Source organism: Dryobates pubescens, chromosome 1 (assembly GCF_014839835.1).
Source record: "Dryobates pubescens isolate bDryPub1 chromosome 1, bDryPub1.pri, whole genome shotgun sequence".
Lineage (NCBI taxonomy): Eukaryota > Metazoa > Chordata > Aves > Piciformes > Picidae > Dryobates > Dryobates pubescens.
This window is the reverse complement of record NC_071612.1, coordinates 18,499,362-18,608,442: the sequence shown is the minus strand read 5'-3', so window position 1 is coordinate 18,608,442 and position 109,081 is coordinate 18,499,362. Positions and strand designations below refer to the sequence as shown.

Genomic DNA, 109,081 nt, shown 5'->3' with positions numbered 1-109,081 from the left:
ACCCACTGTGCTCAAAGAACTTTTCCTGGGGAACAGTTTCTCAACTTGCTCAGTGTGTTTGCAATTTTAATGACATCTTTACAGTCAAACCAATCAGCCAGTGAGCAGCATCAGGCTGCTGGAAGTCGAGCCCATGGATGCTGTAAATGACAAAGCAAAGTGGAAGGCTGTGAGAGCGACAGACCCTGATGATGGCAACAGTTTGGGAGGTCTGGGGCTGGGTCTCCATTCCTTTGTTTAAAGCCATCTGGCTTGTTTCATATACTCTCTAACAATCTTTCATCTGCTCTTGGTGCTACAGATGACCCTTGTACCCTTGTTGATGAAGATATCCTTCACTCAAGGGGTTTGCTCCTAAAAAAGCCTCAGTGAAGAAAACAGCACACTTCATGCTCTGTGCAGGTGAAAGGTTTTTCATTTCTATAGGCAGAAAGAGAGAGCTTCTTGGTAGTACTGCAGCTGGCTAAAACTACTTGGCAGCTCCTCAGCAGATCAGAGGCTGCCTGTGAGCTGTGCTGAACCAAAGGAGGAGGACACAGACATCACATCACAGCAGTGCCCACAACACAAGCAGAGTATTTCCCAGCAGAGGAGATCCTTCCCAGTGCCATGTGGGGCATCAGAGAGGTGCAGCTGGTGGTAAAGGTACTGATTTGTTCTCAAGTTCTCAGCTCTGCATGTGGCTGGTGCAAAACCTAACCTCTGGAATTCCTAATAGCACAGAAACCAACCCAGCATCGTCCATGCAGTACGAAGGAAGCTAATTAGAACCCCTCAGGTGTGAAGGCTGTGCAAAGCTGCTGCACTGGAGCTATATGATAGAGATGATTTAGAGTGCAGTGTCTGTGCCAGCAGCTGGAGGCAACACCGCTGCTAGGGGCAGCACTGCAAATCAAGAGCATCTGCATTCGTGACTGGATTTGGATGAAAGAGGAAGCAAAAGGCAGCCTGCAAAACTGAGAGATGCAAATGTGTTACCAACATTGGAACAGAAAGCACAGAGTCACAGAACAGCTTGAGCTGGAAGCTCAGGGCAGGGACATGACCCACTAGCCTCATCCAGCCTGCTCTTGAACACTTCCAGGGATGAGGTATCCACAAGTTCTTTGGATAACCTGTTCCAGTGTCTCACCACCCTCATAATAAATCCTCATAGTAATCCTAAAGTCCAACCTAACTCTACCCTGCTCTGGTTTCAAACCCTTCCTTGTAATATCACAGTAAGGCCTTGTAAAAGATGTCCTTCCCCAGCTCTCCTGGAGCCACTTCAGGTACTGGGAGGCTGCTCTGAGGTCTCCCTCGAGTCTTCTCCAGGCTGAACAGCCCCAACTCTCTCAGCCTGTCCCCACAGGGGAGGTTTTCCAGCCCTCTGAATCTCTTTGTGGCCTCCCCTGGATCTTCTCCCACAGTTCTATGTCCTTGTGCTGGGAGCCCAGAACTGGACTCAGTGCTCCAGGTGAGGTCTCCCCAGACAGAGCAGAGGCAGAATCCCCTCTCTCCATCTCTGGCCACACTGCTTTGGATGCAGCCCGGGACAGGGCTGGCTTTTTGGGCTGCCAGTGCACATTGTCAGATCAGGTCAAGCTCCTCATCACCCAGCACTCCCAAGTCCTTCTCTGCAGATAGAGAGAGGGAGAGAGAGAGAGGAAATACCTTTGCTTGCTCTCCAAGCCTGCCCTCGGAGCGAAGTGCCACCTGAACCCTGGAGTAAAGCAGGTTATGCAGCTCTGGCTTTGAGCTACCACTCAATTTTGTATCAACAAGGAAGGTGTTGATACTAGTGGAAATTCCTTGCTGTATTCACTGGTGTATTCCAGACTAGGCCCCAGGGATTAATCCTCCAAGAGATCAGGGTTATCAACATGCTGCCACCAACACCCTAAGCAGGTGCACAGAGGAGAGCACTGAAGTCCCATGGAGGAGAACTGGCAGGGAAAAGAAAAATCTCATTTTCTGGTTTGTATTTACAGCCTGAGCCAGGCAGGCTGCTGGGAGCAGGAGTCCTCTGGTAAAACAAAGCTTCTGAAGGCTCTGCTCTCATTTACTTTCCAGCAGGGCTGCAGCACACTGGCTGTACTCACAGGGTATTTTTAGTCACAAATTGTGCCAGGCAGAAAGGCAGCGGAGTTAATCACACCTAGGAAATCAAACAAAAGCAGACCTGCTGGCAGGCTCAGGGGGGCTTGCAGCAGCTGAACCCTTCATCACCCTTTCTAGGCAAACTTTCCAGCACTGCCTATGAGGAGGGCAAAGGCCAGATGAGGGTTTTGACCTGGATCAACCAACCTACCTAGGTATCTGCAGTTAGCAGAGGGAAGCAGCTGAGAAATCTGTCTACATACAGGTCATGGTCAAAATTAAAGCTCTTTTATAGTCAAATTATCACAGGTGGTCTACCAACATATTAGCTGTGCACTGAGAAGTACTTTGCAGGTGATGAGCTACTGTCTGCCCCCAGCTCCTGCCCCAGGCACAGGCAGGTGATGCAAGGAGGGCTCCTAAAGTGGTGGCAGAATGTTCACCAGTGGGGGACTGGTGGTTACCACCCAAAGAGATTTCAAACAGTCTTGGATCCAAGGTGAAAATTCAGCATCATGGTATAAAGGACACAGAGTATTTGCAGAAAGGTATAAAGGGCAGGAATTAGAGGTGGGTTTAGCACAGCTCAGCTGGATTCAGACATCCTCGCCCCATGTCCTACTAGGCTGATGAAACAGCTCCTGAACATCCTCTTCTGCAGCACAGCACATGCTGGAAAGGTTGCTTAGAAGATTCTTGCAGGAATGAACCTTTTCCCCATCATTCCCTTCAGTGGACAGGGACATGCATCAGTCATGGTATCCTTCTCTCTAAAAACACAGTAAGAGCAAACTTCCCTTGCAGTCAGTAGTTAAGTCCTAACAGACTAACTCAGCTCAGTGGAAACCAGCCAAGAGCACACAACAGAATTACAGCACTCAGTGTTTATGGCAATGAGCACATCACTGGTTTAAACAAAAAACATTCTTCCATTAGCTCAAAGCAGCTTGTAAAATCTCTCACCAGGACTAAAGTGTGGAGTACTGCTGGCTGTGACTCACCCAAAGCTTGTGCTGTAATGCTTATTTCCAGCACCAGCATTGCCAGTCCTCTGTGAAGCAAAGCGGCAGCATGAAGTGGACTCCCTCACAGCTGCTGCACCTCTGAAAGGCAGCATGGGTCTGCCCAGGAAACTCAATTAGGAAAGAAATACTGAACACCTGGAAGGAGTCACAGAGATCTGAATGCTGACCTTCCACCCACAGGCATAAACAGAGCACCTTCCAGTCTCCGCTGCCCTGAGCAGAAGGTAACCACTGGCAGCCCAGTGCGGAGACCCAGAGCGTCTTGCCCAGGAGGTAGCTGGCTTCATCCCATGGCATGGGGAAGAGCACACAGAAGTGTGCTTTGGATTCTGTCAGGAGGAAAGAAAATCACTGCTCACCTGACTAGTGTGGTGTGGAAGATGGGCTGGTGGAGATGCACTTTACACAAGACTGCACAACTCAAAATGCTGCAGAGAGACACCAAGTGTAAGGGCAATGATGTGTCTGCTCGGGAAGGGCAAATCCTTTACTCTCCAAGGGAAAGGTGTAAAGGGGATTCAGATGGCAATATCCTTCCTCAGGCAGGTTTGAGGTGGGTGTTTTCTGGCAAGAGAGATCTTTCCTAATAAATAACTGCTCTCTCTTATGAGCTAGCTTTTATCAGTGACCACAGGACTACACAGACACGGAACAGATTCTATCTGTCCAAAGCAGCTCACGGACACCGACTCTCATTTCGTTTTCTTTACTGGGTAAAAGGAGGAAAATGGCTTTAAAATTAGATGTTGAACCCCTTCCAGAACTGCAATGTAAGACACTGAATCAATCATTCTTCATACAGTTACCTCCTACTCCACAAGCTCCAGCTACCATAAAAATCAGTTGTTGCCTGCTGAGCCGAGTGAATAATTTGCAGTTTCAGATCTGTTAGAGGAATTTTTCCTCTTCCTCTTTTCCTGATTTGTCCAGGAGCAGCCTGACTTCCCTGATTTCTCCTTTTCAAAACCATCTTCTGTAATCACTCTGCAAATGGTCCTTGCTGTAAACCATTTGTGAGCTATTTGTTCCAGGAAGTCTCCAGTGCTCACCCTAATTCCATTCGTTCTGTCTGAACTCGGTGTCTGTTTCTGTGAACACAACAGCAAAAGAGACAGCTTTAGAGCATTCTCCTGGAGAACAGCCCCACTGCTGAATGTGGAAAACCCAAGGAGAAAGCACAGTTGTCTGCAAATTTAGACTGAAGGACACAGAAGCACAGAATCACAGAATGTTAGGGGCTGGAAGGGACCTCGAAGGATCACCCAGTCCAACCCCCCTGCCAGAGCAGGATCTCCTAGAGCAGGTCACACAGGAACACAGCCAGGCAGGTCTTGAATATCTCCAGAGAAGGAGACTCCACAACCCCTCTGGGCAGCCTGGCAGGGCTCTGTCACCCTCACAGGGAAAAAATTCTTTCCTCCTGTTTCCATGGAACCTCCTCTGCCTCAGCTTCCCCCACTCCCCCTTGTTGTTGTTGATGCATTGGGCATCATCCAGCAGAGCCTGGCTCCAGCCTCTGGGCACTCACCCTGCACATCTTCATCAACAGGAATGAGGTCACACTCAGGCTCCTCCTCTCCAAGCTACAGAGCCCTCAGCTCCCTCCTAAGGAAGATGTTCCACTCCATCATCTTTGTGGCTCTGTGCTGGACTCTCTCAAGCAAGAAGCACCTCTCTCCTGAGGTCCTTCTTGAACTGAGAGGCCCAGAAATGGGAACAATATTACAGATGCAGCCTCACCAGGGCAGAGTACAGGGGAAGGAGAACTTCTCTTGCCCTACTCAGCCCTTCCAATCCACCCCAGGCTGCCCTTGGCCTTCTTGACCACAAGAGCACATTGCTGGCTCATGATCAACCTCCCATCCACGAGGACCTCCAGGTCCTTCTCCCCTTCACTAATCTCTAGCAGCTCAATCCCCAACCTATCCTGGTCCATGGGGTTGTTCTTTCCCAGGTGCAAGACTCTACACTTCCCCTTGTTGGATTTAATTCAGTTTCTCCCCAACCAGCTCTTCAGCCTGTCCAGGTCACCACTGTCACCACTGCTCCCAGTTTGGTGTCATCCATCCAGGTCATCAATGAGTATATGAACATCACTGGTCCCAGTACTGACCCCTGAGGGCCCCCACTTAGAAACAGGTCTCCAATGAGACTCTGCCCATTGAGCACAACTCTCTGAGCTCTTCCCTTCAGCCAGTCCCCATCCACCTCAGTCCCTCTGGTGCAGCCCCTGCTGGCTCAGCCCAGCTGCACACCGCTCCCCTAGAGCTGGCAGGCTGTGCACATCTGTCATTTTCACGCTGCCTAGAAGACAGCTTCTCTAACCCTGAAGAGAACATTATTTTAGCCACTTCACCGCTCCATCCTGCTCCTCCCAGAGCTTTTGTCTCATCCCAATTCATTACAATGTCAGCCTCACACAACACCCCTGTGAGGGACGAAGCTTTCTTCCGCAGCATGTAGGTGGTTGGCTTCCCCATTAGGACTGAAGCGATGTGCAGGGTCACCACTTAAACCTAACCACAGCATTCTCCTGCTTATTGCTGCACCTGCATCAACAGTAGGACTGTATCACCAGCTGGTGAGCCTGATCCCAGCCCTGCTGGAGTCACTGGAAAGCCTCTTTCTCTCTCTCTCTCCCTCCAACATGTAGATGGGGGAAGCTGCCCTGCTCGGATGACAAAATACCATCATTCAGGTAGCAGTTTAGGAAGAATGAGTGAGCTGTGCAGGGCTGGATACCCTACCATGTGTCCTCTTAAAGTGCTACAATCAGTTTGCAATATTGACAAGGAGGGCCACAAAGATGATCAGGGGGTTGCAGAAGCTCTGCTATGAGGACAGGCTGAGGGAGCTGAGGGTGTTCAGCCTGGAGAAGGGAAGGCTCCAGGGAGATCTAATGGCAGCCTGCCAGTACCTGAAGGGGGCTACAGGAAGGCAGCAGAGAGACTGTTTGCAAAGGCCTGCAGGGACAGGAGCAGGGGCAATGGCTTCAAACTAGAGCAGAGCAGATTGAGATTGGATGTGAGGAACAAGTTCTGCACCAGGAGGGTGGTGGAACACTGGCACAGGTTGCCCAGGGAGGTGGCTGAGGCTCCATGCCTGGAGATATTCCAGGTGATGCTGGACAGGGCTCTGGGCAACCTGATCCCGTGGAGGATGTCCCTGCTGAGTGCAGGGGGTTGGGCTGCGTTAACTTTGGAGGCCTCTTCCAGACCATTCTGTGATTCTGTGGGATTCTGTGACCCAAAGAGTACCCTCAAACACCAGAGGCAGAATTTCAAGTCCAGGTTTTGCAGTTGGCCTTAAGCATTTGTCTTGAAGCCATTTGTCAAATGCAGGCCCCTTGGCTCTCCTGGGCACACAGGGGAAATACTTTGCTGGTATCTCATAAAATGTGAAGAGTTGCTGCAGCTGTCCTCCAGGCACTTGGTTATGTGAAGTAGGACAACCTGAAATGAACAAGTCACTCCATTCATGGCTGATGACATCTGTAGCTGCAACTGGCACACGTGATGGGTGTCTCTTCCATTGTCCTTACAAAAGGTCCATTCTAGGTGAGCAGGAACACCCTGAAAGAGATTAACAAAATAATTCTACACAGGGATACTAAAGAATGAAAGACAGAATCCAATGAATGTGCTTTCAAACAGGAATTCTGCAACAGGATGCTCTACTTTGCTCTCAGACAAGCTTCCTCTGAAATCAGTTTTCAGTTAGTCAGGGCAGAAAAGACCTAGAACACCACACTGAGGAAGAAGTTGTTGCCCATGAGGGTGGTGAGAGACTGGCACAGGTTGCCCAGGGAGGTGGTGGAAGCCTCCTGCCTGGAGGTGTTTGCAGCCAGGCTGGATGTGGCTGTGAGCAACCTGCTGTAGTGTGAGGTGTCCCTGCCCATGGTAGGGGGGCTGGAGCTGGCTGATCCTTGAGGTCCCTTCCAGCCCTGACAGTTCTGTGACTCTAGAGCTCCATCACCTCAGACAGAATGCAGTTTTAACTCCTGGTGCTTGTAAGTAGCTCTTGGCATGATTTAGTCTGCCTCCTTTAGCGTGCTACAGAAATAAGTTGTTGATGCTAAGCATAAATTTCCCTGAACCCTAGTTTCAAACCAGCAGTTCAGGCTTGCCCCCAACCCAGGTGCTGACTCCAGTCCGGCCCACTGATGGCATCTCCTCAGGAAGCCACCTTCCTCACATCAGCAGAGCCATGGCCACCTTCCTCCTTCCAGAGCTGAGGTGGCTGGTACTATTGAGTGTGCTGGCTGTAACACAGAGAGCAAAGCCACCAGGAGCCATTCAGAAGAGATAATTATATCATGTTAATTGCCATCTCATTTCTGTGAGGTAGCTGTGTGCAGCAGGCATAGTAATGGGGAATTAATACAGCAGGATTTGTGCCCTGTCACACTGCTGGCCTGTCTGAGCAAGGAGTTTTTTCAACACTGTGCTCATAAATCAAGTCCCTCAAGACAGGAAAATTATTGTGAAGCTGAACAATAATAACTTAGAACAGCTCCCTGCCTCTTCTTCCTCCCGGAGAGCTCCCAGAATGTTTATGCCGAAGTGAAACCTGACATCTTCAGCAACAGCAAATAAATCCAGGGCTCTGGTAGGTTGCTCATCCAGTGCAGACTCTCTAGAAAGGTCCTTGGAGTGGCTCATTCTGAAGGCATCACTCAGAAGCTGACACCAGTGTTTTGGAGAGGTGGCACAGCAGGTCCTGCATCGACAGCATTCCTCCTGCTGCCCGCCGCGGATCCCAGGCAGCACAGAGTCTCTCACTCTGCTTTCACCTCTGGTTCATGCTGAAGCACAGCACATGAGACTAACTCAGACATATTTCTTGGCACTTCTCCCTGCTAGCTGCTGTGGTTTTCCCAGGGCCTACCTTATGGGACTTCACATTTGGCATTCAGATACTAATAGCAGAGTTTTAGGACAAAGAATCATAGAACTAGGACCTCTGGAGAACATCCAGTCCAACCCCCCTGCCAGAGCAGGGGCACCCAGGGCAGGGCACACAGGAACACATCCAGGCAGGTTTGGAAAATCTCCACAGAAGGAGACTCCACAAACACCCTGGGCAGCCTGCTCCAGGGCTCCAGCACTCTCACACCAAAGAAATCTCTTCTCCTGTTGAGGTGGAACCTCCTGGATTCCAGCTTGTACCTGTTGTTCCTTGTCCTATCACTAGGCACCACCCAACAGAGACTGGCATCTTCATCCTGGCACCCACCCTTCAGATATTTACAGACTGATCAGATCCCTCTCAGCCTTCTCTTCTTCAGACTAAACAGCCCCAGGGCTCTCAGTCTCTCTTCACAGGGGAGATGCTCAAGTCCCCTAAGCATCCTCCTGGCTCTCCCTTGGACTCTCCCCAGCAGGTCTCTGTCTCTCTGGAACTGGGGAGCCCAGAAGTGGACACAACCCTCCAGGTGTGATCTCATCAGGGCAGAGCAGAGGGGCAGCAGAACCTCCCCAGCCCTGCTGGCTACACTTTCCTTGCTGCACCCCAGGATCCCATTGTCTCTCTTGGCCACAAGGGCACATTGCTGTCCCATGGATAACATGGGACATGGTGATCTGCTGGCACACAGCTCCTTAAAACTCTCTAGGGAGACAGACTCTTTCCAGGCATTTGTTACCTGTGGTTATTACAGGGGCCTACAAAATTACACTTGAGAGGAAAGCACTGAGATTCCTACACCCCCCCTTGGCCCGTCTGACTTTGAACCTGCATATCCAAGGCCATTTCCATCACTGAGAGGGTGGCAGGCCAAGATATGAATAACTGGAGCTGCACTAGCAAGGTTGCCACCCTGAACAGCCAGGAACCAGGGTGATGACAGCATAACAGCTCTCTGCAGCCTCATCCCTGTGGCTTGCTTCCACCTACAGCAGAATGCAACACTTTGTTAACCTGCCTGCTGCTGCACTCTGCTCCCCAGGACCAAGGCAGGTGAAAGAGCACCAAATGAGGTACCCTGGGCACCCTCACTGCACAGGGCGGCTCTAACTGCTGTCATAATGCCATGTAAGTGCAGAGCAATTGCATGTTCCCACAGCTTGCCTGCTAATTGTGCCTCCTTCCTAACGAGTTCCCAGATAAATTATGGCAGCCTTTGCAGCAGAGGTGTTTGCAAAGCCCCCAGGCTCTGCAATAATGCAATTGGCACTGTTAAATGCCTGCTTAATAGCTTGCCCAGGGAGGTGGTTAAGGCCCCATGCCTAGAGATACTGGACAGGGCTCTGGGCAACCTGATCTAGTGGATAAGTCCCTGGGTTGGACTGGATAAGCTTTGGAGGTGCCTTCCAGCCCAGGGCATTCTGTGACTCTATGATTAGTCCATTGGCTTGGGAAAGGGAAACCTCCCACCTCTCACATCCCCAACACTTCAGTGCACATTTCTTCCTGGAACAGCAGAGGGAGGCTACCATGCAGAATGCCATGCCCCTTCTCCCAGGGGGCAATCTGGATGAATTAACAGCAATCCCTATTTCCATTGACAGATCACTTCTCAAATGCCATGAAGTAATCCTCCTAAGCAAAAGCTGTGTTTAGGACCACTGGTGCTTGCATGCAACAGAACTCCTACTGTTCTCCTGAGCCAGTATTTCAACTTGCAGAGGCTGAAAATGAAAGGAAAGCATCCTTGGAGTGATGTCACCTGCACAGCTCCTATTGATTTCAGCCAGGGCAAGGCTCTATCCAGACAGCTTCCTTGTGAATGGGTTCTTGAAATAGCTTCTCTTATGTCAGAGACAGCTCACCATGTAAGGCCATTTCACAGCCCATGCTGGCTCCTCCATCAGCTGCACTGCAGAATTTTACACTACAACTTAGAACTCTTAAGAGGTATGGCAACAGTATTCAACAAAATCAACTTAGCCTCTCTGTTAACATTGCTCTTCTCCAAAGTGAAGCTGCACTTGAAGTTGTGACTCCACACTGGCTGTCTGGCCAGCCATTCACACCACCTTTCACAATCCATACTGGGCCACCTTGGGTTTATTTTGCCTTTTGTTCCCCAGTTCATTATTTTCACATTGATTTTCGAGCTGAAAGGTGATGCTGAATTTTCTGAGCCCTTTTCTGTGGTGGTGGTTGTTGAGCATTTATTGCAAGGAAGTACCAATGTTAGTCTTTAGGTGCTGCAGTAAAAAAAAAAGGTACCTATTATTATCTGTTATTCACAAAAACCTTAAGTACAGACTAAAAAAACCCTGAAATTGGCTCTGCATAAATGCAGGGGATGGAGCAGACAAACACAGACAAGCAAGGAGATGGTGGCACAGGTCATGCTGATAGATTCTAGAGTCATTCAACCACAGGATGGCTCAGGTTGGAAGGGACCTCAGAGATCATCTGCTCCAACCCCCCTGCCATGGGCAGGGGTACCACTCAACCTCAGCTGCTCAAGGCCTCATCCAACCTGGCCTTGAACACCCCCAGGCAGGAGGCAGCCACAGCCTCCCTGGGCAGCCTGTGCCAGAGTCTCACCAGCCTCACACTGGAGAACTTCTTCCTCAGCTCCACTCTAACCCTGCTCTGCCTCAGCTCCAAACCATTCCCCCTTGGCCTGGCTCCAGACACCCTCAGGAACAGTTCCTCTGCAGCCTTCCTGCAGGATCCCTTCAGGTCCTGGCAGGCAGCTCTGAGGTCCCCCTGGAGCCTTCTCCTCCCCAGGCTGCACAGCCCCAGCTCCCTCAGCCTGTGCTCACAGCAGAGCTGCTCCAGCCCTTGGATCATCTTTGTGGCCTCCTCTGGACTCTCTCCAGCAGCTCTGTGTCCTTCTCCTGCTGGGGACACCAGAACTGGAGGCAGGATTGGAGGTGAGGTCTGAGCAGAGCCCAGGGGCAGAATCTCCTCTCCTGCCCTGCTGCCCCTACTGCTCTGGCTGCAGCCCAGCACACAGCTGCCTGCTGGGCTGCTGAGGCACTGCTGACTCCTGGGGAGCTGCTCAGCACCCAACACCCCCAAGGCTCTTTCTTCAGAGCTGCTCTCAACCCACTCTGCACCCAGCCTGGATTTGTGCCTGGGGCTGGCCCGACCCAGCTGCAGGACCTTACACTGTGACTTATTGAACCTCCTGCAGCTGGCACTGGCCACTTCTCAAGCCTGGCAAGAGCCTTCTGGATGGATCCTTGCCCTCCTTTGGCCCCTGTCTCCACATCTGTACATGAGACAAGGAAAACAAGGATCTTGTGGTGGTCTGACAGAGTTTTGAGGAAGATTAGGAGTTAGCTTTGTGGGGGAAATGACTTCTGAGCCACAGAGGAAAGTTTGGAATCCTTACCCATGGCAGGGACGAGTCAGCTGTTCCCCAGAGAAAGATGGCTGGGGGAGGTGGCTCGGGGAGGCTGCTGGTAAGTAAAGAGCAATAACTTGTTTGAAATGACAGAGAAGCAGAAAACAGAATGGCACTGAAGAGGCTACTAGGGATGCAGAGCCATAGATGAGATAAAATTACTGTACTTTCTAATTCTAAAGGCGCAGGTCAAGCCCCCCAAGCAGGAATGTTGTGGCTGTGAGCCACAAGATTGACACAGCCTGCTCCCCAGCCTTAGTTCCCAGCTGGGCTGGAAAAGGATGTGTTGTAAACACTTCTGTCATGGAGTTTAGATAGTCTCTACCTGCTGACTGACACTGTAACCTCTGCTGAAGACGAAACAGGCAATGGGAACAACAAAAAACCCAATGGGATCAGACTGGTCACAGAAACTGGGCAAGCTTGGGAGGTACTCTAGACCCTTTCGGTTTAAGCCACTGACCTTGAACAGATAACTGCACCTTCATGAAGAACTGCCAGAGACATGGGCTGAGGTTCTGGTTTGCTTAGAATCTGCCCAGGAATGACAGGAGAGCTCATGTCTGTGGTAGAAGCTCCTTGAGGTCCAGGCATGGAGGAAGCAGGAAGACAGAGCAGGAGAGCTTATAGTGAGGTAGGGAAAGGGTGAGGACGATGCTCCAGTCTGGTTTTAAAGATGAGAGACTACGGTGTAGAAGACTACATTCCAACAGGAGAATAGCTGGAAATGCTCAAGGCAGACTTTAAAGCTGAAGACAAGAGTAAGGGAAAGGACAAGAACTGGCTTAGAGAAGCCAAGCAGGACCCAGGCTGGGATTAGGTCACGGCAGCAGTGCACGACATGCTGGGAGAACTTTATCAGGCAGCATGCTCTTGAATTGTGAGTGCAACACTGTCAATCACTTCCAAAACAAAGTACATTCCTGTTGAACATCCTTGGCTCCTGAGTGGGGAAACAGCTTCAGATGCAGGAGTGATTTATTGGGTTTCATGGATTTGTTTTCATGTAACTTACACTGGCTTTAAAGAGCTGCACTGCAAACCTGTCAGCACAACCGAGGCTCACGAGCCCAGCTGCCAAAGCTGATGGTGTCTTTGAAGATGGGGTCCTTGTTCAGATGAAATGATCTTGTTTTCCTGCACTCCTCTCAATCCTTCCTCAATCCTGCCCCAGAGCTTGAAGAAACATATGGAGGTTCTGCTAGAAACTGCTACAGGACAGTGAGATTGGGGCACCCTCAGAAAATATGCAGATGACAGCAAGCTGAGTGGTGCAGATGATAAGGCTGAAGGACAGGTTGGTGCCGTCTTGACAGATCTGGACAGGCTGGAGAGGTGGATGAGGAGAATCCCATAAGGTTCAATAAGGCAAAGTGCAAGGTCCTGCACGTGGGTCAGGGCAATCCTCAACGTCAGTCCTGGCTGGGGGATGATGAGATGGAGAGCAGCCCTGCAGAGAAGGCCTTGGGGGTGCTGGTGGGAGAGAAGCTGGCCAGGAGCCAGCAATGGGCACTGGCAGTACAGAAGGCCAATGGCAGCCTGGGCTGCATCCAAAGCAGTGTGGCCAGAGATGGACAGAGAGGATCCTGCTCCTCTGCTCTGCTCTAGGGAGACCTCACCTGCAGTGCTGTGTCCGGCTCTGGGGCTCCCAACATGAGGGACATGGTCCTGCTGGAGAGGGTCCAGAGGAGGCCACAAAGGTGACCAGAGGGCTGGAGAACTTCTGCTATGGGTCAGGATGGGACAGTTGGGTCTGTTCAGCCTGGAGAAGAGAAGGTTTCAGGGAGACCTTAGAGCTGCATGTCAATATCTGCAGGGGACCTACAGGCAGGCTGGGGAGGGACTGTTCAGAAGGGCTGTGGGGACAGGACAAGGAGCAGTGGTTTGGAACTGGAGCAGGGCAGAGTCAGGTTGGACATCAGGAGGAAGTTCTGCACAATGAGGGTGGGGGGACACTGGCACAGGTTGCCTGGAGATAGGGTTGAGGCCCCATCCCTGGAGACATTCAAGATCAGCCTTGATGCGTCCCTGTGCAGCCTGCTCTAGCTGGAGGTGTCCCTGCTGAGTGCAGGGGGGCTGGACAAGCTGAGCTTTGAGGGTCCCCTCCAGCCCCATGCAGTCTGTGAATTTACACATCTCCCTAAGACAATCAGCTGATCCCTCTTCACTCCTAGGGTGTGATGTTGCTCCTCCTGAAATCTGCAGTGGGATTCCTGCTGCCTTCAGCAGTACCAGACACTGTCTGACCAGGCCAGATGGGAGCTTCAAATTCTCCTAATGAAAAAGGCCTAAGTGTAGTGGTTGGGGAGGTTCTCATTACTAACCAGTGAGGGGATCACAGTTCCCTTGCAAAGGTTAATCATTTTCAGAGCTGCCCATTCAAAAGAAAAAAGGAAAAAAGGTCTAATCAATGAGAGAACAAATTACCAATGAAGACTCCCTGATAAAACCAGAGAGCAGAATACTACAGTGAAGGGGACAGCCACCCCTTAAAAGAAATGTCAACAGCTCAAGAGGCAGCAGCTTCAAAAGGGAAATCTTCTCCTCATGTTCAGATGTATTCTTCACAAGCAACATCAAGAAGTGTAAGATGCTAACAGCTAATAATGCTCAGAGTCAGATCCACTCATTTGCTAACTGCATAATTTAATGCATATCAAAGGAATGATTTTCTCATTTCATTCTCTTCTCAGAGCAAGCTCTAAGCTGGGGCATTATCAAGCAGATGAAGCTGCAGAGATTGCAGGCGTCCCTCAAACAGCCACTTTGGAACTGTGTTTGATTTCTTCTGCTGGGTGTCTTGGTTGGGTTTAAGGATTCAAAAGCCTTTCCCTCTCCTTGTAATTCAGACCTCAAACAGAAATCAGGAAGACATCTTTGCAGATGTGATGCTTAGCAAAAACCAGTCTGGGGGAGGCTGAGGGAGACCTCCTTGCTCTCTCCAGCTCCCTGCAGGGAGGTTGCAGTGAGGAGGGGACAGCCTCTGCTCCTTGGAGGCAAGGGACAGGAGCAGAGGCAATGGTTTCATGCTACCCCAGGGGAGGTTCAGGCTGGATGCTAGGGAATATTTCTGCCCTGGAAGGGCTCTCAGACATTGGCATGGTCTGCCCAGGGCAGTGCTGGAGTCCCCATCCCTGAGGGTGTTCAAGCAGTGTGGAGCTGGTGCTTAGGGACATGGTTTAGTGCTGACCCTGCAGTGCTGGGTCAGGGGTTGGACTGGATGAGCTTGGAGGTCTCTTCCAGCCAGATGTTTCTGTGATTCTGTTCTGCAGAACATCATAGTATAACATCTGTGGTGATGTTATACTTTGAAAATGCTGAAAACTGCAGTAGTGCCATCCTGTCCCTGCCTCCTGCTGTGTTGAGGCTGGAGCTGAAGGAGGGACAGGACCAGTGTGCTGCGGAGGTCCCAGCTGTGCTGGCATGGAGGACTCTCCCTCCTGCCCCTAGGAATGGTGAGAGGTTGGTTTGATTCCAGTGCAGAACCAAAAGCAAGCATTTGGTGTTTTTTTCAGTTGCAGAAGAACCTCAGCATTCTGCAGGGTGCCAGCCTAGGCACTGGCAAGGGCAGAGGTGACAGGGCACAGACCACTTCTTGCCATTTTCAGAAGCCTGGTCACAGAACTCTGCTACATTTCAGCAATGCTTTGCCTTTGCCTCTCTTACACTGTGCAGCCCACCACCACCTGCCAAAACACTTTAAGAATGGGTTACCAGTTACAGCACCAAGCAGAGAAGCAGCTTCAGCTCCTGTGTCACGGTCAGAAGTCACACTCAGAGAGACTCCAGACAGCCACCAGCCTCTGTCTGGAGGCCAGAGGGAAGCAGAGCACCCCAGGGTCAACACCAGGCCTGACACTGTTTAGCATCTTGCCTGACAACCTGGATGATGATACAGAAACAGTGGATCTGAAGATGACACTAAATGAGGGTTGAGTCATTGACATGCCAGTATTAGCTTTTGGGGAGGGGGCCCCAGGAGCTTGCAGGCTGGCCAGCAGGGATCCCAGCAAGTTTAACAGGGGCTACAAAGTCCAGCACCTAGGGCACAGCAAACCCACGTGCCATGGCAGGCCAGGAACTGTGGCTAAGTAACAGCCCTGCTGGAGGGAACCTGGAGGCTACACATGTGAGTCTGTGGTGCTTACAGGCTATGCCTTTAAAATTCTGTTACACATTTTGGGCAGCAAAGTAGAAAAATACAAATAAATCACTATTGGGTATCAAAAGGAAAGCTAAAGATAATTCTAAACAATTTCATTGGAGAAATATCTGCTATGAGACTAGCTGTACCAAAACAATCTTCCTTCTCCTGGGGGCTCCTCCCCTGTGCTTTCTGTGCTTGGGAGAGATTAATCTGCTTCTGCTGACCTTGGCTGCGTCACAGAATGCAGAATCAACCAGGCTGGAAAAGACCTTGGAGATCATGGAGTCCAACCTCTCACCCAGCACCATCTGATCAACTAACCCATGGCACCAAGTGCCTCAGCCAGGCTCTTCCTAAACACCTCCAGAGATGGTGACTCCACCACCTCCCTGGGCAGCACATCCCAATGGCTAACAACTCTCTCTAGGAAGAACTTTCTCCTCACCTCCAGCCTAAACCTCCCCTGGCACAGCTTGAGACTATGTCCTCTTGTTCTGGTGCTGGGTGCTGTGCTCCAGACCCCTCCCCAGCTTTGTTGCCCTTCTCTGGACACCTTCCAGCATCTCAACATCTTTCCTAAGCTGAGGAGCCCAGAACTGGACACAGGACTCGAGGTGCGGCCTAACCAGTGCTGAGCACAGGGCACAAGGACTTCCCTGCTCCTGCTGGCCACACTCTTCCTGATGCAGGCCAGGATGCCCTTGGCCTTCTTGGCCACCTGGGCACACTGCTGGCTCATCTTCAGCCTTCTATCAACCAGTACCCCCAGGTCCCTCTCTGCCTGGCTGCTCTCAGCCACTCTGACCCCAGCCTCTAGCACTGCCTGAGGTTGCTGTGGCCAATGTGTGGAACCTGCCACCTGGATGTGTTCAATCTCAAGCCCTTGGACTCTGTCCATCTGTCCAGCCTGTCCAGGTCCCTCTGCAGAGCTCAGGGAGTTGTAGAGAGCAATGAGGTCTCCCCTCAGCTGCTCCTCCCCAGCCCTGTTCTCCAGACCCTTCCCCAGCTTTGTTGCCCTTCTTTGGACCTGCTCCAGCTCCTCAACGTCCTTCTTGGAGTGAGGGACGCAGAATGGAACCCAGCACTCAAGGTGAGGCCTCAGCAGTCCCCAGTCCAGGGGCACAATCTCTGCCCTGCTCCTGCTGGCCACACCATTGCTGATCCAGGCCAGGATGCCTGGGCCAGCTGGGCGCTGCTGCCTCATCTTCCGCCGCTGTCAAGCAGCACCCCCAGGTCCTGCTCTGCCGGGCAGTTTCCAGCCACTCTGCGCCAGGCCTGCAGCATTCATGGGGCTGTTGTGACCCAGGTGCAGGACCCAGCACTTGCCTTTGTTAAACCTCATCCCACGAGGATCCAGTCTGGCAAGGCACTTCTGCAGAGCCTTCCTACTGTCTAGCAGATCAACACTGCCAGACAATTTAGTGCCATCTGCAAGCTTACTGAGGGGGCACTCAATGCCCTCCTCTGGATCATTGATAAAGATGCTACAGAGAATCCATCTGTTTCTGTGATGCCCCTGTACCAGGGCAGGCCTGACTGCTGGACAGGGGCTTTGTGGCAGATGGAGCAGCATTGGGAACTGGGAAAAGGCACTCTCCTGCTGCCAGAGTATTCACAAGGGGCTTCCTCACAAATATTCTGCTGCAGTCACCCATACAAATAAACTCCCCGTGGAGATATTACTTCTTCCAAAGGAAAAGCTATTGTTCAGCAGGCTGAGGACAAGGACCACTCTACACAGGGACTTCCTCTCCTGCAAACCCCTTTGCTTCCAGTCACACATTTGCAGCGATGCAGCACCTCACAGATGCAGCTTGTGGTAACTCCAGTGAGAGACAGCAGCGAGCAGGGCTGCCTGGGGCAGGCTGTCCAACAGTCCCCTCTTGGCTGGGCAGGCTGGGGGAAAGCCTTGGCAGCAAGGACATGGTGTGAAATCAAACCTTTGTGCTTGTGCTTTCCTTTGTGCACTTTTGGTTTCTATCCTGTGTCCCCCTCTGTGCATGGCCCTGCCCCTCACATAGCAAGGATGTCTTCCTAATGTCTAACCCAAATCCAGCTTCTTCCAGTTTGAAGCCATTAGCTCTCATTCTGTCACTCCATGTCTGTAAAAAGTCCCTCCCCAGCCCTCCTGTAGCCCCCTTCAGGTACGGGAAGGCTGCTCTAAGGTGTCCCTGAAACCTTCTCTTCTCCAGACTTAACAGCTCTCCCAGCCTGTCTTCATAGGGAAGGATCTGCAGCCCTTGGATCATCTTCATGACCTTCTTTGGACCCACTCCAAGAGTTCCATGTCCTTTTGCTGGGGGGGGGTCCAGAGCTGGACACAGTACTCCAGGTGGGGTCTCAGCAGAGCAGAGGGGCAGAATTCCCTCCCATGATCTGCTGGCCAGGCTGTTTTGGATGCAGGAAAGCACTGCATTGAGGTTTTGAGTCCATCTATATGGCAGCAATCTGGAGTCAGACACCTTAAGGTAGCATTGCAAGCAGCCCAGCTGCTCTGAACCTGCTGCAGTTCTCACTGCTCTAAGTACTGATCTCTGGAGAAATTCAACAGCAAAAAGCCTTTCTGTGAGCACCTCTGATCTACAGAGGGCAATGTGACCAGGGTGCTTTTTCCTTACCAAGAAAAGACAGCCAGTGCCCCTCCCTTGAGAAGCTTCTGAGATTGATTATTAACTTCAAACTTTTCTGGGCATCCTGGAACAAGCTGAGGAGTTCTGGTTTCATTTAGGAGTAGATTAGAAGAGAATGAAACAGTCTGATATATTTTACACTAGAGGCTCTTCCCCAAGAACAGAGGCTGTAACAGTCTGGTGTCCCACCCCAAGAAAATTGTTTCCTCAGTATTGTCAGCTGGGCCCAGCTCTCCACCATAGAGGGAGAGATAGATATAAAATCACATATATGCACACACATGCATACATATATATACACACACAGACAAATATATATAACTATAAATACATGTCATAGAATCACAGAACATTAGAGGTTGGAAGGGACCTCCAGAGATCAGTGTCTCCAACTCCCCTGCCAGAGCAGCATCATTCAGGGCAGCTCACACAGGAACACATCCAGGCATGTGTTGGAAGTTGCCAGAGCAGGAGACTCCACAACCTCTCTGGGCAGCCTGCTCCAGGGCTCACAGTGAAGAAGTTTCTCCTTATGTTGAGCTGAAACCTTCTCTGTTCCAGTTTGCCTCCATTGGTCCTTGGCTTATTGCTGTGCACCACCAAGAAGAGCTTGACCCCCAGCCCTCAGCTATTGATAAAAATTGATCAAATCTCCTCTCAGCCTTCTCCAGACTAAACAGCCCCAGGGCTCTCAGTCTCTCTTCACAGGGGAGATGCTCAAGTCCCCTAAGCATCCTCCTGGCTCTCCCTTGGACTCTCTCCAGCAGGTATCTGTCTCTCTTGAACTGGGGAGCCCAGAACTGGACACAGGATTGCAGCTGTGGTCTCAGCAGGGCAGAGCAGAGCAGAGGGGCAGGAGAACCTCCCCAACCCTGCTGGCCACACTTTCCTTGCTGCACCCCAGGAAACCATTGTCTCTCTTGGCCACAGGGGCACATTGCTGTCCCTGTGCCCACCAGCACTCCAGGGTCTTTCTCCATGGAGCTGCTCTCCAGCAGGTCAGCATAAACAGATGTAGTATTTTTGTGCTAAACTAAGAGCTACCCAACGACGCTTCAGGGAATTTGGCTACCTCTCCCTCTGCCAGTGCTGGGATAAAGAAGCCATGCAGGTAGTTTGCATCCCAGTGATATTCTAATGATTTCTGAGAAATGGAAAGGTATCACACTTCTGTGTTTTTGTTCTCCAGCTTGAGATGTACCTCTAGGAAGGCAGTTTCTGATGGCATGGTTGGGCAAACGATCCTTGTCGACATGCTTTTTTCCTGCATCATCCTGATCCGGTCACCTGAATGCCATAAGCAGAAAGCAGTGTTCATTGTATGTGTTTTTAAGCCAGCCTGCTCCAAACCCTGCAGCCTCCCAAAGCCTGCTGCCTGGTTGAGACTGCAATAAAATGGCATATTTTAATCTATTTTATAATTAGTCTTTCCTGGCAGTGGTATCTTCAAACACCACCGGAGCTCACTCACAAGATGTATTCCCAGGTTCAGTTATTCGGCTGTGGGTTTGACACTGCACATATAAAGACAGCTAAACGATTCAAGCACAGATCTGACCTTTCCAATGCAGCAATTCAAACTGGACACACAGGTGCTGTGATCTGTGGTTTCCCACAAATGGGATTCTGTGCAGATTGGCCAGGGGCTCATGACTTGCTCCTCTGTCTGGTGTCTTCCCAGACGCTGTGGCTATGATTTGAGCAGCCCCTGGCTCAGAGAGGACTAAGGGCCTCTCTCTTGTCATGCCCAGTCACTGGGCTGTAGCCTCTTCTGGGATTAAATTCCCTTGGAGCTTTTCCCCTTTCTGCCTTGGTCCAGGTGCGAGGCCTGGGTGCCAGAGCAGGTTCTTCAGCTGCCACTCGGGCAGCATTTGGCTCCTGTCTCTTTGTGGTAAGCAGGCCCTCAGCTGCTACTCAGGCAGCATTTGGCTCTTGTTGCTGTCTGGGTGAGAACAAGGCAAGTTGCCTGACTTCTTGGCTGCTTTAAATACTGTCCCCAGACAATGCCCTTTGGTAACACAGAACCCTGATAACTGGACCTCTAGGATAGGGCATGTCCAAACGTGTCCAGGGACACACACAGTTCACAGCTGTGTCACAAAGTCAGTCACACATGGTTCATCTGGACCCCAGGAAGTGCCCATGCTTGCACATTCAGGGGTGCTTACAAGGTTAATCACACATGCTGCACATTTACCTTGGCCATCTGGACCCCAGGAAGTGTCCAGGTAAGCACACTGGCAGCTGCTTAGCCATTGTCGGGGCTAGGGCATGTTTGAGGGTTTGACCCTTCAGGACAGAGACACCAGAGATTCTCCATCTCTGCTAGAGGAACCAGGCACACTCTTTGTAATGACAACCACCTCCAATCAAGGTAATCTCAGCCTCATGCATATTACAAACTTCTGTTTCCTAAAATTAAAGCCATTCAGTGTATGAGCTGGGACTGGGAACACAAGTGCCAGGGAAAGAGTTGTGCTGCTGGACTCCTCCTCCCAGCCGATTCGGGCAGTCAGCAGAAATACTTACTCAGTACTAAGCTGCAGTAAAGGATTGTTGATCCTGGTGTAACTGAGAGCAGAGAGAAAGACAACTCAATGGGGGTTGCTTCAGCCTCTGACATGGCAAATAAAGCCTCTAAATTTGGTTGGATCAGAAAAATCAAAACACCTAAGAAAGTATTTGTCAAAATCCACAAACTTCAGAATCTATGAAAGCCTCTGGGTGAAGTAACTGCCCCCAGGCTGCTCCCAGCGGAGTTAGAATGATCTGCTGTGAACCTGGGCTGCCTCCTGAACACTGTACATTAGCAAACTTACACTGCTTAATGCCAAGTGCTTTACACATTGCTCTTTAATTAAATTGCTCTTTAAATTCTCTTTGCCTCAGTTTTCACTGGCAAGGGCTCTAGCCCCATTGCCCGAGTTCCAGAAGGCAAAGGTAGGGAGTGGGAAAAGGGAGATCCACCCAGTACAAAACATCAGTTTTGACACCATCTGAAGAACCTGAAGGTGCACAAGTTCATGGGGCCCAATAAGACCCAACCACAGGTCCTGAGGGAGCTGGCAGATCAAGCTGCCAAACCACGGTCCATCGTATGTGAAAAGTCATGGCAGTCTGGTGAAGTCCCTGCTGGCTGGGAAAGGGGAGACATCACCCCCATCTTCAACAAGGGAACAAAGGGAGACCCCAGAAAGTACAGGCCAGTCAGTCTGACCTCTGTGCCTGCCAAGGTCATGGAGCAGACCCTCCTGAAGGCCTTGCTAAGGGACATGGAAAATGAAGGAGAGGTGACTGGTGGTAACCACCATGGCTTCTCTCAACCTCATGGGCATCCTTCCATCCAGCAGCACCCCCAGGTCTCTTTCCCCTATGCTGGTCTCCAACAGCTCAGTCCCCAACCTGTCCTGGTCCATGGAGTTGTTCTTTCCCAGATGCCAGACTCTCCCCTTGCCCTTGTTGGATTTCATTCCATTTCTCCCTGCCCAACTCTCAGCCTGTGCAGGTCTGGCTGAATAGCAGCACAGCCTGAGGGCTGTCATCACTGCTCCCAGTTTGGTGTCATCAGCAAACTTGCTGACAGTGCCCCTGTGCCCTCTTCCAGGTCCTTGATGAATATATTGAATGGTGCTGGTCCTAGTACTGACCCCTGAGGAACTCCACCAGTCACAGGGCTCCAATAGACTCTGTCCCATTGAGCACAACTCTCTGACTTCTTCCCTTCAACCACTTCCCATCCACCTCACTCCCTGATGGTCCAGACCACACTTGCTCAGCTCAGCTGCAAGGATGCTGTGGGAGATGGTGTCAAAGGCTTTCCTAAGCTAGCTCTGTCACTCATCCCCTTGTTTAGCTCTTTGCAGCAGTTTTCTCTTCCATGACTCAGCTGCACAGGGCTGTGGGTTTGATGGGTGAGTTCTTCTGCAAAAGGTAAATTAGGGCTGCTCTGGAGCCCAGGCTGGCCAGAAAGGGACAGAGCAGGAGTGGTTTGGGACGATACCTACCGCTGCTGCCCCTGCTCTGCACAACATTATCACCTTGCAGCTGCACTAGGGGTAGAGGTTGCCTGGGTGCCAATGCCAAGTTACTTTCCTAACTGCTATTTTTTTTTTCAGTCACTAAGTTGTTACCTAGTTACCAGCTAATCCTAGCCTGGTAACCATTTAGGGAAATCTGGGGTTTTATTTACAACAAGGTAAGTGAGCCTAAATAAATCAGCCTGGTGACACTTTGAGCTGCCCAACTGCACAGGAGGGTAAAACTGCACACATGTGGAGTGTTCAGACAGAAAGTGCAGGATGAAGTTAATTGTGATGAGTCTTGACAAGATTAATTCAATTTAAAATGTGCTTAAGTGGTTAAAAATAAAACTTCAGGTTCCCTTTGCAAGCCAGTCCTAAAGATCTTTAAGCCTGCCTTGCCTATCTCCTGCCTGAGTTTCCAACTTGGTTGTAAGATTACTACCGAGCAGAAGTGAGGTTAGAAAACAACCCAGGAAGAAGCCAGATCACCTAATTCTGAAAACACTTGTGTTTGTTTATTTGCTTTCTCTGTGTTAGAGAAGCATGGCCCAAGATTAGTTTTCTGAGGGGGATTAATCTTTCCCTTTTGTGACTCTGGACCATCCATCCCTCTCCACCTTCCCCCCCCCCCCCCCCCCCCCCCCAGTTCTGGCACAAGGTTGCTAAGCGACATATTACTCTCTTCTGTACTTTAGCAGGGAGGAACAGATCAAAGACACCCACAGTCCTGAAGTATTTTATAAATGAATTTAAAGAGACACTCTCCCATGCCATATTATGTAGGGGAGATCAAAAGTTGTTCTATATACTGAAAGAGAATTAAACTGGCATCTCTGGGAAAACAAAAATGCTGTCCTTACTGGGAACTGTGCAGTATCTACCCTGGTGGGGTTTGGGCTATGAATTACAGGATCCCAGGATGTTAGGGGTTGGAAAGGACCTCTGGAGAGCTTCCAGTCCAACCCCAACAGAGCAGGAGCGTAGAATCCAGCACAGGTCACACAGGAACACATTCAGACAGGGCTGCAAAGGCTCCACAGAAGGAGACTCCACAACCTCTCTGCTCCAGTGTTCTGGGACCCTCACAGTCAAGAAGTTTTTCCTCATGTTGAGGTGGAACCTCCTGTGCTGCAGTTTCCATCCCTTGCCCCTTGTCCTATCCCAGGGCACAGTGAGCAGAGGCTGTCCCTGTCCCTTCCTTCCTGACCCCCAGCCCTCAGCTATTGATAAACATTGATCAGATCCCTCTCAGTCTTCTCTCCAGACTAAACAGCCCCAGGGCTCCCAGCCTCACCTCACTGATGCTAATTCATGTCTCTAGTTTTATGGCAGTCAAGACACCGAACGCAGGGCAGGTTGCATGCTTGCACAACTTTCAAAAGGAAGGTTTTGTGTCCTTGAGAGACAAGCTTGCTGGCTTTTTAACTCTTCTCATCTCTTGGAAAAGAGCTGCCACAATTCAGAAACACTGCATTCCTGAACTTTAAATGCTTTCCTGGCTTGCATAAAAGGCAAGAAAGTCATGGAGTAAATTTTAAATGATCTATCTTTGAAAGGAGAAATGAAGATGAGAAAGAAATGAATAAAGTAATTTATGTATCAGAGTATCACAGCACTTTACAGGTTGGAAGAGACCTCCAGAGATCGTCCAGTCCAACCCCCCCTGCCACAGGAGGATCACTTAGGGTATTCTGTACAGGAACACATTCAAGTGGGTTTTGAAAGGCTCCAGAAAAGGAGGCTCCACAACCTCTCTGGGCAGCCTGCTCCAGGCCTCTAGGGAGGAAAAAAAAGACACCAATACCTCAGAACTCTCTGAAAATAATGAAACCCAAATGAATAATCTCCCATTTAAAAATGTGACAATGCACAAGTTTAAACACTACCTCCAGCGAGGCGGGAGCTGCTCTGGCATCAGCTCAGGTCTGCTGTTGGGTGCAGGCTGTGTGAGAGCAGGCTGGCAGTTCAGGCAAGCACTTCCTGAAACAGAAAAAGGAAGAATGGTTTGCCCTCGGATCTGCTCCCTTTCAAACACCATCAACATTGCAAAAGGAAAGAGTCAGCATTCGGGACCAAAGTGCAAGAGGCAACCCGCAGCGCTGCACAGCCTGGAGGAGAAGCAGAGGAACACAGCAAGGTGCATGAGGCATTGCCTAGGCAAGAGGGACAGGTCACTGGAAAACAAAACCGCAGGCTCAAAGGGCTGCAGGAAAAGGCATCCTGAGCGCCGCACCTAGCACCCTCGCCACGTGCAAACAGCAGTGCTTTGTAGCCACCTCATCTGCATACACAAATGACTCTTCCACAGCAGCTCACACAGGCAGCTGCTCCAGAACTGCATGTGTAAAGTGCCGTCGCCACGGGTCCGGTGACGGAGCACTGCTAGCTCCTCGCTCTCATCCTGTGCCTGCAACCTCACAGAAAACTGAGGCCAGGTCAGTGAAATCTCATACACTCCAGAACTGCAAAGGCATTAACCTCACATAAACCTTCACTCCCCAAATCAGTGTCACTCTTTGTTTACACCATTGTACTTTCCCAGGAGAACACAGTCCTCCCCTTTGGAAAAGTCTCTTCAGAGTTCTCATCGCTCAGCTCTGGCCTTTGCAGTGCAGTGCAGGTAACCTGCACTCCTGTCAAAGCCTGCCCTTTAGCAAAGGCCTTAGCCAGCTTTTCCAGCTCATTGCTGGGGATGTCTCAGAGGGTCGGGATGTGTGCTCTCCCCTCGCCCATGCAGTGTTTTGCATATAAACATCTCCCCCAGCGCTGCGCTGCCGCTGGTGAGCACATCCCGTGTGTTTTGGCGCAGATTCTAAAGGGGAAAGCTGAGACTTGCACTCCAAATATTTTCTCTGGAGAACGGATTCCTCAACAGACTATGGGCATCTTGTCCAAAACACAAGCAAACGTTAGGAAGGGAACGCAGCCCTGCCGGCAGGGACTGATTTGCCAGCCTTGGAAACAGGAATGCTTGGGACCGGCGGCGCAGGCAGAGCCCTGGAGCTGCGCTCCACAGCCCGGCCAGGACCCAGCGCTGCTCCTGAGCGGTTGCAGCCGTGAGGAAGGAAATATCGCCTGCTCCCAACAGCCTGGGAGTGCTTGCACTGCTGGGGACAGCCGAGAGGAAGGAAATACGGCCCGCTCCCAACAGCCTCGGGGCGCTTGCGCTGCTGGGGAGCTCCGCTCAGCACGCTGCCGGCAGCCGCCCCGGTCAGCATCCCAGGTAAAATCTTCTGCTGTCCTTCCTGCTACTGCTCCGTTCATATTGGCAGGCTTTTGGTTAATAAGTGTAAGCAACTGGGAATCACTGCTCCTTTTTACTTACTGCCAGGCTGCTGCCAAAACACAGAATCACAGAATGCTCTTGGCTGGAAGGCACCTCCAAAGCTCATCCAGTCCAACCCCCTGCACTCAGCAGGGACATCCTCAGCTAGATCAGGGTGCCCAGAGCCCTGTCCAGTCTCACCTTGAAAATCTCCAGGCATGGGGCCTCAACCTGTTCCAATGTTCCAACGCCCTCCTGGTGCAGAACTTGTTCCTCACATCCAATCTCAATCTGCTCTGCTCTAGTTAGAGGCCATTGCCCCTGGTCCTATCACTGCAGGTCTTTGCAGTCTCTCTCCATCCTTTTTGCAGCCTCCTTCAGGTACTGGAAGGCTGCTCTAAGGTCTCCCTGGAGCCTCCTCCTCTCCAGGCTGAACACCCCCAGCTCCTCAGCCTGTCCTCATAGCAGTGTTCCATCCCCCCAGTCATTTTCATGGCCTCCTCTGGATCTGCTCCTTCTGCTGCAGCTGGGCAGGCTCCTCACATCTGGACAGACCTTTGGGCCTACAAACAAGAAACGATGCACTGGATACATGGGACAACATTGAAGGCCATGGAGAACACGAATAGTGTTACTTCATGTCTCTCCAGTGCTCTGCCTGCTTAAAGCACCACATAGGCTGCTAGTAATTAGCAATGTGGATGTTTCTGAAATGATCAGCTGGATCATTTAAATCATCATTAGGATACAATTAGCAGCCCTTTGAGCTGAGTGCTGTAGTTCAAAAGAGTCTAATTGGTGGCTCATGGGCCAGATCTGGGCAACAGCAGGATTGTGTCTGCTTTTCCTCTTCCCTAACTGCAGCAGCTGGAGGAGCACCTCGTCCCAGGAGTGGCAGCGCTGCCCACAGCAGGGACATGGAGAGATATGATGTGGCTGGGAGAGGCAGTGGCACAAAGCATCTCTTGTGTCCAGCCCACTGCACCCAACAGCCAGGATTCAGCCCGTGTGCAGTCTAGCAGGCACAGCCCCACAACTTCACACCCTGCAATTCAAAGAAATGTTTATTTGTTTACCTAACTCCCAGAGCACAGCCTTGTGCAGCAAGAGCTGTAGGGATGGCAAGACCAATAACTGAGCTATCTACATCGACGGCTGACACACTGGTAGACCACACTGGCATGTGTTTGGGCAAGATGAAGAATTGAGTTAACTGTAGCAGACTGAAAGCCAGGCTCGGGCTTGGATGGTGTTCCCCAACCTGGCATCCATATCCCACATTTAGGCAGCTAAATCTGTCACTTTACATGCTTCAGACACTTGTGTTAATTGCATAAATGCCAATAAAAATGACATGTTTGTGAAGTGTTGGAAGTGTAAGTAGCTGCTCTCCTGCAAGGGGCAGAGGATGTATTTTTAGCTCCCTGTGTGCTCTCCCAATGACACCACTGGCAAATGCATCACGCTCGTAGTAATGGATCTGTTTGCAGCCCCCTGGATGCTCCTGCAAAAGGCACTGCAGCCTATACTTAAATACTGGCTTTTTGTACCTCTCATACGACTATTCATTGCCACCAAGGGAACAGCAGGCTACTGTTCCAGGTTTTCCAAGAATCGGTGCTATTTCTCTCCCCTGGCTCCCATCGCCTGCTTCAGAACGCCTGCGTTATTTATGCTCTCGCTTTGAAAACTCAAAATTAGTGCTGAAAATTTGCATGCTTTTGTTTTTTCAGGGGGAAAAAGCCCCAGTCCTTGCAGGCAGCAGCGAGCGGCCCTGATGTCAGCTGCATGCTGCGTGCCCCGGCGGTGAAAGCACTGCTTGTTCTCTGAAAGGAGGAATTCTTCCAGGCGGCGTCACTCGCCCCCTCCTCCACGAGGCCGCTCTGCCCGGCCCCTCCGAGCTCTGGCTGCCACTCATCTTCCTGCCCTACGAGCTTGCTGGAGTAAGGCTGACATTTAGCTGGTGCAGCTTGTGCAGGCCTAGCTCTGAATGGCTTGGCATGATGGGGAATTTGCTTGAGCGTAGCAGAGGCTCTGATAAAGTACAATGGCTTGTTAATCACCTTTTCTTTGAACTGATCCTTGGACTGCACATTGCTTCATCTTAACGTGGCCTTCACAACAGGCTTTGGGAGAACTTCTTCACTGTAAGGGTCCCAGAGCACTGGAACAGGCTGTGGAGTCTCCTTCTCTGGAGCCTTTCCAGCCCTTTCTGTATGTGTCCCCGTGTGACCTGTGTTGGATTCTACGGTCCTGCTCTGGGAGGGAGGTTGGACTAGAAGATCCCCAGAGGTCCCTTCCAACCCCTAACATCCTGTGATCCTGTCATCCTCTTGAGGAGATGTTGGTTCTGATCTCTTCCCACAGGTAATTAGTGATAGAACAAAAGAGAATGGCCTCAAGCTGCAGCAGGGCAGGGTTAGGCTGGACCTTAGGAAAAAACTTTTCCCTGCAAGAGTGGTCAGGCACTGGCACAGAGTGTCCAGGGAGGTGGTGGAGTCACCACCCCTGGATGTGTTTAAAGGTCACTTGCATGCGGTGCTTGGGGATATGGTTTAGGGGTGAGCTTGGTAGAGTGGGTTCTGTTGGACTTGATGATCCAGAGGGCCTTTTCCAACCTGAATGTTTTCGTGTGGGCCAGTGTTGGCCTGGCTTGTAAGTATTTGAATGGCCCCAAGACATTATATGGAAAGTAGCAGAAGCTTTTGGAAAAGAGAGAAAGAGGGGAAAATAGACTTGAAAAGGATATTAGCAGGTCAGCTGGCCCAAGAAAAAGTACAACTCAAAAGTGGCTTACAACAATCAGTCTTGTAATGCCCACAGCTCCTGTGATCCTGCTTCTGTGGCTTGATGCCTTCACTCCCTCTCTGTGTCCAACACTCAATACAAGACACATGAATTGCTGCCCAGCTCACTCAGATGTAAGAAACTGCCCACACCTGATGTTTTCAGACACACAAAATACATGTTGACCCCAGAGGAACAAGAGGTCAGGTATTCCAAAACATGATGCAAGCTTTGTTCCAGCCACAACTCTCAGAACAGGTGCTCCAGGGAAGCCATTTGCTGGTGTTTTGCATAGGTAATTGTTAATGATACCAAAATAGTTACCTGGTGGAGCACGGACAACACAGCACAACACAGGCCAGCAACTGTAACGGCAGACAGCAGGGGCTCACAGCAAAATCAAGATGCCAAGAGAAATTCCCAAATAAGAAGAAGACACTGAAATAAAGAAAGAAAGAAAGAAAGAAAGAGTCATTGTTCCACCACTGGTGTCTTCACTGAGCCCCTCTGCCAGCCAGTTGGATCAGCCTCCTTCCTGGGAACCTATCAGGGACAACAAAGAAAGCACTCACTATGAAGGAGCTCAGGAGGAGTTTTTGAACAACTTACTGCATGTAATGAAGAAGAATTAATCAAGAATCAATAGCAGTTTGCCTTGATAGGAAAGGCAGATGCATGAAATCAAGTTCTTTTAAGGTCAATAAAAAAGCAAACACCAGGATGAGTGGGGAAAAAGGAGAAAAGACTTCTTCTGGTATGGCCAGCACTGGGCATGCATTTGCATGAGGCAAGCAGAAGGAGAGCAGACTTCCTGAGTGCCAGAATAGCACCCTATCTTAGATGGGCAAAGAAGAGGGATCTCTTCTCAGACCTCTCAAATATTAAAGGTCTATCTGGCCAGCTGGTGAGGATGAGTGAAAATAAAAAACCAACAGTGGACTGCAATTTCTTGTGTATCTTTTTGCTACCAGTCCTCAGAAATAGAATCAAAGAATTATAGAATTGTCAGGGTTGGAAGGGACCTCCAGGATCATCCAGTTCCAACCCCCCTGCCATGGGCAGGGACACCTCATACTGCAGCAGGTTGCTCACAGCCACATCCAGACTGGCCTTCAAAACCTCCAGGGATGAGGCTTCCACCACCTCCCTGGGCAACCTCTTCCAGGGTCTCACCACCCTCATGGGGAAGAACTTCTTCCTAACATCTAATCTCAATCTCCCCTCCTCTAGCTTGGATACATTCCCCGCAGTCCTATCCCTACCTGACACCCTAAAAAGTCCCTCCCCAGCTTTCTTGGAGCCCCCTTCAGATACTGGAAAGCCACAATTAGGTCTCCTGGGAGCCTTCTCCTCTCCAGACTTAACAGCCCAAACTCCCTCAGTCTGTCTCCCTAGAAGAGCTTCAGCCCTCTGCTCATCCCCATGGCCCTTCTCTGGACAGGTTCCAGCATGTCCACATCTTTCCTGTTAAATGAGCAGCTTAAGCTAAAAGAGACACAGAGTTTGAGAAAGGCACAAATGCTACAGGGCTGATGGAAGAACAGCACTGAAAAGTAAATCAAGATGCTGCAAAGCAATCCATCACCAAAGCTCACAGCAGCCACTCGGAAAGCAGAGAGTCTTCTACTCCCCAGCACCAGTCCCCCTGCAGAAGTTCCATGCTGCAGCCAAACAAAGTGGCTACATATGCAGCCACCAGAAAAGCCTTGACCCCACTGCAAAGATGCAAGTCACGGTCACCAGACAACAGGGCAACTAGTTTCTCACAGCTGTGGTGGAATTTGAATTGTAAATGAAGTTGAAATGTTAAGAGTGGAGGAATGCTTGATGGGTGAGTGCAGATCGACCCCAACTAAACATTCCAGCAAAGTCTTCTTTGTGCAAAGAAAGTTTCACACAAGAAACCCTGAGAGTTGTTTGCTGAGTCATATTCCTTTGGGTAGACCAAGGGAAAATGCAACTGTTAGCAGTAAGCCTGTTGAAGCCAACCAACCACCTCTGGGCTTCCGCAGCTCTTGCATCTTGCAGAAAGCTGAAAAAGGAAGAAGTTCCGGAAAGAGACTGAAACTCCTCCAAGAGCTGATGAAGAGACTGATAAGAACCAAAATGATTCAGTTAGGTGGCTCCCATATGCACACATTTTTGCCCTAGGAGGAAAATGTTCCATCACAGGTATCATAAATATTTGAAAACAGTTATTGTATGCTGAAGTGAGATGGTGTTTGGAGATAATTTGGGGAGGCTATAGATTCCCAAAGATGGGAATTCTTTAGCTGTCTGTGTTTTGTGTATGGTCTGATCCAAACCAAGATAAATGAAAGGGACGTCTCACTGAGTAGCAAGTCCCACCATACAAAATCAATGATGTCCCCCAAATCCTTTTTGAAACCTAAGCAATTTCTCTTCAATCTTTAGTTTTGCAACTGGCTTAAGACTAGGTAGCAGGCATGCCAGTAACTTAACTGAAAAATAATAGCAAGTAACACCAAAACCCAAATGGAGATCACCTGGGATAACACACACAGGATGGAGGGCAGTCCATGTACAGAAGTGCTGGAGTCCAATTTTGACATGTTTAGCTAAATCACATGAAGAGCCTGCAAGTTTCTGTAAGCAGAATTTGTGATAATGATTTGTAACACTACAGTAAGAATTTGCAATAGTAAATAGGTATGCAGGATATACCAGGGGCAGATTCACTGCTGCATGCTACCAAATGAGTCTCGAGGGGACAGGGAAGGGGAACGGGGCAGCTCACAGCCACAGCTACCAGCAAAGCATTAACCGCTATTGGATGTTCACTTGCAAATGTCTGTGCTTAAATTTAGTACCAAAGTAATAACACAAGAGACATATTTCCTTTTGAGCACTGAAGTAACAATGCAGAAAAATCTCTTGCCCACAGGATGAGCCCATGGCTCCTCACAGACTCGGCAATTAGGAGCAGGGCTGGGAGTTTCTCTCCTGCAGCAGCAAGGACTGGGAGCAGCAGCTCCACCAGGATGAGAAAGGAGAAAGATTTAGGGAAATCATGCAAACAAGTGTTTCCCATGGATAAGAGATGTATCAGTCACTCCCAGGCAAATGCACCTAACCTATCAAGGCTCCTGCAGATGGCCTGCTCCACAGCCTGTGTCCATATTCACCTCACAGTGGGACCAAGTTTCCTTAACAAAGGAATCGAGGCTGATAACTTTCATCTCTATTTTCTTGCCCCAACATGGTTATTCTTTGGGAGTTCTTCCTAATGACTGTTCAGTTCCTTCCTTCTAGGGTGCCACTCCTAATTCTCTTCTGTTCAGGTTGGATAATGAGTCACTGACTTTAATATTATTCTTTATTAACCCTTCCCTTGCACAGCCAGCATCTGGTACCAATGAAACGTGCTGTCTCAGTGGGGTGAAAGCAAGCTCTCCAAAGCCTTTCCTCCACTGCTCACTTCCTTAGATGCAGATAACCTGGTGATTCCTGCAGACTTGCTGCTGCTGCTACTGGATGGAAAAAAGATTTTGTTTGTCTTCATGCCTTTGGTTAACTGCTCTATAAGTCCATCTTAGTTTTCCATTGCAGTTCTGCCGTCTGTAAATTACACTTCTTTTCCATCACCTTCTTGTCTGCCCCAAGTATTAGTTGCAGTAGAACAGCTGGTTTAGGCAAATAACTTGCAGCACCTTGTTCACCTTTCGGTTTTCTCTCCCTCTTCTCTTCTTTTGGGGAGGGAGGGTCATGCCTGTGAGCCTGGCTGCTGCGCTTTGCCCCTGACTCCACAGGAAGCACCAGCACATTACCAACCAGCCTTTTGCAGGTTGCTTTGGATTATTTTTCCTTCTTAAACACAAAACCCCCAAAATAAACTTAGGTGACATTTTCTTTACGCATGATTTGCTGTTCTGAAGACTATCTGTGAGACAATGACTCAAGTATTGAATTCTTTTGGAAGCAGCTAAAGGCCTGCCCTGCTTTTGATCTAACTCCTGTCCTGCTTGGTTAGAGCACTGAATGTGTACATCTGACCACCTGCTTTTCATGCACTTCATGTATGTCAGTACTTGCTTTTGACCAGATTTTGGTGTGTTTTGGCATATTTGGCATTCCAGTCTTTTCCCTTTGATCCTCTTTCTATGGAGTCACCATGCCTGGAGACATTAAAAGAGCACGTAGACATGGCACTTCAGGATACGCTCTAGTGGGCATGGTGGCGCTGGATTGACAGTTGGACTTGATGATCTTAAAAGTCTCTATGATTCTACTAGCACTGCTGGTCTACTGCCACATTTTACGTGTGCTCCAAAGTGCTCTACAGTAGTTTGTTATTTTGCTGTCATTGTAACATGTGACTACTCTTAGAAGGAAAATCTAGGAAGTCTAAGGGAAAAGTTAGTTTGGAAAGAGTTCAGTCTCTTTGGTTAGGAAACCACACTCTCAGATCATTACAGAAACAGCCTTCTAGGAAGAACTGTGTTGCTCATTGGCTATTTAAATAGTTTTCCAGTATTCTTTATTTCACTGTCCCTATGTTCTGCTTGATGGTCTCAGATACACCCAGAGTAGCCTTGCTTTAGCTGCCGGTAAGCAACCCCACTCCCCAAGACACAGCTATTATCCCCTGGTAGGAATGTCGTCAGCCCAGCCTGACTGAAGCATCACAACCAACCTACTTTTTCCTGATTACTGAAATACTAATGTGTGCCTATACAGTTGACATCTTGACACCGGCACAGCATTGAACAGCAGATACTGTGTTACTATTTCAGTGGCAAACTGCAACTCTCAGGCTCGGGTACGGCCCTAATGTTGGTCTTTGAAAAGGCAATGTTGCCCAACTGAAGCAGAAGCTCTCTCGCTCCTCGTTGCTTGTGCAGCACAGAACGGGTTTTCCCCCAGAGCTTCTGTTTAAGCTCATTTACCAGCCTCAGCAAGAGATTCGGCTGGCCCGAGGACGGCAGGCCTCAGGCTGCAAGCAACCACTCGACACCTCCGTACGGCGTCAAGGCAATCAAACCCAGCCCAAGTTCCACCGGCAGCAGCGAAGGCCGGGTTCGGGCGCGACGAGGCCAGCCTGCCATGACCGTGTGTGGCCATTTCTGCAGCCACGAAGCAGCCACGAGCCGCCCTGCTACCCACACCGCCCGAGGCCGCCTGCTCCGCAGCCTCCTGCGCCAGGCGGAACCGTTCCGGGGGCGTTCTGGCTGCAAACGCCGGCGCGATCACTGCTCGCCGAGGCCCCATCAGGGCCGGAGACCCCCGGCCCGCAGGCAACAGGTGTCCCGAAGCGCCGCTTCCCCGGCTCGGGCTCGCTATGGCGGCGGCCGCGCTGCCCCGCCCCGGCCGCTGGCGGCAGCGGAGCTGAGGAGAACGCCGCCGCCCGGGAACTTGTGGCGTGGCTCAGCCCGACAGGGCGGAGCGGTGGAGGAGGCACCGAGAAGGCGGACGGCGACGAACAGCAGGCGCACAGGGCCACGGCCTCACCGAGCCCGGCCCTCGCGGGCTCCCGCCGCCCCCCGCCACTCCCCCGCCTCCCCCCAAGCCCCCTCCCCTTCCCCGCCACCCGCTTCCGCCGACCCTCCCGCGCATGCCTGGGTTATGCAACGGCCGCGGTGCGCGGGCTGCGCAGGTCCCGCCGCCCCAGTGCCGCAGGGCAGGGCAGGGCAGGGCAGCGCGGGGGCCGCGAGGGCGGCGGGCACCGGGCCGGCGGCGCTCAAGGCGCGCTCCCCGCGCCCTCCCCCGGCGCCCGTGTGCGTGCCCCGCGCTGCCTGTGAGTGGCAGCGGCGGCCGCCGCCAAGTCCCGCCTGTTCCGCTCTCCCTGCCGCAGGCGGCGGCGGCGGCGGGTTGGCTTCCTGCGCGCTGTGCCGCTCCCCCTCCCCCCGGCAGTCGGAGCCGCAGCGGCAGCAGCCCGGATCCCCGAGCCATGGCTCAGTGAGAGCAGCACATGGCGGCCGCAGCAGCCATGAGCCCCCCACTAATCCATACAACTCCCCCCTGAACGGCCACCGACGGCAGCCAGCGCTCCCACCCGGCTCCACCGCTCCCACCGCCCACCCGCAACTACAGCCGCCGCCGCGCCGCCCGGCCCGAGCCCAGACCCCTCCGCCGCCGCTGCCGCCGCCGCCGGACCCCCGCTCGCCTGCCCGCCGCCGTCGCCCGGTCCTCACCATGGGAGTGCAGGGTTTCCAGGACTACATCGAGAAGCACTGCCCCAGCGCCGTGGTGCCCGTCGAGCTGCAGAAGCTGGCGCGGGGCAGCCTCGTGGGTGGGGGCCGCCAGCGGCCCCCCCAGACCCCGCTGCGCCTCCTCATCGACGCCGACAACTGCCTGCACCGGCTCTACGGCGGCTTCTACACGGACTGGGTGAGCGGCGGGCAGTGGAACCACATGCTGGGCTACTTGGCGGCCCTGGCCAAGGCCTGCTTCAACGGCAACATCGAGCTCTTCGTGTTCTTCAACGGTGCCCTGGAGAAGGCCCGGCTCCACGAATGGGTGAAGCGCCAGGGCAACGAGCGCCAGACGGCGCAGCAGATCGTCAGCCACGTCCAGAACAAGGGCACCCCGCCGCCCAAGGTCTGGTTCCTACCGCCCGTCTGCATGGCGCACTGCATCCGCCTGGCCCTCATCCGCTTCCACATCAAGGTGAGCAGACGGGGCCGGCCTCCCTCCCGGACCGCGACCCCCCCTGCCCCCCGCCCGGGAGCCACCAGCGCCCCCTCCCCGCTGCTCTCTTGCGCCCCCGTCGCTTCCCTACGCCGGCGCCGCTGCTCTAAGATGGCAGCGGGGGTGCCCTGGGCCTTGCTAGTTCCCGGCCCGCCAGAGGAAGGGAGGAGCGGGGGGCAGCCTGCGCCTCAGCGCCCCAAAATGTCGTCGAGGCCCGCGGGGGCGGCCCAAGTTTCTACGGCCTGAATCCCCGGGGGATTTTGCTATTGACACGGCACTGTGGCTCCCCTCGCCGCCCCGGGCAGGCCTCTGGCCTGTTGGGGGCGGCGGGCCGGCCGGCAGCGCCCGGGGCCTCCCGGATTGCCCCGGCTGTGAAGCCAGGCCCAGCAGCAGGGAGGTTTTTGCCTCCATGTTCTTTCGGGGCCGCCGCTCCGTTGACTCAAAATGTCCCTTCTTGCCCAGGCCCGCCCCCCCTTCCCTCTGCTCGGGAGACTGCTGGGGCCGGGACTTTGGTACGGCAGGTGAGAGCGGCTGGCCAAAAGCATCGCGATCTAATTAATTATTAAGACGAAGCGGGAAAAAAAAAAAATCAGTTTAGTTATCGCGCATGGTGGCTCTGCAACAAGTTCCCCACTGAGGCGAGGTGTCTAAACTTGCGCCGAAGGTGAAATCGCTTGCTCTAGAACGCAGGGGTTTCCGTTTCGTGCCTGGGAACGTGAGGACTTTGCTCTGGGTTGCCCAAATCTATGAACGGGCTTTTAATCAAGTGTGGAATAATTCATTCTTCATAACGGCAGAGACTTTCAGTTTGTGTGCTCTGGAACACCGATCTGACAGTTCTTCATGTCGAGTTCGTATTTGCAGGGGGACCTTCTGCTTTCTTATCACAGAAGCCACACTTGAGGCAGGAGCTGGGGTCCGCGGTGATCCTGTGCCGATACCAAGGCCACACTTTGGAAGGCTGCAGGACGTTAAGGTGTCCCAGCTCTCTGTGGAGCGTTCAGGATAGGCGATGGTTTCTGTGCAGCCCGGCGACTGTGTGTATTGAAACACAAGACGCTGGAAAAACAAGCCCTGGGATGAAGCTGCGGATTTAAGAGTTGCTGCTCGCACTCCCGCTAGGGAGGGAAGAGCCAGTCGGAGTGGAGTGCATGCTCCTAGGCTTTGTTATTGTAAATTACTTTTATATGTAGAAAAATATTGTGCAACTTTTTAGATTGGCACACTTGATCGCTAGCAGCAGCAGCCTAATCTCACCTGGCTTTTGTGTGCCCCTTTCGGAAGATCAGTAAAGTTCTGAGCAGGCCTGCAGTACAGGGGTGAAGATGTATCTCGACGGAGCTCACCCAAAAGGTAACTTTGGGTGAAGTTCCTCCCAGTCCTGCCAACAGGGTGAGAGTAGCTGTTGCTCCTTCTTGGCACCCTCCTCACTCAGCCAGACCCACCATGGAGGAGTGTGTTCCCTTCACTCCCTGCTCTCTGGGTTGGTGTGAAGTCGCCCTGGGCAGGCAGCAGTGTTCAGCCCGGTTGCCGGTGGAAGTCCCACCCTAGGGTGGCTCTGGCTACGCTCGGCTCAGGCCGGCCAATCCCAACCGTATGGCCGAGGTCAGCACACTGGTGAAAGCTTGTGCAGAACAAACGGGAAGAGTTCTTGCAGCACGCCTCAACCTCTGCCAAACCGATGTCTTGGGGCTTGCTTAAAGTGAAGAGGTTGTGGCTGTCTGCTGTACTAATCTTTTCCTGGTCAGTGCAGAAGCAAAATCGCGTCTGTGTTTTGGGTATGAGTGATGGTGGGAATTTGAATGGTAGCAAACCCATCTTCTCATTGCAACTTTTTCCCCCCTGTGGCCAGGAAACATTTCTGTTCTTTAAGCAAAAAGTTGTAGGGACCATGCAGTGAAGTTGCTTTCTTTGATCTGGTTTTGGGCATGTTAGAAATCATCCTTGATTTGATTTTGAGACTTAGATATTCATAAATTCATGGATTGATAGAATGGTCTGGGTTGGAAGGGGCCTTGAAGATCATTTAGTGCTGACCCCCTGGCATTGGCAGGGACACCCTCCACTAGCCCAGGTTGCTCATTAATAGAAGCAATGAATGTAAAATAAGAACAGTTTTCTTTTAGTGTGCAGTAGTGAAATGCATAGTACAGCCAGGAGGCTAGCAGGTTTGATAAGGGTATTTCTTGTGGCATGTTGAACTAGTCGTTAGTCTTTTGACTGCCTTCTGTCTCAGCCCTGCTTCTTTTCTGTCGAGGTACTTTACATCCCAATAAAGTTGCCACATTTGACAACGGTGTCACCTGTAGCACCTTGTTTACTTTAAAGCTTAGCTGCAGCATTAGCTGCTTTAGGGTTTCTCAGTAATAGGCCTTGCTCTTAATCTCTGGAAGCAGTTTTAGGAGCAAGAGAACACGACATACTGAGGCCCTTTCCTGTCAGTTGAAAAAAAACCCAACCTGAAACAAGCACCAAACCCCCACAAGCTTGGTGGGGAAGCTTTCAGCGGTGGATATTTGTCAGTTGGGAGAGGGGAGAGCAAGAGTTGCTATTGGGAAGGTTGGTATGCCTGAGCCGGCACTGTGGATGTCCAGACTGCACCAGTTCTCTGAAGCAGTCAGCTCTCATGGGGTGGGAACAAAGCAGCAATTCCCGTTTGATGCTTCATCCCTACAGCTGCTGACAAACTGGAGAGCTCTGGTTTTGACTGATTCACTTTCTGGTTACAAAGTACATTTCGTGGCTGTCGTGGTAACATGCATAATACTCCTCAGAGGTACTGCCGAAGTCCCCTTCCTTTCCTGCCTTTCTTCTCTTACACGATTTAAAATCTTTCTAAATTTCTGTTATACAGATCTCTCTCTCTCTCTAAACCTTACTCCAGCTTTATTCACATTCTTCTTCATGCTCACTTTCTCGCAGCCCTTCTGGTGTGCAAGGAGCACATGCATCTGGAAGGTGTAATTTGTATTTGCATGTATGGGTGACTTCAAAGGAAATTTCCATGTGCAAAAGGCAGTTGTCAAATTCTAGTGTTTTCTCGCTTTGTTTGGTGAAGCTGGGCTTGAGAATACTGATTAAATATGAAACTGATTTTAATATTTTCAGGAAACATTGGAGACTTGAGTAAAAGGCTTCTTTGCATTTCTAGGAACTGGCTGTGAGTTTAATCTATTTTGTTAATTAGAAGGGAGAAAAAGACTAATGTCTTCTATCCAGGGCAGTTATAAATCACTTGCAGATGGTTTTAGCAGGATGTAAAACCAACAGGTTCCTGTTACAACAGATATCCTATGGGTTCTTAGCCCAGTAGTGACCTGGTATTTTTCTGTTTGTGGGAGGGAGGGAAAGCTATTTCTTAAAATAAACTTCTATGCAAAGCAGGTTTGCTAAAATGTAAATATTTGAGCAGAGGAGATCTTCACATCTTTAATGCTGTGATGAGACTTGGTTCTGTCTAAATGTGCACATGCCTGTTCACTTGGACAGGACTCTCTCTGATCCAGCGTTGTTGTTTACAGAAGATTTAGACTTGAGAATTATTTCCAGCTCCTGGCTGCGATTTCCCCCACGTCTCCCAGCCCTGGGTTGGTTTGGCAGGTAGCCTGGGTACCGAGGCATCTTCAGACCCTGCCTTTGTGAGAGCCGTTTCTCTGCCTCTCCTCTCATCAGTTTTACGTTAGGGGTTAACTGTACCTGGGTAAATAGAGCTCTTTTCCCTGTGATAGTTCAGTTATTTGAGGGTGGGTTCTAGTATTACCTAAACATCCTGCAGTTTCATGCTGGTGCCTTGCTCTGTCAGGTAGCTCTAATATAATGAGGAGGGAGGGAACTGGAGGCTCTGGATGTAAAGGAGATAGTTCACAAGAGATCAGAGCGGGCTGCACACCCATGTCACACAGTGCTGTAAAAATCCTTACTTTTTTCCTTTTAATGATGCTGTGTGGCTGCCATGCACACAGAAATGTTGATTTTGGATAAATGTGCATAATTTATCCACATTTAAAACATGTAAGACTGAGCTGGGTTGCAAAGCCTAAATTCCCCTTCTTGAGTTAGCAACTCAGGAAATTGGGTATGTTTCAACTTCTCCAAAGGTGTTTGCAGCTTCTTCCAGCTCTGTGTACAGCAGGCACACCTGATGCTGGACGCCAGTATAATTATTAGGGAAATGATTTACTTTTGCTCCTTTGTGTTGGGAGCAAAAGTAAATCTCAGAAACACTGATACCATCCATCAAACGTGGGGAAAGCTAAACTTCACATACCTCATCAGGAGACTGTAATTTAATGTCAGGCTGGAAAGTGTAAGGCATGAGGAGGATGGGAAGGGTGGCTGCAAATTTGCTGTTGATCAGAAACTTCACTGAGAAGCAGATGGCTGCAGGACAGTTGGGATAGGCTGCAGAGGTGTGGGACCCTCCCCTGTGGGCATCAGCTGCAGAGGAAGTAGATGGCATCACCAGCATTAATGCTGTGTTCTTCCTGCCTACTGTGGAGACTGAAGCTTATAGTTCAGTACTAGTCTGGTTTGGCATAGCTTGCTATGAAATACTTGGTGAGGGTAGGTTATACCAACACCCAGCTTCTGTGAGGTTTTGTGACCCACTGGCTGTTTATTTTGTATGTAGAGAGTAAAAGAATTAAGCGTCAAAAGCACTACACTCACTTGATTGCTGTGTGCTTGTGTGCAGACTAGTTGTAGTGGCTTCTGACTGTGGAAATGCAGGACTGTAGCTACTAACCTGTCGTCTTGGGGGGTTGGTTTAGTGTCATCTTGATGAGAAAGGCTTGCTTTTATGTTTCCAGAGTTAGGAATTGGCCTGTCTCCCCCGCACCACACGTCTGTTAAGTCATCTGATTGCCATAGCCTTAAAGTATGTGCTTTGCTAGGCAGCGTGAGTTGAGAGGTGAAGTTTGGGCTATAAACTTGAAGCAGTTTGCTGCAGCATCAGAGACAGCTGTGCACAAGTGAACAGACTGAAAGTGAAAAGAGGGGAAAAACCTGGCTTAACACAGTGAGGTGGACATTGAGAGGTTAAGAAAGTTACTTCTGCTCATCTTGGGTTATGTTTAACACAGGGCTGCAAACCTTTACAAGTGCTCATGGGATTGCTTTTTAAGGGGGCATCTTGGCTTGCTGAGTTGCTCAAGTATCCACAGCCTTAAGATTTTTCCCTTGAGTTAATCCAGCCACTGGTACAGCAACACCTTAAGAGTTTGAGCCTTTCTGTTAGCAGAGAGTCACTTCAGATGAGCTCGGTAATCCATAATGCCACCGCAGCTCGCAGGCTTCCAGAACTTTGTGTTGTGCTGCTGGGTACTCCTTAAGGTCCTGTCTCGGTCTGCTGTGTCATCAGACTGCTTTCCTAAGGGCTTTAGCTACACTGCCGGTGTTTCAAGCGCGCATATGTGGTGTCAGAAAGACCCAGTGCTTCGTAATCCCTGTGATAAATCAGGACTGCCATTTACCACTGTGCCTAATTACTCTTGTCTTCTACTGTAGGTTGCACAGAGCATTGAAGATCATCATCAAGAAGTAATTGCTTTCTGCAGAGAGAAAGGTTTCCATGGTTTGGTTGCATATGACTCCGATTATGCGTTGTGCAACATCCCTTACTATTTCAGTGCCCATGCCCTAAAACTGAGCCGTAATGGGAAAAGCCTCACAACAAGCCAATACCTAATGCATGAAGTTGCCAAGCAACTGGACCTGAATCCAAATCGCTTTCCTATTTTTGCTGCTCTTCTAGGTAAGTGAAGTACTAAAAGCAGTGGATGCTGCTAGTCAGCCTCTGGTGGGGGTTGCAGTTAACTCTTGTAGTGTACGTGTGTAACGTTTGACACAGCAGCTAGGCAAAGGCATTCCTTTGTGTTCAGACATTCCTGCTATACCTGAGGTGGGCTGGACGTGTTTTTATGAGGCCAGACATGCTGAATTTGTAGAGACCTGTGAGTGATGCAAATTGTGGCTGTCTAGGGACGAGTAGAAAGTAAGAATTCTGCAAAGCTCTGCCTAGCCAAAATGTTCTAGGTGGGTGGGGAATCAGAATGGTGGTTGTTTGGCTCAGCTTGGTCTTAGTATGTGAGGTCTGCTTTTGATATACCACATTCCAGACTAGGGAAAGCATACTGATGCTTTGTATTCTGCCTAAAAATAACATGTATGGAGATGTTTGGATTGCAGGGGCTTTTTATTCCCTCAGAAATGAGTATTGGGCAACTGTGAGGGCACGTAAGGTGCGCCAGAAATACGTTACATTGCAGAACTGAGTGGAGCTCCACACGTCTCATAGCACAGGCAGTTTGTTGGGATCGTTTCTTAGCACTCCTGCTTCTAATGCAAAGTGGTATCCTATCTTGAAGGAGGAGAGATAGGAGGGACTTCACATCTCTGCTTCAGTGGTACAATTTTAACACTTTCTTTCCCCAGCAGTGGTAGAAAACAGCTGTTGTGCTCAGGTGGAAGAGCGGAGTAGTTACTAATAATGTTTGCTCCAGTGAATAAGATCTTTTTAGAAGAGCATTATGACATATTTTTTGGGTAAATAAGTGTGGGGCAGCCACGTTCTTGATCTCCTCATAGTAAGCAAACAAGAAAATGTGGATTTTTCTTTTTATTTGCTCACTGACGTTGTGTTTTAGTGTGGGTGCAGGGTAGAAGAGGAAAGCTTCTCCTTTGAAAGCTGTAAATGAGAGAGGCTGCATGTTTCTGCTTTAGCATACTAACAGTTACTACTCTTTAATATTAAATTGTTTCTAGTCCAGGCAAGTACCTTCCACGTGAAGTAGGAAAGAACCAAAGCATCTCACAGTGGAAAGCCACAAGTATTTGGCTCGTTGAAGTTGCTCTCTGTTGGTGCCTTTTTTTCATACCCAGGATGGGTACCTGTCTGCAGGGCTGTGTGCAGGAATGGCAGATGGTTGGCTAAGCTGCAATTTAGAACAAAACCCCGGTGTCAGTTGCATGACAGACTACTATTGCTGGCCTTTGTTTTGGAGTCTATAAATAAGTTGTTGCATGCCAGTTCAGTGAGTAAGGATTACTGCTCAGAAGGCAGTTTCACAGTTGCAGATATGCTTTATGGCATCGGTGTGGAACACATGTGAATGACATTGTTTCAACTTGTCACACAGTTAGAGCTGCATGACCAGCTGGGCCCTTGCTTGGTTTTGTTAAATGACAGGTGAAAACTATTCTGTGAGTTTTCTGGAGGTTCTGCAATTTTAGGCAAGAAGCTGTTGACTGCTTTTCTCTCTTGCTGTCTTACACAACAAAATACTTTTCAGCTTGCTCTTAGGAGAAAGAAACTTAAGGTTATTTCACATGATTACAAGAGAGGGGTTTTGTAGGGTTTTCTTCCAAATTGATACAAAGGTTAAAAGAAGTTCAGCTACAAGTTTAGTTTTGTGTATTCTTCTGCATTTCATTTGTGTGTGTGCACATGTGTGTTCAGTATGAGCAAGCAGGATAGAGTAAAGTATGTGGAAGTCAGGGTCAGGAAAAAAGGTGCTTGGGAGACCTTCCTCTGAGGAAGGTGTTTTATATCTTAGCAAATATTTAAAAGGTGTAGGTATTTGGTGATCCAAACAAAGATTACATCAGCTTACAACAAATAGGCTTCAAGTGCTGGCAACATTGCTTCACTTCTGCACCTCAGGAATATAGTAGCTTCAGGGGCTTTACATAAAGTACTAAATACATATAGGAGCATAATTGTGTGTAGTGTGGCAAGTGTTTAAAGCCAGGTAGCTCATTCAGATCTCAATTTTTATATTTGATTTAATATCTGAGGGTGTGTCTGGCTTCACAGGTTATTTGTTCTAGCTCCTGTGGCCTCTTACGGTCTCCTTTGAACCTGATAAGTAGAATGAAGAAAATCAGACAGAAAAAGAGTGCTTGATTAGTTGGGAAGGTATGTGAAGCTGTTAGATGGTTCTTCTGGGTACATCAGTGGGACTCCTTATGCTGGCTTAATGGTCACAATTACAGAAGGCCAAGACCATCAAGAACTGTATCAGTGTTCAGCTTCAGGTCTGTGAATCCCCTGTACAGAGAAAATGCTCTTGTATTCAGATGCTTTCTTGTCACTAGCTTTGAGGGTCAGTGTGGGGATGCTGAAGAGAAAAAGTAGTCTTGAATGATTCAGCAGGTGCAGGAGCCTGACCTAACTGGTCAATTAAACAAATGTTCTCAATGGTAAATTATCTGGAATTGAGCTGTGCTCATGTGTAAAGTTTCTATTGAAGTACTTCAGCAAAATATTTTTCTGCCTACCAACTAGGCAAAGATTTCTGTCTGAGAAGGTTATTTATACCCTGTGGCTACTTGCTTTGGTTTATAACTTTTTCTTTCTTGCAGCTTTTAGTGTAGTAGAGTTTGGTAGTCCTAGGTTGTTAACCCAAGGAGTAGCCTTCCCAGGAGTAGTTAAAATGTGGGCAAAATACTATGTCCTCCAAGAGCGTGCCCTGGAAATGTTCTATCCTAATTGCTGATGTGAACAAGGAGTTGATTTGTGTTCTCCTGTAGATTTTGAGTCAAATACTGTGGAATAAACAACAAAACAAAAACCTCCACAAACCCATGCTTCAGCAGCGGAAAAACAGACACAGTGTGAGGTATAGGACTGTAATTCTGTGAACTCTTTAGAAAGGGCAATGGCTTCAATTAGTATCTAATTGCTTATAAAAAAACCCAAGGCATACACTATAATAAGCCATTAAAATGGGAAAAATCAATATATGTGGAGGTTGTTCAGCCAGGTCAAGAAATAGAGGTTGCTTATGTAATGTTGATCCCTTTCCCGCTGTGACAGTGCTTCCCAATGTGTGTTCAGTGATACAGTGTGTTGTGGTTCTCAGTAGCATTGCAGGACTAGGTGAGGTCAGTACAGGCATGGCTGATTGGGACTGTAGAAGACAGTGCTGCACTTCAGCATACTGAACTCTGTAGCTCAGTGTGTGGGCAGAATCGGTCAACTGGTCAAACTGCCCTGTGTGTGTTTAAGGGGATGGAATTAACTGGAAAGACAGATGGAGAGCAAACAAGGTTGAAGTTTTGGTGGTAGGGAGAGCTGTTTAAAAAGCTGTTTAAAAAGGTAATGTTAGCACTTAGAGGAGCTATTAGTAGTTCTCTCAAAAACTGTCCAGTGACTTGGCTGGACTTGATGTTTTCAGACCTGTAGTATAAAGGCAGTCCAAACCTACCTCGATTAGATCAGTATGAATGTGGCTTTTACACAGAATCATAAAGTAGTTGGGGTTGGGAAACACCTTTGAGATCGTCCAGTCTGACCATTCTTTAACTCTACCAAGGCTGGTGCTGAACCATGCTCCTCAGCACTACATCTCTGTCTTTGAAGTGCCTCCAGTGATGGGGTTCAGATACCTCCTTGGGCAGCCTGCTCCAGTGTTTGAGAACCCTTTCAGTGAAGAAGTTTCTTCTAATGTACAGCCTAAACTTCCCCTGGGGCAACTTGAGGCCATTTCCTCTTGTCCTGTCACTTGTTACTAGGGAGAAGAGACCAACCCCCACCTGGCTCTGACCTCCTTTCAGGAGTTCAGAGAGCAAGGTCTCCCCTCAGCCTCTTGAGGGAAGGCTGTTATACATCTCACATCTCTCTGACATGAGTTTAAAGTTTAGCTCCTGAAAGATGATAATGTCACCTTGCTGGATGGAGATCTCAGCAGTAGTAGGGGAAGCATTGATTGGACACAAAGACTTTCTCTAAGAGGACATCTACTAGTCACCAGACAATCAACAGCTCTGGGTTTTCACAAGTTAGGAGCAGACTATTTTACAAGCATGGTATGAAGAAAGTAAACAGCTGCCATATTCAGAGTATCTGGCAGTATTCATTGTGCGTTGGTGAGAGCTGAAGGTGTTGTCCAAACTATGGAAGTTAAAAAAGATAAAGCTGTGAGGACCTGAGCAGCCCCAGGAGCTGTGTGTTCACTGCCATGCTACTGCTCTGCAAAACCAGATGCTGAGAGTATCCTGAAGTTCCTATCCAGAGGGTAGCATAACATTCTGCTTAATTCTCTGCATTGTTTGCATCCACAGACACTGAACTCTGTCAGTGCTTGATTAGTTACTCTTTGGTTACCTCAAATGTTTGAAATCTTTCATAGTGAGAACTTTGGGGGTTTCCTGAATATGATGTGCTTTGGGGGGTGCAAAAAGAGCAAAAAAGCATTTTAAGTGATGTTCCATTTGGTGTGAGCAGCTTGGAAAACAGCCACTGCCTCTGTTCATTGGAACAATTGCAGAATTGCCCAATTCCTTTGGTGCTGCCAGCCCAGGTTCCTGTCTGACCTGGTCAGGTTAGCAAAAGAAACTTCAGCAATTGGGAACCTTCTAAAGTGCCACTGGAGCTGCCTGCGCTCGCAGGGTAAGAGGTATCTTGGTGCACGATGGAGCCAGAATGCAGATTGCAGAGCCAGCTCCGAGGTGGATCAGTGGTGGCACATGCTGGGATGGAGGCAAAGCTGGTGTCAGAGAGCAACAGGCTGTGTTCTTCCACTGTGGCACCTGTAGTACTAAATTCTCTTGAGGACTCCCTAACAGCGGCCATGCCAGGTTGAGGTTGACACCGTGTGTTGTGACTGGCTCTACTGCTTCTGTAAGTGATCTGGGGCTTGTGGAAGAGTGCTCCAGGAGCAGAGGGAAGTGTATCTTGCTGCAGCAGCAGCATGCTAATTGGGTTTTTCTGGAGGAACAACAAAGATCTCTGCAAGTTTAATCTCTCTTTGTTAATCCTATTGATTGGGAATCAAGGACTGATTGCAAATTGTTTTGCTGCCTGTAGAAACAATATGTAACATTTATGGTGTACTTCAATAAAGCTCTGCATTATGTTCTAGGTAATCATATTCTACCTGATGAAGATTTGGCTTCCTTTCATTGGAGTTTACTTGGTCCAGAACATCCACTAGCTTCACTTAAGGTACAAACTTAACAATGAGCAATTAAGCTAAAATCAATCACAGTGGTTACTTGGTGCAGTGTAGTAGGTTAATGTATGGCAGCTACACGAGGCTCTTGTTCTGGGTCACCCTCTGGTTTCCCAGTCCCTCTCTGTTGACTGCAGAGGATATCAGGGGTGATTAACCTCATGAGGCTAAACTTAGCTTCTGTGATCCCCCTCCGTGCCCTTCAGCTACATGAGCCGGGCTGCTGCCGCGTGGGCTGGCTTTCGGAATGTCACTTCTCACTCGTTCATATTTTTAAGAGGAGCATTTTTTGTTTAGTCATGTTCCTCAACTGTCAGAGATAATTAGCTGGATCTCTTCCTACCATATTGCTTTATTTTCTGCTGATCTGAGTATGTGTGTGATAGTGTTCTGTACTTAAAATGTAAACCTGCTGGAGAATGGGCTGCTCAAGGAAGTTAATGTAGCCTTCGGTGGATTGATTGGTTTAGTTTTGAGAGAAGTGTCTGATGCTCTTAGTTCTGCTGCTTCATCACACCTGCTTTGTTCATCTGCCAAGTAGACAGCTATAAAAGGGAAGCTGGACACATCAGAGAAAGGGATAGTAGTGGCCTTTCTTTCTGCCACAGCAGACGTCTCTTTTCCCTGGCTCCTGGAGTGCATCATGCAGCAAATCAATTTGGTTTTGTGAATTCTGTAAGACTGTGTTGTTATGGCTACAGCAAAAATAGGTGAGAGTCCCCCCCTCCTGTTCCAAAAGTTTATTAAGCATTGAAAAAACAGAACTTGTTTTGCTGAAGGTAGGATTTAAGATCAGGTTGAAGCTTTACAGCAGAGTGTTTAAGGCTTGATTAGTGAACAGCTGTGACAGCTTGATGTTACACTCCTCCCCTTTAGCTGCTGCTCCCGTGCTTAGAACGGTAAGTGGCACACCAAAACCTGCTCCTGTGTTTTGCTGCCTCCTTGTCAAACTGGAGGTGAGAACAGGAAAGCTTGAGTGGACCTGCATGTTCCTTTTTTTTTACTGTAAAAGTTCAAATGTAGGACTCCTCTCAAAGTGCTTCATAAAGTTCCTGATGTTCAGAATACTTCTTTGTGGTTTAGACTGAGTAGACTTGTTTTACAGCCAGTTCAGAGTATGACTTCAGGCACCTAGGCCTTCTGGAAAGCCTTCTAAATATATATTGAATTACTTGACTGGAATTAAAATTGGATATTGGCCATCTTTGCATCTAGATTTATATTTTCAGTGGGAACAACAGCTGGGCTTTGTTGTTGGCATCCTAAGGAAATGCAGCTTGTTTCCTTGGAGCGTCACTGGGCTGTCTGAGGCAGCCCTCCCTGTAGTTATTTAGTCTCTTTGCCAATGTTAATCAGATTTGAAAGTGGTACCCCATTTGGCTGTTACAGGCTCCATGAAAACTGATACACTATTGTCAATGAAAAAGACCCAAATGAGTGCCCTTAGTGAGGGAAAAGGCTGGCATAACACATGGTTCCTTTCATTTCGCTGCAGCCTGCTGCCTGGTTGTGAAGTAGCCCCGAACTAACCCCAGCACTTCGGTCTCCTAGCTGATAATGATGTCAAGGGGAGGTAAAGAAAGACACAAGTCTACAGGAAACCAATCTTCATTAGTTACTGGTCATAGAACAGCTGAGCTTGGGTTTCAGCAGTGCTCGTGGTCTGAAATGATAACTTGTTTGAGTAGCTCATTAATTCAGTGTGGCAGTGATGTCATTGCAGCTCTCTTTATGGAGACCTGTGAGTGGGGTACATGCAGATTCCTTGTCAAGGCTAGGAATGCTTACAGACCCCTAAAAGACAGGTGTTTGTTAGCCACAAGGGGAGAGCAAGAAGGAGCTTCAGAGCAGTGCAGAAAGTGCAAGATGTCATGAAAACTGGAAATGGGGGGGGGGGGGGAGGTGTTGGGCTGCCCAGGATGTCATCCCTGGGCTCTGCCTCAACCTTTGCTTTGTTGTGTCTGTTTAGAGTTACTATTGAGTATTCTCCCTCCTGACAACCAAGACCTCTAATTCCACACCTCATCCAACTCAGGAGTTAGGAAACTTTCTCACTGTGCAAAGATTTTTGATCTTTTGTATCTAAGACAGTGTGGTGCTGAGCCTCAGAGCTAATAGATTGAGTTTCCAGTGTCCTGATCTGTGCTTTTCAGGGAGAGCTCTCAGCGTCAATAACCTGCAATTGATTTTCTGCGTTCCTTCTCAGTCTGAGGAATGGTTACTCTTCTTAGAGGAAGCTTTGCTAGTTTGCCAATTAAAAAGTGGAACTTGACAAAGAAGCTACCAGTCTTTGCTGAGCATTGGTGTGTCTGCTCAGGTGTCAACAGTGAGGTGACAAAAAAGCAAAGTGAGGATTAGAGAGGGACGTGAGGGTGGGACTTCAGTTCACATCTAGAAGGACACAAACCTAACCATCAGGAGTCCCATCTGTACATGCTGGAGAAAAAGCCATGCCTTTCACAAGACATCAGCAGTGCAGCTCACAGACAAATTTAAATGAAGACATTTGAATTGCTCTTGCTGCAAAAGGGACAAAGAATCCCAAACTTAACCCTGCAAGCTGTTCTGAATTTCCCTGTGCAAACAGATAATGCACCTAATAAACATGCAGACCTATGTGTGAGATCTGTTACCTGGCTGAGAGCAGAGCTCACTGAAATTCAGACCACCTGAGTGAGAAGCTGGAACAAGGGAGTTGATAGACTTCCTGAGAAATAACTTGGCTGCTAGACCTTGCTTGGAAGCTGGCATGGTACTCTGCTTTGTGTGCTTTGGGGTCTGCCTTGGAGACAAAGATATTTGGTTCATGTTCTGGAGAGCTTGGTACAGTGTGGAGCTTCAAGAGCAATGTGTAACACCATCAGAATGATGTTAGGAGGGCGGTTCCTTATCTCTGGAATGAATTAGTGCCTCTTTGGGAGCACATACCTCCAAGGAAGTGCAGACTCTATTTGCCAGGTAACCTTAGAAAGAGGTCCTAATGCAGCCTCCCTTTTTGAGAAGGAGTGTGCAGGGAAACCTAATCTCCTTGCTTGGTTCATCTCAGCAGAGTGGCAGAGAGAGAGGCTTCCAGAAAGCAATCCAAAGTATGCAGGTTAGGCTTCTTCTCCGAATTGCTCTAGGAAATTCCTGTCTTTCTCTGTTGACTTCAGAGGGTGTCTGCCAGAGGGAGACTCATATGCTAAGTAGATGCCTGGGTAGTTTGCTGCTGCTCAGGTAACAGACATGGTGCTCTTAAGATTTCCTTAAGTAAGTGTCTGTCAGTTGTGGGTTTGGGGGTTTATGCTAAGGGTCCTCATAGCATGGTGCAGGCCAGCAAGCACCTCAGGAAGCCCAGCCTCCTGTGAAAAGCACAGGCATCTGGAGGTCAGAATAGCTTGCTCAGGGCTTTGCCTAGGCTAGTCTTGAAAGTTTCCAGGGATGGAAACTGCACAGCCTTTCTGGGCAGCCTGCTCCATGGCTTGGCAGACCCAAGGGTAAAAATGTTTTGCCTTGCATACCATCTGAACCATCCCTGTTCAGACTGTGTCTGTTGTCTGTCTTTCTCCATAGTGCAGCACTGTGAAGAGTCCGTTTCCATCTCCTTGAAAACCTTTCTGTAGGTATGGGAAGGTTGCTGTTTGGTATCTCCAAAGCCTTGTTGTTACCTTGAGCCAGCAGTGTGCCCAGGTGGCCAAGAGGGCCAATGGCATCCTGGCCTGCATTAGGAATAGTGTGGCCAGCAGGAGCAGGGAAGTCATTGTGCCCCTGTACTCTGCATTGGTTAGGCCACACCGTGAGTCCTGTGTCCAGTTCTGGGCCCCTCAGTTTAAGAAGGACATCGAGACACTTGAAGGTGTCCAGAGAAGGGCAACAAGGCTGGGGAGGGCCCTGTGAGGAGAGGCTGAGGGAGCTGGGGTTGCTTAGCCTGGAGAAGAGGAGGCTAAGGGGGGACCTCATTGCCCTCTACAACTACCTGAAAGGTGGTGTAGCCAGGTGGGGCTTGGTCTCTTCTCCCAGGCACCCAGCACCAGAACAAGAGGACACAAGGTGTCCTCAAGGTGTGCCAGGGGAGGTTTAGGCTCGAGGTGAAGAGAAAGTTCTTCACCAAGTGAGTCGTTCGTCATTGGGATGTGCTGCCCAGGGAGGTGGTGGAGTCACTGTCCCAGGAGGTGTTCAAGAGGGGATTGGATGTGGCACTTGGTGCCATGGTCTAGTCAGGAGGTCAGTGGAGACAGGTTGGACTCGATGATCCTCGAGGTCTCTTCCAACCTTGGTGATACTGTGATACCTGGCTGAATAGAATCATAGAATGGTTTGGTTTGGAAGGGACCTTAAAGACCATCTAGTTCCAACCACCCTGTTGAGCATGGACACCTCCCACTAGACCAAGATGCTCAAGGCTCCATCCAGCCTAACTGAACACTTCCAGGGTTGGAGCCTTCACAACTTCTCTGGACAGCCTGCTCCACTGCCTCACCCCTCTCACAGGGGAGACTGACTTTCTCTCTAATCTCAATCCAGCATCTTCCAGTTTGAAGTCATAATCCCCATTCAGCCTTTTCTCATGAAACAAGTGCTGCAGTTTCTTGACCACCTTAATGGGCTTCTGTGGAACTAGCTTAACTTTTTTGACATCTAGCCTGAGACTTAAACTGGATGCAGTGATCTAACCAGCACTGAGGAGCAAGATCCTCCAGTCTGCTGGCTGTGCTCCTGCTAAGCAGCCCAGGCAGGGTGCAGCTGGCCTTCTCTGCTGCCAGGGCACCAACCTGTTTGGCTTGTGTTCAGTTTGCTGTCTTCCAAGAGCCCCAGGCTCCTTTTGGCATGACTCCAGCCTACAGAGTAGCCAGGGGTTATTCCTGCCCAGGTGCAAGACTTTGCTTTTGGAGTTGCTGGATTTCTTAAGGCTCCCATTGCCTTACTCCTCTGCTTTGTCTAGATCTTTCTGGATGGCAGCCCAGCCCTCCTGGTGGTGTGCAGGGTTGTCATGCAGGTTGTCTCATGAAGTCTGTATGTGTCATGCTTTTGACTTTCTGCTCTCCTATTTTCTGTCTGATAGCATTTTTGTTCCTCTTGAGCTTGGATTTTCTCAGAGTCCTCCTTGTATAAACTGCTAGCAAGTGATCTCCACATTGTGTTACCATCAAGACACACAAAAACAGAGGTCAGTTTCCCAACCAGGAATTTCCAATTGAATAACCTGATCCCCAGGGAAGAGCTGAACTTCACTGGTTTGCAAGGATTTAAAATCATCCGGGAAACTTCTTGCCTCTTCAGAAAGTTTGTCATTGAACCAGGTGCTCTGAGAGCTTGTAAGATGAGATGCTTTTAACATTCAAAGGCTGGTACAAAATCCAGCTTGTATGCAATCTCTTAAGAGGAATTACTAGACCAAAAAAGCCAAGCAACCAAAAGCCATGCAGTTTGCTGTAGTGTTCTTCATATCTTCAGCCTTTTCTCTTGCCAGTGGGGGGGGGAAAGTGTTCCCTGTGTGTCACCTTACAGGCACTGAATGTTCAAGGTCTGTTTTTTCATGGTTTGAAAATAAAGCTAAACTGATTATCTGTTTCCAGCAGGCATAACAGTAAATGCTGCTACTTGGGTTGATTAGTTTTTAAAGGCTTCACATCCTGGAGACAGTAGGCAACTGGAATGATCCCAGGATTGGGGAGCTTTTCCCAGGTGCACCTTAGGTACCTTCTGCAGTAGCCCAGCAGTCGCTCAGACACTTCTGCAAGTTTATTTTGTGAGGCCATCACATTTTAATCTAACAGCTTCTGGGCTCTGTAATGCTTCTCTCTGCCTCTCGTTTTGACAAAGAGTGATACAGAATCCATTTCCCTGCCCCAGGTAATCTTCTCCGAGTGCATTAATAGGTGTCCTAGAATTTTTGTCAGTGGTCTGTCATGAAGCTGAAGTGTTGCTTCTACATCTAGCAAAAAAAGATCATTTTGGGGCATTGTGCTTTATAATCTGACCACTTCCAAGTGTGTGATCCACCTCACAGGATGTTAGGGGCTGGAAGGGACCTCTGGAGATCTTCCAGTCCAACCCCACCAGAGCAGGAGCATAGAATCCAGCACAGGTCACACAGGAACACATCCAGACAGGGCTGCAAAGGCTCCACAGAAGGAGACTCCACAACCTTTCTGGGCAGCCTTTTCCAGGCCTCTGGGACCCTCACAGTCAAGAAGTTCCTCCTCATGTTGAGGTGGAACCTCCTGTGCTGCAGTTTCCATCCCTTGTCCCTTGTCCTATCCCAGGGCACAAGTGAGCAGAGGCTGTCCCTGACCCACCCTTCCTGTTCCCCAGCCCTCAGCTATTGATAGACATTGGTCAGATCCCTCTCAGCCTTCTCCTCTCCAGACTGAACAGCCCCAGGGCTCTTAACCTCTCCTCACCAGGCAGTGCTGCAGTCCCTTCAACATCCATATAGCCCTCTGTTGGACTCTCTCCAGCAGATCCCTGTCCCTCCTGAACTGGGGAGCCCAGAACTGGATGCAATATTTCATGTGGGGCCTCAACTAGGGCAGAGTAGAGGGGGAGGGGAACCTCCCTGTTTGCCTTTTTAAAATTCATTTTCTGTGGTGTTGCTTGTTTGAAACTCTTCTGTAGAAGGTAAGGAAAAAAGAACTTCTAGGAAGAGATGTCCTGTAAGGAGAAATCAGTGCAAGGTGACAGTGGTGGTGCTGTGAAGTGCTTTGTGTGCAGCTCCCAGCGAGTCTGACCCATCCATGTGTTTTCTGTAACTTCAGATGGCAGGGCTTCCTTTTTCCCATTCCTTGCCCTCACTAAGACTTGTCCAGTGTTTTAATGCACACAGTTTGAGAGTGATTCTTTATGGTTCAGTGCAAGATCTACCCTTTTGGATTACTGGTAAGCTCTGAAATGAGTAAAAGCCTTTTCCTTTCTGTTGCCAGGGAAGTACATCTTGTTTTACCACTCCTCCTTTCTGCCTCCCGTGCAGGCTGCGACAGTTAGTTTGGAGGCTGTTCTCACATCTGTACTGGTTGTCTTTGAGACAGTATAAAAGAAACCAAAAAGCCCAAATCTGGAACCATTCTTTCAGAAGGTCTTGCTTCAGGAATGAATAACATGCCCCAGGGAGGTCTCTAGGCTGCTTGTTTGAGAGCAGCTAAGTGGGGGCGATGTGCGCGGTCAGCCTGCTTGGGGGTGAGCAGGTTAGAAAGCATGGCACTAGAAAAGAGTAGCTCTTTGCTCGTTGCAAAAGGAACACTACAATTCCTGAGAGACCTGAGAAAAATCACAGGAGGCCTACTAATGCTCTTAGTGTGTCTTGCTTGAGCTTCATGCTTCTAGGGTCTGAGCTGAACGTTGCTTCCAGAGCGCTGTGGTGTCTTGATGCTAACCGCTGATGGTTCATTGCACGTTGCTGTCAGGGAGGTCATGCACGACCCAGGAGGGATTTCTTTCTCCTTTCATCCAGCCACTGTTGAAGTGGAGGTTGCAGAAGCACTTAGGTGGTAGTTCAGGGCTTCTCCAGGGAGCCCTGCAGAGGGCTCATTGAATGTGGCACAGCCATGTTGCGATTCTTTCACTTCAGAGGGGTGTTATTGTTCCCTGTACAAATGGGATGGGAGGTGGTGATGAAACCACTGGCTTTACACCAGTGAGAAAGAAATCTCCTGCTTCTGCTTGCAGATTGGGTACAGAATCTTGTCATCAACATTTGTGACTGCAAGCTTACACACAAATGCCATCTGTGGTTAGCATTGACTGTATTCAGAGTGCACACCAGCAACATGGGACAGTCTGAAGTAGAAATCTTTGCTGTGCCACTATCTGCACTAAACAACTCTTCCTCACTTCAGGGTCATAGAATGTGGAGCTCAGCTTTGGAGGAGAAGGGCCACATGGAGAATATTCTGACACTTGTAAAAATCAGGAGAAGGAAATGTATAAAACCAGGAATCTGGGCCCAAAAGTGCCATGGTCTAAATATATGGAATACAGTCTAAGAAGATGCATAAGTGGATGAAATAAGGAGGGGAAAGAGAATAATTACATATGGTGGACTCTATAAAAAAGAGCTCTGGTACAGGTTTTAAAGTTGCAGGTACACAACTAATGAAGTGCTAATCAGATTCTGCATAAACATTTTTCACAAGGCTAAGTTTTAGTTGAAGTGTGATACCTCTGTGTAGAATGCAGGCATGGTTCTCACATCTTCTCATTCCTTAAAACCCAGCACTGGTAAATAACAATAATAATGATCTCTCAAGTCTCAAATCCCTGAATTTTGCAAGTAGGAAGATCAAAATCTGCTGAAAGCAAAAAACTGAGCACCCCTGGAGGGGCACAGAGGGAGTGCTCCACAATTGCACAGAGGTTCCAGACAGAACTTTTAGAAATTCCTCAAGCATGCTTTAAAATTTAGGACACAAGGTTGGAGAGCTCTTTCCTGCCCCTCTGAGTGTGTGTCGTGCAGCACAGAGGGGAAGTTCCAGCAGCAGCTTGTGGGTGAGTTCTTCAGACCCAGCTGGCAGCGCCGCACATTGATTTTCATTTCTCAGTGGTTGCTTGCCCTGAAATTTCTATACCCCATTGAGGATCATGTTGTACATCTAGGAGCAGTAATTCCTGTAACTACATGCTAAATGCTCCTCAGTTTGTTTTCAGGGGGAGCCTGTTTAGAGATGGAAGTCCAGGGTTCCCAGGATAATTCCAGTTCTACTCCTTTCTCCACATGGACACAAGAAAGGGATCAGGCCAAAGAGCTGAGTCTAGAACTTCCTGGTAGAGCACATCCATCTCCAGCTGCCAGTAGGAGTCCAGGGTTTCCAGGACTATCCAGTTCCATTCTGTTCTCAGTGTAGACATAAGAAGGGTTCAAGCCCAAAAAATGAGCATAGAACTCCCTGGTACAGCATCCATCTGCAGCTGCCCCTCTCTGAGCTGTGGGAGCTTCCTCTGTAAGGGCTTTCAGCATCATCCCACGCAGGTTTTCCAGCTCTCTTTTCTTACTACAAAGAGAGGTCTTTTGCTACAAAATCACAAGTGTTTCCTTTCAGACCCATGGCCTGTGTCAGTGAGCAGTGAATTGATGGGAATTCATCCTTTCCTACCATCTTGAGTGGGGTGTGCCCCTGGCTCTGGTTTGTAGACAGATCTGTGGTCTGTATTTGCTCAGGTGGTCACTCCAGGGACTTTTTTAGCATGCATTTAAGGGCACTTGTCTCATCCATCTAAAAGAACTGGTGAATATGGGAAGTCAGAGACATCTGTCACTGGATGGTGAAGCATCACTTATTTTAATGCCAGAATACTGAGACTCTTTTATCAGTGGAGTTATCTTAGCAATTTCCTCTGTGTCTGCAAAGAGAGTAACCAGCCCTATAACCCTGCTGCTGCTGAAGTGCTTGAAAGAGCAAGTCACTGCTCACATCACAGCAGCAAGAGCGATCCGTCCGTCAGTCCTTGTCCACGTGTCATACAGAAGAGACAAAACGGACTCCTCGCCTCAGGTGTCATCTGAGTGTGAAGCTGTATGAGTGTGTTCTGCTGCAGCTGATGAGCATTTGAAAACACTGCTTGTTAAACTCTGATCTTCAAATAGTGAATAAAACAGTGATTTAGACCAGTTCCTGTAGACTCTTAAAAAGAAGTTTCCTTGAGCTACTCCTTTTCTCCACTGGTGTTTGCAGTGACCCCTTTGCTCTGGGTTCTGCTGCAGAAGCTGTGTGAAGATGCAGTGTTTGCTGGCATGCCTGCTCCTCTCTGAGTACGTGAAATGGATGTATCCCCATGAGATGAAGCATTTTGCACTGGAGGAAAGGTCCAGCTAGAAAGCAGTGAAGTTATTAGCATTGTTGACCTTGTTTGTTGTTGGAGCTGATGTTTAACCAGCCAGTATTTACACAGAGGTGAGGCTCCACCTATCCATGGCACTGACGACAAACAGAGAAGTCATTGCTGAAGGCAAAGGCTTCCAAACAAGGTGCAAGACCCCCAAAATATTTAGCCCTTCAGGCAAGGTGGAATTTGTGGGCTGTATTTTCAATAAGCAAAGTGTTAAATGTCTGCTGTGTGAGGGAGGGGTGTGGGGCTGGCCTGCCTGACTCTGGCTGTCTCTGTTTGCACAGGTACGTGCTCACCAGTTAGTTTTACCACCCTGTGACGTAGTGATCAAAGCCGTAGCTGACTACGTCCGAAATATTCAGGACACCACTGATTTGGATGCCATAGCTAAAGATGTTTTTCAACATTCACAGGTAAAGTAGAAAGCAAAGAAGTGGTTCAAAGGTGGTGTTTTGTGTTGGGTTCTTTAAGCCAATTTTGCTGTATGTTTGGGCTCTCTAAAACCGGAGAGGTTTGTCAGTTGGTAGTAGGGGATGTCTTGGTGTACACAGGGGCTTAGATACACTATTTTCACTTCCACAGATTCCAAAGGTAAAAATGCTGCCTTTAGCTTCAGTGCTTTAAAAGTAAAGATTCCCCAAGGGGTGTTGCCATCTGGCTTTGTGCACTGTCATTGAGAGGCAGTGATACATGGAGATAGTGTTTTCGAGCTTTATCCTTAGGTGGGCTGAGATAATACTGCTCGTACCGGAGTAGTGCTGTAGTCTGCAAGGGTTGTTCATGCTGGGTGTGATGTGTATGTTAACTGCTCTAGAGTGCAGTGCTGAGCTAGAGATGACATACCTGGATTTGCTCCTGACAGATCTTTTTCTTATTTTAGTCTAGAACAGATGACAAAGTTACTCGGTTTAAGAGAGCAGTTGCATATTACTCAGCAACTAATAAACCTATGCCATTTCATCCATCACATTACCTAGGTAAGTAATGAAAGAAATGAGGCTTTTCATGCTGCCTGAAACCTGGGTTTGCCCTCAGTCACTAGTAGCAGTATTAGCAAGATCTTACCTAAATGTCTCTGTTCTTTGGTAGCTTTCCTTTGAATGTGAGGTTTCCAAAGAAGGTTTTCATAGGACACCTGCAGAGGTGGTGCTCTCTCCCCCAAAAGAGGGGACCAGCCTGGACTGATTTCTCTCATAGCTGCTGGTGCATCAGTTCTAGCATTAGGACATTAGGAGTATGGTGCTGTGAACAGCTGAGATCTGGTGACCACTTCCAGTCTTGGGACAGGTTCCAAACAGAAAAGTTTCTAAATGGTTTTAGCCCATAAGCCACATTGCCTGCTTCTCGCTGGGCTTACCTCACATGTTTGAGAAATCCAGGTACAGTCTTGGATTACTTGTTTGATGCCATAACACACCAAGTGAACTTGCAGCCCTAGACCATTTTGGCATTGCAGATGATGGAACAGGTTCCCCAGGGAGCAACCTGATCTAGTTGAGGATGTCCCTGCTGACTGCAGAGGCGGTTGGACTGGATGACCTTTGGAGGTCCCTTCTCAACCCAGACCATGCTGTGATTCTCAAGGGTTACAAAAGAACTGTGTTGTCACAGGATTTACTGCAAGTGCCTCATTCTTAACAGGGAAACATGATTTGAGCTGACATTTCTGAAGAGTTTTCAGTTCCCAGCTTGCTATACTCTTACAGATTTAGTTTAAATCTTTGGGGGGGAGGGGGGGGGAGTGTCTCTATTTACAAAGACCTGCATTAGATGGCATTAAGGCTACTCTAGGTCAGATACTCAAACAGTTCAAAATGCCAGCACCGTGTGTCTGTATGGCACAGTTGGTGCTAGCTCCTTCATTGTGACATCTCTTGGACTTTTTTTCTTTCAAGCTTCCTTTGATTTCCAGGTAGAACAAAAATGTGCAGTAATGAGAGGTACAAAGCACTGAGACAAGGCAAGACAAGTAAAATAGACTTCACAAGCTACAAATACTTTCATTAAAAAGCAAGAATGAATAACACTGACTTGAAGGCATTCTAGGAAACAGTAATGCTAACAGAAGAAGAATAAATAAACCCTAGAAGCAAGAGGATAAAAAGGGTAACGTTTGTGTCAAATACTGAACGTTTTCATGAGTGTTTGGGTTTTTTCTTCTCTTTTTTTTTTGTTTTGTTGCCCCTCCACCCTGTTCACACTACAGCAGCCAGACCAAATCAGTTTGGTATGCCTGGGATAGTGCCACCATATGTTCCTTCTCAGATGCTTAACATTCCACAGACCTCACTACAAGCAAAACCTGTGGTAAGTATAGCCCCTCTGCCCTTCTCCTTGGGAGAAACCTGTGATACTCATCACATTAAAATCTGGGTGGGTTCACTGATGGAATTTGAAGTCTGGAGCTACAGTGATGCTGCAGACTTCTGTGGATGTCCAGGATGGCCGAGATTTAATGTTGCACCCTTGGGAAATGCCGCTTGCTCAAATGCTGCGTTTTGTTGTGAAAGCAAAGCCTTTGTCTCCCCTTCACTTAAGAACCATCACTTTATTTTAGGCCCAGCAGATGTCCAATCAGGGTGGGGCCCAAGGTCAGGGTCCATACCCATATAGTCTCTCTGAGCCAGCCATCACCTTGGAAACAGGTGGAAAAAGTCTTTCTGAGCAGAACAACTACAGTAACATTCCTCCCGAAGGAAAGCATACCCCACTGTATGAACGGTCCTCTCCCATCAACCCGGCCCAGAGCGGCAGCCCTAACCATGTGGATTCAGCCTACTTCCCTGCCTCTTCTACATCCTCCTCCTCCGACAACGATGAAGGCAACGGCGGTGCAGTGAAGTAAGTTCTTCGTGAGGACGTTTCCTAGCTCAGCTTCTCCTACATCAATCTGCTGTCAGGATGCTCTGCCAGTACCCTGCAAGTAGGCAACCTGAACGTGGGTGATGCAATAGACTGAGATAAAAGAGAGGTGTAGGTCCCTGTGATTGCAGACATGCCTCCATGGGTCACTGGTCTCCTCTGCTAGTTCCTTAACTAGCAGAAATCCAAACCCCAGTCCTGTTGGGTATTTCTCCACTCCTGCCCTTCTGTTTTATTGGAAGGAGTGAGAGAGATGTTGGTAAATGTCATAAAGCCCTGGAGTTCTTTACTTTGTGTAAGAGAAGTATTCCTAATTAACAGTGTCATTCATTAACATTTCAGTGGCAAAGAGCAATGAACCTTCACTGGGTGTGTGGTGTTTACCCTGGTTAGATGTGGGAAGAGTGGGGCTTTGCAAAGGCTGCTGCTGTGAATGTCACAGCTTCACCATTTAGAGCAGTCCCCAGGAGCCCTCATGGACAAGCTGTGTTTGGAGCAAAGCAGTGAGGTTGGGTCTGCTCTGTTCTGTTCATGTGCCTGCCTACTGCAGAAGTATTTCTGACTTCCACCAGATCCCGTGTCTGCCCTGGCAATAAAGTTGTGCAGACTTTCATTTAATTACTGCTCCCTGACCTAGAAACAGGAAATTTGAGCAGAGACAGTTTGGATTTACCTTTGTCTTGTCAGGGGTAGTGGCTTGCTGTGTGAGAATCAAAGCCTGGGGCTTCAGGAAGCCTGTGATTGCCCCTGGAAGTTTGTGGTTGTCTGTGACACTGTAAGTGTGTTCCTGCAGCTCTGCAGGGTGGCTTGGACTTGGCTTTTGGGATACAGTCTTTAAATAATACCCCATGTCTTGCTTGGTGAAGCAGGTGAGTGTGCATGGCTTCCATGCAGTGTGGAGCTGGAAGTGTGCCTGCTCCACAAAAAACAACAGCAGCTTTATTATTTTGGGGGGGGGCTGTTTTAGAATTGCCAGAAGAGAATAAATTCCAAAGCAGTCCTGAGCAGTGTCCTGTATGCTGCAGTTTGGAGAAACAATCTCCTAACTGAGGGAAATTCCTTGGCACAGTGACAGGTATTTAATAGTTCACTCAGGGCTTTTTCCTGCCTGAACATTATTTAGTCTTCAGTCATACCCAGCTTTGAAACCCAGGCCACCTGTTGACCTGGTGTAAGTGAATCGGTGTCAGGACTGAAGTCTTGAAGAGACTCCTACAAAGTGACTTTTCCAGTACACAACATCCCTTCAAATCAGAGTCAGGCCTGTAGTTCTGCTAAGTCACCAAGGATTCCTTCCCACCTATCTCAGACAGCCCTCTGATACTTGCCTGTTGTTCTTTCTGTTGTCCTGCAGCCATGTCAGCGGGAACAAAATAGGCTGGGAGAAAACGGGAGCCCAGTCAGAGAGTCAAGCGCGTGGAGAGCTGGGAGACCAAACAAAGGTAATTCCTCAAGTTCCAGGCACCACAGCTTGCTCTTTTGTGTTAAAGCTTTCCAGCAAACTCAGAGTGGAATGTTCAGTATTGATCTGTAGGGCTTAGTGTAAACTTGTCCACATTGTTGTGAATTCCAGAACAACAGCTTGAAAGCACAGGAAGAACTTTCGCGAGGAGCAGAAGTTGTTGTAGCATGTATGTAAAGGTGAGAATGGAACAGAATGTGTTAGAAAGGTTCAGGTACAAAACAGTAACCAATAAAATAGTTAGCTAACAATCCTGCCTCAGATATTGCTGCCCATGTTTGCAGCAGGGCCTTCTTATGATCTTTAGGTCTCAGGGTCTGAGCACACAGACTCCATGTCCTGGAACCTGCAGTGCAGTCAGAACAGCTGTAGCACGTTGCAGTGTTAGCTGCAGACTGTTACTCATAGAGTCATAGAATGGGTTGGGTTGCAAGAGACCTTAAAGATCATCCAATTCCAAGCCCTCTGCCATGAGCAAGACACTTTCCACCAGCCCAGGTTGCTCAAGGCCTCATCCACCCTGGCCTTGACCACCTCCAGGGAGAAGGCATCCACAGCCTCCCTGGACAAACTGTTCCTGTGTGTCACCACCCTCACTGAAAAGAATTTCTTCCTAATATCCAGTTTGAATCTGCCTTCCTCAAGCTTCAATCCATTCCCTCTTGTCCTGGCTCTCCCAGCCCTTGTCAAAAGTCCCTCCCCAGCTTTCCTGGAGCCCCTTCAGGTACTGGAAGGCTGCTCTGAGGTCTCCCTGGAGCCTTCTCTTCCCCAGGCTAAACAGCCCCAGCACTCTCAGCCTGTCCTCATAGGGGAGGTTCTCTAGTCCTCTGATCATCTCTGTGGCCTCCTCTGGAACCTCTCCAGCAGCTCCAGGTCCTTCTTGTGCTGGGAGCCTCAGAACTGGAGGCAGTGCTGCAGGTGGGCTCTGAGGGGCAGAATCCCCTCCCTGTGCTCCTGCTCTCCCTGCTTTGGATGCAGCTCAGCACGCAGCTGCCTGCTGGGCTGCCAGCAACAATTGTTGGGGGGTTTTTCATCAACTGACACCCCCAAGTCCTTCTCAAGGCTGCTCTGGAGCCCCTCCTCACCGAGCCTAGATTTGTATTCCTTGATTAAAGCTCAGCTGAGGAATAAAAGTCCTTTGTAACCGCCTGGTGTGAATGTCACCCGATGCATATGAAAGCAGCTCTGTGGGACCACTTGGAATGGTTTGCACCTAAACTAAGGATGGGAAAACTAAGCCCTTGATAAAGACTTACCGTTATTCCATTCAGTTTCTTCAGGGTTTAAAACCCTGGTCCAGTGTGTGATGATCTGTGTCCCAAGTGTGAAGCACGTTTGGAAAGAACATTCAGAGCACTTGCACCTAATGTTGCTGCAGCTGTCTGATGGAGCTGCACACTGCACACCAGCTCTTACTTGTGTGTCAGAAAGCCACTCACAAGTTCCTTACACTGCAGACAGCCAGAGCGTTTTCCCTGTACCTCTGGCATGGAAACTCCAGTGAAGCTGGGCTTTGTGCTTGGAATATCAAGCTGCTGATTTCACCAGCAGTGGTTCTGGTTTTTCAGACTGTGCCCTGTAGGATACATACAGTTGTGTGAGCCTGCAGATCACTCATCCTATGCAAATGCTGATTTGACCTATTCCACTCCTTTCTTCTTGATATTCCAGGCCGGGTGTGAAGCCTTCTGGGTGCCAGCTGCACAGCCCTGCATGTGCTGCACAGCACTGTGTTGTGGGGAGGGAGGGCAGCAGCAGGGCCTTTCCTGGAGCTGGACCATGGGGTGGGTGGGAGCTGCTGCACACCTTGCCTGGCTGCCTGTCTTCAGAATTAGAGCTGGACAGGCAGTGGTGAAACCTTCCAGTAGGTGGATGCATGCAGTCCAACTGAAACTCCTCCACTGTAATATCTAAATACTTCTGAGTTTTACTTTTTTTGCTATCAAACCACTTCTTCAGCCTTCAGTAGCAGCAGAAAGTTGCACCTGTTGAGCATGACAGGGAGGATTCTAAGGACATTTTGTAGATGAGCTAGTTTCCTAGAGAGGTAAGGTATTAATGATTAAAAGAAACCTTTCCTGAAGATTGCAGCTGAATGAGCTCTGTGAATTGCTGAGTTCAAGTGCTGAAAGCAGCAGAGATCAGGCAGGTAGCAGCAGTCTTGACACTTCTCTCAACCTGACTTAATTGTCAAAGTTCCATGCTCATAGTTGTCTCATGGCATGATTATACAAGACAAAGGTAAGCTCATCTCATCTGGGGGGGATGTATACTGCCAAAGGAAAAACCAACCTGTGATAGTTGCTCAGGTGTCTGAGCATGGCTGGAGCAGATCCAGGAGGAACCTTGTCATTCCAACAGGGCAAGCATTGCAGATGGGTGGGGGAGTTTGGCCATCTTCCCTCTGTGCCCCCAGGAACTGGCAGATCTGCAAACTCCCATTGTGGTCCACTGTCACTCACCTTTAGATGTTTGGGTAATAGAAGACAAGGACAAAAATCTTTAAACTGATAAAGCCATATTTGATAATATAATAGAGTTTGATTAGAGCTCAGCTGTTCATCACAACATCCCAGACTGTGTTAGAAGTGTTCTCCTTCACAGCTTTTAACCCTTTGTTCTGTGTACTTTCACTTTGTAAATGACATAGAGTCTGGACTTCCAGCTATAAAACAGAATCTTTGGGTCACATCTTACTTGTGAGCTTGGAATGCAAACTTTGGCTGAAAAGTTTCCATTTTCCACTCAAAGCCAGCTTTGGATCATGTATTGTAAGTGCAGCTTAGAGAATCACTGAATCATTTGGCTTGGAAAGATCCCTTTAAGCTCATCCAGTCCAACAGTTCCCTAACTCTGCTAAGGCTGGGGCTAAACCATGGCCCTCAGCACCACAGCTCTGCCCCTGGGAAACATCTCCAGGGATGGGGATTCAACCACCCCCCTGGGTAGCCTCTTTTAGTATTTGAGAACCCTTTCAATGAAGAAGTTCCTTCTGATGTCCAGCCTAAACCTCCCCTGGTACAACCTGTGGCCATTTCCTCACATCCTGTCACTTCTTACTGGAGAGGAGAGAGCAACCTCTGTCTGCTTTCAGTCTCCTGTTAGGTAATGAGGTCTCCCCTCAGCCTCTTCTTCTCCAGACTAAACACCCCCAGGTCCCTCAGCTGCTCCTCACCAGCCCTGTTCTCCAGACCCTTCACCACCTTTGTTTGGCTGCTCCAGCCCCTCAGTGTCCGTGGAGTGAGGGGTCTGGAACTGACCTCAGTACTTGAGGTGTGGCCTCACCATGGCCCAGTCCAGGGGCCAGTCACTGCCCTGGTTCTGCTGGGCACGTAGGTGAAGATGTGCTATTTAAATGGTAGGTGAAGAAGGAAAGGGCTGTTTCTCTTGGCTGATCTCCTGGTCTGTTTCCACATGCACTGAAAACCTCTGTATTTTGTGTGTTCTGTTACAGGTAGAAGGTTCCTCTAGTGCTTCTTCGGGAAGCCAGGCAGCTGACGTCAAAGGGAATCAAAGCAGTAATCCACAGATCCCATGCCTGTTGTCAATGCCCACCAGAAACCACATGGATATTACTACCCCTCCATTACCTCCTGTAGCACCTGAAGTATTAAGAGTGGCAGAACACAGGCACAAGAAGGGGTTAATGTATCCTTACATCTTTCATGTTCTAACCAAGGTATGGCAATTGCAAGTTCTCTTCTGTGCACTAATGATTCTGGAGGGAGAATTACACCGGCCAAAGGAGCGCACAGATTCACAGCCCTCTTCCTGCTTGGAGGCTTTGGGTCATTTTAGTGCTTCTGCCAATATTTCCCCCTGTTTCCTAAGCACTGATCTGGGCTGGTGACTGTTGCAGTAAATCTGAGGTGATTCTGAATGTGAAGTGTTTACTTACAAAAGGAATCCTTTTTCCTGCCTGGATGGAGATATTTTTATAGCTGTGCATCTGTGTCTGTGTTTTATATAGAGTCCATCTGAAAACTCCTGCCTGTGTGCTTTGGTGCCTGTGCCAAGGCTTTGCTATTTTCAGAGTTCAAAAATACTTAGATTGTTTTCCCCTCACAGTCTGCTCCCTCCCATCCCTGGTAGCTAGCCCTGGTGGAGGCATAGTAGCTGGAAGAAATCTCCTTTGTCTAATCCTAAAATGTCATTCCAGAGATGTTCTCAGTTGGTGGTGGTTTGTAGTTTGGCAGAACATCTCCAATGGCTTTTCTGGGGGAGGGGGAAGGGAATTGGCTATTCTGTGTGCCTCCAGCTTTAATTTACTTTCAGGTGCCAGGTAAGCTGCAAACATTTTCACACAGCTTAGGGTCTGCTCAGGGTGTCCAGTAAAAACAAATTACCCAAATGGCCACATGAGGACACCTTAGAAAGCAGTGAGGGAGCCTCTCACAGGGAGAAGCAATTACAGCCTGCCTTAGTGTGTCTGGAAGCTGCTGAAGTGTGCTTTGTGCAGAGCCAGGAAGGAGCCAGAGCAGTGGTGTTCCTGCACAGCTGGATTAGACTTCATCTACTCTCCAAAGACATTAAGTTTGTTCCTTCCAAGTGCAAAGAGATCAGTCCCCAAATGAGACAACTTCAGTCTTCTTCCTTCCCTCTTCAGTGTCCAGAGCACTTAGTACAAACCTCAAGCCTGTTAACATCCAGTAAAACAGCACTGTCCACACTCCTCTCAACTGGGATTTGTCTTAAAAATCCATCTCAGGACAGAGAACTGGAGGTGGAGGTCTGGAATCCATAAAAAGGAAAGTGGAGAAGAATCAGAAGGGGTGAAGCCCATTGATGGGCTGGCTCTCTTCACAACCTGCAGAGCCAAATACATGAGTATGTTGAAACACCAATTGATGTGTAATCATAGAGTCATGGAATCATTCAGGTTGGAAGAGACATTGGAGATCATAGAATTACAGAAGGGCTGGACTTGGAAGGGACCCTAAAGATCTTCTATTTTTCTAGTTCCAGGGCCCTCTGCCACAGGCAGGGACACCTCCCACTAGCCCAGGTTGCTCAAAGCCTCATCCAGCCTGGTCTTGAGCACTTCCAGGGATGAGGTGTCTACAACCTGTGCCAGTGTCTCTCCACCCTCATTGGAAAGAATTTCTTTCTCATCTCCAGTCTCAATCTCCCCTCTCCCAGCTCAAAGCCATTGTCCCTCTTCCTGTCACTCCCAGCCCTTGTCAAAAGTCCCTCCCCACTTCTCCTGGAGTCCCTTCAGGTACTAGAAGGCTGCACTAAAATCTCCCTGGAGCCTTTTCTTCTCCAGGCTGAACAGCCCCAACTCTCTCAGCCTGTCTCCGTAGGAGAGGTTCTCCAGCCCTCTGTGCATCTTCATGGCCTCGTCAGGATTCACTCCAGCAGCTCCATGTCCTTCTTGAATTGGAGGCACCAGAACTGGACACAGTACTCTGGGTGAGGTCTCAGCAGAGCAGGGGGGCAGTCACCTCTCTTGATCTTCTGGCCACACTTCTTTTGATGCCATTTGCCCTCTGGGCTGCCAGTGCCCATTGCTGGCTCCTGTCCAGCTTCTCACCCACCAGCACCCCCAGATCCTCTTCCACAGGACTGCTCTCCATCACCTCCTCCCCCAGCCTGTACTGATGATGAGGATTGTCCTAACCCATGTGCTGGACCCTGCACTTGCTCTTGTTGAACCTCATGGCGTTCACCTGGCCCCACCTCTCCAGCTTGTCCAGGTCCCTCCAGATGCCATCCTGTCCTTTTGGTGTATCAACAGCACCTCTCAGCTTGGTGTCATCTGCAGTCTTGCTGATGGTGCCTCAGGCCCCCTGTCTGTAGCATTGGTGAAGATACTGAGCAGTACAGCTCCCAGGACAGACCCCTGAGGGACACCACTTGTCACCTATCTTTATGAGGACACTGAGCTGTTGACCACTACCCTCTGGATGCCACCATCCAGCCAATTCCTTGTCCACTGAACAGTCCACCCAGCAAATCCAACTCTCCACCCATCTGTCCAATCAGAAGGATGCTGTGGGGGACTGTCAGAGGCCTTGCAGAAGGCCAGACAGATGACATCTGTAGGGCATTCGTTGTCACTGATGTAGTCACCCCATGGTAGGAAGCCCCTGGATTGCACAGGCAGGACCTGCTCCTGCTGAAGCCATCCTGGCTGTCTCCAGTCCCTGTCCTCCATGTGCCTTAGCAGAGCTTCCAGGAGGATCTGCTCCATGATCTTCCCAGGCACAGGGGTGGGGCTGACAGGTTGGTAGCTCACAGGATCCTCCTTTCTACCTTTCTTAACGTGGTGGGATGTGTCCCTTCAGTCTCCAGGGGCTTCACCTGACTGCCAGAACTTTTCAGCTGTCATCACACACAGAATCACCAAGGCTGGAAGAGACCTCAAAGATCATCAAGTCCAACCTGTCACCACAGACCTCATGGAGAGGGTCAAAGAGGTCTCCCCTCAGCCTTCTCTTCACACTGAACACCCCCAGCTCCCTCAGCTGCTCCTCCCCAGCTCTGTTCTCCAGACCCTTCCCCAGCTTTGTTGCCCTTCTCTGGACTTGCTCCTGCTCCTCAATGTCCTTCTTGGAGTGAGGGCCCCAGAACTGAATCCAGTGTTCAAGGTGTGGCTGCAGCTGTGCTGTGTCCAGGGGGGACATCACTGCCTTACTCCTGCTGGCCACACTATTCCTAATCCAGAGCAGGCTGCTGGTGGCTTTCTAGGCCACCTGGGCACACCCTGGCTCATGTTCAGTCGCTGTCAGGCAGCGCTCCCAGGTCCTGTTCTGTTAGGCATCTTTCCAGCCACTCATCCCCCAAGCCTGGAGTGTCCATGGGGTTGTTGTGACCCAGGTGTAGGACCTAGCACTTGCCCTTGTTGAACATCACCTCTGCCCATCTATGCAGCCTGGCCAGGTCCCCCTGTAGAACCTTTCTAGCTTCAAGCAGCTCAGTATTCCTGCCCAACTTGCTGTATCACACTTCACAGTGGGAGGAAATGCTTTAGATGTCTGCATTTGAGAAACCCTCTAACAACAGGAAAGGAAAGTCACAGAATCATAGAATGGCTTAGGCTGGAAGAGAACTTAGAGATCCTCTAACCCAGCAGCCCCCCTGCCATGGGCAGGGATGCCTCTCGACGGGCCCAGGTTGCTCAAGGCCTCATCCACCCTAGTCTTGAACATCTCCAGAGAGGGGGCATCCACAGCTGTTCCAGAGTCTTGGCACCCTTGTAGTGAAGAATTTCTTCCTAAGATCAATCTAAACCTATTCCCTTTCAGATGAAGTCCATTTCCCTTTGTCCTATCAGTGGACACTCTCGTATGAAGTCCTTCCTGTAGGATCCCTTCAGGTATTTGAGGGCAGCTCTGATGTCCCCTCAGAGCCTTTGTTTTTCCAGGCTGTACACCCCCAGCTCCCTCAGCCTGTCCTCATGGCAGAGGTGCTCCAGCCCTTGAATCATCTTTGTGGCCTCCTCTGGGTTCTCTCCAGCAGCTCTGTGTCCCTCTTGCTATGCAGACACCAGAACTGGATGCAGTGGTGGGGCTTCAGCAGAGCAGAGGGGGAGAATTCCCTGTCAAGTCCATCTGGAGATGGCTGCAGAAAGAAATCAGCCCTACCTGAGTGGGCTTTTTCTCCATTCTTTGAAGTGCTTCTGAAGGAGCATGCAGAGGCACCTCTGGGCCACCATGTGTACTCTGACTGGTGTCTTCTTGTTGAGTGACAGCATCCTGCAGAGATGGACGCAGGAGGAGTGTTCCAGGCCGTGCCGCAGAGCCCTGTTAGACGTGGCTCATGCCTACAGCAGCAGTCCCTGAGTTAAACCTGGCAGTGTCCCCATGTCATCACTCCAAGGTGTCACCCACAGCATTCATTACTGGGGGAGCTGCAGTGGATGGGGGTCCAAGTGAAGGTAGCAAAGTGAAGCACTTGGTTGTCAGCGTTGCAAATCCAAGCTGATACCTGGGAGCAGTGCAGGGAAGTTGGCCATCTTCAAAGGCAATCTTAACAGGGTGGGGTGCAGAGACAGAAAGATAGAATGTTGCTGCTGTTCTGAGAGGGAGTGGTGGAAGGCTCTTTCCTCCTTTTCACTGAGAAAGCCTTAAATGTGTATGAAATATAAACTATGTCTTCAGTTTGATACATTGCAGCTCAACCTTGTTAAGAGCGCTCCCAGTTAGGAGTTTTTGACCAGCTGTGTGGTCACACAGTGGTGTGTTTTTTACAGCCTGTCCCCAGTGCTGTCTCAGATCTTTGCCCCAAAAAATCAGGGTGGTGGTTTTAGGCAACATGGATGCTTCCTAATTGAACTGGCTGCAGTCTAGGGCAGCTTCACATGTGCTCTGGCTGCCTACAAGCACACTGCTGTATTTCCATGTGTGCCAATTCACTCTTCCTAGTATCCATATTTGAACAGTAATATTTAGGTAACCCTCACCTGCAGGTAGTCCAGACAGGGGGGGAAAAAAAAAGGTGTGTGATGGAGAAGGGAAAGAGGAAAGCCACAGGGATCATCAGAGCCTGGAGGCTTACTGGTGGAAAGCAAGTGGATTGTAGGGTAATCCTCTGCAGCATTACTTCCACCTACCTGAGATCACTTTACTACTGAGGCAGGTTTCTCTTAACTGGCTGAGGTTAATATTAGAGCTAGCTGGAGTTACCATGCACAGGCAAATGCCTTTTGCTGGCTGTAACCTGCCTCTCTTTCTGCTTTCTCTCCTGCCAAGGGCGAAATCAAGATCGCCGTGTCTATAGAAGATGAAGCCAACAAAGACCTGCCTCCTGCTGCTCTCCTCTACAGGCCAGTTCGTCAGTATGTTTACGGAGTCCTCTTCAGCCTGGCAGAAAGCAGGAAGAAAACTGAAAGGCTTGCCTTCAGAAAGAACAGGCTGCCCCCAGAATGTGAGTGCTTGCAGAACCCGCCCCGGCTTTGCCTTCCCTCGCCGCTGCTTCCGTGCCCATCCGTGCTGGGAGTCCAATGGGAAGAGCTGCTGAGGTTTCCCCGGTGTGGCTAAGGCTGGAGGGATCTGGGGCTTACTTGACCCTGTGGATAATAGAAAAAGGATGTGAATTGGAAATACTGTTGGCTGGAGTGGTGTCAGAGCTATAACTGACACCATTTCTGAGCGAGCCCTGGGCTGTGGGGGTTCAAACGTGCGCTGCAGCTGCTGTCCAGCTCGCAGCGAGTAACGGCACTTTGTGATGGCAGCTTCAGAGCATGTGGCAGAACTTGATGAGGGGGGAGAGAGATGTCCCTAAATCACAATTTATATACTCTTAACCCAGGAGAGGTGCTTCTCTTAACTTAGCCTGCTTGCCCAAGCGTGTGCTGCAGTGTCTTTACTGGTTTACAACTGCCAGGAGTCAGCTGTTACGTCGGAGCCAAAGCTGGGTGCAGGCAGACTGAACTCCTGCAGACAGTCTGGTTGAAAGATCCTCTTGCTCAGAGGGAAGAATGTTAATCTTCCTATTAATCTGGAAGCTGTCTCTTCAAGTCCTCTGCTTCCAGGAATTGCTGTCATTCCAGAAAATTCAACCTCCTCATTCTAGAGTTTTTCTTGTAATGAAATGCAGGCAAGGCAGTGATTGAACTTTACAGTAGCATCTCGTAAAGGTTAAAGGAATGCTGAAGCATTAACTGAATGGCAGCAGCAGCACAAGTATTTATATATGGCAGTCTGCTGTCAGTAGACTGAGAATCAGCAGTTTGGAGGCTCTGAAAGCACCATTCACAGGCTCCCTGGGAGAAAAAGGAGAATCAGTTGTAAACTTGCTGTTCATTCCCTATTCTCCTTCCATTTTTAATTGTGAAAGGGGTTTGTCCCTTTGTGCTGGAGTTGATCAGCTTCCAGTAATGCTTGAAAAACTTCATCTTGCTGAGTTCTTCTGTGGGAATGTATTTTCCCTGCCTGAGTAATGCCTCAGCACATGCATTGTCAGAAACTGAGTTCTTTAGGCTCACACAGTGTAGGAAGTATTTCAGGTCACAGGGTTATTTCAGGATTGAAAGAGTGGTGTCATTTATCCTCATTAGACTTCTGCCCTTAAAATTGTACTACAGTGTTTGTAGTGGTGAAGCAGCTGAGAGCTGAGGGTCTGCTTCAGTCCTCAGAATGTTTTTATCTTGTAAACCTGGGATTTTCTCTGGAGGCTGCTAGGAAAATGTATAGAATCTCAATTTTCTCCTCATCTATGCTGCTTCTCAGAGATTTGCTCTTCGTGGAGGCTAAGAACACTACTGCTGACTTGGTTTAGTTATGGGAGCTGCAGCAAATCTTGCTACAGGACACATCCAGCTACTGACCTACTTCTATCTTGGGACTGACCATGCTCTTAACTACAAAAAAAATGTTTGGATGTCTGCCCAGATGTTAGCTGCTAACACTGCTAGTAAGGAGGGATTGGGGCTAAGAGGCAAGCATTTGCTTTAAGAGGGCTGTGTTGCTGAGCAGTGATTTTGGTCACTGCTCTTACAAAGCAGCAAGAGCTGGGCAGGCTGTGCAAGACAGAAAGAGAGAATAGTGTATGAAATGGCAATTTCTCAGATTGATTGGTCACACTGGGCAGGCTGATTCTCCTTCAGTGCCTGAAATTTCTTCTTGTCCTCAATAGAATAGAATGGAATGAATCAGGTTGGAAAAGACCTTCGAGATCGAGTCCAACCTATCGCCAACACCACCTGATCACCTAAACCATGGCACCAAGTGCCTCATCCAGGCTCTTCTTAAACACTTCCAGTGATGGTGACTCCCCCACCTCCCTGGGCAGCACATTCCAGTGGCCAGTCTCTCTTGCTGGGAAGAATTTCTTCCTAACATGCAGCCAAAAAATCAGTTGTGTAATGAAGATAATCAAGAGGAAAAGACAAGAATTAAGGGACATGAAAAGAATTCCTTTCTGAAGAAATGTATGTTGGCCCTTAAGATCTCTGTGGAGAGATAAGGAATACACTCAGAGCAGAAACGTTGTTGTCTTTGTCCTACAGCCCAGAGCCCTGCCACCACAATAACTCCGCAGGAATCATTTGCAAGTGTATTGCATGTGGCTGTGAAAAACACAGAAGTAGCTGACACATCAGTATTACTGCTAAATATATAGACAGCAGGATAATGAGTCTTTCCTAAGATGGATGGCTTCCTGTCTTGTAAATCATGATTGTTTCAGTGTAGTTGAAAAGCCAATAAAAAGCAGCAGATCCATCGGAGGCAGTAGTGGGTGAGGTTCTTCAATGGTAATTGTCTAAGTAATGCCTTTGCTGTACATGTCATCATGTCTGCTCCCAGAGGATATGGAAAGCTTAAATCACACAGTTCTTGATTGTGCTTTTGCTGCCAAGGGCACAGCACCATCTCCCCTGCCTTTCCTTCTGAGGAGAGGGGAACAGAGGGTCTGACTCTCCCTTCTCAAGCTCTGAGACAGGCTACTTCCCATCTTCTGATAAATCCATGTGTAGAAGAAGCCATCTGCCCTTGCCACTCGATGGAGAAACACAGGCTTGTACAAGCTGTTGGAACTGCTGCTTGGATCCAAAGCTTTGTTATTTTAAGCCTGAGCACCTTGTGATGGACTGTTCCCCATCAAGGCTGGCCTCAGCTGATGCTGCTCCTGCCAAAAGGGAAGCTGTATCTTGGGCAGCTGCCCTTCTGCACAATCAGGCGTGCTTAGCTCAAGCTGTGCTGTCAGTGAAGATTATAAGGTTAAAAGTCAGGCTTGATTAATCTGCATTAGTTAGCTCATCTTCTGCTGGCACTGAGGTACCTCACACCTCACCTTCAGCTCACAAAGAATGAACTGCAAAGAGATTACCAAGCCCACCTGAGTTGTGGTTAGCAACAGGGGCTCCAGCAGGCAGCTTGAGCTTACAGGGGGCTGTGACCAGGAGCCTGGAACAGCAGCCGCCTTATCAGCAGGTTAGCCTAGTGCAGATTGATGCTGACCCTTGTTACTTGGACTGACCTGAAAGTGTGGTGAGGGTGATGATCAAAGCAGATGTCCAGTTGCTGGGACTGCTTTGAGTACCTAGGTCTAGTGATGAGCAGCAGGTGGAAGTTCAGCGTGAGCAGCACTGTAGCTGAGCGCACTGATCAGGCTTGCTGTAGCTGCTGCAGGCTTCAGGGTAGACAATGCTTATCTCCAAGTGGAAGTCCTGGGAGGAAAGCACGAAACCTTCCTCTGAGGACAGAGATCCTCAGCAGCTGAGGAAGGCTGCTTTTGGCAGCAGGCCCAGCACAGAGTTGTCAAAGGTGTAGGAAATGCCCTGGAGAAAGAAGTGGCTGTGGACAAGCCCTCGATTCATCTGTTAAGTTAAATGCTAAATTTAGGTGAACGGTGCTGCAGTTCCTTGTCAACTGATACAGCTTCAATTCCTCTTCCTCATCATTCACAGTGGCTTCTTATTAAAGCTTTCTGCAAGAGGCATGGGTAACTTTCCCAAAATAACCACTGCTGTGCAGTGTTTTGAAGCGAGGCTGCATCTCCACTGTGACCTCTACAGGGAGCAAACTGTGGCACTCTTCCTATGGCCTCAACCTCATAGGGTTGTGGAAGTTGTCATCCTCAGATTAAAGCCTTGAACCAGGCCTGAATGTTGAAAAACAAGATTGCAGTTGGAAAATAGACATAAAATACTCCCTTCTAAGCCTGAGGTCTTCACAGGGGAAAGAAACAGTACTGAGAGGTTCGTGTTCTGTACAGCTCTGTCCCTGTGCTCCTCTCTGCTGTTACAGGAGTTGAGGAGGTGGTCGTCTGAGGGGGCTTCAGTGCTATGTGCACACAGTTTGTATCTGCTTGGGCATCCAGACTGAACAACAGAGTGTTCACTTCCACTGGCAAAAGGAAGTTGAAGGAAAGGAAGGAAGAACTCCAAAACAATTGTCACCAGCCTGGGTCTTTTTCACTGCTAACACAGATTAAACTCTTCTGCATAGTAGCTTCACACTTACTGTTTGCAAGTGGTCCCTTGCTTCTGAGACCTAAACAAGTTCAGTCTTTGAAAGCCTACATAAAATCCATCATTTTATTTGTTCATATCCACTGTCCCAGGCCTAGCCATAAAGCTGGAAAGCAGTGTGATAAGCCATGCTCCAATAATGGAGTGGCTCTGCTGGCTGCTAAAGCCATCTTACATAGCTTGGTGGCATAGAAAAACTGGTAGCAACCAAAATAGAACATGATTTTGTAGTGAGGCTACCAACTAAATATATCAGAATATTTATGTTCATTGCTACATGCTGTCTGGGTAGAACTTGCCTGAGCTCTACAACCTGCAGCTATAATGCTGGGCTAATGTTATTCCAGAAAAGCAAAGGAGGGCTTTGGTATGTTCTGGAGGGTCCATTTTTAACCCCAGTCCTTACCCTTGCCCCCCAGTAACTACAGAATTGCTTGTAAGGCTGGTATCTGATTGCTGAAGGAGACTTTGTAGCTGTAAGGGCTCTTCTGGCACCAGTGCTGCTCTGCTGGATCTGTGACCGAGATTTCCAGCAGAAAGAGCAGATCTGTGCTCCTGCAATTGAATCTCTGCAGGCTGTAACCTGAAGCTTCACTAACAAGCTCCTTGAATCTTTCCACACTGCATAACTGGGCTCTGAGTTAAGGGTGCAAACATATTTTGAGCTGTGTCAAATTTGGGGTCATTCCAAGGCCAAAGGTATCATTACTCACTCTTGACTTTGCTTTTTGTTTTAAACTTGTGTTCTGTTTGGTTGTGGTCCAGCACAAAAGGAGATGATTTAGCAGCAATGTCAAGTTGAGCACAGTCCCCTTAGCTTGGGGTGCAAGGCAGCTTAGCAGGCACACAACTGCTGCCCTCTCCACAGAAAGCAGTGCAGTGAATGGAAAGGCTTTTGTGAAGTCATGTTTATAAAATCTGTGTGCAAAAAGCCCTACAACAGCAAACCCACCCATAAGAGACCTCCTCCCCTTGCCAACAGCTGAACAGCTACAAACAAACTCTGTTGTGTTTGGGGGCCCTCACTCCCAGGAAGGACAATGGGGGGGCTGGACTGTGGCCAGAGAAGGGTAATGAGGCTGGCGAAGGGTCTGGAGAAACAGGGCTGGTGAGGAGCAGCTGAGGGACCTGGGGCTGTACATCCTGGAGAAGAGGAGGTCCAGGGGTGACCTTCTGGCTGTCTACAACTTCCAGAAAGGAGGTTGGGGAAACAGGTTGGGGTTAATCTCTTCTCCCCAGTAATAACTGGTAGGAGGAGGGGAAATGACCTGCAGATGTTTCAGGGCAGTGTTAGGTTGGACACAAGAAACTCTTTCACTGGAAGAGGCTCCTCGGGGGGTGGTAGAATCCCTGTCCCTGGAGGTGTTTCAGAGAGGCAGAGCTGTGGTGCTGATGGCCATGGTTTAGCCCCAGCCTGGGCAGACTCAGAGAATGGTTGGACTCAGTGATTATAAAGGTCTTTTCCAACCAAAGCTGTTCTATGATTCTAAGTTTTAAGTCTTGATTTGACTAAAATCCCTGGGATGCTATTTTCCTGAGAAGACCATAGCAATATATTTGTGTTCATATCTTTATTTCTCACTGTGGTTCTGGATCAGTGATCCAGATAGTTAAGGGGAAAAGAGCTTCAGATGATGCTGTTTGTTCTAGAAGAATCCACGTGATGCTTTGTTGCATGTGAAGTTGAAAGGGTTAATGTCACATTCCCCACGAGCACCTGGCTTACTTGATTTGTAAGGGCTGGCAGGTGCAAGATCTCTCATTCAGAGTCTTAATGAGCAGTCTGGCAGTGTCACACTGGACACTGGTAGCTGTCACAAGGGGAAGCTCTTTGGATCAGAATCTCTTGCAGGCAGAGTTTGAACTTCAGGCTGCTTTTTAACAGGGAGTGTTTTCTTTGCCCTGTTGCCGTTCTGCAGTTTCACCAGTGATCATTAAAGAATGGGCTGCTTACAAAGGAAAGTCTCCTCAGACCCCTGAGCTGGTGGAAGCACTTGCATTCAGGGAATGGACCTGTCCCAACCTGAAGAAGCTGTGGCTGGGAAAAGCAGTGGAAGACAAGAACCGAAGAATGAGGGCGTTTTTGGCCTGCATGAGATCAGACACACCAGCAATGCTCAACCCAACTAACGTGCCCACTCATCTTATGGTGCTCTGTTGTGTACTAAGGTCAGTGTCCCCTGGGGGGAAAACAGAGCCAAGGCAAGGCTTGGCCCTGGTACCTCTCTGACATATTTAACTTTGTATTAAACTGTGAGTAGAGAAAGTGCTCATTCGTGTATGCAACATCAGGAGAAGGAGGTTGTTTTGCTCTTTTGCTGTATATTCAGTGCTTCTTGCTTCAGGCAGTAGAGGGCTGGGGGATAAGGACAAAAACCCTTTAGATTGCAAAGAAGCCACTGCAGGCTTCACCTTACTAGCAAGATTTGGGCTCTTGGAGGCTGTGTTCTAACTTACAAAGCAAACGTGAGAGCTCTTGAGAGAGCAGCTGCACAGCAGCTTACCAAGATGCAGAGTTCTGGTTGTGCACCGAGTTCCCTGCGTTGGAAGTGCTCCTCTAGTTGAGGTGAAAATAACAACCGAGAGCTGCAGTACTCCTGTGCTTCAGCTCTTCAAAGAGCAAGTCACAAGGTCCAAAATAGTTGCCTGCTTAATTTTCATACAGAAAATGGAGTGAGGAAGGGAGAGATGCTTGCCTGGTTGGGAAGAGGTGATTGTTCCAGTCCAACTAGCTTGGAAAGCTGGCAGAATCCCAGGTTAGCACGTTGCACGTGACAGACTGTCAGCCGTTTCTCAGAGGGATAAATGTCAGTTAGTCGTTAGTTCTGTGTAATGTTTTTCTTGCCTTGTGAGCACTGAATCTCTTCTTTCTCTTCTTATATAACAATAAATAGCCCCAAAAATAGTCCACATGGTATCTCAGAGCAGAGCTCCTCCTTTCGTTTGGACAGCGAGTTTCTCTCCTGTGACGTATGTCACACAGCAAGTGCTCATTAAGACATGCTGAGCATTACAATCACCAGCTAGAGAATTCCTGAGTAATGCTTTATCTGGAAAACCTGTTCACAAGGTCCTTGTATCATTAATCTTTCTCATTAAGACCGTTCCTCTTCATATAACTTTGGTTAGATGCATCAGAATCCACTTGTGTTTTAAAGGTTATTTTGATGGCCCATCCTCCCCTTCCTCACTGGAAGTGGGGTTTGCACAACTGATTCACAGTCAGGAGCTCTTCCATAGGAACAAGCAAATTTGAACTCCAAATCTTGCTAGAGTTTTAGCCTTTATAGCTATTCAAATCCTAGAATGCACTCTATGCACTTTGTTCCTTTATGCCACATAAGACTCAAAGAATAGTTTGGGTTGGAAAAGACCTTAAAGATCATCCACTTCCAACCCTCTCCCACTAGACCAGGCTGCTCAAGGTTCCATCCAGCCTGGCTTTCAACACTTCCAGGCTTGGAGCCTCAACAATTTCTCTGGGCAACCTGTTCCAGTGCCTCTTCACCCTCATGGAGAAGAATTTCTTCCTAATGTCTGATTTGAATCCAGCTTCTTCCAGTCAGAAGCCACTCCTCCTCACCCTGTCACTCCACGCCTTTGTAAAAAGTCCCTCTCCTGCTCTCCCAGAGCCCCCTTCAAATCCTGGAAGGCTGCTCTGAGGTTTCCCTGTCTGTTGAACAGAAATGTTGTTTCTGGTGACTGCTGGTCACATAGAACACCACTTGGTGTACCTGTTGAAGCCTGTGGTTGATGCAGACCTTCCCCTGCAGGTATATGGTACAGTGGCCGGGGGTTCGGATACTTCGCCGCCAGGAGCTTGATGCTTTTCTTGCCCAAGCATTGTCTCCGAAGCTGTATGAACCCGACCAGCTGCAGGAACTCAAGGTAATTCTGAACTGCAACTTCCCTAATGAAGAGATTTATCCTCAGATGATCCATGTTGGTAGTAGTGAGTGATTTGTATGTGGCTGTCTCACTAAAAGCCTTCCCACAATATTAGACATAGTGTTGTGAAGCGTTGCAAGGATTGAGAATCAGTTCTGCTTCACTGCTTGGAGAGGTGACTCAGATCTCAAACATGTTCTGTGCTGCACAGCCTTTGCTTACAGGTTCCTAAGCAATTCCCTCTTGGAAGTTTGAAACACATGTGCTTCTACTAAGAAGACAAAAAGGAAAAGGCTTTTTCCTTATGTGGCTGATTTTGAACACCAGGCTGGGTATTTTGTCATGGTTCAGCATCTAGAAGGTTTTTGCAGCCAAGTGGAGAAATGGAAAGAAACTTGCATAATCTGGAATGGGAAAATTCAGGAGGAAATAAGGGAAGTTGTGTTAATACTCACAGAACTGGAAACAGAATTATTCTGAGGATTAAAAACGCTCAGATCTTAAATGTGATGTTTTTCAAATACAGCAGTATTCCATGAAGTAAATCCTGCTGGCTAGTGGAGAGAGTTGTTTAGCTGGCAAATAGGCCAAATGCAGCATGCTATTGATCTGTGCAACATCCTGGCACTCAGCAGCATTTCTCCACTCAACCTGCCTCTGCTCATGCTGAAATTGCTTTCCTCTTCTAACCTTTGAGGTGCAAGAGACAAGGTTTGGGTTTTGCTTTGTTTGCTCATCATATTTTATTCAGGTCTATGAAGATTACAGTCCTTTGGGTTCTTTAAGCAAGTATTTTGCTGAATGGAAGTAATTTCAGATGCTTTTCTCCATGTAGTATTAGCCCCAGTAGTGTAGGAAATGCACAGCTGGAAGTGATCTCTTACCTCCTGTCTGCACAGATGAGCAACATAGCAAGGGAGGTGAGATGCTGATCACCTCTTCACCACACCACCTCATGGTGAAGAAGGCATTTCAGAGAGTCTTTCAGGTACAGGGGGGGCTCAAGTGAAGGGGAGTCTGCTGCCCAGTTCTGCTCCTAGCAGGGCCTGGGATGGTGCTGCCCTGATGAAATTGGCAAGGAGCTGATTGTGAAGGTGCTTGTTTGCCAGGTTGGTTCATGTTCACAGGCACACGCTGCAGAGGTGCACTGCTCTTCTCAGAAGAAACAGTAACGGAACTCACACAAATTTCAGGCTTTTCTAAGGAATATTTTGTCACTGGAGCCAAGTCTACAGGGGCTTTCCCAAAGCCAGCGGAGTCTGTGTTGCCTTCCTGCACGCAGTACCCTGGCAAGGAGTTCAGCTTCAGTCTCTAAACCATCTCAATATGCTTGTGAAAAGCCAGACCTTAGAATTACTAAGAAATGTAAAAAGAAACCAACTGAACCCACTTCAGAATGCATTTGAACTTGTCACGCAACAAGGAGAGAATCCAGGTGGTAGCAGTAGTAATGGCAGAGCTAAGAAACAAAACCCTCCTGCCATGTGCCAAAGAATGAATGTCAACAGCATATAAATAAGATCCAACAGGAAGACATTAACTTGTCCTTGCTCTCATTGCTGAAAAAGATGTGAGGAATCACAGGAAGATGACAAGTGTATGGAACACCTGATGAGTACCTGCAGAACTGCTCGTGTGCTGCAGCACACAGGGCTGACGTGGCTGCTGGCATGCATTAGAAATGTTTTCAGCACTACTCCTTGTGCCTAATTGCTTTAAAGCAGCCTAAATATAGATCCTGTCCATTAGGAGACTCATTCAGGTGTTTGCTGAAACTCCTTTTCAAGGTGCTGGAAGCCCTGTGTGCTTACTGGGTCCTTCAGAGCCCTGCAGATTCTGGTCCAAAGAAGCTGTCTGTGTTGTATGAAGTGCTTTGCCTTCAGTGAAGCGTGGGGCCAGCTGACTGAGCATCCTGTGTGTTCAGAAGCTATGTGTATAGCTCATGTGAGGGAGCAAATGTTGGACTAAACAGAGTGTAGTGGAGAGCCTTTTAGAGCCTCATGAGAGCTACCCCAGAATGGGGTGATTGTACCTGTGGGCATAGTTGGAAATTGCAGTGGCAGTTTTGCAGGCCAGGCTGGAGAGCAGGGTGTCAGCCCCTTGCTCTTCAGTGTCCATTTTCACAGCACAACACTGAGCCAATGACATCTAGGGGCAGAGATTTTGGCAAAGGTATCTGCAAGTCAGCAAAGTCTTGCCTCATCTGTAAGCTTTGATGCAGAGAGGAGGAAACCCTACTGTGAAAATTGCTGGTCTCAGATCTAAGAAAGGAATTCCCTGAGTGTTTTCCTTCTCCGTTGCAGCAAGGCAGCAGCAGACAGTATTTGTGTTCAACAGACAGGGTTCTTCAGGTTTCCCTTGTAAATTGTTGCCTGAGGAGTAACTTGTATCATTTGCATAGTGTGTGTAGGGGAACTGAAAGAGGAAATGTTTCCTGGGCTGTTGTTAACTGTCTCGGTGTGAAGCTCCTGCTTCTCTTTTTATTGAAGTGGGCCAGAAAGAGAGCAGCTGAGCTTGAGCCCAGCTGCAGATCTGCAACATGATCTGGATAGTCTTTGGATCTTAGAGGTTGCTTATGCATAAGCAAGGTAATGTAGTTGAATTTCAACATTTAATACCAAGGTCTTGCCAATGTTCCCAGGAAAGGGCTGGTATTTTCAGAAGTATTGCAGAGAACACTTGCAGTGATATTTTCTTATGCCAGAGCTAAAAATACATTCTCTGCAAGCAAATCCTTTCTCCTTCCACCACCAGCCATTCACCATCGTAGCTCTGCGTTTGTGCCTCTAGCCTGCATCCTAAAGAGAGCTGCCCTATGTGTAAACATCACTGCATTGGTAAGAGGCACTCCACCAGCAAGGCATTGAGCCAAGCTAACAGAAAAGCCATTCTAAAGGAGTTGGGAAGGAAGTGTGATAGCTGGGAAGGAAACCTGAATGCTGACATTGAGTTCAGACCTGAAACTTTGCACAGAGTTCTGCAGAAGCACAAGATAGTTTGAAGTGGGTTTTTAAGGGCATTTTTTACTGCTGAGTTCCTGCAGGTGTCTTCAGAGCTTTCCCTTGCTTTGAAATCCTCTGCACTGCATGTTTATCGATGATCTTCATGCAGCTGAAGCTCGCATCTTGCATGGTTACATGCCACAAGTTAGCCTTGAGCCTCGTATTTAAGATGTTTTACTGATTGCTTCATAGTGAATTGAGGTAAAGCATGAAAATACTGGCAATTAACACTGGAAATTAATAACAGAACAAGCATTGTTGAGAAAATAGGCTTGATTTCATTTCTCTCCTCTGAAGTGGAAGGATGGGGCCAGCAGGCTTCCTGAGTGTGGCACTTGGGCACGTTGGGGTGACATATTCCTTCTAGTCAGATTGGCCCTTGTGCCTGAGAAGTCTGAACAGCCTGGAAAATTGTGGTGTTTTCAACATTAAATTGCCAGACCAGCTCAGGTGGAAGCAAATGGAGCTGTATTTTACAAGCAAAACTACAGTCTACAATGAAATGCAATTAATATGTACAACATAGACAGGAGTTAAAATAGCTACAGGTGCTTACAGCTGATAAGCAGCACAAGACAACCAGCCAAAGCCAGGGAGCCAGCAACAGCTTTTCCCTCCCTGTCCCCTCCTCCCCTGCTCTGTGCAGGCTGGAGGAGAAAGAGCAGAGATTTATGTGTTAGAATTAGCCACAACAAAGCAATGCAGCCACAGTCAGCAGAAACCAGCAGAAGCACAGCCAGAGCAGAGGAAGCCAAAGAAGAGAGAAGGTTAGACTATACAAACCACCTGTGTTAGTAGTCTGTCCAATGGGAGTGTTTAGAACTTATCATTATTTTCTTCTTGACACCCAATGGTGATTTATTTACATTCTACTGCTTGCTGTTCAGGGTGTGTGGAAAAATTTTCTAGGCACAGCCTGAAACTGCCACAGTGGTGAGGGGGTGCCTCGGGTGTTTCTGTGCCAGGCTTGGGCTCTCAGGCGCCTGTGGCAGAGCCCGGGCCAGAGTGGTGGGAAGCAGGGTGGGTTGGAGAGATTGGAGCGGATGGTCCTTGAAGACCCTTCCAAGCCAGCAGTCTGCAGTGGTGTGACCTGTGGGAGCAGCCCCGGTCCCCATCTCCTGACGAGTCAGCAGCCTGCCCGTTGTGTTTGCACAGATAGAGAACCTGGACCCGCGCGGGATCCAGCTGTCTGCGCTGTTCATGAGCGGGGTGGACATGGCTCTCTTCGCCAACGACGCCTGCGGCCAGCCCATCCCCTGGGAGCACTGCTGTCCCTGGATGTACTTTGATGGAAAGTTATTCCAGACCAAGCTCATCAAAGCAAGCCGGGAGAAAGTTCCACTCATTGACCTCTGTGACGGTCAGGTGTGTAGCCTGGGGCGCGGGAGGGGGGAGCCAAGGCTGCCACAGCCTCAGCTGCTGAATGCTCGCCTCTCGACTTTCAAAAGAGACATAGGAGGTGAAAGGCTCTGGGGGCTTGGGGGTTTTCTCCTTGGAAACTGCAAGTTGAGTGTAGTTGTGAAGTAGTGAAGGACAGAGCTCAATACGAGCTGCCAGTGCACACTTGCAGCCCACAGAGACAAGCAGAGCCTGGGCTGCAGCAAGAGCAGTGTGGGCAGCAGGGCCAGGGAGGGGATTCTGCCCCTCTCCTCCACTCTGCTGAGACCACAGCTGGAGCTCTGTGTCCAGTTCTGAAGTCTCTGTTACAAGAAAGATCTGGAGGTGCTGGAAGGTGTCCGGAGAAGGGCCACAAGGATGAACAGAGGGCTGGACCTCCTGCTCTGAGGACAGACTGAGAGAGTTGGGGTTGTTCAGTCTGGAGAAGAGAAGACTCTGAGGAGACCTTCTTGTGGCCTTGCAGTATCTGAAGGGGGCTCCAAGAAAGCTGGGGAGGGACTTTTGAGGGTGTCAGGGAGTGATAGGACTGGGGGGGATGGAACAGAACTAGAAATGGGTAGATTCAGATTGGATGTCAGCAAGAAGCTCTTCCCCATGAGGATGCTGAGAGACTGGCACAGGTTGCCCAGGGAGGTGGTGGAAGCCTTATCTCTGGAAGTTTTTGAGGCCAGGCTGGATGTGGCTGTGAGCAACTTAACCCTGACAATTCTACAATTCTGTGAGTTGAAATGTCTCTGCTCAAGCTGTACTGTCTGTATGGGTCACACTAGCAAGGCTGTCACAAAGGTCTGAGCTGCAGTGTGGCTTTACAGTGAAAGCAAGTTCGTGATTTCCATCTCATAAACTTTACCGTCATGCCCACTGAAGTCACTCTCATGATCCTTAAGGTCAAAACCTTCTCTTGTTTCTTAGGAGCATCTCAAAAGCACAAGGAGTTAGTGTTTTGTATGGCAATCATGCACACCTACTGCCCAATTACAAAACCAGGAATCTGATGAAAATGGTTTGGCTCTAACTTTTTTGGAAGGTGTGAACGCTAATGAAACAATTCACAGCTTCTTATCTAGAGAAGGCTCAGGGGGGACCTGCTGGCTTCCTGAGAGGAGGTTGGAGCCAGGTTGGGGTTGATGTCTTTTCCCATGTCAGAAATGCTGGGAGGAGAGGAAATGGCCTCTAGGTGTGCCAGGGAAGGGTCAGCTTGGACAGAAGAAACTTTTTCACAAGCTGCCCAGGGAGGTGGTCGAATCCCCTTCCCTGGAGGTGTTTCAGAGAGGCAGAGCTGTGGTGCTGAGGGCCATGGTTGAGCTCCAGCCTTGGCAGAGCTAGAGAATGGTTAGGCTGGATGATCCTGAAGGGCTTTTTTAACCAAAGCCATTGTATGATTTCTGACTCAGAGGACACTGATGATGAATTAAATATTGGTGATGGCTGTGGTCCCTCTCAGGTTTATAGCCTCCAGGCATGCTTTAGCCTCTTCACAGAGACTTTGTTTTGCAATCCCTGTTTGTGACAATTACTCTGTTGAAGGTAAGGGACTGCTTTAAGTGTTTAGGAGGCTCTAGACAGGAGTTTCTATATTCCTTTCTGAAAAACCCTTTTTAACTTGTAAACTGTTTCCTCATTACCAGCTTCACACAGTCTCAGGATTTAGGCTCCCACCTCTCTGGCAATGCATCAAGGTTTTCTTGAGAACAGCTCAAGTGTCATTGAACTATTAGCAGTAATCTGCAAGGGAGATGACTGTAATTTTCTGGCTAGCTTTATGGGACTTGTTTGCAGTAGTTACCACTCTGCTGTTGTTCTGCTGTCTTTGGATTTGTTTTGTAAACCTAGTTTGATGCAATTGAGATTGGAATGTTAACCTCTGTGCCCTTCTCCTTATTCACAGGCTGAGCAGGCAGCCAAGGTTGAAAAGATGCGTCAGAGCATCCTAGAAGGATTAAATTTCTCCAGGCAGAACCATCCTCTCCCTTTCCCACCTCCACCTGCCATGCCTTTCTATCCAGCTTCTATGTATCCTCGACACTTTGGGCCAGTCCCACCACCTCAGGGCAGGGGGAGAGGCTTTGCTGGTAAGTGCTGGGGCAGCCGTGCAGGCTGCGGTGGTGTTATCTTGCCTTTCCCTCTCCCACAACTCCAAACTGATTTGCCCATTCGGCTTTGTGGGGAACATCCATCAAAGCAAGCAGCTGGCATGTGTTGGCATGTGCTAGTCACTGCACTTGGTTGTTAGCTTCATTAGCCACGGCCTAGCAATATGGAATATGTTGTATTGCTGAGTGTTCCCATCAGGATGGTTAGTGACTGTGCCAGATCAAAATATTTGTACTGCTGCTCTGTGAAACAGAAAGAAGGAATGGATCAACAGTGGGTGACACGAAAAGACTCTTATCTGCACTGCACACTGCCTCAAAATTCAGATGTTTATACATATTAAGCATGCCCAAATCAATGGACACAGTTTAACTGTCAGGCTTAAAGACAACCTTTCCTCCCCAGCCCTCTGTTTTGTTACAGTTATTTAACCATTGGCACCCTTAGGTGTGTACCATTCCAGGCTGCTTCTGGAGTCATTCCTCTTCTCCAGATCTCTCCAGTACCGTGGCCCATAGGTGTATTGATACTGGACATTGGGAATAAGATGTTTGTGGGGTGCCACAAGCGTAGGCTTCATACCTCATTGCCAAGCCCTTCTCACAAGCCTTTGCAGCACTCGTCATGCCATAGAAGTCAGGATGGCTGTTCCAAAGCCAGGCTAGAGGCCTGCTCTTTGGAGAAGAGACCCCACGCTCACTGAGGCAGCAGGACAGCTTTGGCCAGGGCTCCCTGGGCGGTGGCATCCTGCTGCGGCGCAGCAGTGCCCGCAGGAGCCGGGCCCTCCCTGCTGACTCCGGAAGGGTGGAAGGAGGCAGCAGTGTCTCTGCTGGGGGCCTTCCCGGATGCCTGGCCCCCTCACAGCTTTTCCCATGTCTTTCTTTACCCTGGGTCTAACAGGAGTCTATGGCTTCGGAGGCCCTTATGGGGAAACAGTAGCCACAGGCGCTTACCGGGCCTTCCGGGTGGCGGCAGCGGCAGGACACTCCGGAGCCTTCTCTGGCACTGACAGCAACAGGACTAGCAAGTTTCAGGGCGGTAATTATACCCAAAACCCTTTTCTTAGAGCTTCTGGCAACAGCTTCCTTCACTTCACGGTTTGGTCTGAGGCTTTCCTGCTGACTGCCAGTCTCCCTTTCTCCCTAACTGTCTCAGCTCTCCCTCTCTAGAAGCCTGCCCAGGCTGCTCTCCGCTCTGCTCTCCCAGGTCCCTGCCGCAAGCGCCCCCCCCCCCCAGGCACCGGCCTCTCTTATGCCTAGAAACCCTTCTCCAACACAGGGTAGCTGTGAGAGCCAAGGAGATGGTCTGTGTCCTGTGCTGCGAGGTGCAGTGATGGAGTCTGCGAGCAGCTCAGCTTTGCTCCACTGCATTAACAGTTGCTCTCTAAAACTCGGAGTGGCTGAGCTGTTGCTAGACCGGCCCAATACAGAAATCCTTGACTTGGGTCTCCCTGCTCCCCCCTTTGCTGGTGGAGACACAGGCATGGGATTTACCTACCTACCTGTGTGCCTGCTGCCCACCTCCTGTACGAGGTGGGACAGTGGAAGCATTAATTTTAATCCCCCATACAGGGTCAAAAATTCCCCTATACTGAGCTGTTGTTTCTGGCCTCTGAGCTTTGTCCTAAGAGCAAACCTCTCTCTAATGCTTGGTCGTGTGAGTAACTTTGCCCCTGCAAGCTGTGTGTGTTTGAGGCCGAAAGGCTCAGACAGGGAAGTGTGAACCTTTCTGCCTTTAATCAGTTCCTAGCATATTCATGTTGGAAGGCTAATCACAGCTGCATCAGTGCTGTGTCCATAACCCTCTCAGTGCTGATGGTCTCACCAGGAGCGTCTGGCTCAGTTGCACTCACCTGGCTTCCTTGAGATCTGTGTTAAGCCCCAGAGTCGATTTTTTTTAAGGGGAAAACACAGCAACTTGAATAGGAGATGGATTTGTACTGTAGACCACTGCCACTTCAGCTGCTTTCTTGGTAGGGGAAGGCTAAACCTACCTTTCACACTTCAAGTGCTGTATTTTCATACCAACTTCTGTTAGCACAGATCTGCCTAGTAAATTGATGATGGCAATTACAGTCTGTGTGCCCTGTGCTGATGCTTGGTGTTCACTGAAAGTGCCTTTAAACCTCCTTCATTAAGAATGCACCTGTAGGCTTAGAGAATGGTTGGACTCCAGGATCTTAAAGGTCTTTTCCAACTGGAATGATGCTATGAATTCAAGAAAAAAACCCAACCAATCTTCAGGCAGCTTGTAAAATTTCACTGCAGTTCTGTAATGCTTCTCTAAAGTGTATTTTTGGCTCCTGAAAGTGAAGTGCTTGTGTAAGGTCATTCCACTTTCCACACTCGGATGCCAAGGGGGGAAAGAAAGTTCTGAAGGACTGCAAAGTGAGAGAGAATCTGCCAGTGTCAAAAGAGGAGACTCTATAAATGATACCATCTGGGCAAACCATGTATTTGTGACTTTACTGTTGTGATCATGAAGGTCAAGGTTTGCTTTTGCTTTTCTGTGCAGGAGTCCAACCTATTCCTTCTCAGGGAGGGAAACTTGAAATTGCCGGCACTGTAGTCGGCCACTGGGCTGGAAGCAGACGCGGACGAGGGGGCAGAGGGCCATTTCCTCTGCAGGTTGTGTCTGTGGGAGGCCCAGCCAGAGGGTAAGTGCAGTCTTGTGAAGTGTGAAATTTACTGATGGGGGAGAAAAGTAAAAGAGGGAGAAGTTGGGGGCATGGGAAATTGCATGCAAGCACATTTTAGGGTGCACAGACACAGAATGCTGGGGGCTGGAAGGGACCTTGAAAGCTCATCCGGCCCAACCCCCCTGCCAGAGAAGGGTCACCTAGAGCAGATCACACAGGGACATATCCAGGCAGGTTTGGAATATCTCCAGAGAAGAAGACTCAACTGCCCTGGGCAGCCTGTGCCAGGGCTCTGTCACCCTCACAGGGAAGAAATCTGTCCTCCTGTTCCCATTGAACTTCCTCTGCCTCAGCTTCCACCACTGCCCCTTGTGCTGGCATTGGGCATTACCCAACAGAGCCTGGCTCCAGCCTCTGGGCACTCACCCTGCACATCTTGATCAACAGCAATGAGGTCACCTCTCAGGCTCCTCCTCTCCAAGCAACAGAGCCCTCAGCTCCCTCAGGCTCTCCTCCTAAGATGTTCCACTGCCTTCAGCACCTTTATGGCTCTGTGCTGGACTCTCTCAAGCAGTTCCCTGAGGTTCTTCCTGAACTGAGGGGCCCAGAACTGGACACAAGATTCCAGATGTGGCCTCAGCAGGGCAGAGCAGAGGGGCAGGAGAACCTCTCTGACCTACTAACCACAGCCCTCCTAATCCCCCCCCAGAATACTCTTGGCCTAAAGAGCGTATTGCTGGCTCATGGTGAACCTCCCATCCATGAGGACCCCCAGGTCCTTGCATGAAGAAAATTTTACCCACTGAGTAGAAGTTATACTCATTGGTTTTAAGATGTTTTTAATCAGCTACTCAGATGAGTATAAACATTTTTTATATGCAGGTAATCTGGATCTGAGATAGAGGTACACAGAGAGAGCTGAATGCACAGACAGGAGGAGATGACCTGGGGGCTTTCTCTTTACATGGAATCAATAAATGCATTACCCCCAGCCCAAACTATTTCAGCACTCAATTATTTTCTGTGCCATGGTAGAACGTGTATTAAGTTATGTGATAAAATGTTTAATAACTTCATTATGCAATTCCTCTGTGAAGCAGAAAGCAGCTGAAGGACATTTCTAGGTTTGATAGTTCTGTGCTACAGTCGTGATGGGAGATGTGCTTAAAAGAATATTCATTCCTTCAGCCCTTCCATGTGATTTCCCTGCTGCTGAAATTGCAGGTGCACAACGTTGCTGGAAAGGGAATATTTTGTTACCAAAAAATACCTAGGCCTTTCCTTTTCAGAGTTTGGTTTGGTTTGTCTTTTTTTCCCATAGGCTTGATCATTCTGTGCCTTCTCTTTCATTAGGACTGAGGCTATTAGAGGAGACAATCCCAAAGTAAAGCTGTTTATCTATTATGTCTGTCTTCAGCTCTGTTAAAGGAGCAGAGTGGGTATGCTTATGCCATCTTGAGCTAGCAAATAGCAATCTGAAGGAGCAAGTCTACACTATGTGGTTGCCTCTCTAGCCATTAATAAATCAAATGTGGAGTATAAAGCATAGTGCTGGAGTCAGCAAGAGCTGTTGGAGTGCCTGTCTACTTGGGCTGAGTGAGGAAATGGCTGGATCTGAAGCCCTGGGAGCAGGGGAAGGAGCTGCTGGTGTGGGTGCAGGGAGAGGTAAGAACAGCAGCAAGAAGGACTAAAAGCTTCAGCAGAAAGCAGTGCTGGGGTAAGAGCAGTCCACACTTTGAGGGGAGCAGATTTTGGTGGGAGCATTTCATTCTGTAGAATGAGATGCAGCTGCCAGAGCATCAGCATCCAGTGCTGGTTTCGATGCTTCAGACAGCTGTCAGCTAACTGTGCAGGCCAGCAGGGTCCATGGGACTCCTGTGCTCTTCCAGGAGAGCAGCTGAGAGCAGGGCTAAGCTAAGGTGTATGGGGAGGCACTGGGAGCCTTTGGGTATTTTAATCTGACTCCTCAGTGTGGGTGGATGAAACGCCATTTTACACCATTTCAATGAGTTCAGTGAGTGCTCCTAGGTTCTGTTTCTCTGAGGATCCATGAACAGAAGAATCTGTCTAAAGCTTGTTCCTTTTCTTCACTTCAGTGCAGTCTGGGAACAGGTCTGGGTCATTTAGAGTGTCCTGTTCAGACTGCTCTCTGGCTGAGGCACCCTGAGTGATGGTCTGGAGACAACCTCAAGCTAAGCTCTGGCTTATATTTGTACATACCACTGGCTTCCTGCACAGAAAGGCAGTTGATGCATTAGCTCAGCCATATAAATTAGTAGCCAGGAGCCAACACTGGCAAGGTCCTAAGCTGAGAGCCATCCTTAACCTGAGAAGTGGTCAGATCCCCAAAAGGATGTTACTGCTCCTGGAGGTACCTTGGTGATGGAGAAATAGAGATCTCCAATGATAGCTTTGGAGTCAGGAGATCGAATATCTGACATTTTCTTTGTCTTCTTGTGGCCTTCCAGTAGTTGAAGGGGGCTACAAGAAAGCCGGGGAGGGACATTTTAGGGTACTGATAGGACTGAGGGGAATGGATCCAAGCTAGAGGAGGGGAGACTTAGATTAGACATTAGGAAGAAGTTCTTCCCTATGAGGGTGGTGAGAGACTGGCACAGGTTGCCCAGGGAGGTGGTGGAAGCCTCATCCCTGGAGGTTTTTACAGCCAGGCTGGATGTGGCTGTGAGCAACCTGCTGTAGTGTGAGGTGGCCATGGCAGGGGGGTTGGAACTGGCTGATCCTTGAGGTGCCTTCCAACCCTGACAATGCGACGATTCTGCGAGTTGAAATCTCTCTGCTCAAGCTGTGCTGGCTGTTTGGGTCACGCTAGCAAGGCTGTCACAAAGGTCTGAGCTGCAGTGGCTTTACAGTGAAAGCAAGTTTGTGATTTCAGTCTTGCATGTTTTCCAGTTGTGCCCACTGAAGTCATCCTCATGATCCTTAAGCTCAAAACCTTCTATGATTCTACCTTGAGGTGAAAGTTGTCACCTCAAAAAGACAGGACAGCTGTCTGGCAGGTCTTCCTGTTGCCATCAGATCATTACTGATGTGAAATGCTTTACAGGAGCAGTTACTGGAATTAGTCAGAGAAGGGAAAACTACTGCAAGGAGCTTCTCTTTTCTGTGTGTGTTTGTGTGATGTTTGTTCTGTCAGTTGGTACTAAAAATACCACTTGATAGGAAGACAGACTGCTGGTGCTGCTCTCAGCCCAGACAGCTGAAGGGCTGAGGTTCTTGCTGGCAGGTGCTGTGCCCTACTGAAGAACTCTAGCAGCAAACTGCACATCACATTGTCTGCAATTGATCTCCCCCTCCTGCACACTTCTGTTTCATCATTTCTATCTCTATGTCAGCTGAGGGGATCATGTCAGGCTTTGGCACCATGTCACCGCTGTCTCTGCGCAGCACTGAACTTGGATGTTGTTCTTGTGTAAAATCACACCAGTTGCTTTTGATGGCCTTCCATCCATCCATGTATTTAAGTCTGACTTTCTTCTGAGTAGGGGGGGAAGGGCACACTTTCACCTTGTTAAAAAGCAAGTGGGATAGGTAAGCCCTCTTAAAACCTTTGGAAGAATGCAGTGGGAGTGAAAATACCAAACTCAACCCTTTCCTGTTCATTCTTCACTGTTGCTTTTACATCTTAGTATTTAATTTCTCACTGCTCATGATGGGAGTCTGCAGCATGTGAGAGAAGACTTGATGGCAGAGAGCAGTGTTTCTGCACTGAGTCAGTTCAGGTTTGCCAGCAGAGCAGCAGGGGGGTGGGAGCACTCCAGCAAACCTTCCCTGCTCTTCAGGCAGGTTTCAGTACAGCTCACACTCCTCGTGGCATTGTTGGGTAGATTGGAAATGAGAGGCAGTTGAACTGCGGCTGCCCTTGGTTGCCAGAGCCACAAACCAGGCAACTGCAGCCCACACAGCTTAGAAACCAGGGCTGGATGCAGCACCTGGCTGCTCTCTGCCAGCTTGAGAGAGGTCAGTGGTGGTGCTGGGACTTCTGGTATGGGGCATTGGATGAAGGAGCAAAGTGGAGCAGTTGTGTGTTTCTAGGAGCCAAAACAGAAAGACTCTCTAGGTGAGAGGCAGGCCTTGACGTAAGGATAAGGAAGCCGAGTGCTGCAGTTGATGGCATTAAAATACTTTTAGCTGAGGGAAACTTTGTTTTGATCTGAGCTAATCTTTACTGAATCAAATCCAAAAGCTACCACCTGATGTGTCCTGGTTGGAAGCCTCCATTTGGAAGCACCCAAACTTGGTGAATTGCCCTGTCAGAGCCGGCTGAAGCCTCCTCTTTCCCTCAGGTTCTTGAATAATGTTGCACTCTCCCATCAAAACTGAAGCAGTTTTGGATCTTGCTTGCCTTTGCTCTGACTTCTTCTGCCTGGCATGTTTATATGTGTTATTAAAGGGGAGAAATGGTTCAAATGGCTTTGTGTTTCTATAGGAGAAAGTATGATGAGCTCTGTTTTTAAAGCACTGTAAGGGTAATTTGACACTGAAAATGGTTTTGCAGAGCTTAAAAGTACTCATTTGTGTTTCTGAGAGTGCAGTGCAGAAACAGTCATTGGATTGCTGTGAAAACAAAAGGGTTGTTAGGTTTCGTGCACTTGCAAGCAGCAGAACCCTGTAATTCTGAGCTGGGATGTGAATGGTAGTCACTTGACAGCCAAGCTAGGGGGAAAAAAAGCCTTCCAGCAAACTGAATCTGAAGTAGTTTTAACCAAAGCTGATCTGTATTCTTCTCTCTCCCTTTCCCTCCCATCTTCCAGGCGTCCTAGAGGAGTTATTTCCACTCCGGTGATAAGAACTTTCGGAAGAGGCGGAAGGTACTACGGGAGAGGTTATAAAAGCCAGGGAGCAATTCAGGTAATCAAGCCCTGTGCCTGACTTCACAACACTCTAGTTTGCAGGCTAGTCTGGTGTGGACTTCAGAGCAGCCAATACTGACAAGATAGAAGTGTTCCTTACAGTGATCTTGCCTGCGTGCTGAAGCTGTAAGCTGCACCAGCAGTGATGGATGACAGGCTAGAGTTGCATCTCAGTTTAAGCAAACCTGGGTTGTAAAGAGAGATGTGGAAAAATGTCTGTTGATGGGAAGGCTGTGCTTGCACAGGTCTGACCAGCCCTGGAATTAGAAGAAAATTTAGGAAAAGGGGAGAAATACAAAGCTGAAACAAACCAGGCAGCTCTGTCCCCACCCCCACTCCTTCCCAGGCTCTCTCCTGGGAGCACTGTCCAGCCTCAGGAAGAAAAAGGAGTAGCAGTAGAAGGATCCTTGCAGCTGTGTGGCTCCAAAGATAAGGCCTCCCTCTGAAGCTGTATGCAGTGACAGCTCTTTGCCCCCATGAACACAGAGCTTCACTTCAGTGATGAAAATCTGTGGCTCTCGGGGTTTGGCTTTTCCTTTAAAAAGAGCTGAAGCAAACTGCTGTTTCTTATTAAATGCCAATTGCTTCAGAGTTCTCTTTCCCTCCCTTTTCCATTGTTCTTGCTGCTCTGCAGTTCTGAATGCTGATTCAAGTCCCAGTGGTAATGGATGAGTGGGTAGTAAATAGGTGGAAAACTTTAAATATATCCTATGGATGTGCAATTTGTCATGGAGACATCAGTGTAGAAGAGTAGGAGGTGTTTGCAGGTATCAGACAGTGAGAGAAGGACATTTCTCCAGTGGATAATGAAGCAACTATTAGCTGCAAGTCAAACTTGCTGTGTAAGAATACAAGTGCTTCTCTTCCTCGTTGTATAATCTGTGTGCCCAGAAATTGATGTCTACACATGTACCTGTGTCTCTGAGGCTTTATGTCTTTAAATAGAAGAGAGCCCACTGAGAACCCACTCTGTCAATTAGAAAGTATCTAATTGCCAAGTACCTTCACCCAGGAAATAGAGGAAGCCCTGAAAAGGAGCTCCCAAATGTTCTAGGCTTGCTACAGGTGTACACACAGTCGGGACGGTACCTGAGGTGGATGGTGGATGGTCTTGGCAGGCAGTCAGCAAGTTTGGGTATTCACATTTTAATGAATGCTATGGAATCTGGCTGGTAGATAGCTGTGATCACAGGGATCTGGGTCTCAACTCATGCCTGTGGTAGGGGGAAGAAAGCAAAATGTCACTGCCTGCTCCTGAGCTCCCAGGGGGTCACCAAGGCACTGTGCTAGATCTGGTGTCTGTGCCTTTTACAGGGAAGAAGAAAAGCTGAATTGATGTGCACCTGGCAGGGAGAGCTTGGGAAAATCAAGGCGTAACAAGTAGATTTGATACCAGTTCAGCCCAACTGGCACCAGTGTACTTCCCTGTCCACAAAGCTGGGCCACTGAGGAAAAGGTGCCTGTGCAGGGCCAGATTCAGGCATCTTTACATCAAGATCCTCCCTGCAGTTGATGCTTACTGTGAGCTGATAGGAAGACAAGTTGGAGAACCTGACAGAGCAGCAGTTTGTGCTTCTTCCCCATAAAAGCCATGGCTGCTTTATCACAAGAGGAGACTGAGAGTCAGACTGAGCACTTGGTAAAGCCTGGCAAGAACATTCACACCTGGTGGGGAGTCGCTGTCCTTATGCACCAGGCATACCTGGGCAGTGTTACCTCAGAGCTGGTTGTGCCCTTTGGGGGTACTGGAGGTCAACAGCTGTCACCTGCAGGACCTCCCAGCAGTTCAGAGAGGGCCTAAGCAGGCTGCTTGTAGTGTGTGAAAGTGAAGATGATTGCCCAAGGACACCGGCTGCCATTGTTTGAGGTGTAGAAGACTTAGAATACATACATACATCTATCTTCAGTCATTTCCTAGCACTTGACTTTAGGAGCATGACCATGAAGTATGTTGCTTCTTAGCAACCCAACCTACTGATTATGTGGTGGTGTTTAAAGCCTACCTTGATTCTGAAATGCTAAGAGTCATTGTTGCTGCAGATACCTAAAAACTAAACACACCTGATGCTGCCTAGAGCTGGCTCTGACTGCTCTGCTCAGCCTTGTAAGATTCTGCTGTCTGCTTTTTGTACGAAGTCACTTGCTTGATGCCTGAAGCAACTAGACCAGGGTAGATCATACTGCACGGAACTCCTGCACTCCTTTAAAAGCTGTCCCTAAAAAGGTTCTGGGTTGAAATCCTGCTCTGTGTGAACCAAGAAGCAGAGTTAAGCTCTGTATTGATTCTAGTGCTGGCATCTCCAGATGCATTGTAGCGCCAGAGCTAGCCAAGGGCATTTGACCACGGGAGGAGCAGCAAAAGGCATGGCTGGAGGGCCCTCAGAGATGTCTTTCTCCTCCCTGCTCTGCTGTTTCTTTGGTCTGCCACTCCCTACTGCAGCAGCTTGCGATGTTGGCGCGTCCTGCATGCTGCCTGCGGTCGGTGCGGTCGTGCCGGGGCGCGGATCTCCAGTAACTGTCTTCTTCTCTCAAAACCCAGGGCAAACCTCCTTACGCTGCTTCAGCAGAAGAAGTAGCCAAAGAACTTAAGTCAAAATCAGAGGAATCTAAGTCCTCACTTGTGTCTTCAGATGGATCCCTGGCTGAAAATGGAGTTGTGAATGAGGAAAAACCAGCTTCCCAGATGAATGGGAACACAGGAGACATCAGGGCTTCCAATCAGTCTGAAAGTGCCTTGAGTAATGACTCTAAAATGTGCAATACAAATCCTCACTTAAATGCACTAAATGCAGACAGTGTTTGCCATAAAGATGACGCTCTTGAGGCCACTGTCTTAAAAAAAGAAGAGTAAACTTATTTTTTATAGAGGGTGAAGGATGTTGGGAAGGGTCAGGATTAGGAATACCTGGAAAGAAAGAGAGCCTACAGTTATGTACATTTTTTCCTTTCCGTAAGAGAAGAAAAAAAACAAAAACAAAAACCGAGGACTTTGGAAATTCGGATCCCTCTTTGGATGTCAGAGATCTAAACAAAAAACAAAACAAACAGCACAGTTTTGGGTGGTTTTTTCTTTTTTTTTTTTTTTTTTTTTTAAATTGGTTGGTTAGTTGGTTTTTTTTTTGTTTTTTTTGCTTCAGTTTTAACCAGTCGTAGTCCAAAACGCTACAATAAAACAACAAAGAAGAAGGAGATTGGGGGGGGGGGTGGGGGGGAGAAAGAAAGAAGAAATAAAGGCCAAAAAAAAATAATAAATAAAGGCAAAGAAATCAAGGCCAAAAAAAAGAAATAAAGGCAAAGAAATCAAGGCCAAAAAAAAAGAAATAAAGGCAAAGAAATCAAGGCCAAAAAAAAAGAAATAAAGGCAAAAAAGAAAAATAAAGGCCAAAAAAAAGAAATAAAGGCCAAAAAAAAAGAAATAAAGGCAAAAAAGAAAAATAAAGGCCAAAAAAAAAGGCAAAAAAATAAAGGGAAAAAAAATAAATAAGGGCAAAAAAAAGCCAATAAATAAAGGCAAAAGGAAAATTAAAGGCCAAAAGAAAAATAAAAGCAAAAAAAACCAAACCCCACCAAAAAAACCAACAAACCACCAAGCAAGGGAATGAAGAGCAGTTGACTCCCGCACTTAAGATGAAGTACAGGCAGAGTTGAAACTGGTGACGACAAAAGCTGGTAGAGGTTTTTTGTTGGATTGATTTTGGTTTTGTTTTGTTTTTGAACTATTACAAACAAACAACAAAAAAAAAACAAAAAGAAAAGAAAGAAAACAAAAACCAAAACGCAAACAAACAAATTGTGGCAGTCTTTTAAGTGCATATCTAGCTTGAACTATTAATTTGTAGTACTTGGCACCATACGTACGCCGTTCTATTTGAATCTTTGTGTTGTTCTTTTTTTCCCTCGCATTACCGTGTCACAATAAAAGCTTTCTTTGAGGCTTTGATTTCATGATTGGGGGGGGGGGGGGGGAGGAGGGGGGTTTAAAAAAAAAAAAAAAAAAAAAAAAAAAAAGGCACAACCACCACAGGTTTTGGGTTACTTTTGGGTTTGTTTGTTTGTTTGTTTTCCTTCCTTTCTTTCTACCTTTCTTTTAACTCTCATCACCGTTGCCGCGGTTCTTTTGTGTTCCGATGCGCAACCCGCGGCATCGAGCCCATCCTCGAGCGTTCTCGCAGCTCCGCTGGTTTTCAGTGCCCATCATCCATGCTTTTAACAAGCGAGGTTGTAGTGAGTGGAGACAAAACTCGAAACCATAGACGATGCTAAACGACCTTTTCAAAACAAACAACAACAACAACAAAAAAACAACAAACAAAAAAAAAAAACACCACAAAAAAAAACCAAACCGCCCATGCGCTGGGAAAAACCTTTTTTGTGACTTAACGCCATGCATCCGTGATCAATGAACTATGTGGTTTTGGAAATCAGACGTAGACCATTAGTGCTACTCCTTTGAGCTGAACTTCTGCATGGTTCATGATTTTTAAAGTGTGTAGTTCCTATTATGCATGTTCTTTGTCCTTCTCTCTCCGCCATCCTTCCGAGTACCGTGCCCATTCGCAAAAACCAACAAAACACCGACGAGACGCTAATGAATCAGTACTAGTCCTATAAAAAAAGAAAAGATGTTAACTATGTTTAGTCATTGACTGATCTTTGCTCTAACCTTTGAAAAACGATTTTGTGATTATTGACCTCTGTTGCATTTACTCTCTAAAGTAATAAAAAAAAAATAAAAATAATAAAAAAAAAATGTTTAAAAAAAAATACAAAAAAAAAAATGGAGTTTTTGAGAGAGGAGAGAAAAAAAAGAAAACCACAAAAAAAAAGAAGAAGAAGAAGAAAGAAGAAAAAGTTATCTAGCCGTTTTTTGAGTATCAACGTTACCCTGGTGTACTCATTGCTGTATTGCATTATTGTTCTCTGTTGCTGTTTTTTAATGCCTTCATATTAGCAAGATATGGAAATTCTGTGGAGAAAATAAAAACAAAAAAAAAACAACAAAAAAAAAGGTAATAATAATAATAATAAATAATAAATAATATGCTTTGATCTTCATTAAGTAAAAAAACCGACACACACACACACACACACACACAAAGTTACACCCCCTCCCCCCCCCCTTTTTTCTGTAGCAGGAAACAAAATGGCTTGTTCTTGAGAACTTTTCCCACCCCACCCCACCCCACCCCCCATCGAGGATTTAGCATAAGCAAAACGATACCTGTATCATTTTGATGTTTTTGTTAGTGTTTCCAAACTTCAATGTACTGCAGAGAAGAAAGAGAAAAAAAAAAAAAGAAAAAACAAAAAAAAAAAATATATATATCAGAAATCATTTCTTTCTCTTCGTTTTCATCTAATTCTCCTGATGCTCTTCATCACACATTAGTGATCAGAAATGAGGTGTAATTCCCCATGCCCTGCCCGCAAGAGCTACGTAGGTATCTTAATGTAAGTTGAAGGGAGTTCTGCCCCAACTCATGGATTGTGCAAGAATGAACTACTGTTGGGTTTGATTGGTTGTAGATGGATTGTGGTGTGGTGTATTTTGAAGGCTATTGAATGCAACTTACAGTGCTTAATAAAAATCTTTATTCTTTTAGTATAAAATCCTGTATGCCTTTTTTGTCAAGAGGGCTCTTTTAATCCGCCAGGTGTCAATAGAAGTGGCCCTGTGCCTGAAGAGAGGCATGGAGGTGGCGGGGCCACGTGCTGGACTCTTGGAAGCCGGAGGAGAAGGCCGCCCGACCACACTGGGGCCGCTGCTCTTGCTCGGGGCCACGCTTCGGCCTTCTCACTTTGTCCACGTTTGGATGCGAGATGGTTTGGCAGAAGCAGCAGGGGCGGGGGGGGGAGGTAGGGGGTGTGGTTTAAAGAGGGGAAGGACTGACCCCAGGTGCTTGGGGGTTTGAAAGGTAAGGGTTTGTAACCCCAGGTTGGGAGCAGGATTTGATCTGTTAGAGGGTAGGAGGGCTCTGCAGAGGGACCTGGACAGATGGGCAGAGCGCCAGGCTCTAAACTTTAGCCACAACAACCCCAGGCAGTGCTAGAGGCTGGGGTCAGAGTGGCTGAGAGCAGCCAGGCAGAAAGGGACCTGGGGGTACTGGTTGACAGCAGCTGAAGATGAGCCAGCAGTGTGCCCAGGTGGCCAAGAAGGCCAAGGGCATCCTGGCCTGCATTAGGAAGAGTGTGGCCAGCAGGAGCAGGGAAGTCATTGTGCCCTGTACTCTGCATTGGTTAGGCCACACCTTGAGTCCTGTGTCCAGTTCTGGGTTTCTCAATTTGAGAAGGACATTGAGACTCTTGAAGGTGTCCAGAGAAGGGCAGTGAGGCTGGGGATGGGTCTGGAGCACAGCCCTGTGAGGAGAGGCTGAGGGAGCTGGGGTTGCTTAGCCTGGAGAAGAGGAGGCTCAGGGGTGACCTTATTGCTGTCTACAACTCCCTGAAGGGAGGTTGGAGCCAGGTGGGGATTGGTCTCTTCTCCCAGGCAACCAGCACCAGAACAAGAGGACACAGTCTCAATCTGTGCCAGGGGAGGTTTAGGCTGGAGGTGAGGAAGAAGTTCTTCCCAGAAAGAGTAATTGGCCATTGGAATGTGCTGCCCAGGGAGGTGGTGGAGTCACCATCCCTGGAAGTGTTTTTTAAAAAGAGACTGAATGTGACTGGTTGAAGTTGGATATCAGAAGAATCTTGACTGAAAGGGTTCTCAAAGCCTGGCACAGGCTCCCCAGGGGGGTGGTTGAATCCCCATCCCTGGAGATGTTCCCCGGGGGCAGAGCTGTGGTGCTGAGGGCCATGGTTTAGCCCCAGCCTGAGCAGAGTTAGGGAACTGTTGGACTGGATGAGCTTAAAGGGCTCTTTCCAAGCCAAATGATTCAGTGATTCTCTGAGCTGCACCTACAGTGCATGATCCAAAGCTGGCTTTGGGTGCAAAATGGAAACTTTCAGCCACAGTTTGCATTTTAAGCTCACAAGATGTGACCAAAAGATTCTGGTTTATAGCTGGAAATCCAGACTCTATGTCATTTACAAAGTGAAAGTACACAGAACAAAGGGTTAAAAGCTGTGAAGGAGAACACTTCTAACGGTCTGGGATGCTGAATCCCTGAGGCGTTTCAAAGGCACAAATATGTGGTGCCGAGGGCCACAATGTAGTACTAGACTTGGTAGAGTTAGAGAGTGGTGGGACTCAACGATCTCAAAGGTCTTGTCTAACCAAAATGATTCTACGATCCCGTGTCGTGGACCTTTCTGATGTGCTGAGAGGTTTCACGGTGTTACTGATGTGTAGGCAGGTTGCCTGCATCTCCTGTGGCAAGCCTGTGGACAGCTACCTGGCAGCAGCTCCGTCCTGGCCGTGCAGGTGTCGGTGCTGCTGGTTTGTGTTTTGCCGGTGGTCCCCTCTGGCTGTATTGCCTCTGCTGCGGCTCCACGCTGGCATCGGGACGTTTGTGGCCTGCAGCATGCCAGCAGTACGGGGCCGGTGCGGTACGGCCCGTGTCGGCCTGAGGGCTTCCTGTCAGCGACCCGGCGAAAGGGCTCCGAGCGGGGCGGCTGAGGCCAGCTCCTTTCCGTGCAGCAGCTCTTTGTGTCCAAGCACAGCCCTGTGGGTGCAGTGTCCAGGACAGGTGCCCAAGGCTGGGGGCTTAGTGTGGGCTGCGAATGCCAAAGGACTCTGTGAGAAAGGGACCTTTACGTTCCCAGAGTGAGAACTGATCGGTAAAGGTGGTGGCGCTCACCCCGCTGGGCGTCGATGTCACCCGTAGCTCATGACCCATCTCCCCGGCGAGAGTTAACCCGCGGACCGTGGCTGTGCGGCTGGCCTTGTAGCCAGGCTGCCGTCCGTGCCTCGCCAGTGGGCTCGGCAGAGGACAGAGCCCCGCTCGCTGCCCCTCGGGCTGACCTGGCTGGCCGTGCCGCTGTACTGCTGGCGGCTGACAGCCATTCCTGCCCGCCCCAGCAAAGCGGCGCCGGGGAGCCCTCGGAGGCGGGTGGGCAGAGGGGAGACCAGCGGCAGGGAGCGGGGTGTCTGTGCCCGAGCAGCCGGGGACGTTCTCCGCTCTTGCGGCTGAAGCGCTGCGTCGCGTTCCGGGCAGAGCGAAAGGAGCCGAGGGCGATGTGCCGGCGGCGAGCGGCCGCGCAGCGCCCCGCCAGCCCCTGCCGGCGCCTGCCGAGGCGGCGCCGCCACCATTTTCTGCGCCGCGCTCAGGACTGAGCTATTTCAGGCGCTGGCTGCGGGGCTGCGTCACGGCCGGGGGGGCTCAGGCGGCCGGAGGGAGGCGGAGCCGCTGCGCCGCCTCCAGCTGCTCGGCACAAAGCTGCCCGGGCTCAGCCTGCCAGGGCTGTGCGCAGTGCTGCGGCCCGCGGGGTCCTGCAGCCGACGGCGCCGTGGGACAGTCCCTGCACCCGTCAGAGACGGGCCCCGATGGCCCCTCGTCTGCAGGCCCCCCTTCGTGTGCAGCCCCCCCACCCGTGTGCAGGATCCCTCGTGTGCAGGATCCCCTCGTGTGCAGGATCCCTCGTGTGCAGGACCCCTCGTGTGCAGCCCCCCACCCGTGTGCAGGGTCCCTCGTGTGCAGGATCCCTCGTGTGCAGGATCCCCTCGTGTGCAGGACCCCTCGTGTGCAGCCCCCCACCCATGTGCAGGATCCCCTTGTGTGCAGGACCCCCCTCGTGGTGCAGGATCTCCTTGTGTGCAGAATCCCCTCATGTGCAGGACCCTCAGGCCAGTGGGTAAGGTCTGGGCCGGACGGAGCCTCTGCAGCAGCTCCCACCCGGGCCAGGACCGGGCCAGGACTGGGACAGCACAGCCGTGCCCCCTGTGTCGGAACAGGGAGGCCGTGGGCTCGTTTGCAGCACGGTCGGTGCTTGGGAGCATAATGAGCCAGGCCCGGGGCAGAGGGCAGCTGCCTGTGCAACCCCTCCTGCTGTCGAGAGCCCACGGAGCAGCCCCCGCAGCATGGGGTGAGGGCTGCCCCTGGGAGCCGGCAGGAGCGTGCAGGAGGTTGGAGTGGGGTGGCTCCCAATGTCCCACTGCTGTCCCCCAGCCCACCCGTGGGTGAAAGCCTGAGGAGCAGCAGCTCTCCCGGGGGCAGTGTGTAGGGGCTGCAGGGCTGCAGCCCTCGGGGTGGGTTTTGCAGGATTTAGCAGCCCCCATCTCTGGCACTAATTAATGAAAAGGAAGCAGTTTTGCACCAGCCCTTCCCTAGCAGAATGCTGCTCCAGGGGAAGCCTGGTACTTACATCTGCTGGGCGCCTTCAGCGAAGCCGGCAGCAGTGTGGCATTCCCTCCTGCCTGTGGTTACAGCAGGTTTTGCTCTGTTCCCCTCTGGGCACTGTCCCAAGCCCTTGGGGAGGGTCTCTTTATGAACCCTTTTTCCTCCTTGTCTGATGAGCTATGGGGGCTACACCTTCCATTCCTCGGCCACTGCATAGCAATACTTCCTCCTGGAATCACCTCCTCCAGGCCTGGAGGGGCTGTGGGTCTCTGTCCAGCAGAGCTGCTGCCTGATCCTCACTCCTGCCTCTTCCTAGACCTTGACCTGAACCACAGGTTTCTGCCCTGCTCAACCTGCCAGGGCCTGACCCAACGTGCTGTGGCCAGGGGGGGGTGCAAAGGATACAGCATGTGCGAGCACAACCCAGCTGAGGGCAACCCCATGGCCCCCTCAGAGACCCCATCCTGAGTTTTGCCCTGAGACACATCTCCTCTGACCAGGCAGAAGAGAGCAGGAAGCTCCCAAGCCCTTCCCTGGGGGCTTTGCCCTCCGACAGCGAAGCAGCAGGTAAGAGCTGGGTGCTGGTTCTTTCTGTTTGGTCCCCAAGTAGAAGGTGGCAATGCCATGAGGGATGCAGGGGCACTTCTGCGGCCTTCTTACCTGCCCTGGGTCTGGGATTGCAGTCTGGGGGCTCACTGCTGTGTTCTGTGAGATAAGTGCCCTGGGTTCTGGTTGGAATCTTGCCTGGTCACACCTGCCTGGCTGCAGTAAGACTCCAAAATCCTCACCAGGGAAGGGTGGAAACTGAAACAGTCAGGAAAAGTACCCTTCAGCTTAATTCCTGGTGCTTCTGGTAGGGTTTGAGATGAAATGTGACACTTGGTGACCTCTACCAGAGGTATGGAACACCTGAAGGATGTGGGCAAGCAGCTAAGCCCAGGGAAAGAGTGAGGGAGAGGAACGGGGACCTGTGCTGCTGCTGCTGTGGGGATGGGGTAGGGTGGATGGGAGCAGAGGGCTGGGCAGCAGGATGTTGGTTGCCCAGGCAGGTGGTTGAGGAAAGGTGAAGCTGGACAGGGCTCTGTGCGACCTGATCTAGTGGAGGATGTCCCTGCTGACTGCCGAGGGGTTGGACTGGATGCCCTTTGGAGGTCCCTTCCACCCTGGGTGATCCTATGATTCTATGCTGAGCAGCTGCTGGAGGATGGTGTTGGAGCCTGGTGGCTCAGAGGTGCAGCACCCATGGGGACCAGAGCCTCCCGGAGGGGACAAGGATGAGGACAGAAGCTTTCTTCTGCCTTTTCAGGTGGGGCACCAGGGCTGTACCTCAGGGGGAAGCCTCAGCAGGTCTGGATTGTGCCATTGCTTCAGGCCAGGCAGCAGCTTCCCTGCAAAGCTCCAAGAAGCATGTCCCCAGGGGTGTCTTCTGGTGAGCTCTGTCTGTGCAGACATCCCTCTGCTCTGAGTCTCCCCTGCAGTGTTCACCTCACTTTTAATTCTGCTCTGTCTTCTCTTTCAGAACAGGCTCTCAGCGATCAGGAGAGCAGACTCAGAGCACTCTGGCAGTCTCCTCTCCGTGCTGGACTGGCTTCCTGGGCCTCCTAACAAAGGAGCTTATGATCCCCAGTGCAGCACAGTGGGGAGAGGTGATACAGACATTGCTGAGCCTGGTGCCAGCGATGGGCTTGGGTGCACCTTCCCCTCACAGAATCACAGACTCACAGAGTGCCAGGGGCTGGAAGGGACCTGGAAAGCTCATCCAGCCCAACCCCCCTGCCAGAGCAGGTCACACAGGAACACATCCAGGCAGGTTTGGAATATCTCCAGAGAGGAAGACTCCACAACCCCCCTGGACAGCCTGTGCCAGGGCTCTGTCACCCTCACAGGGAAGAAATCTTTCCCCCTGTTTCCATGGCACTTCCTCTGCCTCAGCTTCCCCCACTGCCCCTTGTGCTGGCATTGGGCATCCCCCAGCAGAGCCTGGCTCCAGCCTCTGGGCACTCACCCTGCACATCTTGTTCAACAGCAATGAGGTCACCTCTCAGGCTCCTCCTCTCCAAGCTACAGAGCCCTCAGCTCCCTCCTAAGGAAGATGTTCCACTCCATCATCTTTGTGGCTCTGTGCTGGACTCTCTCAAGCAGTTCCCTGAGGTCCTTCCTGAACTGAGGTGCCCAGAACTGGGAACAGTATTGCAGATGTGGCCTCAGCAGGGCAGAGCAGAGGGGCAGGAGAACCTCTCTGACCCACTCAGGGAGGAAGCTCCGGGCTAGCAGGAGCTCGTGGCCCTGCTCTGCAGACAGAAGGCAGTGCCCAGCGTGGCAGAGTGTGCTGGGTGAAGAACAACCAAGGCTCAGCCTGGCTGCCAAGTTATGAAACCTTGTTTACAAACGGCTTAAATGTTTATAAAAACCATTCTGCAGCAGGCTCCAGGGTGGCCACAGAACTTGAGAAACTGTGGCCAACCCCCTTTGTTAAAGAGGATTTTTGGAAAGCTGTTGCTGGGGCTGGCAGCCTGTGTGGGCTGGGGAGAGCCACAGCAGCTGAGCCAGCACCACTGCTCCCGTGCCAGAGCTGTGGGGTGAGCCCAGGAGGAGCCTGCTGCTCCCACCCCCTACGGGATGCCTTCCTCTACCAAATGTGCCACTGGGTGCTGACTGCCAGTTTTGGTCCTTGCTGCATCTCAGCCCTGGTACCTGGCTCCTGCTCTTAGGATGGCAGCGAAGAGCAGCCCTGCCAGGCTCACTCCAGCAGCCAGCCCTGACAGGAAGGGCTGGGAAGCCACAGTTTAATGAATATGGACAAGGTCTTCCCCTTCTTTGTAGCTGCAGTCCTGCCTGGGCACTTGGCTCTGCTTTCAACTCTGCATTGGTGCTGCTGTGTTCAGGCTGCTCTTCCTGGGGAAAGAGCACAGGCACAGGCTGAAGGGCTCAGGTGTGGTATTTGGAGAGCTCAGGTGTGGTTTGGAGGCTCAGATATGGTTTGAGGTGCCTAGGTATGGTTTGGGGTCTCAGCCATGGTTTGAGGTGCTTAGACATAGTTTGGGGGCTCAGGGACAATTTGGGAGCTCAGGCATGGTTTGGGGGCTTAGCCATGGTCTGGGGGCTCAGCCAGTGTTTAGGGGACTCAGCGATGCTTTGGCTTGAGGGCTCAGCCATGCTCTGGGAGCTTAGACATAGTTTGGAGGGCCCAGGCCTGGAGGCCCCAGGAGCTCAGTCATGGTTTGTGGGACTCAGGCAAGGTTTGGGAGCTCAGGCATGGTCTGTGGGCTGAGGCATGGTTTGGGAGGCTCAAGCATGGTTTCATAGAATCACAGAGTCATTAAGGTTGGAGAAACTCTCTAAGACTATCAAGTCCAATTGTCAACCCAGCACCACCATGGCCACCAAACCACGTCCCAAGTGCCATGGCCACACATTCCTTAAACACCTCCAGGGATGGGGACTCCACCACCTCCCTGGGCAGCCTGTGCCAATCCCTGACCACTCCTGCAGCAAAGAAAATTTTCTCCATGTCCAACCTAACCCTCCCCTGGCATAATTTCAGGCCATTGCCTCTCATCCTATCATCTGAGACTGGGGAGTAGAGCCTAACCCCCACCTGGCTCCAGCCTCCTCTCAGGGAGCTGTAGAGAGCAATGAGGTCTCCCTCAGCCTCCTCTTCTCCACACCAACATCCCCAGCTCCCTCAGCTGATCCTCCCCAGCCCTATTCTCCAGACCTTTCCCCAGCTTGGCTGCCCTTCTCTCGGACCAGCTCCAGCTCCTCAGTGTGCTTCTAGGAGTAAAGCCCCAAAACTGAACCCAGGATTTGAGGAGTGGCCTCAGCAGTCCCCAGCCCAGGGACACAATCCCTGCCCTGCTCTTGCTGGCCACACCAGTGCTGCTCCAGGCCAGGCTGCTGGTGGCCTTCTTGCTCACCTGGGCACTGCTGCTTCATCTTTATCCATTGCCAACCAGCACCCCCAGGTCCTGCTGTGCCGAGCCACTCTTCCCCCAGCCTGGAGCATTGCATGGGGTTGTCGTGACCCAGGTGCAGGGTGTGGGGGGCTCAGACCCAGTTTGGGGGGGGCTCAGACCCCTCACACAGCATCTGAAGAGGGGCCTTTACAGGGAGGGAGCAGAGTGGTTCACTGCTGAGTCCTGCATGGATCAGTTCTGAGGAAGGTCTCCTTGGTGGTGCTGCTGGCAGCTCCTGCTGCCCAGGAGCTGAGCTGGGCCGTACTGGGGGCTGGGGCTGTTTGCTGGGGGTCTTGGGTCTGCTGATGTGGTTTGCAGCTGCTGTGTGCTGCCCGAAGTGGCCACTGCTGTAGAGAACAGGGCAGTTCAGCCAGGCCTTGGGAGAGAGGCAGGAGCTGGGGTGGCAGGAGGGGCACAGGCTGGCACTTCGGGGGGCTGCATTTTCAGCTGAACAAACGTCCCCTGCCGCTCCAGCCCTTCCTTCACAGAGCCTGAAGAGGGCTGCCGAGCCTAACCCGACTGTGCCGGCTGGGGAGGAGCTGGTGCTGATGGGCAGCGTCCCTGGGAACAGAGGCAGCAGCGCTCACGCCTTCCTTTTGCCTTGGCCACAATCTCTGGTGAAACTCTTCCTAAGCACAAGGGAGCCTCGGGGGGCTGTGAAGCTCAGACAGGCAGCAAATGGTGAGGATGGTTCAATATCCTTGTTGGGGAAGGGCACAGCTGCTGGAGCACCTGCACAAACCCTGCCCCAGGAGCACCTTGTGTGAAGCAGAGCTGATGCCAGACACCTGTGGGCCGAGGACAGCTGTGTGAGATTCAGCAAGGCCATGGTCAGGTCCTGCACTTGGGTCACAGCCACCTCAGGAATGCTCCAGGCTGGGGATAGAGTGGCTGGAAACTGCCCAGCAGGGAAAGCCCTGGGGGTGCTGGTAACAGCTGAAGATGAGCCAGCAGTGCCCAGGTGGGCAAGAAGGCTACCAGCAGCCTGGCGTGGATCAGCAGTGGTGTGGCCAGCAGGAGCAGGGCAGTGGTCAGTGAGGCCACACCTTGAGTGCTGGGTTCAGTTTTGGGGGCCTCACTCCAAGGACACTGAGGGCTGGAGCAGGTCCAGAGAAAGGCAACAAAGCTGGGGAAGGGTCTGGAGAACAGGGCTGGGGAGGAGCAGCTGAGGGAGGAGCTGGGGGTGTTCAGCCTGGAGAAGAGGAGCTCTCTACAGCTCCATGAAAGGAGGTTGGAGCCAGGTGGGGGTTGGGCTCTTCTCTCTAGTATCAAGCAACAGGATGTGAGGAAATGGCCTGAAATTGCACCAGGGGAGGTTTAGGTCGGACATTGGAAGAAACTTCTTGACTGAAAGGGTTCTCAAAGCCTGGCCCAGACTGCCCAGGGAGGTGGTAGAATCCCCATCCCTGGAGGTGTTTCCCAGAGGCAGAGCTGTGGTGCTGAGGGCCACGGTTTAGCCCCAGCCTGGGCAGGGTTGGAGCGTGGGCTGGGCTGGGTGATCTCAAAGGGCTTCTCCAGTCAAAACAGTTCTGTGATGCTGTGATTCTGTCCTCACACCAAAAGGCTCAGGGATTGCAAGGGGCTGAGAGCTCCCTGACCACAGCTCCTGGTGGGAGCTGGGATGGATCTCAACCAAGCCAAGGGGCACCCCGAGACAAGCAGCCCCTCACATCCTGAGGCTGGTGGCCATGGCCTCATCAGGGGCTCCCAGGTGTACCCCATCTCCAGCCTATGTCTTCTCCCTGCTGCTTGCTTCATCCTTCTGCAAACCTTCTGCCACCCTACTCCTGTCTTATTTCCACTCTTCCAAATGAGACTCCACCGTCCTTTGAACTCCCTGAGTGCAGCCAGGAGGGCTTTTTGCCCTGGCCCCCAGCACGGAGGGCACAGGACACTCCTTACCTCTGGGGCTTTTCATTTTTGTGGAAGTAATCCTCCTGCAAGGTAAATTCAATGAAGCACTGCCCACAGAGCATGGAGCTGAGTGGAAGGATGTAGCTTACTGCTTCAGGACCACCTTTAATGGAACTATTTCTGCTGCTGGAAGAAGAGTGCTCTGCTTGCTGAGCCTGCTAGAACATCACCATCGTTTCACTGCTCTGCACCCTGCTGTGAAATGCAGCTGGAAACAGCTTCAGAAATCCTTCAGTACCCAACCTTCATTTGCCTGTGGGAAGCTTTTGTTGGCAGGTGTTGGCAATGACCTGCCCAGCCCCTGCAGGATGCAGTGCTGGGCAGTGGAACAGGCTGGCTTCACTCAGCCAGGGCTCCCTGCAGAAAGCACCTGCCAGTGCTGCTCTCACCTGAGAGGCTGCAGGGCATGGTCTGGGAGATGCTGGGAGGCCTCCTAAGGCTTTAATACAGAACTGCTTAATTGCCCCCACAGCTCTGGAACAACTCATAGCATCATGGAATTGTTTGGGTTGGAAAAGACCTCTCAGATCCTCAACTCCAGCTGTTAATCCAGCACTGCCAGGTCACCACTAAACCATGGCCCTCAGCATGGCTTTGAAATACCACCTTGCAGATTCTCACTATCAGCTACAACATCAAAGTGTTGGACTGGGACTCATTTGTGCTCTTCCTTCACTTGCCCAGGTGCAGTAAGGTCCATCTGGACAGGCTGCAGAGCTGGTGCCCAGGTGAAGCTCATGAGGCTCCACAAGAGCAAGGGCAGGTCCTGCACCTGGGCTGGAACAATCCTCACTGTCAGTACAGGCTGGGGGAGGAGGGGAGAGAAAGCAGCCCTGAGGAAAAGGCCTTGGGGGTGCTGGTGGGGGAGGAGCTGGGCAGGAGCAGGCAGTGTGAGACTGCAGCACAGAAAGTAAATCACATCCTGGATTGCATCCAAAGCAGCATTGCCAGAGATCCAGGGAGGTGATTTTGCCACTCTGCTCTGGTGAGACCTCACCTGGAGTACTGTGTACAGCTCTGGAGCCCTCAATATAGGAAGGACATGGGACTGATAGAGAGGGTCCAGAGGAGGCCATGAAAATGATCAGGGGGTTGGAGCAGCTCTGCTATGAGGGAAGAAGAGGTGACCATCCCCCTGTGCTCAGCACTGGGGAGGCCACACCTCGAGTGCTGTGCTCAGCTCTGGGCCCTCCCTGCAGGAAGGACATTGAGGGGCTGCAGCCTGTCCAGAGCAGGGCAGCCAGGCTGGAGAAGGGCCTGGAGCCCCTGGGCTAGAGGAGGGGCTGAGGGAGCTGGGGGTGTTCAGGCTGGAGAAGAGGAGGCTGAGGGAGACCTCCTTGCTCTCTCCAGCTCCCTGCAGGGAGGTTGCAGTGAGGGGGAGACAGCCTCTGCTCCTTGGTGGCAAGGGACAGGAGCAGAGGCAATGGTTCCAAGCTGCCCCAGGGGAGGTTCAGGCTGGGTGCCAGGAAATATTTCTGCCCTGGAAGGGATCTCAAACTTTGGAATGTTCTGCCCAGGGCAGTGCTGGAGTTCCCATCCCTGGGGGTGTTCAAGCAGTGTGGAGCTGGTGCTTAGGGACATGGTTTGGTGCTGACCCTGCAGTGCTGGGTGGAGGGTTGGGCTGGATGAGCTTGGAGGTCTCTTCCAGCTGGACTCTGTGAGTCTGTGATCAGACTGTGCTGAAATGGAAGGTGAGAGGCATCTAAGAGAGAAGGTGCATGTATGGACTGCTAAATGCAAACTGCAACAGCACTTCTGAATGCCACATTAATTCCTTAACTAGATCTTTAAACCAATTTGCTACATGGAAGGCCCTTTTGAACCAGTCTCCTACTATGACTTGAAGCATTTTCCATTAATAATGCTGTTTGCAGCCTCAGATGCCTTGTTTCAAACTGCCTTGCTCATTATTGCTCCTGGTTTGGGGTTTGGGTTTATTTGTGCCCTTTTAACTCTCTCTCTGTGTATTTTGTTACATTATTTGAGCTCCCTCTCTGTGTACTCACTGCAGAGCTCCCTGCAGGACAGCCATGGCCTGATGGGTGCTGCTCACCCATTTGAGCCAACCAAAACAGGACCAAACCAGGACAGTGTGTTGTGATGTGAGACCAGATGTGGGGCTGGGAAATCTGATGTCAGAGGGAACACTGGCAGAGAGATTTGCTGTCTCTTGCTGACCCTTCTCTGGCTGCAGCTCAGTGATGCCTGTATTCCAAGCTTGGTTTCATGGATAGCTTCTTTCAGCCTTTCACTGAAAGAGTAGATGTGGTCAAGGGGAGACAAAATCACTTGGTTTACCTCTCTCTGCTGAAGAGTTGTACTTCTCTGCTACTCTCCAGCAGCATGCAAGTAACTCCAGGGACAATGTGTCTGTCTACAGGGCATGGTGAAATGGAAGGGCCTTGTATACACCACTGCAGAGGACATGCACAGGAAGAACACCACAAAATGGTAAGGAAAACTCAAAAGATGAGAGCAGGTATAGAATCATAAAGGTTGGGAAAGACCACTAAGATGATCCAATCCAACCATCACCCAGCAACCATGACCACTAAACTATCATGAAGAGCCACATCCACAGGTTTCTTGAACACCTCCAGGGATGGGGACTCCACCACCTCCCTGGGCAGCCTGTTCCAAACCCTGACCACACTTGTAGCAAAGAAATTGTTCCTACTTTCCAATCTAGCCCTCCCCTGGCACAGCTCCAGCCCATTTCTTCTTGTTCTATTGCTGGGTACTTGGGAGAAGAGACCAACAGCAGCCTCACTCCAGCCTCCTTTCAAGGAGCTGTAGAGAGCAATGAGGTCTCCCCTCAGCCTCCTCTTCTCCACACTAAACACCCCCAGCTCCCTCAGCTGTTCCTCCTACGATGCCCTCCACCCCCCTCAGCAGCCTCACTGCTCTTCTCTGGACACCCTTCAGCCCCTCAAAGCCTTTCCTATGCTGTGGCTCCCAGAAAAGAACCCAGGACTCAAGCTGTGGCCTCACCAGGGCTGAGCACAGCAATACCATCACTGCCCTTCTCCTGCTGGCCACACTGTTCTTGATCCAGGCCAGGCTGCTGGTGGCCTTCTTGGCCACCTGGGCACTGCTGGCTTGCATTCAGCTGCTGTCATCAGCACCCCCAGGTCCTTTCCCACAGGGCTGCTTTCCAGCCACTCTGGCCCAAGCCTGGAGTGTGGCTTGGGGCTGTTG

The 109,081-nt window shown here is 49.6% G+C and overlaps 1 protein-coding gene across 3 annotated transcripts; it reads left to right on the top strand.

The window, feature by feature from the left end:
• The first annotated feature begins 33,838 nt into the window (after nt 1-33,838).
• On the top strand, nt 33,839-93,876 carry FAM120A (family with sequence similarity 120A). 3 transcript variants are annotated; one of them, XM_054162093.1, is made up of 18 exons: nt 33,839-34,890; nt 40,417-40,663; nt 45,774-45,856; nt 55,949-56,077; nt 56,545-56,641; nt 57,874-57,971; nt 58,222-58,505; nt 59,881-59,968; nt 63,443-63,667; nt 68,682-68,856; nt 74,824-75,073; nt 76,678-76,792; nt 80,950-81,159; nt 83,081-83,264; nt 84,187-84,324; nt 85,801-85,942; nt 90,697-90,793; nt 93,335-93,876. In XM_054162093.1, exons 1-18 carry the CDS (start codon nt 33,847-33,849, stop codon nt 93,644-93,646), a joined length of 3,918 nt encoding a protein of 1,305 aa, XP_054018068.1. In that variant the 5' UTR covers nt 33,839-33,846; the 3' UTR covers nt 93,647-93,876. The 3 variants fall into 3 exon arrangements, with proteins under 3 accessions (XP_054018068.1, XP_054018060.1, XP_054018077.1); XM_054162085.1 differs by having other exon boundaries at nt 57,871-57,971; XM_054162102.1 differs by lacking the exon at nt 84,187-84,324 and having other exon boundaries at nt 33,840-34,890; nt 57,871-57,971.
• The last annotated feature ends 15,205 nt before the right edge of the window (nt 93,877-109,081 follow it).

What these genes read in the sequence shown, in the direction of transcription:
- FAM120A (XM_054162085.1), top strand. Translation starts at nt 33,847, where the DNA reads ATGCAACGGCCGCGGTGCGCGGGCTGCGCAGGTCCCGCCGCCCCAGTG. An exon ending in CAGGGGGAGAGGCTTTGCTG is followed by an intron (nt 83,265 to 84,186) that starts GTAAGTGCTGGG and finishes TGGGTCTAACAG; the next exon opens with GAGTCTATGGCTTCGGAGGC. An exon ending in GACTAGCAAGTTTCAGGGCG is followed by an intron (nt 84,325 to 85,800) that starts GTAATTATACCC and finishes TTTTCTGTGCAG; the next exon opens with GAGTCCAACCTATTCCTTCT.